General features: G+C 43.0%; 8 protein-coding genes across 14 annotated transcripts in view; 5 read left to right on the top strand and 3 right to left on the bottom strand.

Moving 5' to 3' along the window:
• The first annotated feature begins 237 nt into the window (after positions 1-237).
• On the top strand, positions 238-30,416 carry LOC146197081 (transmembrane protein 248-like). Its single transcript, XM_084598818.1, has 7 exons — positions 238-439; positions 2,376-2,533; positions 5,339-5,675; positions 18,588-18,738; positions 23,560-23,725; positions 24,643-24,765; positions 29,487-30,416. Exons 2-7 carry the CDS (start codon positions 2,378-2,380, stop codon positions 29,499-29,501), a joined length of 948 nt encoding a protein of 315 aa, XP_084454944.1. The 5' UTR covers positions 238-439; positions 2,376-2,377; the 3' UTR covers positions 29,502-30,416.
• Positions 30,417-31,558: 1,142 nt separating this feature from the next.
• Positions 31,559-65,382, top strand: LOC146197080 (uncharacterized). 4 transcript variants are annotated; one of them, XM_084598810.1, is made up of 9 exons: positions 31,559-31,807; positions 33,398-33,575; positions 40,457-40,498; positions 42,298-42,409; positions 45,045-45,222; positions 48,525-48,644; positions 52,033-52,409; positions 53,800-54,379; positions 58,620-65,382. In XM_084598810.1, exons 1-9 carry the CDS (start codon positions 31,741-31,743, stop codon positions 58,958-58,960), a joined length of 1,995 nt encoding a protein of 664 aa, XP_084454936.1. In that variant the 5' UTR covers positions 31,559-31,740; the 3' UTR covers positions 58,961-65,382. The 4 variants fall into 4 exon arrangements, with proteins under 4 accessions (XP_084454936.1, XP_084454935.1, XP_084454937.1 ...); XM_084598809.1 differs by having other exon boundaries at positions 31,561-31,807; positions 53,794-54,379; XM_084598811.1 differs by having other exon boundaries at positions 31,561-31,807; positions 53,794-54,379; positions 58,588-58,762.
• Positions 65,383-68,704: 3,322 nt separating this feature from the next.
• On the bottom strand, positions 68,705-69,941 carry Stoml2 (stomatin like 2). Its single transcript, XM_084598820.1, has one exon. The coding sequence runs from the start codon at positions 69,820-69,822 to the stop codon at positions 68,746-68,748; it is 1,077 nt and encodes a 358-aa protein (XP_084454946.1). The 5' UTR covers positions 69,823-69,941; the 3' UTR covers positions 68,705-68,745.
• Positions 69,942-70,157: 216 nt separating this feature from the next.
• Positions 70,158-95,481, top strand: Tango5 (Transport and Golgi organization 5). 4 transcript variants are annotated; one of them, XM_084598813.1, is made up of 12 exons: positions 70,158-70,466; positions 74,949-75,223; positions 75,960-76,050; positions 80,043-80,153; positions 82,688-82,767; positions 84,423-84,522; positions 84,841-84,892; positions 85,016-85,095; positions 85,178-85,258; positions 88,402-88,580; positions 90,457-90,559; positions 93,650-95,481. In XM_084598813.1, exons 1-12 carry the CDS (start codon positions 70,347-70,349, stop codon positions 93,812-93,814), a joined length of 1,437 nt encoding a protein of 478 aa, XP_084454939.1. In that variant the 5' UTR covers positions 70,158-70,346; the 3' UTR covers positions 93,815-95,481. The 4 variants fall into 4 exon arrangements, with proteins under 4 accessions (XP_084454939.1, XP_084454942.1, XP_084454940.1 ...); XM_084598816.1 differs by lacking the exon at positions 70,158-70,466 and adding an exon at positions 70,518-71,404; XM_084598814.1 differs by lacking the exon at positions 70,158-70,466 and adding an exon at positions 71,514-71,707.
• LOC146197077 (uncharacterized) lies at positions 95,436-97,199 on the bottom strand. Its single transcript, XM_084598819.1, has one exon. The coding sequence runs from the start codon at positions 96,911-96,913 to the stop codon at positions 96,065-96,067; it is 849 nt and encodes a 282-aa protein (XP_084454945.1). The 5' UTR covers positions 96,914-97,199; the 3' UTR covers positions 95,436-96,064.
• Positions 97,200-97,653: 454 nt separating this feature from the next.
• LOC146197076 (thioredoxin reductase 2, mitochondrial-like) lies at positions 97,654-108,776 on the top strand. The gene is made up of 13 exons (XM_084598808.1): positions 97,654-98,024; positions 98,140-98,205; positions 99,441-99,753; positions 100,427-100,505; positions 100,845-100,978; positions 101,830-101,849; positions 101,959-102,050; positions 102,354-102,525; positions 103,849-103,985; positions 104,706-104,801; positions 106,985-107,149; positions 107,262-107,359; positions 108,327-108,776. The coding sequence occupies exons 1-13, from the start codon at positions 97,928-97,930 to the stop codon at positions 108,454-108,456; spliced, it is 1,599 nt and encodes a 532-aa protein (XP_084454934.1). The 5' UTR covers positions 97,654-97,927; the 3' UTR covers positions 108,457-108,776.
• Positions 108,777-111,478: 2,702 nt separating this feature from the next.
• LOC146197075 (uncharacterized) lies at positions 111,479-120,046 on the top strand. Its single transcript, XM_084598807.1, has 5 exons — positions 111,479-111,755; positions 111,856-111,972; positions 116,155-116,262; positions 117,272-117,421; positions 119,534-120,046. The coding sequence occupies exons 1-5, from the start codon at positions 111,681-111,683 to the stop codon at positions 119,612-119,614; spliced, it is 531 nt and encodes a 176-aa protein (XP_084454933.1). The 5' UTR covers positions 111,479-111,680; the 3' UTR covers positions 119,615-120,046.
• Positions 120,047-120,068: 22 nt separating this feature from the next.
• Positions 120,069-121,896, bottom strand: part of LOC146197074 (neprilysin-1-like) — a 5,460-nt gene continuing 3,632 nt past the window's right edge. Inside the window, exon 2 of the mRNA XM_084597122.1 lies at positions 120,069-121,896. This exon is cut by the window's right edge and continues 775 nt beyond it. Within this exon, the coding sequence (XP_084453248.1) occupies positions 120,270-121,896 (1,627 nt within the window). The 3' untranslated portion in view covers positions 120,069-120,269.

Raw genomic sequence — 121,896 nt, 5'->3', positions numbered from 1 at the left:
AACATGGTGATTCAACCCTAATTTAATTGTCGCGCCGGTTGCGCCAGTCGCCATGGTCACGTTAACTATCAATGGGCTGAAATCCTAAACATAAGTGAATAATGCTTATTAAAACGCTGAAAGTTTTATAGTTTTTGTGGCTTGCCTAAAAACATACCATATTTTAGTTATTTTAGATGCACGTTTGGTGGCCGTCGTCGTTGTAATACGTGCATCAAGCCGATTGCATCCAGAACGGGTCAGATCCAGATCGGTATCGGTTTGCTTTCTGTTTTCGGGGTGTCTGTTGACGGTCTGAAGTAATCTGTTGTATTTGTGCTTTTAGTGAAAAAGTAGCCAGAGTTAGAAATGTGAAACAGGGATTCACGATAGGGCTGTAATTGAGAAGAGCAAAACATGTGAGGTCTTGTTATATTGTGTTTGGACAACAATTCGCTAGGTGAGCTCTTGCGCGGAAGTTCGAGCATCTGTGTGCCAACGAAGTGTATCTGCATGCATAATGATAATTTTGAATATAAATCGTGTGAATAATGGACCATGATATTGCCTCCATGCTAAAAAGGAGAATTGGAGGTGGAAGCTTTCTTAGTTTTGCGTATCCAACACGAGTTCTGATTGCAGAGTTCGTACACTGCCGCTTTGTTGCTTCATCTGCATGTTTATGTTCTAAAAGTGTAACCATCGTGGATTGCTTCTTTTTGATTGGCTGCACATTCATATTTTCTTCAATGACCCTTTTAGTTGCAATAATGCTTTGATCAGCTTTCACAGTGCCTTCTTACTGTCGTAGTTTGTACTAAATATAAGAGGGGAATGTTTCGTTCTTGCACGCAGGTAGAAAATTTACGTACGCGTTGATCTCCGTAGAAACAATTTTCGTTTCCAGAGGTACAAATATAAGAGCATATAGTTTCCGGTCTCGTGGATTAACATAATGCATTCTGTGAATGCGCGCATCACGTTGACAGAGCGCACAATTGTGTGTTTACTGGTAAAGCTCAGCTAATTCCTTTTAGCTATTTCTGCCTAATGCCTCAGTTAAGCACTTTCATATCATAAAATTCGCAGAGCTTTTTGCGGAAACAGCCATGAAACTGCAGAAGAGGTATTCAGGCACAACACATTCGTGTCTTCAGTGGATGTGGAGCCCTACTTGTTCACTGGCAACTTAGCGCGGGCTAGCTGTTGACTTGGCTGCAGTGACATGGCAGTGACGTATTTTTTGCCCTGTTGGTCTGTTTTATGTTTCTTTTTTACACTGCCATCTCTTATATTTTGCCATTAATTTCTCTTTTCACCCTAAGTTAAGAAGCTGCTGTGTCATAATGGTACATGTACAGCTCTGACTGCTGGTAGCTTTACTATGACAAAAGTTGGCGAGGCATGCGATCGGCGACTTAATTGTGCGGCTGCTTTGTTTTGTTCAGTGGCCCGCTACCCTTCATTCTCCCCCTGCCCTCCCTAGGTGAGAAATTTTACACAGGAAAACCATGCTGAAGCCCATATTAAAAAAAAAAAAAAAAGTTCAATAAGTGCATAGTTAAAATGGGACTGCTCCAGCCAACTGCCCGCTCCTAGAGACACGCATAAATCCATCTCTGGGCTTGTGTAACTGTGTCGGTGTAATTGCTGTAATTACCTTTGTTTGACATGAAAAACATGAAAACAAGCAAATTTACTTCAGAAATGAGAGAAAAAGATCTAATTAAGGCCATACATAGTGCAATGCTTTGTCTATTATCTGAAAACTATGGTATTGTAGTGGAACAAATTCATCAATTCGCTGCTCTGTACCATGCGAAGATGGTGGGAAGCATGAGCTCGCATCAGAAGCACTGTTCAAGAAGTACTGCGGCAAGCAAGATTTTTTTATTTCTCATGACTGTGCATAATTACAGAAGAATCAGTCCTTACATCAAACCTGTGAATTGAAAAGCTGTTGTGCAGGCACTTTCAGGATACCCATGAGTCTTGATTAAGTGAAGTGCTAGTTCGTGAGATCAGATGATGCTTGTCTGGTCAGCACTCTGGTCTACTAACACTTTGTCGATGTCATACATTTTTCTGTGGGATTGATTATTAACATTATATCATGCAGGCATCATACATTCCTTTAGGGCTGACTATCTTTACTGCAAGTATTTTCATCATACCTATTTCTATGTATGGCCATATCTTTCCTCTGATAGTTCAGATAAGATTGTATCAGTTACTTTCCTCAGCTTAACACAACTGCCATAACAACCTAATCATGCTTTGTTCATAACAGTGTTGAGACACTATTAGTATCTTTCAGCCTATCACACAAGTGTGATTGTGCTTGCAACATGTGTTGTAATGCTCTCTTTCTTTTGTTTTTCCCGTATGGTCTCCAGCCATGACTGTGGGAGTGGTGCAAAACTTGCGAGGGTTCGCCCTCAGTCATCCACCTTTACTCGTGTTCACCACCTGCCTGTTGGCCTTCGGAGTCACTATGATAGTATTGGCCTACGTTATAGGTGGAACAGAGCTTCCTAATCCAGACATTGACATGGTGAGCAGTAGGCATGGCTGATGCATATAGGATTCTGAGAGCATGAGCACTACTTGAGTGGCTGTCTTTCAGTGAAGGTGAAACGCAAAAGGCACCCATGCGCTGCACGACGTTAGTGCATGTTGAAGGGACCATGGAAAGATATTTACATTGGCTAAAAAACAAAACACACACGATCAATTTGTATTTCATCACTTGTTTCAGCAGTGCAAACATTTTTTTAAGCTAGCTTCGCCAATACTTATCACCAATAAAAATGATGCTCCTCCTCTTGCCCTTCAATTAAACACATGTCAATGCACAGGAAAGAATAAAGAAAACTGGTGTAGCTGCATCTCAGTGTGCCGTTTCTTGCCTGTGTTATTTGCATGTGTCCACTGAGGGAGTGCACAAAGATTGCCCACTTTACATCAATGGGGCAAGTGCAGATAAGAACATGTGGTGATATGCCGACCTAATCAGTTGCAGTTGGTCGCAAGGAGTAGCTTTTAGATATTATTCGCAAAAATACAGGGTCCATGCAGAGTTTCTAAATTGCTTTGAAGGCTCAAAAAGACTGTCTCTACAGCTGTGCTGCATTAGGATATAAGCATTAATATTTTTTTCAGGGTCCCATCAAGAATCCTGGGCAGTTTAAATTAATCCGGAGCTGTCAGCTATGGTGTCCCTTATAACCCGTGCATCGCTTCAGCACTTTAGGCCCCACAATTCACAGTGATCTTCAGCAAATGAAAGCACACTTACTATAGTATGCTTTCCCCTCTTCACATTATACTTACCAATGGACCACTAGAGTGTGGACCTGTGCCCTCTATCACAGAGGGTTTTTACGCACAACTTTCTGTCACGTGCTCTAATTCTGCATCAAAGGGGCAGTGTTATTTTTTAACTGCGAGTTATTTTTATTCAAGAGTATTCCTCAAGCATTTCAGAGTCCAGTGAAAAAGAATTATAGAGATTGATACAGTTGAAAGTTACTGCACTCACAGTATACAAAATAAGAGTAAAAAAATTGAATTCACGCACCCATTTCACTTGCTGTGTGCCAATAACTGCACTTCAGACACATATACACACCAATGCTTTGCATGCTATCGTTACTTCGGAAGGGCAGGTTGCAGCCACGCACTGTGTTATTCCATGCACACATGTTGATGGCAGGAAAGGTGTGATTAAACCACGGTCATTCGTGCATGCTTGCACAGAATCTTTTGGCGTTGGTAGGTTTGGGAAGCTGCCACCTTTTCTCTCTAACCCCTCAATTTCCTGTTCATTTATAGTTTTTTTTTTTTCATGGTATTCATTGATCAGCAGCATTCTTCCTCTTATTTGCCTTATTCTTAGTATTGGCAGTTTAAGCTGCATTACTGGCTTCCACCATAGTTTGAAGCGATGTGGAAAGTGTTGCCTTTTGCATTATTTTGATTAGTTTTTTTGTAATTCTACTGCTTATTTAGATACGTTTCTTTCAAAAAGTTGAAAATGTTCGAAAACATTGAACACTGTTTTTCAGATGCTTGGTATAAAGGATTTAAATTCATAGTGGAAACTAAACCATCCATAAAAGCAGCACGCATATTTGTTGCCACCTCATATTCACAGCTAAAAATGTTCTGCTACATTTAGATATCATCAGCCTAAAATATACTTTTTTTTTTCTGGTAGGACGGAGGGCAAATAAATGTGTTAATTTTGATTTCAGTATATTCTTGGGCATAAAACCATCATCATGTCCTATATTATGCATGCAAAGAATAAAAGCTACGTGATTGAAATGCTTTGCAAGGCTCCTTGAAGTGAGGGCCTGCTGGTTAAAATTTTAACCTCTGGGCTGGACAGCTTTACAATGGATAACTAAGAGCTGTGCTTTATCTGATTGGAGTTAAATGATCGGAGTGAAATACCATGTTGAGCATAAATATTGTGCCAACTGTAACGTGATCACTGGAGAGCTATGCACAGTGTTTTTTTTTTTTTGCCAATGTTCCCACAGTTACTGCTTGTGAGCTTTTGTACGCCATGCTAAACCTCACATTCTCATAGCTATTTTTGTTAGAATTCGTTGTGCACCCTGAAATGAAAGCTTTGCAGTTTCCATTTACTAAGAGTTTACCTAGCTCTGTGGTCTAGCAGAGTGATTTGTTTAGAACTTATTCTCTTTAACACAAATAACATTTATGAATGGCACCAGTGTCGGGAATAATGCCCACGGGCAAGCATCCTATTTGACAAGAACTTTGGTCTTTGAGTGCATATAACATAATTTAGTCAATTATAAAGGTAGAGTTTATTTACGTATTGAGCCTGCTTTTACTTTTGCAATTGGGGGTTATTTAAGGGGCTGAGGTATGATTTTGACTTTTGCGGGCTTTGCACTTACTCATGTTGCATCTGTATGCTGCCATTTCAAGGTTAATCTGAAATGCATGTAGTAAAATATCTTGTGATTGAGTGGACACATTGTAGAGCATGTTACTTACTCCCTTACCTTTTACTGTACCAGGTTCCAATACTTTCACCTTGTCACAAAAAAGTAGTGGCATGCCGGTACAGGAATGTGTTTGCAAGTTTTGCTTTTGTCTTAGTGTAAAGTGCAGATATAAAGCAGGAGTTAATGTCTAGAGAGGTTTTTGACATGTGCCCCCTTTTTCCCTTGTGTGGTCTGTCATTAGCGAAGTCGACCGCATAGCATGCAGGTGGGTTCACAAAGTATTGTAACATTTACATGATAGTAATGTGTTGCATGTCCAGCAAAATGACTGCGTTTGCCAGAAGTTTTCACGACCTCTTTTATGTCTCCTGCAGGATTGGAATGTGTTCCTTACACACCTGTCCGAGCTGCATTACTGTGTTGGTCCTCAGTCAAATCCTGGTAGCGGGGGACTCCAATTGGGAGCCAGCAAGCGTTCCGCGCCACAGCCCACCCCATCTAACGTGACTGCTGACGTTCCAGGCGTCAAAGCAGTGGACAGGGCAAAAAGTCTGAGTGCCTTGCTTCCGGATTTGGGCTCTGGTGACCCCAAAGAAGACAGCCCCAATGTCACGGTGGCGGTGGCAGTGCCATCAACCTTCTTTCGGGAGGCCCTGTCCAGCCCGGTAATTTGGCATGGCAATGCTCGAGGCTACATGCTGGGCTTCTCAGGTGCTTGAACTTGCTTTCAATTTTTTAATTTAAGTATGATCTTCAATTTTATATTGTTCACTTTGGCCTGATCCAGTAGTCTAGATTAAGCCTAGTTCCAAAGCTGGCATTCCTGAAGGAACCTGAAGCTGCGGAAAAGAGGCATGATGCCTTAGGTTTTTTAACTTAACAGCATTAAGGGCCCCATTTTCCAGAAAATCCGCCGTTGCTCTGGCATTTGACAGTTGATGTCACAAGAGCACATGAGTGAGTTTTCAGGAGTTGCTCACTTTGGTAGTATCTGTGAGGTGGGACATGAGGTGGAAACCGAACCTGGGACCTTTGTGTCCTGAGGTATATGCACTACCTGTAGGCCATGCAGACTCAGTCGTGTGGCTCAGTTAAGTGGGACTCTATGTAATGCGGTCTTTCATTTAATGTGATAGCTTACGACTATGCTGACGAGCATGTGTGAAGTAATAGAGGCACAAAATATAGGGGATTAGTGATAAAGTGACCAGCAAAGTGAATATATATGAATGAGTACCTGCAAGGAAAGGGTGGGAATGGAAGGAGGGAAATTAAAGGGATCATTGTTGATGCACTTGACCTTGACAGGACCAGGGAACCAGTCCAGATACAGCAAAACTTCATTAATTTAAAAGAGCACTTAACACCAGCTACTGAATTTCCGGTTGGAAATCAAGAAGGGATGGGCATTGGCAGGGCATGTAATGCAATGGCAAGTTAACAGATGGTTGCTAAGAGTAGTGGGCTAGATTCCAGGAGAGGGCAAGAGTAGTAGGGGATGGAAGATAGTTGGGTAGGCGGATGAGATTAGAAAGTTAATGGGGATCAAGTGGACACAGTGGGCACGGAACCAGGTTAATTGGAGGATTTTGGGAGAGGCGTTTGCCCTGTAATAGATATATTCAATCTGATGGTGATGATTTGGACTAATTGCTATGCCCAGCCAAATGACTGTGATAGTCTGATATTGGATGCTCATTAATTTGGATGCCATGTGGGGCTTGCATGCATTGGTTAATTAGGGCAGGCTTCCAAGTAGGCACCGTGTTTTGTAGCAAAAGCTACACTATGGTAGGTTTTCAAGCCATCGGTGTGACACCATGGAAGCTGAAGAAGTAGCAAAAGAAGAAGAAAAAGGAGAAGTAAAAGAATTCGAAGAAGGAGAAGAAGAAAAAGAAAAATGAGAAGAAGTAAAAGAAGAGAAAGAAAAAAGCAGAAGTTAAAGGAGAAGAAAAAGGCAGAAGTAAAAGAAGAAGAGAAAGAAAAAGAAGAGGAAGAAAAAGAAGAAGAAGATGACAGATAACTCGGTAGTTGGTAGAGGTAAACAACAATAGCGAGATGCTAGGACAGAAGGTTCGTTCGAACGTTGTGACGGCGGCACATTAAATCCAGATGTTCGCAGAAAAATTCGCTACAACACACAGCTTTCGCTCTATCACTAGGTTCAAGCCCTCCCTAAACCCCCACAATTTTTTGCTCTGACCTGCTCAACAAGTGATCTTTAGATATTCATACTGGGGCCTGAGTTGAACATTGTGTTATTCATTGTGCCCCTTTGATGCTCATGCAAAGACAGGCCCCTGTCATTTCTCAACTCCAGATCATTCTTTGCCGCCTAGCAGCCTCTGCGAGAACCCTCTGAAACAGGGTCAGTGCAGTAGTGCTCGATAGCTATCCGTTACCTGTGCTTTGTGAAAAGGCATCTCCGATTTTGCCTCTTCAGGATGCCATCATGTGAAAGTAAGAAAACAAAAAAGGGAAGTCAAAAAAGTCTTGTGTTCCATTTTTCGTGCCCGCTAGCTGGAAAATTTTTGCAGTGTGTATTTGTTGCTTTCCAAGGTAAGCAGATAACCCGCCCCTGAGTATGTTACGGATAAAAAAAATAGTACACGAAAGAAAGTGCCTGTGACCATGTCATTTGCTCAAACCATTTCACTTGGGACGACTCCTTCCTCCTTATAATCACTAACTCAGTGTTGCAGAATCATGGCGCCATCATGAGGTTTCGTTTTGTAAGCAAGTTGTCATTGACAACTAAATTTATCCTAGAGCTTACAGTAGTGCTTTACAGTGCTTTTACGTTGTTGTAATTGATGGTTGTCCTCAACAGCTAAGCCGTGCATCTAACATTTCACTGTGCTCAAGTGGCTGACAGTCTCCCTCTCAGCATGGCCTTATCACGATGAGCACAGCTTTGGGCCGCAGACGTAGCGAGATTGCACATCACTAAATCGTGCTTTCTAGAAATAATTTGCCTTATTTTCTAGATCTTCATTCTCGCTAACCTCCTCTACTGCTTACTTCACTTTAAATCATCACTTGTTTGGAACCTGAGAAAAAATCTGCTTACAGTCAAGTTCAATATCGAGGCTTGCCAGTGCATGATGTCTGCCGCTTCACTTTTTGCACAGCTCAAAAACATTTTGTGCCACTTTTGGAGTGGAAGAAACCTATTCTATTGGTCATCTTCGATCGATTATCACATTCCACCATGCGAGAGCTTGATGGGATTCAGAGAAAAGCAGCTAGTTGTCACTAGAAGAGTTCTCTCCACGCCATGCCACCAGCAGCGGAATGTTTTGCCCACCAGGCCAGTCCATGTGGCGGCCGAATACTTCGCCCCTCCTCCGATACGTCATTCATGACGTAGGCCAGGAGAGCTCCGCCGTGGTAATCACTGACGGTGAAACAGCTTTTACGGCTCGCCTAACCCGTTTGGTCATGACTAACTCACGCTAGCCATTGACGTGCGACGGCGTAGTCTATTGCTAAGCTTAATTGGCTTGGCTGCTCATCTCTCTGCCTGAATATGTGCGATGCTCGGCCTCACAGTCAGGTTTAGCTTTGGTGCATAAATACACATTATTTTTAGATTGTTGAGCCTGTAGCATATATTATGCTGTCCGTTCTTGAATGTGCTTGCATTCAGTGCCAATGTTCTCAACAAGCAAGCAGGATATCTAAGGTACTGGGTGTTTCAACGAACACCTTTAAAGATAAGGAGTTTCATATAGAAAAAAATATTTGCAGAGACAAATTCTCCACCTCGGCGGAGAGGATTTACTGAACAATTCTAACTATACAATTAAAACTCTCTAAATTTTTAATTACCACAGTGCAGCTGTTAGTGCCAGTGGGGAGTTTGAAGCCTTGAACAAGACGATGTCATATTAGTTTTTGAAACAACGAAGCACTAGTTTTCTAAAGCTTTGCATTGCGAGGAATCCCAGTGGTTCTTTTCGGCATGAAACCTGAATTGAGTGCATTAGACACAAAGTAAGCTTGGTGCAGACGCGGCAACCATTGCACACAGTTACTGAACTAACTGTATTCAAGGCCCCCTGGTTTTCGGCTATTCTGTAAAATATTGAATATTAAGCATTTTTTGCTGAATGACATGTTAGCAGCCGTGATGCAATCTTTTTTTACATTGCAGTGTTGTTACGGGCATCAGCAGGAGCAGAATCATGTGGAAATAGCCTGTTTATATTATTCGCAAAAATATGACGTGAGGAGAGAGGGGGTTGAGGCCTCGGAAAGGCTTTAAAAGAAATATGTATTAGCATGCTTATAATGCAATATCAAACTGTCCCCCCCCCCCCCCTCAAAGGAAGAAATATGGACTGTATGCTAAAGTATAGAATCAACAGGCTATTGAAAGACAATGCTTTGGATGCAAGCACCACATTCAAAGCAAAGCAAAGTTTCCAGTACATTCATGCACATAGTCTCCAGCATAGCAGCCACAGTGCAGTCGCTGTTATGTCGCTGCAACTCGGTTGTCACATTTTTGGAAGAGCTCAGTTGGAAGAGCCCAGTTGGAAGAGCACCGGACGCGATATTTGGAGGTCGTGGGTTCGGTTCCCACCATGGGCACGTTGTTTTTTCTGCTACTTTGTGTTTAATTATCTTCCCCTAAACAAGACTACATTACTAATTTCTTCGATTATCCAAGTAAACATTAAAAAAAAAAAAGAACATAAAGTAACATCCCCTACGCTTTCCTTGGCCTCGCCGACTGTTGGCTTCTTTCCTTCATCTATTATAACGAGCAGCCTCATTTCATCTTAATTGATCTGCTTGTAGCTTACGGGGGTCTCGGTTCTGGCAGTCTTGAAGCCATAGGTAGCGTAAGAGGGTTCTAGCACAGCTTTCGCCCTCGCTCTTGATCACGTTCTACATGACGCTGGCGGTAACAAAGGACGTTCTACGTCCGCCGCTATGGTTGAGGGTGGCGCTGGTGAACACTCTTAAGGTTCGTATACAGACAACATAAATACCCAAGCAAGTAGCAGGGGGGACAGCGGCCGATGTAGCTCAGTTGGAAGAGCACTGGACGCGATATTCGGAGGTCGTGGGTTCGGTTCCCACCATCGGCACATTGTTTTTTCTGCTACTTTGTGTTTAATTATCTTCCCCTAAACACGACTACATTACTAATTTCTTCGATTATCCAAGTAAACATTAAAAAAAAAAAGAACATAAAGTAACATCCCCTACGCTTTCCTTGGCCTCGCCGACTGTTGGCTTCTTTCCTTCTTGTCACATTTTTGCTTTTCCTACTCCACTATGCTCTTTCCAGCACCTCTCTTTGTGAGCTGCCCATAGCACCTTTTTTTCCCACGTCCATAAATACTCCAAAATTATTTTAAAACCTGGCTTCTCCTAGCGGCTCTTATGCCTTGTGGTGAAAGTCGCTTGAGCTACCTTGAAGAGCTCTAGGAAAAGAAAGAAAACGCCTTTCATGCGTCTCATGGTACTAAAATCATCATGAGGTGCATTCTGAAGCATTCTTTGATGATTCCTCTTCCACAAGGTTCTGGTTTAGGTCCGGTGTTATTTTTAATATACATTAGCGACATTGCTGAAGATATAGACTGTCATGCGGACGTGTGGCTGTTCGCAGACGATTGTTTTGCCACATAAGAACTGGTGATGATCAAATGTTGCTGAATCACTGTTTGAAAAAAGTCTATGATTGGTGTATGAAATGGGATATGCAAATCAAACCAATGGAATTTGTTGCCATGACCATAACCAACAAGAAATCTTCCTACTTTTTACCCATAGCAATAACAACAGTCCGATCCAAAGGTGTAACAAATTAACATACTTAGGCGTCACAATTACTGAAACTTTAAATTGAAGCGTACACATTGATCAGATATGTGGTTCAGCTGAACAAAAACTTGTTTTTTTTAAATGTAAACTGGAACACTCAACACTGATGTTAAACTTCAAGCATTTAAAAGTATGGCCTGACCCAAGTTAGAGTATGTAAATATTATATGGAACCCACATTGCCAGTACCAGATCAATAAACTCGAGAAGGTGAAAAGATTAGCCTTAAAATTTATATTTTCCGCTTACCGCAAAACACAGTCAGTCACTGCTCTTCGCACCCAAGCTCAACTGCCTGAACTAGCCACACATAGAAAAATAGTTATCCTCAAGTTTCTTTATATGCTCCGTGAAAATAAGTTTAACTTAGACTCTACTCTGTATATCCGACCCCCGGAAGATTATCAGCCCGTACTAATCACTCATTCGCCATTATGCCGTACAAACCTAGAATTGACCTGTTTAAGTACTTGTTCCTTCCGAAAACCACTCTTGAATTTAATAACCTGAACCCCCACATTTTTCATAACACCAGCTCAGCTGAGGCTTTCGAGAAAAAACTACAATTGTATTTCTTGTAGTAATGCATGTGCCTTTCTTCTGTATTGTCTCTTTATTTCCAGCCCTGTAACAGCCCGTAAGGGCTTATAGTATTGTAAATAAATAAATAAATAATTTTATATTTTTAATTTGTGGAATTCAAAATTTTTTTTTGCCGCAGGAACTAATGGGCCTTAGCTGTAATTTATGTCCCCACTGTCATGGTTTCCAGATTCCGACTGCTAAGAGAAACCAAAATTACCATATATAAAAATTGTTCTTCAACGTTTCTCAGTGTCACAGCCAGGTATTCATTAATTCGGATAATGTAATTTTATTTATTTATGTACTTATTTACAGATGCACTTAGGGCCATAGAACGGAGGGGGTTAATACAATACAATAAAGAATTAACAGAACAAGGGATGAAATAAACAGTTATACAATTCTAGCATGCTCATTTTCGTTAAATGCTATAACAGAACGGAATCTGTTTATGTTAACAATGTTTACAATTGATGCAAGAAGGTGGGTCCAGTCACGTGATGTTTTTGGAAGAAATGACATTGAAAAAGAGGCACTGCAGTCTCCTGGAACACCTACTTTGTAATAATGATAACGACGAGATGATACGTGAACTGAAGGCGAGATGAATTCTTGGGCTAGTGTGGGATGGTGAAATAATGTTGTTCAGCAATCCTGTAAATTAGGCAGATTTAGATGAAATTTTATTAAGGTTATGCTGGCAGTGTGACTATAGTTAGAAAAAATGAAATATGCTGCATTAATTTGAACCGTTTCTAGTTTGTGGATTTTGTTAACGTGATTAGGATCCCAAACTGAAGCCGTGTACTCCAATTTGGACCTAACTGATATTGAGGGGAAGAGCGAGCAGTTTCTTTTTATATATCCTAAAGTATGGTTAGCACTATTAACGACGTGACTAATGTGTAGGTTTCATGTTAAATTGTTTGTTATAGGGACACCCGAGTATTGATAGGATGTGACTTTTTCTAATGGTGATCCATTTAGACAGTAAAGAGGAACAGTGTTAGAACTCCGACTTACTCACGTTAGTTTAAATTTAGCAACATTTGATTCCATTGATGAGTTGATGCACCCATTAGAAATCTTTTCTGTCTGATTAAAGGGTTTGAGTATCACAATAACTTTTAATTTCGCGTGACACAACATGAAAGTGAAGGATTTCTTGAGAGAAAGTTTGTTCACTGATAGTTAGTAGACTGGCCCTTTAATATCAGCTGGCCATTGAAAAGGGAAACAGACAATAAGCACCATACTTTCAACAAAAATTTTAATGCATTGATATAATGTGTTGATAAATAAACAGCCATTCTTGCTTCTAGAGCTGCCAGAGCTTGAGCTGTGCAATGTTTCAGTAGTTTTATTTATACTGAAACACTGCAGAAAGCTATGCATGCAGACGTTTTTTGGTTGACAGCCCTATTTATGAGGATTTATTTAAAAGAATAACATATACGCAAGAAAAGTGAGGTAATCAATGAACACCAACAGAACTATTGAATAGGACACTTTCAGCTTCTACTGATGCTACTAAATTAGTTATATCAACCTACGTTATATTTTAAGGATCATTATTTGTTGCAAACATTTACAGCACATACCAAAAGCTAGGATGGGGAGTTATTTACGTGCATCAAGGCAGAATGAAATTTACAGGCAAAATCACTGAATGAATTACAAAAAAAACAACACTGCAGGGAACCTGTGCTACCCATGTGGCACTGAAATTGTTCTCCTGGGTTACTAGACTGCTACCATCCGATTGGGCCGCTACTAACTACTAACGCAAGACCATGGCCTGAACAATGCAGGCAACTGTATGGCTGATGATGTTCCTTGCCTAGCTTCTGTTGATGTAGCCTAGTCAGCTGAAGTGCTCCTCATTTGTCTTTGATATGGTGCTCAAGCTCGTGCCTATTTGTAAGCTGATGCGAGTAGTGAAGAAGAGCATTACAGGTGCGCCCAAAACTGCTTGCTTCTCTTGCTAGGCTGTGTATGGCGCTGCGGTGCTGACCGCAGTACAAACTTCTATGCAGGTTGCCTGCAAGCAGCGTTGTTGTGCAAAATTTATAAGCTAAAACAAAATGTTGATTTTTGTGGCCTTCATTAAAATGGATGAAGGATTAGGCATGAAGACTGCATCCTGAATCATGTTTTATTAATCAGCTGTTTGGGGAAAAAAAATGGAGGTGTGTATGTAGCTACGACGACCTGATTTTCTTTTTTTGAGGATTTTGTCTTTTAGAATGATACCTGATAAGGTTGTTTTATGCATAAATTTTTTACTGTCTATGCTGTTAGCATCATTTATACCATACAAGAAAATCAACCTCAATGCTTTCCTCTATGCGCCTTTGTATTGGCCTAGTGGTTCGAGCTTTCGCCTTGCATGTGGAAGGTGCAGGTTTTAATGCCCAGTGTTGTCGAGAGCCACTGATGATACAGCTGATGCTCAGGTTATTGGGAATTATGCATCTTTGACGCCATTTTGAGTAGACGGTAAACGTCTTGTCCCATAGCCATAGCACTCTTCGTTTGGCCAAAGCTGCTCTCGCATCGTAGCAAGTCATAATCATCATCATCATCATGAATTTCCTCAAAGTGGTTAACTCCTCCTGCTCTGGACTGTTTTGGTTCTCTGATTTATGAAATTCTAGCATGAGGAGATATGTTCAAATGACAAGCTTTGCAGTTGTCTTTTGCAAATGATATGACTTACTTGCAAGAAAATTTCCAAACAGGTCCCACATCATACTTGCACACTTAAGTAGTAGAACCCCGCTATAATAAACTTGGGTGTAGTAAAATGAAACTGAAGTCCCAGGTCCTCTTCCATAGACAACTGTACATTTTTTTCCCTTTATAGTAGACATTTTTGATAAGAAACAGTTATAGTAAAGTGCATCTTGCTGTGATGACGACTTCCCACGAAATTACATCACTGCACGCACGCTACCTGGAATCGCAAAGCAAATTTTTTTGTTTGAAAAAAAAAAAAAATAAAAATAGCACCGAGTGTTCTTTCAAATGGCTTTACCACCAGGCTTAACAGCACTTAGGAGAAGCCAACTTTGCATAGCTCTTAGAGAAAAAGCATGCAGCGCGTAGGAAAAAGAAAGTAAGGCTGTCTACAAACATCGAAAAAAGGTGCCGCGGTCCATTCAGAAAGTAAAGGAGAGTAAAAATGCAGTGAGAAAAAGGGAAAGGAGGAAATGGCCAAAGATTTGCAGCATTGTAGAGCGTGAAGCACAAGGCAGCGATGTCAAGAATTATAGGCGTGACGTGTGCAGTTTTGCAGCACTTGACTGCCACGCGCATTTCGCGCCTGTTTGCTTTTAAAAGATAAAAACAGTGGAAGGTGATGCCGTGTCAGACAAGGCTTTGATTTTCACATGAAATCAAACTTGGTTCTATTCGTAGCCACATTGCCCTCATGCTCAAGAGGTACCTTCACTAGATGTATACAAAAAATCTTATAACTTAAAAAATGGCATGACGAGAAGATAAAAGAGAGATGGAAGGTATTTTAGAGTGTATTTTTTTTTTTTTATTAACCAACGAGGCATGTTCAGTAAGTAGGCATTTAATTACCCGACAGCATCTTCAGGACCATGTCATCACAAACAACTGATACAGTAAATATTTTTGCTGGTCCCAGTGATTTTACTATAAAGGGGTTCTACTGTACTCACTGAAACAGTTGAACTTGAATAATTCTCGCTCTTTTCGGACTGATAATTTACTTGCATTATCTGAGAGTAAGGAGTGTGCTCCGTACGAGTGGGTCTCTTGGCACCGAGTTCTAGCCTTGGTCCTGACCAACTTGTGGTGTGCGAAAAATCATAAAGGTGCCAGTTGGGCACTGTTTCATCACAGCCGCCAAAATTTGTGCAAAAAAAAAAAAAAATAAAAAAAATACTGCGAGGGAAAATGCTACAGAGTGACAACTGCCACGATAGTGTCAGGGCAGTGCGTATGGCATATGGTGGCCAGCTGGAGGTAAGCGGTGTGCACTGATGACAGGATGGATTCAAGCGTGTGTCAGTGCTTATCTGCATGTGCACACAGCATCAGGAGCATTACCATGACCATGCATTCGAAGTTATAGTGTGAGTGGTTGCCATGGGTTAAAATGATGCTTGAGAGCACTCAGCACAGTCAGGCGTTGATGTGAGGTGGAACTTCGGGGGGCTAAGCAAGAGGGTTGTGCCGCTTTTTTTAATTGACTGTTATGTTTTGACTTAATGCAGATGCATTTAGTGATACTGAATGTGCTAACATCTTTTCAACTGCGCTTTCTTCCGTTTTCACCAGTGAGCCTGATTTGCCCTTACCCACTCTATCTACTATCATTGCTCACACCATGCCTATCACGAATATTTCTGTTAACGGAATACTGTGTGTAATAGATAAAGTTACACTTTCGTCATCAGCAGGCACAGATGAAATAAACTCTAAAGTTTTAAAGAACGCCAAGCATGTTTCTGCCAAATATTTATCATTACTGTTTGCTAGGTCTCTTTCCACAGGCACCATACCAGATGATTGGGGGAAGGGAAAGGTCGTTCCAGTATACAAATCTGGTAACAAAGATTCACCACTAAATTATCGTCCTGTCTCGCTCACTGGTGTACCATGCAAAATCATGGAGCATATTATCTACTCTGAAATCATGCAGTTTCTGGATACTAACAATTTCCTTCACCCTGTGCAACATGGATTTTGTAAAACCTATTCCTGCATTACAGAACTTGCAACATTCCTTCATGACCTACACGCAAACCTTGACTTAAATATTCAGACTGACGCCATATTCCTAGATTTTGCTAAAGCATTCGATAAAGTTTCCCATCGACGCTTACTGCTCAAGCTTTCACAATTGAACCTGCACCCTAACATCTTAAAATGGATCCAAGAATTCCTTGCGTATCGCTCCCAGACAGTTTCTATTAATAACCAGTCTTCTAATTCAGTCCCCGCAACCTCAGGCGTACCCCAGGGCTCTATCCTAAGCCCTCTCCTCTTCTTAATATGTATAAATGACTTACCGGAGCTCCCCTCATGTGATATCCGTCTATTTGCTGACGACTGCATGATCTACTGCTCAATAAAAAACATCTCTGACCAAAATCCCCTTCAGGATGATCTTAACCGCGTTGAAAAATGGTGCGATGATTGGCACTATTGGCACCCAAACAAATGCAAACTTATTTCATTTCACCGTAAACATCCAACCGTTTTCTTTCTCTTACACTTCAATAGACCTCATCCGCTCGTATAAATACCTGGGTATCATTTTAAGCCATGACTTATCTTGGCGCGAACACGTTACTAACATAATTTATTCTGCTAATAAAACCCTAGGATTTCTCAAGCTCCATTTACGTCATGCATCTGCAGATGTAAGATTATTCGCCTACAACACACTGGTCAGACCTAAACTTGAATATGCGTTCCCTATTTGGAGCCCCCATCAAAGATACCTCATCGATGCACTTGAAGACATCCAAAATCGAGCAGCTCATTTCATTCACTCCCAATATTTGTACGAAGCCAGTGTATCATCCTTGAAATCGCAGTTAAATTTACGAAGTCTTTCTTGCCGTCGCCGCACCGCCACACTATCTCTTTTCCACAAATTCTATTACAGCTCACTATGCCAATAATTATACATCTATGCACCTCCGCCACGCATATTTCATCGCACCGGCCACCCACTTCAAATCTCTCGTCCACGTGCCCGTACCGTAACCTTTTCCTCTTCTTTTTTCCACGAGCCGCGTCAGACTAGAACGACCTATCCCACTCCGTTGCTGCCATCACCTGCCCATCATCCTTCAACGCCAACATTGAAATCATGTGAAAATATGTGAAAAGTGTAACGTTCGATGTTTATCTACCCCACCCCTTATGTAATACCCCGAAAGGTGCCTTTAATGTTAATAAATGAAAAATGAAAATATGCCCCCAGATTTTGGCCCAGAGAAGTCACCACGTGGAAATACGGTCTCATGATCTTGTTTTGTCTAGTTTTGGAGCATTATTCCTGCCCAGGAGTAGGGGACATCTGCTTATATCTGCTGACAGTGAGCAGCCAAATGACTTTTAGTGCAAAAGCACTACTTCTCATGGTTTAACCTGCTCACCAATTCAGTCCATCACCAAAATAGTTGGCAGTGCCTGTTCTAGCTTCACTTTTAAGATGGGAGGGAGAGATCAGAATCGAGCCTTCCAGGACTTTTGGGTCACAAGTTAGACATGCTGCCCCTATGCCATGCAGGCAAGTTCGTACTGCATGCACGTTTAAAGCTGGGCTTCATATTCCTGTAACCTCTGGTAACTTGGGCAACATACGTTACAGCCCTCCTCACGAGTGTGCCTGTGGCAGGTAGTGGTGAGAAGACAGCAATGATATATCTACCAAGATAAATGTCAAACTAGTGCTTTCACATGTTGCACTAGATAACACTAGATTTAGCCGCCTTAAGCCTCTGCAGCTTTTTCTTTTTTGCATTGGCATAGTCTCTGCAAAGGAGTGAAATTAAACATGTAATGTAATTCTTTTTCCAAAAGTGGAATATACAGTTTGTCACATGGGACTGTGATCACAGGCGTAGGCTGCAGCTTGCCTGTCAGGCCATTTCCCCATTTTCTACCGCACAGCTTTCTACCACTTCTAGCGTTCACCTGAGCAGCATTCGGCCATTTAAAGCTAGGATTTCACAGGAAAAGGAGCTGTTTATAGGTGTATTTGTCATTTATTTTAGTTTTCTCTATCCTAGTAGGTTCATACTGCAGGAAACTGTTGTTAATAACCTTACCATTCTTCATTCTTTGCGTCACTATGAGGACGTTCAAATAAAAGAACTGCTGCCAATTGGTTGCTCTACCTTGTTTCATTTTCCGCAACATTACGAGGAAGGCACACTTTCAAAAGTAACTGCTTCACTGTGCACCAGCACGTATGCTTTCTTGGGCACTCTTGTTCATTATTCATGCAAAGAGCAAACGTTGAATGGGTCATTCTGATTGATTTTGTCCTTGTTATAGGAACTGCATTGTTTGTTAGATCAGGCGCAGTGCAAAGCCCTCGCCTTACTGCTTTTCTGAACAGACCCAGTTGTGGCGTGTGGGTGTACGCATATATGTTCACATGTGTGAGGAACAGAGGGGATGAATGCATGCCGTTCTCTGCAGGCAAGCGAGCAAAGGAGCACTTGCTGCTCACCATGATCCTGTGGCCTCGCATCAATGACAGCACAGCAGCCTGTACGGGAAAGCATTGCCACATAGAGACGGACACCTGCATTATCTTGCAGGGCCCTTCGCACCTGCTTCCCAAGACCAAGTAAGCTTCACTGCTCACCGGCACCCTCTCTCATGACCTTCTTGATGTCGTCATGCGTGGAAATGCCTCTGTTCACCACATAAAACTTTTTTCTTGAAAGTAACAACTGCCTCGTTTGTGAAGAAGCATTGGACGGTAGGCATTGCCACTACTCTAATTGTTGTGAGTGGTTTGAAAGGTGCCATGGATTATCAGGGACTGCTTAGTACAAAGGTGTAGTATGGTGTGTCATTTCACTCACCACTCTTGCTGCATTCTTGCTGCTGAGCATTATCGCAGCTGTAACCAGGTGCTTGCGAAAAGTGCAAAGCCATGCAGGGTTAGTGTGTCACCTCCAGATTTTGGAACATTTTTACACGTGTCCGGCATCCACTTACCTGCGCCGTTGATAAATTCCCTCCCTCAACAACTTTTGCTCATTCAATAGATGCAGCAATAGCGCATTAAAGCATGGCCTTTCTTTCTTGATGAGTATTGCTTTCGTTGGCCTTACAGCACCAGCTGTGTTGCCCAACTCTACTGCTACTTCCTGCTAATTGATTTCCATATAATTTGGCTGGGGCAGAAATGTGTTAAAGGGGCCATGCTTCTTTCACCTGGTGTCATGTGCTTTGCAATGGGATATGTAGTGCAGTGTATCTTTGAGAGCAGAAAAAAGGAGAGGTAGTTATGATAAGAAGTGCTTGATTATTATTACTTTTTTTATTTAATAGTCGTGCCTTTTTAATATGGACTCTTTGGTTTCTAAGCAAAGCTGTTCAGAAAGTGAGTCTTCTGTAATGAAGAAAAAAAAAACATTAATGAGGAAAGCATAATTTAGGGATTACTGTCGGCTTCTGTGCCTAGTGGTGGTCAGCTTATTATTTGGAAAGAAATGCTAATGCAGAAAAACACAGAGCTACGAGGACAAGTGCTTAAGAAAGCTATTCAAATAAAATGATAATTGGAAAATAATTAATTGATTATAAAGTAATTAGTTATTTGAATTTAGACAAAAACCTTGGGAGCATCAAGCTGACAACAGTTACTGTATGACCCCGCTATATCAAACTCGGATGTAATACCAACTGTGATGCAGTAAAGTGAAACTGCGGTTCCATTTCATCCTTCATGAATGATTGTGAATTTGTGTTTGTTTATAGTGAAGGCATTTTTTATGAAGAGATTTATAGTCAAGGGTGTTTGGCTATGGCAACATAGTTCTCTCTAAATGATGGCATCACGAGGGCATCTCAGAGCCATAGACATAAGGGCTTAATTGCAAGGCCAACATTTGGCGGCAAATAAATACCAAAGACGATAAAACGGGGCTCCTCGAGATGGCTTAACTATCGTGCTCGTAAGCAGCAAGGAGATGCCAACTGTTTGAAGGCCTTGTAGCCAGTGGGGCAAAGCACGCAGCGCGCATATGAAAAACATAGTAAAGCTGGCTATGAACATAAAAGAAGGACATGCGATCCTCTGAAAAAGGAAAGATAGTAAAAGTGCAGTGAGCAGATTGGAAGAGGTAAAAAGGGTGAGCATTCTCAGCACTGGGCAAGGAACATGATGCAGTGGCAGCACTATGTGGGCAGTTTTACCTCTCTTGACTATGTTGGGCAGTTTTTTAACTATTGCCTCTTAATTGGCACTAAGGCCTAGGACGACAGCATTGTATTCGTGCGAATCATTGGTGTTCATGTGGAATTAAGCTTGCATTATATTCATAGTCTCGTTCTATTCATGTAGATATACTAGTACGTACTTCCGCAAAATTTAAATGAAATTGGAAGTGTGATAACTTAAGATTTGATAACCGAAAAAAAAAATTTTCATATAAAGGGATGATAAGGGCAGGGTGGAAAGTATATTTAAGTGTTTCTTTTTGTAAACCAACGTGGCCATTGAATCAATAGACAGCATTCTCGGAGCCATGCCATCACCAACAACTAATGCGGTTAAGATTTTTGCTGGAGCGAGCAGCTATACTGTAGAGGGATTCTACTTGTCTGAAATGGTGCTGTGAAATCTGAGACACACCTGCGTGTATATCTGCGAATTACTTCGCAGCTCACTAATCACTGGTACATTTTTTTTAATTGGTCTGAAGACAGCTGATGGATACTATGCCTTTGGAGGTAGCATAAGCTTCTGAGAGAGTTCTCTTCACAGCATCCATAGAGTATGGCAAATGATAAGGCACAGATAGCAGGCAACTTGACCATGTAGAGTACTAAATGAGAAAAAGAATGACCATCATTCTGACACTTACACTTTCCTGCCACATTTGATTTGTGTTCTGCGTGGAAAATAAAGCTAAGGAAACAATTGACTTGGGTACTCGATATTCATTTTGTTCTTTTTGACTGACCATATTAGTGTGACAAAAATACATTGACACGAATTCACTTTGTGCGTTTCCAGTCTCTGCACTGTCTGGAGAGTGAATTTCTCTATCAGCAAGGCATAGGTGTATTCATAGAGTCAGTGGTGTCGCTTGGGTCACCCGCATCCGGTGTGGAGGCGCGGCATGGCACCTGCCCCCCCCCCTCTCTCTCTCCCCTCCTTTGTCCCCCTTCCCCGTGCTTTAAGCCCCGAATCGAATCGCAACTTCCTTTCTACCTCCTCTGTCTTCATATTTTTCTTTGAACTCAAGTTTGCTCTGCACCCAACCATGCAATGCGAGTGAAGTGGCATTTTTTTCTTCTTTTTTACACTTAGACGCAGTGATCGTGCCCCACGACTGATAATTCAGCAAAACATTACATCAAAAGCACATATTTCCAAAAAAGGGGGAAACACTAGCACGTGTAAGTTGTGAGGAAATTCACTGAGCAAGCGGCTTAAGGCGGGTGATTTCCCAGTATGAGACAATAAGAACAAAGGGGCCTCTGAACTACGCAGTGAAGGCACCTCTGAAATGCTGCAACCGAAAGTCTTCGTCATGCTGCAGAATGGTCTTGGGGTGTTTGACTGCAGTGGTTAGTACCAAGAGGGAGGTGGTTGTAAGCGAAGTTATTTAATAGGAATTCACAGAGAAACACTCCTTCAGCACACTCTGTAACTGAACCCTTTCCTCAAAACTTTCAATGCCACGGGTTGTAGTTAGGTCCCAAGCAAAGCCTTTCACATGCTACATGCATTGGTGAAAGCTTTTTACTTTGTACCTGTATTCTCTACATTTAATTTTTCTTCTCTCCTTTTCTCCAGAAGGTGCAAGTTGACTCTCGCATCGAGGCTGCAAAATTACCAATGCACATTGCTGCCCGACAGAAAGTATTAAGCGCGAAATGGCCTTTTGGAGCTGGGACACAGTGGGCGTCTCCAGGCTCATTTTTTTAACGCTTTCAGTTGTGTTTCTGATTTTAACAATCACTTTGCCTTTTTCAGAAAAAATATGTAAGAACCTTATGATGCACTATGTGGGCACCCTTGGGTACATTCACTCTCTATTCCTCTTTTAAAGCACCTGGCTTTGCTAAAGGCGCCCTCCTTCCCTTCTCATTATTCTTTTTTATTTCCAGTCAGCGCATAGTGATCAGATTTGCCATTCCTCTGAGCAACAGAAATTCAGTGCCTTTCAGTGTTTTGAAAGTGTGACGCGGACGTACCTGTGACTGGGCCGTGGAGCAAGGAGGGCACAGGAGATAAATGAACAAGACAAAAGACTGCTGAAGAGACTGCGGGCATTGTCTAACACTCTCCTGCGCACGGGTTTCCAATGGGTATCGAGTTAATGCTGTTGTTTCCAGGGTACACACCCGTAAACAGGCCGGTACAACGTTAAAATGGCGTGGAGACTGGCATAAACTAAGGCATGTGTTTTCAAGCACTGCTCACTACAGAATAATTCGTTCTACGAGATCACACTTGCCAGTCAGTGCCTCAGCGACACCTGTGCGCACATTTTAGAGTCTTTACACAATAATTCATTTCATGGGCCCTCACCCCTTCCTCCCTCTCACTGACCAGCTGCACCTCCCGGTGCGGACCGCAGGCCCCGCACCCCCCTCGCGACGCCACCACATGAAGTTTTCTGCCTCAAAATTTTGTACATCGTTCGAGTTGTCCGTACTAATGATAGTCGCGTTAACGAGAAATGATTGTAACTGTGAACATTTCATGCCTGCAGACCATCTTTTCTCACCTTTCCTTAATTGCATGCCTGAAACAGGAACAAGAAAATGCATGAAGCCAAAATAAAAGTGCCTTTATTAAAAGGTCGTTTTAACTGCTTTAAAGGGATCCTGAGGACAGATGACAGACTGAATGTGGTCTGTATCAGAGTAATGCACTTTAATGATGGATATGCTACTTTTGTCAGAAACTGACTTTTTATAATCTGGAAGAGGCCGTACAACAAAGTGCGGATGTTGCCATCACAGTCCTACTTCCCAGGCAAACTATGTGTGTTGACACCAGGCACAAATCTCAGTGAACAGACTAGACTGCCTTTCACTTCGAAACGACAATCACATTGTTATTTTCAGTAAAGCTGTCACACGTTTTCACCAGATAGCTGGGGAATGTAAAAATGCAATTTTTGCGGCAATAAATGTGCCTTCCGCTTCTGGCGCAACATCATCTTACCCAGGGGGTGCCACTGAATTGGATTATTACTGTGAACAGAAACTCTACTGACTTGTCCTATGTGACCCTTTGTTTTATTTGGACATGCACAGATAAATTTTCACAAACAGAAAACATAAGTTTTCCTTGTTCACTCAAGACAATCAATGGGGAAATTCGATACTGTTTAGGTTGCTCATCTTCAAAGTTGGAGGAAAGGACCTTGTATATGTGCTGACTATATATATACTTTTTCTCTTGCGACAAATGCAGGCGGCCTCCTAAGTGCTTCCTGGAGGCAGTACCACCGTCAGTGAGCCGTCCCGTGTTTCTGCAGCGTTCAGCTGCCGACACGGGGGGTCGCGTCAACTGCAGCGGGGGAATCTGGACGAGCTTCCTGTACAAGCCTGACCCAGAGCTCACCGTTATGCTCTCTTATGTAAGCATCCTCAAACCGAGAAGAAGCCCTCCTGCCGGGGGTAGAGGAGCTGCTTAGACAGGAGCCGTAATGCTCGACTCTCGACTATTGATGTTGCTGCATCGCTTGCCGCAATGGGAGTTACTGCTGTTGCGCTATCCCTTGCTGTGGATCATGTATAGGCAGTATTGATTGAGCCAGGCTGGTTATGGTGTGTCTGTTCTGTCTACCGCACCATCCAGTTCGCAATTCTAAATTATGCACGCAATATCTTATCACCTCTTGTTCTGCACATTCTTCTCGTTTGTTCTGTTTGGTAACCAGAAACTTGTTGGACTAGGGCTGGCAGAAACCAGCAGTACCACGCTGTCTCAGTGTTTCACTTTCTCTTGAAAATAAAGTGAGGCTGCTTTTTGGAGCTGTCTAGTATGGATTTGTTACAGATTTATAAAGCTGCAATGTCTAACAGAATTTGAAGGGGCATTTGTAATGAAGTTATTCATGAGGTTCTATTTATTCCTTACAGTTGGTTCACCACTTTGAGAATGGATAAAAAAAAAAAGAAAAAGTGAAAGCTAGCGTAGAGTTTCGGCCTCCGTGGCAGTGTAGGGTAGGCCGTCACACCCTGTTTTTAAGTGAGGTGGCTGTAATTTTCTCCACGAAGCATTTTTTCAGCAAGAGCTTCTTCTTTTAGGACTGTCTCAGGATAGAGCGATCAGAAAATGACACTGCATTTTGTTTCATCCTTGTGATCAGTCTCGATGCTGCTGCTTTCATCAAGAAAGCAACCAGGGATTTTAGCGAACTCAATGTCGAGATGTGTATGGCATCGAAATTGTGTGTGGACAATGTCTTTTTTTTATTGGTTTCTGGGGAAATTGATGAGAGCCGTTTGTCTCCCCGGTTTGTTTCCTTTCCCTCCCTTTATTTTTCACCAGGGTGATCGCTCCCTAGTCAACCTGCACCTGATCCATACCAGCTACTTCCTCTTCTTTGTGGTGATGACGCTGGCTTGCTACGCCATCATTCGTGGACGCTTCCACAAAGTGACCGTGGAGAAGGTGGGGACCGCAAGCAGTGTTTCACCGTGTGCAGATTGCTAGAGTGTTCGTTCTTGAAATCCAGACTTGAGGCACTTGCTTCATCTGCTGATAACAAGGCTGAATTAACCTCTGCACTCTTAATTTTTTGGGCGGCATCGATCTTGCTGTCTTTGTGTGTTTTGCGGCTAGAAATGTCACTTTCAGCATAGGGCACACATTGTGTTGAGCTCAGTGAATTTCAGAGGCGTGAACAAAAATTGTTACGTTTTTTTCCCTTATGTGAAAGCTGTTCAGAAGAGCAGTCTCTGCTGGCATTTTTTTACACTTCTGTGACGTTGTTACTTGTAGATATGCTTTCTTGGTACCTCATGCAGGCATACTTTGACTGTGCAGTCTGGCCTTTAATATAATTAGCTGTGATATATTAACAATTATTGCATGAAAAAATTGGTTTTGAGGAAATAACACTAATGGAGCAGTCACAGTCTCATCTTTTGGTGGACATCTGAAGCGTGCCATGAGGGAAGGAGGTGAGGGAAAGAATATCATATAGAAGGGCTCTGAATGGATTTTGGCCGCTTGGGTTTCTTTAACAATAACAAGCACTAACATCGCACAGCACTTGGGTGTTTTGAGTGCTCTATATTTCACCTCGACAGAAATGTGGGAGGCCTCCCCCCCCCCTCTTCTTTTGGAAAGCTGTTTAAGGGGGACGCATTGGAAGCACGGTAAAAATTTTTTTTTTTCCTGCGAATCGCAGAAAAAGCATATAAAATACTGTGTATCAAAGAAGTGCAAAAATATGTTGTTGTTTTTTTTCTGTTTTTTACTACACGCTCACTTTGTGGATTAGATTTCTTCACAACTGCTATGTGTATTTTGACTGGTTTGTTTTGTTGCACTCGTAGAATGCTACACATGTAATGACAGTCTTGATTTTTCATTTTAATATATTGAGAATTTTTGGTGTGACATTCTCATCGCAGTTTAGACACATCTAAGCTTACTGTTTCTAGAAAAAATCATCTAAGGTTATTATGATGTGTAACATGCATTCAGAAATGTCGTAAATGTTGAACTAGTCTTCTACCACGTTTTGTCCAGCCTGCACGTTTCCCACTATGTGTACAAAAAAAAGTAACAAAAGGTTTTTACATTAGTGTTGAAATTTTGTGTTCACAAGTTTGAAAGCATTGTGAACATGCAAGAAACTGCAAATCTAATAAAAAGCGAAGCTTGCGTTTAAAAGTATGTCCCTACTTAATTATGCATTGCTGTCGTTCCTGCTGATGTTGACTGTATATGTGCGGCCATCTTTGTTTTCTGGTCTTAATTGTGTGAAATTGGGAGGTAAAAATTAGGCAATAATTTTGTTGAAATGGAGAAGAAAAGAAAACCCTTGTCTTAAAACTTCTTCAAACAAGATTTTGTGGTCATTCTTTAAACTAATGATGATTGCTATTTAGTTAAGAGGATATGTTTTATCCCACATAAGGCCTAAGCTGTATCAGGGAAATATCCGAGCTGTCATGCTGGTAATATTTTTCTGGCAGCTGTCTTTCACTTTCATTATTTCTATATTTGTCATCAGTTCAGTTCAGGCGTTCAGTCGTGTCCGACTCTTCGTGACCCTATGGACCATGTCACACCACGCTTTCCGGTCTCTCACTATCTTCTTAACATCACATAGCTTCATCTGCAATGCCTCGAGAATGCCATCTAACCATCGCGTTCGCTGCCTACCCCTTCTCCGGCGACCCTCAACCTTTCCCAACATCAAATCTTTCTCCAGCGACTCCTCTCTTCTCATCAGATGACCAAAGTAGCCGAGCTTTAACTTTAGAATTTGACCCTCCAATGAGCAGTCAGGGTTTATGGTCGACAATATCGACTGATTTGATCTTCTGGCAGTCCAAGGAACTCTTAAGAGTCTTCGCCAGCACCACAATTCAAACGCGTCAATTCTTCGGCGGTCAGCCTTTTTCACAGTCCAACTCTCACATCCATACATCACAACTGGAAAGACCATAGCACGGGTTATACGGATCTTGGTTGGCAGACTAATGTCTCTGCTCTTTACTAGGCGGTCAAGGCTAACAATTGCGCTCTTTCCCAGAAGCAGGCGTCTCCTAATTTCATGGCTGCAGTCTCCTTCCGAGGTAATCTTGGCGCCCAAGAACAGAAAATCTGTCACAGCTTCCACTTCTTGTCCATTGATGCTCCAGGACTTGATAGGGCAAGACGCCATGATCTTCGTCTTTTTAATGTTCAGTTTAAGCCCAAACTTCTCACTCTCTTCTTGTACGCGCATCAGAAGTCTCTTGAGTTCCACTTCACTTTCTGCCATTAAAGTGGTATCATCCGCATATCTAAGGTTGTTGATACGTTTTCCAGCAATCTTCACTCCAGCTGAAGACTCGTCCAGACCGGCCTTCCTCATGATGCACTCTGCATATAGGTTAAATAGGCAGGGCGACAGTATGCAGCCTTGCCTCACCCCTTTCTCAATCGGAAACCAATCAGTAAGACCATGCCCAGTTCTGACTGTGGCCTCTTGCCCTTCATAAAGGTTCCTGAGGAGACAGATGAGGTGAATTGGAACTCCCATCTCTTGGAGAGCTTGCCACAATCTGCTGTGATCTATGCAGTCAAACGCTTTCGCATAATCAATAAAGCAGAAGCAAATGGGTTTCTGGAACTCTCTTGCTTTTTCCATGATCCAGCGAAGGTTGGCAACTTGGTCTCTAGTTCCTCTGCCCTTGCGAAACCCAGCTTGCACGTCCGGAAGCTCCCGATCCACATACTGCTGCAGCCTACCTTGCAGGATTTTTAGCATCACCTTGCTAGCATGCGAAATAAGCGCGATCGTGCGGTAGTTGGAACAATCTTTGGCACTGCCTTTCTTTGGAATGGGGATGTAAACTGACCTCCTCCAATCCTGTGGCCACTGCAGGGTTGTCCAAATCTTTTGACATAATGTATGCAGTGTGTTAACAGCGTCGTGGTTGAGGTTTTGAAGCAACTCAGCTGGAATACCATCAACTCCGCTAGCTTTGTTCTTAGCAAGGCTGGCTAAGGCCCATTCAACTTTACTCTTCAGGATGCCCGGCTCGAGATCAGTAATCACAACCGTCCTATGTTGGGTTTGCACATCCGGGTCCTTCTTGTACAGTTCTTCTGTGTATTCCTGCCACCTCTTCTTTATCTCTGAGGCTTCAGTGAGGTCCTTGCCTCGTTTGTCCTTTATCACGCCCAGCTTAGCACAGAAGCTTCCTTTGATATCTTTGATTTTTTTATACAGAGCTCTTGTGTTCCTTAATTGGCTGTTGTCCTCAACTGCTTGACACTGTATGTTCAGGAAGGCATTCTTATCTCTCCTTGCCATTTTCTGAAAATCCGCATTGAGAACCTTGTATCTTTCTCTTTCCCCCATACCTTTTGCCATCCTCCTTTCCTCGGCTATTTGCAAAGCCTCTTCAGATAACCAGATTGCTTTTTTGCATTTCTTTTGCTTTGGAACTACCTTAGTAGCAACTTCTTGTATTATATCACGAACATCAGTCCACATCTCTTCGGGCTCTTTGTCTTCTAGAGCTAATTCTTGAAACCGATTCCTCACTTCCACAGCATATTCTAATGGAATCTGATCCAGATCATACCTGAAAGGCCTTCTAGTTTTCTGCGTTTTCCTCAATCGAAGCTTAATTTTGGCAACAAGAAGCTGATGATCGGTGCCACAATCGGCCCCAGGCCTTGTTTTTACTGCTTTTATAGCGCTTCTCCATCTCTGCCGGCAAATAATATAATCGATCTGATTCCTGTACAGACCGTCCGGTGAAATCCATGTGTACAGGCGCCTCTTGTGCTGTTGAAAATGAGTATTCGCTATGGTCAGGTTGTTGTGCCTATTCTTGACACCCAGACCCTCTGAATGCATCAAGTTTGAAAGCAATTTCTATTTGGCATAAGCAGTTTTAAAGAATCATATGCAAGCAGCACTTGGTACAGTTATGCATGCCTGCATTTTGTTTCCTAGGTCTTGCAGGGTACCTGTTGACACCATTTAAAAATGAAAATTTGCCATTAAAGGCATAGGCTCGCTAGCGAGACAAGCAGATGAGTGCATCAATGGTGAGACCACCGGTAATAATCATAGAGGCCTGACTTGAACGAATTTACAGTCACTGCTCGGTAGCCTAGTCATTTCTAATGCTTTTTCAAAAATAGTTTTTTTTTTTTAAACAGAAATTCGAGTTACTCAAATTTTTTAACACTCGCTCTATATGTAGAAGTTGGTAAGAAATACGGCTTTATTCTAAAATGAAGGGCCTCGTGCGAATAGTAAATAAAATATGCATTGTTTAGGTTTGGTTTGGTTTGTGGGGTTTAACGTCCCAAAGCGACTCAGGCTATGAGAGACGCCGTAGTGGAGGACTCCGGAAATTTCGACCACCTGGGGTTCTTAACGTGCACTGACATCGCACAGCACACGGGCACCTTGCTTTTCGCCTCCATTGTTTAATATGTCAGATTAATATAGGAGGAAATCTATTGCGCTGCCATGGGGAATAAATTTTACTGTCTTTATTATGAACACCATACTGACACCTGTTTTTTGGGCATGATGATGTGACAGTTTCTTCGGAGTCAGTGTAGTTACGTTGCAGCTGTCCTTTTTTTTTTTTGTAGTTTGTCATGGAGAGAGATGAAATTCACGCTACTTGCTTGTTTGCCTGCAGGTTATACATGCTTGACCAGGGTTTCATCATTACCCTGCGAAGACACGGTCTGCAAAATTCCAGAAAGCCATGGGGCTTCTGTGTGGCTGCTTGATTGCTGAGAGAATGCTGTGGTGGCAAAAGTTGCACACCTCAGCAGACATTGAGTCTGGCCACCTGAGCCACACCTGGTGTCATCATAAGCACTTTGCACAACACTGCTTTGCACTTTTTCCAACTGTGATGCTGACTAGTCATCTCACAGTTTCCGTGCACAAGCAGAAACTTGGATATGATGTTGGGCTGTTGAAGAGGGAGAGCTGCTGCCTGTTGCTGCCAAGCGCAGGTTCCACACGTATTCCAGATACACTGACATGGAAGTTAAGTTTTTGTGTGATAACAGGACAGAAATTGGATTTCTTAACTTTGTGCCATGTTTGCTTATGGCATGGTGACTTGCTTTTTTGGCAGGGAATGTTTTCTTTTGCATTCACTAACACAAATTCACTGCTGCGTTTATTATGAAAGCTGGTCTTAATAGAGGTCATTCCCTTTTTCAGTAGTCCTGTCAGCAAAATTAAGTAAGGGTGGAATAAACCTTCTTGTAGTTGTTATACCAGTCCAGTTTGTGCACCAGTTATTCATTCACCAAGAGCACAATTCGTTTAGGCTTTTCGCAAATAATGAAAGGTGCTGTCATTGACAGCAGCCAGTTCCACTCACGAATGCTTGTGAGCAAAGTAAAACGGAACATGTGCAAGATATGGCTGCAAAAAGCTGCAGTATCAGCCCTGTATTTGCACTGGTGGTGTTCTGCAAGGATATGCTTGTAAATAGCCGCTCACGAATCGTCGTTCGCTCTGCTAGTTTGTATATATGTGCGTTCTCAAGAATATTCTGCATACACGAAAATAAATAAAAAAGGCCGAACATTAAAGGCACTAACGCTGACGCTTGTCTCCTGTGCTGTTTATCCATTCGAAGAAAATGTATTTGGTTGGTGCAGCTACCGTGAGGCAACCTGAAGTAAATGGTGTGGCCTACGTCGATGCGATGAAAAACGGGACAAGGGTAAAACGTTTTCACACCAACATTAACACTCTGGATCACTGTTTCCTGCAATGCTCTATCGGTCAAAGCAGATAAATGTGCCTTACACACAACGCAGATGAAACGGAAACTATCTAGCCCTAAGCAGCTGGGGACGCCCCTAGTGTTATCGCAGAGCTAGCTTCTGTCGCGTGGGTATTTCGCACGTTTCGTGCGCCTCTTCGTTCGTTGGGGCGGCAAAAGCTGTACGTCGGCAGGCACAGGAAGCGTGAAGGCGCAGGCATCAACGTGTTCATCTATAGCCGGTTCTGAATCTGATTACAGCTGCGGCCAGCGTGTCATATCCCAAGCGCAACTTTCCGGTTAGGGTTCATGACCCCATTTAAGGCGAGCTTTTCACACCGTGGGCTCGCGCCCACGCCCGTCTGGCCTCACGTACTTCAGTTGTCGGCAACCACGGATCCACCGAATTCATTTGATAGCCGAAATACCTCGTGGTGACTCTGAAAACGCGAAACCGACATGTTTTCAGCAAAGGTCGGACAATTGTCATGCTCGTGCCGCGGAAAAAACATCCACAACAACACGTGATTTTGTAACTCCGCCCACTAGCTATGTTTTCTCGTGCTGTCATTGGTCAGCACGTGACGTATCAAATGTTTCATTCCATGCGTCCTTATACGCATATCTCAAGGCAAACACTATTTTTGCTACAATAAAGGCATCGTAAAATATTTGCTTGTTGTATGATGTGAAATGCATTTAGTACTATTTCTCGAAGTATGCAAAATCTTCTGGCGTGTTTCAAACCTCTCAATCTCAGCAGTTATTAATGTTATTCTTTAAACCAGCTCTGCAGGCGCTTGCGGTCAACTTGTGTCATTTAATAATATAATCTTCTGTTTGCAACATTAGGCATCACTATTAAAGGAGCCAAATTGCTCCGAATACGCGTTTATTATACCTTTCGACCAAAGCAGCCTGCATATGAGACGTGTGAAATGCGATCAATGCATAAGGACGCGCTAGAGTGGCACGTCAATCACGGTTACCACGTGGTGCGTCGGCATACTACAGGAGTGTTCTGCGAGTGTTTTGATGAGCTCCCGCCATCTTGTGAGGAAAGTGTTCTAGTTTGCTGTGGAAAAAGACGTGTAGCTCGCCAAAGCCACCACCGAGATCGGCTCCACCTGAGTGCAGGATTCATCGGGAACTGCTCTACGACATGAGTTTAGATACTCTGCTTGAAGCCGCCAAATACATCGAATATAGATCGGAAGCAAAAGCACGTGGTAAGGATATTTCGTTCCGGATTACCGTCGGTAGCCTCGGATGTGTGCCTCAGTGATCGCGAACGGTAGCCCGTGCGGTGTTTCCCGGCTCGTGGGCGATTGCGATGAGCCCAAGCCTTTGATCGGCCACCGGGTGTGTCCGCGATCGGGCCCGGAAGCGAGCGAATGGGGGCCCGTCGGCGAACAATGTCGCTCCTTGTCCGCTGTCGCGGCGTCGAGTGCATCTAATACGCGGTCGGCCGAATAAGGGTCGCATCGGGTACGCATGTGTCAGTGGACTCGAAAACAACGTCCCCTAGCTCCGCCGAACCTTCGCGAGTTAGATTGGCCTTGCTTATGCTCGCTGGCGCATCGGTGAGCTGCGAAAATAGCTGCTGTTTGCGGGACGAAGGTTGGAAGATGGCCCCGTTTAATGTAAATAACCGGATGAGTGCCGTGACTACGCAGGGTGGGGTGGTGTTTTTTGCAGCACAGCGGCGCCGTCAAACGCGTTGGCCTCGTCAGGACAACGTCGCAGGTGCTTTCGTTCGCGCCACGAGCCAGTGACCGTTTTATTTTTTACGTATCTGTTTTCGATGCTTGCTGTTGCATTACTTTCATTTTTTCTTTATGTGCCTTTACGTGTGCGCTGCAACGCGGTGCGGTTTGTGACCGCTGGAGCACAACGCTTTTACGTCAGACGGCCCCGGACTGCGGCTTTGTCTCATCTTTGCTGTAGCTTTATTGTCAATTTACTACCTCCTTTACGTGGCACTTTGGAGATCGGTCCTACGCCCAAATAATGCACGAAGTGTGTGTGTAGATGTATGTCTTCATAAATCGCGAAAATGTGGATCGCTCGATTGCCTGTGCGCAGGTCGTTGCTGCTCGCCTTGGTGCACGCTGCCTATCAAGTATCTTGTAGCCGCAGTGCATTGCCTTGATCGTCATCTCTGGCGCTCGCGTGGTCGTGCGTGCTTCGGGAGAGCACCTCCCCCTCTCGCGAGCGTGACGCATTGAGAGGTCCACCTGACACTCCTCATTGGGCTAAAGCGGCCGCTGTTTTTGTTTCCTCCCTCCCCGCGCAAGCGTTGGCGGGCGTCGTTGTGCGCGTGTGCCATGCGCGGCGCACATGCGTGAGAACGCATGCGGCCTCCTCCGGCCGGGCGTGCGCGTGCGTGTGTGACGGGGAGTTCCCTTCTCCGGTCCCCTCGCAGCGCCTCCTCATCCTCTTCCCTTTAAGAAAGAAAAGGCGCGGTTGGGGGGGAGGGGGGGGGGGGGCTGCTTAGAAATGTGCGCACATTCCTTTGATAAACAAGCCGCGATCGTTGCGTTGCGTCGTATCGTCCGCCAATGGAGTTCTCTGCCCACGATGGCTCCCGTACTTCGATTCGAACTGTGTACAAATACGCGAAGCGGCGGTGTAGATGCTGTGCTGCTCGCTGGGCCACGTCGCCCAGTGTGAACCGGCCGCGCGCGCGCGTGCGCTGCTGCTGTTGTTAAACACGCTGTTCACTCTCCCTCTACTCCCTGACACACGCGCTCTCTCTCTCTCTCTTCCCCTCGCTCACTCTCCTGTCCTGTGTGCTGGCCGCTTGCGGGGATTCCCAGGCGAGATCCCGCAAGATTACCAGACGTTCGCGCTGCAGAGCAAAGCCATCGCAGCGGCTGACGACTTTCGGATCCAGGCGAGACAGCAACTGCACAACGCATCGCGGTGCGACAATTCCTCGGACTCCTACTCGTCAAATCACTGCGACGATGGCCGGGAGAAGAGGCGGTCGGGCGGGTGCGTAGACCGTCCGCCACCTCCTCTTCCTCGGTTTTCACCCCATTTTTCTGCCGTCTTTTGGTCAAAAGGTTCAATAAAACTCTATAGTGCCATGCCTCTCAATAACGTTGGTCGACATTGCCCAGTGGAATAATATTTGACATATTGGGAAGTTGACAGTGACCCTTCCTTTAAGAGCAAAATATTAAAGTCAGGCATGTTGACAACTTCTTCAATCTTCTATAATTAGCTCAAGGGAAGCAGGTCTCTCATATGTGCTAAGTGTCTTCGTTCCCATTGAGAATTCAAATGCGTGCGTCACACAATTGTGGTATAGGTGATGCCAGCGCTGGTGTGGTTCTTGACAGGTGAATGTTTCTTGAAGGTGATGAATGTTTTCTTGACAGAACACGTGCACACTGGTAAGGCTTTCCGATAAACATGATATGCTTTCAGCTGTGGCTGCTGCATTTTGATTGTAATGGAATTCAAAATTGCAGCATGCACTTGCAATGACAAAGTATATTAAAAAAACACCCAGGCAGTTAAAATTAACCTGGATTTATCCAATGCAGCGTCTCTCATAGTCCACTGCAGCTTTTAGACTTTGATCAGTTCCCGGCATGCACACAATACACACTGGAGTTTGTTAGCTTGTTTGGCATAAAACAAGCACATAAAAAAAAGCTTACAAATATCATATTGAGGTGAAATACACAAGCAAAAAACATTTTAACTCATGTCTGATAGTGCTCTGCCTCCTAGTAACACTGCACTCCATCTGCGTCAGCCAATGGCGGTACAAAAGTCGATTTTCAGACTTTAATCTGCACCCAATGTGTAGTAGTCAAGGGTTATCTGTAGAAAACACTTCAGTGCCAAAAGGGACAGTCTCTATTTGAGGGTACTGCACTTAATATTTTTCTGCACAGAATGAAGCACCAAATAGCGCGTGCATTATGCAAGTCTGGCATTTGTGGTCAACCGCGTGCTTAGTTTTCGTTTAAAGGGTGCATTGCAAAAATAATATCCTTCAAAGTGAAAATGCAAATAAACATGTGTAAACTGTGGGATAGCAGTGGAAGCACTGGGCAATTTTGACTCTGAAAAGGCATCTTGGTACTGGAAATTATGTTTAGCGAAATATGAAGTAATGGACAGTTTTGAAAACATAAGTATCAATTGATAATTTCGCAAAGTGCAATATTTTATCTTTTAGACTCATTTAGTCGATGGGCTGGCTGTGTTTTAGAAGGTGTAGTACTGTGACTCCACTTTGCATTTATTGAATGCACCAACAAGAAGCTGTATGTATGGCAGTATAATCTATGTAGTGTATGTACACATTCAAGAGATATATGTATGCATTCGAAGTTAACAAGCATTTTTCAACACAAAAAGTGTCTCATGTGCTGTAAGGTAAGAAAATTCTATAATGATTTTTTGCATTTATTGAATGCACCAACAAGAAGCTGTATGTATGGCAGTATAATCTATGTAGTGTATGTACACATTCAAGAGATATATGTATGCATTCGAAGTTAACAAGCATTTTTCAACACAAAAAGTGTCTCATGTGCTGTAAGGTAAGAAAATTCTATAATGATGTAGTGAAATTGTGTTTTCTTCATTCTAGGTGACATTGGCTCTGATGTTATCATGTTTGTGGACTTCACTTCATGTTAATGTTAGTTTTGTTCCGAATTGGACTATTCATTCCTTAGTCTAGTACTCCGTTGGCTGAAGCCACTGTCTGAGCTCTGGAAAAACCCTTTGAGCAGTGTCGCCTGTGCTATATATAGTGCACAAAGGACAACTTTTAGCTTTTAAAGATGTAAACCTGCTGACTGTATGGAGGTAATGACAGTAAATCCAGGCTGCAGTTCCTGGAAATGCAAAAGAGCACTTCTTTTTTTTTTTTATGATGGGCTAGCCGTCAAGAAACCGGTGATTCTAAGGGGTCATGTAAAATTTTTTTTTATGAATGCAGTATTTGAGCAACCATAGCATAACATATCAAACTGTTGGGATTTGAAAAAATCTTCTATTGAGGACTTTCTAGGAAAAAAATAATAAAATGAGATTTATAAATGTGTGTATTTTAACATTTAATAAATGTGAATAAATATTTATAAATTTATTTCACCAATAAGTAACAAATATTTATAAATTATTCGTAAATAAAAATAAATCTAATTAATGTAATGAAGAGGTAATAAAAATTTCAGAATATACAAAATGTATTATAGTGCCCCTTTTCATTTTTGAAAATATGATTTACATATATGCCCCGTGCAAAGCGACGGCCACGCCACTGGTGGCGGAGTTGAAATGCAAAAGAGCAAAAAATAATCTTTGCTCTTTTGGTGCAATGCAGAATGGTTTAAAAAAAATCTTCCTTAATCTCGGGACTCTGTCAGGTTCAGTTAACATTTTATATTAACCGATTAATTGCATTGTGTAATATTTTACTATCCCAGTAATGCTTCCAGTGTTAGGTTTGATTTGTTTTTCTCTCATTCTTTCCTTAAAACTCAGCCTTAGTTTTATTGTACTTTGTAGGAGTGTATCTGTATTGTGCCGTGTTATCATAAAATAAAGAATTATAGTTTCACAACCAATTATTATATGTGTAAGGCTTTCATGAACCCTTTCTTAAAATGGGGGCTAGTAAATATCTGAAAGTAGTTCACCTTGTGTGAAAATTTTGCACCACAGCAAGATTTTTACTCTTATTGTCTGTTACTTGTGTAAAGCTTAGCGGAAGGTGAGGCTGAAGGATCGACTTTTGATCAACTTAACCATTTTGGATAAGGGTTAAGGGATGACATGTTCTTATGCCATTAGGATACAGCAAAAACATCATTATATGTTGAACATTAATGAAGTTGCTGGTTTGACCGTCAGATAAGTTAATGTATATTTTTAGAAAAACTATTTGAAAATGGCTGACCAACTAGCTCTGGAGCAACAGGACGGAGGCTTGCTAGGTGCTTAGCTCGTCTGCAGAAAAGCAATACAGAAGTGCTTGTAATATACTTTATTTTTTTTGGTACCCCTCCACGGTGGCTCATTCGGTAGGGCACTAGACAATTGAACCCAAGAACACAGAATCAAATCCTGGCCGCTGATTTCACTTTTATATGGAGCTGAAAAGCAAGGCACTATGTACTGTACTGCACATGGTACTGTGTACCATGCAGAAATTTCCACGCCACGCGTCGAAATTTCGAGAGTCTTTCATTTCACTGTCCCTCACTCGCTTCGGGACGTTGAGCCCGATTAACCAAACCAAACTCAATTTCTTGACATAGGTGACCCTAGGAAAGCCCCTCATACGAGATAAGGGGAAGACATCGTTGTTCTGTCACAACGTTTTTTAAGAAATGTGCCAAATAACTTTTTTTTCTTTCTGTTACTGAACTTTTTAGCTACGAAGGCCCACCAAAGAGAATAACAAGTACTTGCATTCTATGCAAAGTTTGTCAGAAATGCTTTTAAGATTAATTTTAGCTGTGCATTATGGAAGCGACTGTGTTCTTAAACTTGTACTGTTCGGCCCAAAAATTCCAACCGAGAGAAGTGAGTTCGAAGGCTTGAACAGCTGCAATTTTATTTCGCTGACCTTTTCTTTTCTAAATTAAAAGCCTAATAATTGCTGCATGCGTAGGACCTTTTTTGTCCATTCTATATGGATCATTGGCAATTACTTGCGATTGTTCTTTATTATTTTTCTATTCTTGAACTGTTTGCTAGCTTTGCTTGTGCTTGGACACTAGTGGCATTAAGCTTAAATGTGAAGGTAAGCAGCAGGAACTGCTATATAATTAGTCTTGTGATGAAAGGTTAGAGCCTAGGCTTGAATGGTCACGTAACACATTTCTGTTAATTACAGCCATAGTTTTGTTTTCCCTGCAAAATATCTGGAACCCTTCACTACAAGCCTGCCAATATGACGTTTCTTATAGCTGACATCGCTCCCCATAAACCAAACCAAATTTTTGTTGCGAAAGCAACACTCTGATAGCCAAAGCGAGACCTCGGGTGGCCGCCGTGAAGAAGAGACGCAGCTATGGTCTTCTCATAAAAAAATCAGCATGTCACAACACTTGAATTCCCTTCACCCCTATACCACGGGCAGGTGCTGCCAACTCTGGTCGCTCCTTTCATATATGGAGGGTGATATCAGAATCATCCTGCCAGAACCGTTTATGATCAGAACCGTTCGCATTCTCGTTACCCCTACGACACGCAGGCACGTCCATACAGCTTGATGGAAGCGTGACTTTATATGGGGGCTGGTAGCTTACGCTCTCGCATCATACCCTGAAAGGATGAGCTTAAGTGTCCCCAGTAATGTAGCACCTTACATTGATAGGATGTAATAGGGGAATAATGTAGCAGGGAAAAGAAGCTTCCGCCGTTGCTTTCGCGATTCCTAACTTTTTTAGTCGAGATCGCATTGTTTCCCTGGCATTGATCTTGCTTGAGCTGTTTGATTGAAAAAGAAAAGGCACTGTGATGTCCGGCACGAACAGAGTAAAGGAATAGTAGGCGATAGCAGTGGGAAAGGCATGTAGATCGATTTTGATTAATATGTTGCTTGTTTTCAACATTTAGTTATTATTATTTGGCAGCGCATTTATTTGCTAATAACACCTCATTCAAATTTTGTAATAAAATAATTTTTGATGGGCATCGAGGCTAGAACCAGTATTTTAGTAGGTTCTTTTTGTACCTTATTTCATGAAAATTTATTAGAAATATCTCTCTTAGAGGCATGATTCTCAGTTTCTTGCATAGCTGTGTTTCCTTTTTGAACTGCACTACTACTACTCGCTTTTAAAGAATGTCGGTCATTATTACTGTGTGCGAGTAGTTTTCTCAGCTTACCTAGCAGAATTTTATCTCATAATAGTTGTTGCGTTTTATTTTTCTGTCTTATTTTTCACTCGGTTGACAGTTGTTGCACGTACTGGCTTATAATTTGATCCTCCTTCTTTAAATTGGCAATTTTTTAACATTGTAGTCAGCCTGTAGTGGGTGGATTTTTTAATAATCTAGGCAATAAAATTAATCTTACTCATTGTGAACTGCATTTATGTGCCTCTTGCTGGAATTATTTGCATTTTGGGATAGATAAGAGATCGCCATTACTGCTGTTGTCATGCAGATGCTATCTGGTTCTCATTTGTGTGCAAAATATCATCAGGCTTGTCACTACCTCCCTTTGAGACGGTTATCAACCTATCGCAATCTGAGCTTGTCATTGGCTATGATGAAATGGCTCTTGTCGATGCAGAGAACAGGTCCATGATAGCAAAAGCGTATAATTCATTTACAGCAAAAGGTCTGCAGTTTGGCAGCTCCAGGCTAATGAAGTACTCTTCAGCTGTTGTTCAATGAAACAGATTTTCACTTTTTATTTTGCTTTCTGGTGGGAGTTAACTCTGCTTATAGCTTACAGGCATTTTAAATAATATGTATGGTGTAATAATGCCAGTTGTTTATGTGTAACCAGTGGTTGAAGTTTTTATGTCATACTAATATGTGTTAAAGGAGTATAGACATCAGATTTTGGTGGCATTTTTCTTCCTGGTAATGATGCATAAGGCATTCGTGTATTGATCTGCACACAGTTTTCGCCTACAACTGCTAAATGGTTTATAATTAAATTTTCATTTTTACACCAGTTTTGGTTTCAGCTGCTGGTGGGGGGGGCTGTGACATCACAATCAAGTCTTGATGCATGACAGGAGAAAACAGCGATATAATTGTTGATTCTTCACTTGCAAGTGATTCCTGTTCTTGAGGCAGGCTGGCCTTATCATTGTAGTGAATTTGAATGACACAGCAAGGATTATATCTGTTTTTTCATCCCTCACGGGACCTAGACACCCACGTGACCTAGACTTGACTTTGACCTCACAGCCATTGCTCAGCTGTTGAAACCGAAACCAGAACAAATGAGAAAAGAATTTCAATTATAAGTTATTCAGGAGTCGTAGGCAAATCTGACGGGGTGATTCGTGAACAGTAGTGTTATCATTAGTAGGGCATCAGTAGGGCATCATTACAAAGAATAAAGCACGAACCCAAAAATTAGATGTTTAACAGCATATAAGCTTTCTTTGAGCATGCATTGCAGTACTGTAGTACAGGCACCGTAGTACAGTTGAACATGCATGCTCATTTAGAATGTATTGGCCATGAAGAAGTACAGTAATTGTCTATAATAGCCTCATGGCCGGAAAAGGCTGTTATAGTGCCATGCTGAGCAGCACCAACTGAACTCATGGTCCCTGTAGGCTCTTTATACCTTCTGTGGCGGCTCAGTGGTTGGGCACTAAGCTGCAGCACCTGGATATGAACTTGGTTGTAGCAGTTGCATTTTGATAACAGCAAAACACGGAAATACCACACCACACCTACACCGCCCTGCACTGCACTGCATCACACCACATCCCACCATGGCCAATTGTGACAACATTTTCTGTGCCTTTTTGTACAGAAACGACTTGTCTTCTGTATTGAGAATGGAGACATTTTTCTTGATAAGGACAGTTGCTTTTTTTCATCAGTAGACAAAGGAAATTTATCTTTTCACATTTGTAGCAGAGGTCGGACTGTTTCACTACAAGACCTTTCACATATAGTGTAAAAAAAGTTCTCAACCATAATGAACGTTCATAGTGTACCCAATGAAATTTAATGACTATTAAAGGTTAAACCTTGATTTTCCATCTTGTGGCATTTGAAAGTGTTGCTCTCATTAAGTTATTCTTAACCAATCATACTCTAGACTTACTCTAAACATAATTGTCATATTGTTCCCATAATGCCTGTAAGCCTGCGTGTTTCATTTTGTTATTTTTGTTGTCTTTTTCTCTGGTACTCAGGGCGGGCACACGGGAAGTCCACAATAAACTGGAAAAAAATAGGTAAGTTCGTCTCAAGAGCGTGCTTTTTTTCTCCTTGACCCCCCTTCCGCGGCAGTAAATGACAGTTCCAACTGTATATCTGTCTCCTCTGAAAGCAGGACATATATATATTACATTGCCTCGAGGATTTTAACAATAAAATATAATAGCACTTGTTTCACGCCAGATCGGCTTTCAAACCTTATACCTTTAGTATGACAGTTACAAAGTTCTGCAGTATTGGCAGCATATGGGGTAAAAAACGAAGCAGAATGAGGAGAGGAAGGGAAGAAAGCTGCATATTGCTGCGCTGTCGAGAGGTAACTGAGCGCTCTCTGTGATTAGTGGCGCCCTCTCTGCTTAGAAGAGCAAAGTAGAGTCGGCACCTACTGCTGCTCAGATTTGTGGCATCCTCGGTGAACTAAACTCTGGGGCACAACTGAGAAACCACGAAAAACTGCTTCTGTGCTGGTGTAGCTGAGGTGCAACGGAGAAGATCCCGCAAACCACTGACGCATAATGTCATCGTTACACAGCCGTGGTAAATGTCAGTTCTTTTCCCCTTTTCCCATGTTCTCAAATTGTTGGAAACACAGGTACGGTGCGATCTTCACTCCTTTACCTTCAGTTAATTGTAGAATGATTGTTTTGTGCTTGGTTGTTTGTAGCTGATTAGTCGTTCTCTTAGTTCCTTGGGAGCTCGCATGCTTTTGAAAAGTGCTGTTGGATAACACCGTAGGGATAATTCAACTGCATTCACGCTTACACAAGGCCTAATAACCTCTGTTAATACTTTCAAAGCTGTGTTTAAGTAGGCTCAAGTTAAGGTGTGCAAATCATTTTTGCTCATCCATCTTGCATCATTATTTGCCTTAGTCGAGCAGCTGCTGGCAGGGCTGAAAATGAACAGAAAAAAGGGTGTGCAGTGCTCTCTTGCCTTTCAGGTAACAGACCACCCCTCGCATGGGTGGCTTCAGCAGTTTTGAGTGTATATGGAATGCTAAAGTGAGGACGAGTGACTTTTGAGACTTTTCATCGATGACAAGGGTGCAGAAGTGAGGACAAATGCTGTACTGCAATGAACTAGAATAGATAGTGTAGCAGATGAGATGGATTTCTCATTGCATGCTTGTCCTTGCAAATAGAAAACAAAGCAGCGGCGATGCTGCCGTCGGCCACTCTTGAACGCTTTGTTATGGTGTTTCCAAGTTCATCTACAAATATGATTGGTAACTTGCGTTGCGCCGCATGCCTTGTACATAAAACAAGAAAATACTTATTTTTGGTTGCTCAGCTAGTACCCCGGCAGTGTTTCGGGTGCTAAGATGCGACCGCTGAAACGCCATTATAATGCTCATGTTTCCTGGTGGCGCTGAAATCACACTTCCTTGAATTCAGGCTGAAACGGCTGCTGTTATTGGGGACTAATGTGGAGACCCCCAGCCTTGTCTATTCTAGTTCACTGTGTGTAGTTCTAGTGCATCCCACTTTGTTTGCATTACCTGTACCTTGAATGCCTTTCCAGGCTACAAATGGCACTTTCACACGCTCACGGCCGAGGCCTGCATAAGCAATAATACCTTGTTTGTTAGCCAGTCAATTGGGGGAAATTCTTTTGGTTGCGATGTACTCACAATGGCAGTTGCATTTGTAAAATGTGGACAAAGTCTGTCGTACAGCTGTCGTTATGAAAGCGTTACCGTTACCTCGGTGCATTTTTATACCCTTGGATTGTGTCGTGTCTCTGCCACTGTGCTCGCACTGTGCTCTTCTCAGGTGTAGATTATAGGGAGTAAATTGGGAGTTTGCCGTTTGCGCAGGAGAGCCCACCTGAAGGAATGCTTTGAGACCCTGAAAAGGCAGCTCCCAAACATGGACGACAGGAAAACGTCCAACTTGACCATTCTCAGGGGTGCCCTGCGGTACATACAGGTCTGACTCTTTCTCTACTTTGCGGTGGATGTTTGTTCAGCCACTTAGCTGCAGTGGAGGGCCTTTTGCCCTTGCATACAGCTATGGCGCGAAAGCAAGTCATCTCGGGAGAGTGAAAACACCGCAGGGGTTAGAAAATGGCCGCCTTTGGTCCAGTCCTGCTCTCTGTTATTGGTGACAATGCAACAGTTGCTCTTTCTGAAAGCTGAACAATATTGGCATTATCCTGGCTTTGCAATTAGCCCCGTAGTCAGGTAAAAAACTTGACTGCTTCTCAGTGGACATGAAAATGCAAGGCGTCTCTGTTTCGTGCGATGTCAGTATGCATTAAAGAACCTTAGGTGGTCTAAATTTTCTGAGCCCTTTGCTACAGTGTCCCTCTTAGCCTGAGTCACTGTAGGACGCTCGGTCCTATAAACTAAACCAAACCAAATCCATTTTTGTTTTCTTGCATTTGCTGAGTGGTTAGAATATAGCACTTTCACAGCAGTGACATTAGAATATAGCGCTTCCTTAGCAGTAGCATGCACCAAGCAGCACTCTTGTAGTGGCTGTTTGGAGCGCTCATGTTTCACAGGAACTTACAAGCGGAGATAGGGTCACTCGTTTGGCTGAAGTCGTGCTGCAGGCAGCAACTGCAATCCGAGCGTGGCTAGCCTCTGTTCTAAAGCTCTCACGCTCACGCTCATGCATACATAGTTCCTGTTCACAGGTGTGAATGCTGGTGCCTTTACACAGTGAATATAGAGCAACTGAATTATGAATTTATGAGTTATGAAATTAAAACTTTCTGATAAAGTGAAGTGTGTATCTGCTGTCCTTTTAAGAGGGAATGTAGCTTTAGACAGCTAAATACCATCGAAGATTCCCTAGCAGTTTGTGGTGTCTGCACGTTCGTATGGGAGTCCATGGAGGAAGTTTCTGGTATTGCACTGTGTTAACTACGCTTGCCTATCTCACCTTATAGTATTTGGGTTCAAATTTTGGAAATTGTGGACTGGTGCCCTTTAGAAAAAGGAGTACAAAAGGGTGTTTTGTTAGGGTCTCTGCAGACGAGAGCTGCCATCGTAAAAGAATGTGCAATAAAATCTCGTTGATTTAGCCTTTAAGGGAAGAAAAGAAAATGTTCGAATTGTCATATGCCACTAAAAAAACTTCTAATGAAAGCCTGAATTATGGTTGTCTAGGCTATAAACCTAGGGTGAAAAACTGCAGTGACGGTTTTTTGTGGTTTCGCTAAATGCTTTACTCTGCACGTACTGTTGAAAATGTCAAAGAATTGGTACCGAATCGTAAGTGCCTTCACTGGCCGTTTTTCATTGTGACGCAGTAAGTGGCAGTGCACCGCTGTACACTCTTCACAAATGTCCCCGTCACGTTTTGAGGATGCTTCACTACGTGTAAGAAGTGCTTTACCGAATTTTGCACGAGGGGAAGCATCCTCAAAATGTGGCGGTTCAGCGTTCGCATAGGGTGGAAGAAGCACTCGAATGCGAGAGAGAGGACTATACATAGGCGCTGGAACGGCATGACGCCATCTGAAAATAAAACTAGTTGCAGTGATGCACTCGCAACTGCACGACTGGCCAATGCCCCATGACAGCGGCGGGATAGCGTGAACCAAAAAAAGTGAAATCAACTCTGCTGCTGGACTATATTTCGGCAAGTGGGCACTTTCTATCACCATTGCGCCGGCCATAGCGCACGCAACTGAGGTGCATGGGTACCATTTCCTATGCAATTCAGGTCTGGTGAGGTCTATTTGAAGATCATTGACTTCATGGGTCATACCTCAATGTGACTCTTTCAAAGGCCTAAATTAATTGGTGCAGTTATGCTCATGTTCGAATTTTTTTTTTTTTTAAATATTTATTGTCTCAGGGAATCAGTGGGGTATGAGATGAAGAAGGAAGAAATGAATGAATGGAAAAAGATTGGCTGATTTTATGACATCCAGGAGTGAGTGATATACGAGGCAGGATTGCTTGCTAATAGGCCAGCTATCGTCGGGTGCCGGATTCGTGTCGGTTCGAATTGGTACGCATCTGATGCTGTTCACTTACATGAGCGTCAGCCACGACCGCGCTTCTAGTTCGAGTGATCTGGATTTTCTAATTAATGGGGGTCAACTTCATGGGATTTTACTGTAGTAGGAAGAATCTCTGTGGGAGTAAGCAGTTAACCGCAGGAAGGTTAATGGATGGGTATCCAAGCACTTCTGCTTCCACTGGTATCACACCTGTGGAAAGTGGCATGATTGGCACCAGAAACTGTGTTGTGATAGTCTACAGGCTTTCCAGAAGGTGCAGAAAATAAAGCATTGTTTAGATAAGTGCGAGAAGGTGCTCTCAATACCACTGCTGCGAAAGTTTGCGCTTTTGGTATGCAGTCACCGCAGACAATAAGGATCCAACAGACAATTCTGACATATTGTGACACATCGATCAGTACATTAGGGATACCTGTCAGTGTGTGTTAGAAAAGCCACTAAAGAAATGCAAATCCTGTTGAACCTCTGTGTTGAGGGTTTGGAAAAAAGTCGGAAAAGTACTGGTGGGAAAACACAACTTTATTTCTTTTCTCGTGAAACTTGACAGTTGGAGCTGTTTTAACGTGGGCGGCTCTGACCGTGCAGAGCCTAAAGCGGCGCGAGCGGGAGTATGAGCACGAGATGGAACGCCTGGCTCGGGAAAAGATAGCAGCACAGCAGCGGTTGGCAACACTCAAGAAGGACCTGTCCCTGCAGCTCGACTACCTCGACATGAGCGCCCTGCTGCCAGAGAAGGATAACGAGACAACCACCACTGCTTCCGGTAATTGGCTAGCTGCTTGTGCTGCTCAAGTGGTCTCCTCGATTTTTTTTCCCCTTATTGCAAAATGAAACGTTTTCGATTCCAGCTTAGGTAGTTTGGTGGGGCAGTACTGCAGCTACTTGTGCCAAGCAGTTTCATCCTGTAGCAAAATAGGTGACATTTCATGACAGTGGTTGCTCACAGCAGTAGAAGTGCTTCTCCTCCTCAGCACTGTGGTGCATAGATTAGTACTGTGTCTTAGACATGCCAGCTGGTAGTTGATATCTCCCTCCTGTAATTATCTCCTTTTATTCTTTTCTGTTTTGTTCTGGGAATTCATATGCAAATTGCTTACGGTCTCTCCTAGGCATATGTGACCCTTTTAGCTAATACGTTTGCAAGCTACGAGCCTACATGGTCAGTTACGAAGCTGTGAGTACAGGTTCTGATTGTACAGGCTGCATTGCCCAGTTACATAGCTGTAAGCTAGGTTCTCTGTCTTTCAGAGGACAGAAGCGTACATTTCAGATTTGTGGAATTTAATATGGTAAAAACAAAATCCCTCACCCTAAGGAAGCCTTGATGCTGTTATAGAATGGACACAAGCTTCTTGGCAGGCGTAACATTAAAGTTAGCTCTGCTACATTAACTTGAGGTTGGGAAGAAGAGCTGTCTAGCTGTATATGGGCTAGCCCCTTTGCATAGGTGGACTAGCTCATGTTATCCAGGTGGGAAAAAAAAGAATTAAAGAAAGAAAGAAAATAGGGGGACACTTAAGCTCTGTGTTTAAAGAGTTTAATACTATAGCATTAATGGCTCCCATCTGCAGATCCTCATTCGCATGCAGTGGACATTGCTACAGCTTCACCACTAATACCTTAGTTTGTGTCTCTAGTACTCCACAGACTCATTGACATGCAGTCGCAAGGTAAGAAGTTACGTGAAAGGTCACCCAGCGTAGATATAGATCCCATACAACATACAGTCAAACCTCTATATAACGAACACGCATATAACAAATTATTAAATATCTCAAACTCTTTCGAAATATTTTTGTCAAACACATATTTTTAACTTTCCATAGCGAACGCGGTTCGGCATAAAACTGGTATAACGAACTCCGCGACGCCAAGTACTACCTCATTTTATTAGCAGGAGGCAGGCTTCATTGCACTACAAGTGTATTGTGCGGCGCAGCAAACGTTCAGGACTACCTCGCAGCGCCACAGATGCCACGTTGGCATTGAGAGTTGGCAGCCAAAGAAATCGTTCGCATCTCACAATAGCTGACAGCGCTGCTTCAGCAGCGGCGGCAGCGGCGCAATCGAATGTTGCTTTTGCCCTTGTGCGTCTTTTGCATTTTAGTGTTAGCGGCGTTCGGTGTGGCCTTCGTAGCATTCGGTGGAGGAAGCGTCGGTGGTCGTGTCGAGTGTGCTGCGCGGGTGTGCGTAGTGCTGTAATGGCGGTGAACGTGAAAAAAAGAACAGCACTGACGTTACAGATTAAGCTCGAAATAAAATCAGGGCCTTCAAGGCAGTTTACAAGAGGAGACTGATTGACACTCTTCTCTTGAAGCTTCGCATGAAGCAGGACTTGAAGATCGACTTGCTGGGAGCAATCCAAATGCTTAAAGCGGCATGGAACAGCGTGAATGGCGAAACGATTGCCAATTGCTTTTGGCACGCAGGTTTTGTTCCAGCAGAGGCCCGTGCATCAAGTGACGATGGGGACGATCCCAACGAAGCAGAGCTTTGTGAGCTCGATGAGGCCTGGAACGATTTTTTGCGGATTGTTGGTGACATGCCCGCAACAATGACTGTAGAAGACTTTGTAGGTGGTGATGACATCGCAGCGACCACGGCAGTACTGACGGACGCAGAAATCGCTGCGGAAGTCTCTGAACATCCCGCAGACGAAGCTCAGGCTGACCCTGCAGACGATGAGAACATTCCGACTTCGCAAGAAGCGCTTGCTGCATTGGATTTACTGCGCCGCCACTTCAGTGCTATTGAGGGCAGTGGCTTTCTCTTGCTGAGTGTTTGCAAACTGTGGAATAGGGCGGGATGCGGAATGCGATCAACACAAAAAAGCAGGCCGCGCTAACGCAGTTCTTTGCACGTAAATAAATGGACGTGACCCAAGTAAGCACCCTCCGAGTTGCTGTGTCTTCTCTGATTGAATTTTGCTGTTCTTGCATGTATTTTCTACGAAATTTTATGTTACGAATTATGGATATAGTGAACTATTTTCCGACTTTTTAACTGTTCTTTATAACGAGGTTTCACTACAGCGTGCCTGCATGGCCTAGGAATAGCATGTGTGACTGGGCATCTAAGGGTTCCAGAAGGTTCGATTCTCATCTCACCCGGGTAGCCTTAGTGAGCAGCTTCTGCCAACTCGGCCATATCATATGGTCTTGTGATCTCACGGAGCATTCCAACTGATTAGTGCCTGCTCATGTCAGATGGCAGCTGTCAGAGGCATTCCCATGTTTTTTTTTTCTTACAACTCCGACAGTGCCAACGCCAGTTCTTGCGGAGAATGCGACTTTTAATTCTGTCATGTTACAATTGCTTTACTAAGCATTTAGTGCCATCTGATGGTCTGCTGACCCAGCTTTCCTTTGCCTATGACCAAGGGCCTAATGCACTGTCGCGATTGTATTGTTTTTTTAGTGGTTAGCAACTCTGGCCATCTGGCTTAGAGTCTGTGGTTGACAGGATGGAGGCACGATAATTGTAAAGGAAGCGGAGAAAGCGGCAAAACTATTTTACCAATTGTGCACTTCCTTAAGCATGTTTTAGTTTTTAGCATTCTAGAGTAATATTTTGATCACACTGTTCGTGCATTGTTGCGTGAAACTTGCACAGTCTTTTTGGTCATCACGCGAGGTCTGTGGTTGTAGGAGTTGTTCACACAGGAAGATAAGTAAATTGATACTTCACTTGTTGCAGTGTTAGGAGCTGAGAGCAAATTCCAAGTACTTGCGGGAGAATAGCATTGTTGCGATGGGCGCGTAAAGGTGCAATGGCGTTGACAGCATTAGAGGTAACTATAAACTGCAATGTTGCTTTCAGGTCATTGGTAATTGCTAAATGTCCAAATGACTCATCGTAAGATTACTACCTTGTAAACTTTCCTTTGCTGGGTTAGTCATTCAAAGCAGTGACGGTCCTCAAGCACAGTGGATATTCGTTGGAACTCTATTCAGTCAATCTGGCTCTTGAGCCAACTCAGCATGGAATTCTGAAGCCCCGTCATACAACATGATGTTGCAACGAAATAGTAACTGATGTCTCCTGCTTTTGACCTACTACTTGCAGAGTGTGGCAACTACAGCGACCTGGATGAGGACCTGGACGAAAAGCCCCGTCTTCAGCCGCCGTCAGTGTCCCCCGCCAACTCACCTAAGCCTACACTATCTTTTCTATGTGACGTAGTAGGTACGTAGCAGCCGCATCTACGAATAGAAAGAGCATGCCATCAATTTGTAGGTGCTGCTTTCTACCCGATGGTCAGTAATCGTGTGGAGCATTATGGCAGGTATCAAAGGGAATGAAAAAAATAGGGGTGTGTGAATATTCGAAATTTTGAATACGAATCGAATATGTATATTCGAAACTCTGATATTAGAAGATTTTGCACTTCACTCCACTGCTTGGCCGTTTTGGGAGGAGAAACCTTCGCGACGGTGTGTGCACTGCACTGTGCGCTTCACCACAATACTTCAGCGCGTAGACTATGCAGCGAAGCATTCTCAAAGCGCGACAGGGCCTTCTTGCAAAGAATGTCTTCCCGACAGTGTGCACGAAACGAAGCACATGACGAAATCGGGGGAAAAAAAAAAACCTTGTTCTTCATGCAGGTCCTTCCTGTACAAAACACCCCTGTACAGAATCCTGTATGCAATGTATACTGCGTATTATATTATGTGAATCCTGATGTGAACAAAACGTGCTATTCTCTACTTTTTTTTTTTCCTCTGACGAGATACTTGATATTCGAAGGCATCTCGTCCCCCATATTTGTATTCGAAGAGTTCAGTATTCGCACACCCCTAAGAAAAATATGTCTCGCTAGATCAAAGTTGAATCCCCAGGTACTCTAGCTGTGCTCTCCTTTTGTGTTAATTATGTTGTGCAGAGTCCAGTGGTGGTAATGAGTAGTTTTTTTCTGGTGTACTTCTCATGTAGTTTAACGACTTCGAGGTTGACAGCTTAGCGTTGGAGAAGATAGTAAAGTGTCTCAGGTCACTTGAAGGATGAAGGCTCCGGAAAAAAGTGGATACACACTGCAAAAATGCGACTGAAACAGCTTTGTTGGCTGCTGTTCAGAGCAGACAGGTGAATGTTTTAAGTCCCCATCCGCTTTTTTTGGATTCTGCGGGACCTGGGAAACGGCGTGTATAATCAAACAGTTTAATTGATTTGTGGTTTTAAGACGTAATAACCTTTCTGTGAAAAATTGGCTTTAAATATTGTTTTGTTTCTAGGCTGATAATAGAGAGTTATAACATTACGATCTGCTACTGTGATCTTCCGGGCGGGGCCAGCATACACATGCTGAATGGTCCTGATGCGGCGAATATGCGTGCGCTGGGAGCATGTGATGCGTTCAAGGTGATATGCGCGTGCGCAGTAATGCCTTGCAGAACTAGGTCGCAGGCACTATGTTGGAACTCTCTGCTCAGACTGTATCTCTACCACATTGTCAAGACCACACCAGGTGGTGCACCTGTCTCATTTTCAGTGTGATCGCACACTCTATATAGGCCACGTCAATGATAACGAATGTACTGTTATGGCCACTATCCCAAATGGCAATTATGAACAGATAGCAGAGCTATAGTCCATCCAAATGACTGTTTAAATCGAAGATGGAGCCTTTTATGGCCAACAAGAACTGACTGATTTCGATGCCCGCTCGTTCTATGTCATGATGAAAAAACAGGCTGTCAGTCATATTGGTGGTGCCTATTTTAGTTAAAATAAACCGAACTTCTGGATTCCGCATAGTTAGAAATTTCGGTCGTGAATATGGACATATTCTTATGGGGTTCGTGACGCTTCCAGAACAAAGTCCGAAATATTGCAGTTCAAAAAATTGGTCGGCTGCAGTAATTGATTTTTGACCGTCCACAAGTGACCTAGTCCTACTTTTTTGTTCCTTACTTTGCGATTACTTTGTAGTCGAACAATCAAATAAGTCTGGTCACCTCACGGCACAGGTAAACATTAGTCTTAGCAGGCCTTTCTTTTACAATCTGCCTGCCCCTTGTGTTCCTCGTGGAGGAGAGCAAAGAATAACCACGCATGCGGCTCCAAGTGCGACTCTGTGGCAACTTCACGTTCGATTTCGGGGGCATTTTTTTTCCGTGCGAGCCTCCATGCCTGAATGGGTCCTTCATTAATCTCATCTCCATTTACGCTACGGCTATGATACACACATCACACAGGCAAACATCAACTGTTGATTTTGCAGTAGCGTAGGGGTTGCTCAACAGGGAACACCGATAACACAGAAAGGGACCCTTTGTCTGTGGCCAAAAGCTCAAGGCACTATCAAGATTGTACTCGTTTTTGCGGTCAGGAATTTTGGACATGCTTAGACTCTGGGACAGCGACAAAGGAAGCAGGGGAAGTTTGTTGTAATGGCTGTCATTCGACTCTTCCTCTTCTCTGCCCCTCCTCCCCTGGTTAAGACAAGTTTTCTAACAAGAAGAGCCAAAGCACATGAGAATTTTACGAGCAGTCGGGATCTGGTCAGTGCATTGTGAACAGCAAGAACGTTTTAGTTGAGTTGCTGTGTTGGCTTTCCAGCTATGCATTGGTGCAAGGAGGTGAAGCATCTAAATACGAGGTATAGAAAAGGGGAGAAAAATATTTATTGATTGCCTCTGGTCCCGGTCGTCACGACAAAGAGATCCCAGTTACTAAGCCATTACCGTCAACAAACCTGACGTTTGACAAAGTTTATTTCGTGCTGAGTGCAACGCAAAATTAGGACAGTATTCAGCAACCACTAGAAAAGAAACTGTTCATACCTTGCGGCGAGAAATGCTAATAGATGTTTGTTAGAAAAATGTCATCGATTTTACATTTATATTTCTCCGAATTAGGCGATTTTTTTCCTCCCTTCTTTATTTAAACATGTCAATAAGGTTTTATTTTACATGACTTATAGGGCTGTCTATTAACAGCAACGACATGTACAGTCAAGTCTTCTTAATTCGAACTTTTATTTTGTTCCAACCTTTAGTTTATTTGAACTAATGCTCTGATTTTGTGAGCATGAAATGCATTAACATAACTCCCTTTAGTTTGAACTGCTTAAAGTTAAATCCTTTTCTTGGTTCCCTTTCATTGAAAACTATTGATAGTACGTTGTTTAGTTTGACGTCAAATGTCACTGTTGTGGTTGGTTTCCAGTTAATTTCTTCGTGTGTACTGTGCAGCATTTACGTTTGTCGTGCTTTATTGTAGCTGAATGCACCAGTCTGTTATTTAACAATTTTCATGCAGTTTGTTTTGATGATTTGTTACTGTTTGAAGTAATGCCAGCAATTGTAATGCCAGAAATTTCGGTGCAGTTTATCGCTCAGGGAGCAGCAGAGGCAGCAGAGCGGAGCATCTTGATGCAGCTTAAAAACTGCGTGGAAGTAATTAATTAATTCATTTTAAACTAGCCAGTCGTCGACCTTGCTTAATTGCTTAACTTAGTTCTTGTTTTGGAGTGTTTTCAGTGCAGGCACATTTTTCTGTTTGCTTTTCCTTGTTGTACACAGTAGTTGAGGTTGACATAGGCAACTTGGTTTTCTTGTCTGTTTGCCAGGTAACTCTGAAAATGGCAAGCCATCCATCCATCCCACAAATCACAAGTTTATCGACACAATAAATGGTACCACAAGTAGCAGCAACAGCAACAGTGTGTGCGCCAGCAATGGTGGTGCTGTCAGCAACATTATCTCGAGCATGGGAGCAGCATTCACTACAGCTGGCCACGTCACAACCAACAGCAGCTGTGTTGGCGCCTCGGTAATGGTAACTGGCGGCCGTGCAGCGGCACCCAGAGCATCACCCGGGAAGGGCATGGCCCCAGTAGGAACACCGGTGCTATCGGTGGCCAACAGTGCCAAGATGGTAGCCGCACCGGCCACTCCTTTGACAACCAGCAACAACCTGGCCAGCCTGGTGTCACAACAGCAACAGGTGCGGGTGCAGGGATTCATTCCACTCGGCTATTTTCCAAAATTAGGGGAAATGGCAGCAAAAAATGTCTTCGTTGTCTCCCCTCTTAATTTCACAAAATCTAGGAAAGGGATTGGTACAGCTGATATAAGCACATACAGTTCTGTTTTTCTTTTGGGTGTGTGTACTGGCCCTAAGCGACATTGTCATTTCCAGGAACGGCACCACCAGCGATGGTGTAATTACGTTACAGCACCGTGCGCATTGTGCTGCCATGCTAGGTCCACGCCCGAAAAGGTGCCTGTGCACTGCGCGATGTCGGCGCACGAGAGAACCAGGTGGTCTAAATTGATCCGGACACAGTAACTACGACGTCGCTCATAGCCCGTATGTCATTTTGGGGGTGTTAAAACCAACAATTTACAATTTTTACGTGGCAAAATATTGGGTGGGCGCCGCAGGCATGCACCAGAGGCGAGAAACGTGCGCCACAACTCGCGCCATCTTCTGCCATGCACAGCAACTGCATTTTGAAAGAACTCAAAAGTAACATCAAATTGTCTCGCAGAAACGAAATAGAGCTCATACATTCTTATAGACAGTTTAATTTTGAAGAAAGAAAATGCGTCATTCATTTTAGAACGGTAGCTTGCCAATAACAAATTTTAATTTTCGAGCCGCTTCCATTCGCGTTATTTCCATTCGTCATGGCATTTTCATTGCTTTGATCGCTGTATCGTTATAATGAATGTAGCAGCGTGCCTTATTCGTTCATCACATCTGTCGTGTCGTGTCTTATTTCTTGCTAACCATGGTGCCGGCTGCGAGGTGAGAAAGTTACAACGCAAAATTCAGATTGCGTGCAGTTTAATTTGGTGAGGAGCATGGGTACTGGGTTGCAGGGAGGCAGTACGAGGTTATAGAAAAAGATTATCCGGGACTTGCTCAAAGCTGCCAGTGTGCTCCGGATAATAAAGTCAACCAAGAAGGCCAGGCAGTTGCCTAGTTGGCGTTGCATATTTACCGGCGCTGCTCCGGCCACTCCCCTCTTCCTTCTTCTTTCCTGTGCATGTGTGGCCCCGCCGTAAGCATGCTTTCGTCACAAACTCTCTGAGCGTGATCCTCAGTGAGTTTTCTATCTAGTGAACAGGCGCGTGTTATACACTGGTGCGACTTATCTGCATTTTTTACGGAAAATCAGCCGTTCGAAGGTGCTGTGACTTATATATACCAGAAAATATGATACTAATATGTTAGCATGGGGACATGAGACACTGTGTGCCAAGGATTGCCAGTTCCTGTTTTCTATTGTTTCATGCTCTAGCATGGAATGCCGTGTGGAACACTCTGTTTATGCAGTACCATTTTTTATATGTGCACATTTTTTCTGGCCTGAATGACCCAGCCACAGGTGACCACACCAGCAAGCCTAGGCCTTGTTCCTCAAAACCCCACCACTATGAGTGGTGCTGCAGCTGCCATGGTACCAGGTATCCCGGCCGGTGCAGTGCAAGTGGTGGCCAGCCCAAGTGGCACAGTCAAAGTTATTGGTGTGGCGGCAGCGTCAAGCGGACCATCGGCAGCGGCGCCTACTGCAGCGTCGCCCAGTGCTGGCGGTGGTGCCACTCCCCTGGTGGCCTTGGCTGTGGCGGCTTCCACGGCGACGGGGCCAGTGGTGGCACAGCCAACGACAGCCAAGTCCCTGGTGCGCGTGGCGACCACTGCAGCGGCAGGCATTGGCAGGCAAGCCACGGCGACAGGCCCGGCACCGGTCACTTTGGTGACGGCAGCCAAGTCGCTGTTCCTTGGTGGACCACAAGGGGGAGTTGCTGCTGCAACGGTAGGATCCGGGGGTTCAAACCCGCAGCCTGTCGTGGCAGTGGCTGGACCACCTGCAGCCACTGTTGTGACGACACCAACTATACGACGGGGCCTGCCACAGATTCTTACCCCACGAGTTTCTGGTACCACGGTGCTCTCCAACTCAGCCGGTAAGTGTCTAGTGAAGCTGCTGTGAATCCTCATTTCTGGTGTTTCCGGTTCCTAAGTATATTTTAACGGGGCACTCATCTTTTTATAATTGTGTGCTGCCTAGAATTCTATCTTTTCTGCCTACGATTGAAATTTACTCGCACAGTAAAATCCCTCTGATATGGCGCCACCTAACGAGTTTTTCAGCATAATACTTAACTTCTTCCTGGCCGATGCCTTGTGGAGGTAATGCATTTGTGTACGACCTAAAAATCGTATTTTCGCATGGGTTGAAGTAATATGGCTGCGAAAATGTTTCTGTAATTTGCATGGTTTTGAATTAAGCTGATGGTAGCCATAGTAACAGTATGCTCATGGCCGATTATCGGTGCACGATATGATCTTCAATAGATACCCTATTTACTGACGTTACAAACCCACTTGAATAATGAACCCACCCCTACTTTTATCGTTGATTTTTTCTTTTTTTGTTTCGTAGAGTTTTCCTCAGTTTCATGCTGTCATTGTTGCTGTCTAGAGCGCTGACTTTGGAAATGTGCCAACATGCTGTGTGCCAGTAACATCTGTAGGGGTGACGCTCTTAGCGAAATTGGCAGAGCACAAAGCTTTAGACACTCTTCACTGCTTTGGCACTGGTAGGGAGCTAAACGATGAAACTGCACTGCACTCTTCACTGCAATGCCTGATTTCGTAGAATGTGCAGTGAAGCATCCCCAAAATGCAACGGGGCCATTTTCTGGACAGACAGGGACATTCCCTTTTGTGGAGAGGGCCTTCCCGATAGCATGCGCAAAGTGAAGTGCTTGACAAAGCCTGGAAAAAGCGTCGTTATCACTTCATTTCGTCTCAAATGCACACAACCATTGTGCAGATGTTCATCAGTTAAAATTACTGTGATGCAATTGGTTTTCAGCAGTTTTTCCTGGCCCTTTCATTAATTCAAGCTTTCGGTTAATTTGGACATTTTCCTGGCTTCTTGAAGGTTGAGTTAATGAGAGTTTACTGTATTCAGCAGCATTATGATAGCTCCACCCAGTACAAAAAAAAAAATGGTATATGGAATTCTGTGTTAGGTTTACACTGGATACTGGCTTATACTGGTTAAGCGGCCTCAGCGGCCACTTTTCGGTGGAGGCGAAAAGCAAGGTGCCTGTGTGCTGTGGAACGTCTGTGCACGTTAAAGAACTACGGGTGGTCGAAGTTTCTGGAGCCCTCCACTACGGCATCGTTTTGGGACGTTTAAACCCATATGCCTTACACTAGATCTTTCAGTGGTATATACATTTCTGTGTAATTATGGTTTAATTTTATTTACAAATACCGCTTGAATTTTGAAATAAACAAGACGAACAAAGTTTGCAGTTTTTTAATTTTCAGTTCTTTCTCACTGATCAGGCATTCAATATTCGATTCTACATTCAAGGGCATTTTTTTCTCATATTCGTATTCTAGTCATAATGAAACATCTTAATATACACATACCTCTAGTTTTAATTTTTAGTGCTTGCGAAAATCGTATCATGAGATTTCACTGTACCGTACCTCGTTGCACATAGTTTTCTAGTGTTTCTGTTGAATTTTTGATGTACAGCTCAGGGTGGATGTACCAGTAGAATTCGGCTAGTTTGAATTATTGACTATATTGAAAGCTCAAACTAGTATCACCTTGGAAATCCAATGTAAAGGTAGTATATATGAAAGTTGTGCAGTATATTGAATTTCAGTTTTGTCAGTCATTTGCTGTATGGAGCAGTGTGCTGCATTTAGTGGCGCTTTTAACGACTCTCTTTGATCACTTTTTGCGCGCCGAGACTGGTCAGCTGCACTGCCTTGACTGGCTGCTGTCACCACTGCTGCTGTGAATCCATGCTACATTGCTGTTGCGAAGTCATCTCGACAAATTAAGCCTAGTTGCAGCCTTCGCCTGGCATAACTTAGCTGCCAAACGCTCGGTGGAAACTAACTCTGCCTCGGTTTAATGAGGTATTAGCGTGATGGCGTTAAATTCCCCAGCCTACAGAAAATCCAGCGTTGGCATTGTCAAAAAAATTATGGGTGTTGCTCTGACAGGTGGTGGCTGGCAGCAGCCATGGCCGTGCACTAAATGGTCGTAGGGCTGTGCGAGACGTGGCCCATTTGGCAAGACCTTCCAACTCGGGCTTCTCATTTCAGAGGAGAGGGTGAAGGGAAACAAACCCTCTGAGAGCCTTGCATTCCGAGTCAGACATGCTACCCTTAGGGCCATTCACGCACTTCTGTAGAGCTAGGTTATGTGGGGTTCTATATTTATTTTATATTTACCTAGTATCGTAGCTTACACCTGTATGCTGCATGAGGTAATAGAGGCACAGATTAAAGGATTATGATTGAGTTGCAAAGTGGATCTATGCGAACAATGATCTGCAAAGGGAGCCATCGACGGGAGCCACGAACACTGTCGTGTCATACCCTTAGAAGCCGAGCTTACGTGTGCCCCAATTTTCATTCGCTTCATAGGTAGGAGAATTGGCTGGCAGTGTCTAGTTTTAAAATTGCATCCACTGTGGCTTTGTTATAAAGCAGGTTAGGCCTTTCAGCACAAGCTGGGCACTGCCAACATGCTGATGAGTGTTACGCCATTGCAAGAAGTGCGCTTCTGGTAAAAAATCATATTTTCTTTTGGGTTGCAGATGAGCTTATGTCATGCAGTTCCTTGTACATAGAATAATTTGCCTGAGGCGGATGATTTGCCTGTACTTTTTTGCTTCCCGTTGGTCTTATTGAATTTTGTTCTCGTACTGTAATCGCCCTGTGTTGCTGTTATTTGGTTGTTACTACTTTGTAATATTTTTTTCTTTTTTTCTTTGTGCACTCCTGCCTTGACCGCAAAGGGCAGTCGGCAGTATTTATGAAATAAATAAATAAATAAATAAATTTATATATACCTAGTGAAAAAGAATCTCCTTATTTGGTCTTCAAGGGCCTGGGAAAAATGTTCAAAATAGGGAATGGCCCGAAAAATATTGCCAAAAACTGCTTGCATCACAGTAGAAATGTCTGAGGAATGGCTAGAGGGGAATTGCCTCTATGTTCGAGATGAAAACTAAGCAACGACAATTTTACATGGTTTTGTCCAGTGCTCTGCTTTGCACACACTACTGGGAATGTTGGAAGGATTGTTTCAAAATCTTAAGTGGCTCTGTGGCCTTTTCGACAGTGTGATGCAATAGCAGGGGGGCTTTTTCACAAGTGGCGTTTTTGCGCTGCGTTTTTCTTTTTTTAGGGGCAGTGAAGCATCCTCAAAACGATACAGTTTAGTGTACTTGAAGAGCGGAAGCATGTGGATGCAAGGAAAAAAAAAATTACGGGGGACACTTAAGCCCCGTCTTTAAGGGTATAACATAGGCTACCGGCCCACATATAAAGCTCGCTTTAACCAATCCATATGAGTGTGCCTGCATTGCCTAAGGGTAACGTAAATGCGAAGGTCCTCACAGGCTAATTCAGACATAACACTTCTATGTGCCAAACCAATCATCAGGCAATCCTACATTCACTTGGTGCACAGCCTGCCAGCTACCGCCCGCCAGCGCCATGCTAGTGATTTTTCTCTCACAACGCCAGTGCCGATGCCGGATTTTCAGTGAATGGGGCCTTTGACGCAATTGTTTTAATAGTTGAAGGCATGAGACTGGCATGACTATCCCAATATAAAAGACCAATGACGTGCAAAGCAGTGTCGAATACGACGTGAGAAGCCAGTGCACGTTCCTGATGTCGGCAACAGGTTAGCATGAATTTAAGAGGAGTGAACCAAAACTATGCTGCTGGTGCTGTATTTTGGCAATGGGGACTTCTGATTGTCTTTGTGCCTGCCAGAATGTATGTGTCTGAGGTGCGCAGGCACCGCTGTTCCATGCAGCTCATGTTGGGGGCCTGATTTTATATAGCTAACATTGTGGGTCGCACCTCAACTTGTGACCCCTGTTTTAATTAGCCAGCCGTATCCAACCTGACTTACATAAGCGTCGGTCGAGACTGCGCTCAGAGTTTGAGTTATCCAAATTTATCACTTAGCAGGGGTCAGATAGGTAAACTAGAGTTTAATGTATTTTGCTGTCGCATTTGAGATGATATATTCATTTTTTTTTTTACTGTATATTCTAACAGGATTGCTCTGCCATGACTGAGCCTTGCCTTGTAACCATTGTTCATTGCTTTGGTACAGAGGTGCCATTTCTTCCTTTTCTGGTGATGCAGTGGGCACCCTGAAACCAGTGCGGGGCGGCAGCCCTGCGCTGTCCCAGCTAGCAGCGCACGTGACCCACGTGGCCGCAGCAACTGCTCCCACCGGGCAGATTCCCCTCATGGCACCCATCTCGGTGGTGGGCCACCTGCCGACCCTGCTCAGCCAGCAGTTCCTCTCGCCCGGGCTCGGTTCTCTGGCGGCTGCCGCTGCCACGGCCGGCAGCAACAGCCACCATCATCATCACCATCACCATGCTGGCGCCACGGCAGTGGTCAAGCCCCTGGTTGTTGTCAGCCTTCCCAATGTGGTTGCCCAGCCAGCCACCTCCTCTAGCGTTGGCACGGCCCAGTGACATCTCCCTATGTGTCAGTGACATCCCGCATTGGCAGCAGACACTCCCGTCTTTCTCTCTATATTCTCCCCCCCGCCCCCCTTTTTTTTTGTTCTGTCTCAGTCTCTGCCACTCTCGTGCACTCGCTCTGCCACTTTATGGTATGTTGTGTTGCTTTCCCAAAGAAAACGCCATTTCCAAGTTACCACAGTGGCTTGGTGAGGCAGCAAAGCACATTCTGTTAATATTACGCTACCACCTTTGCAGAGGAATGCTTTTGCCAGTCAATGCATGCGTCTATGACAAGTTAGAAAAAAAAAAGAAAAAAAGGCTGTTGTCGTGTACGTATTGTTGTGTAGGCGTTTATGTGGTAGTTTTTCTACCTGCCTTCATTGTTCTTCTCTTTCTGCTTGAAGACTGCATGCTGGCTTGGTCCCTTCGTGCTTTGCTTCACTCTGGTTCTAGCTGGTGCGATAGGCGTTTCTTGCACACTCTGCCGGTCTTGTCACGGATGCAAAACAGACAAAAAAGTATGCAGAGTGAGAGTGCATCTTTGCAGCACTTGCTTCCCTTGTGTTGGCTATTTCTGCTGACTGGCATGCACACTGAGAGAGCTGCTTGTGATCTAGGAAGGGGGAACCCTGTCATAGTATGGAGACTGGTTTTTAAGTCTCTGCGAGAACATAGCTACACGAAGGGGCTGTTCGCAAAATTTTTCTTATTTTTCAGACTTGTTCTTTTTTCTTCTTCATTTAGCTTTCTTGTGCGCGTGGAGTTGTTTCTCCTGAAATCCTTTTACTCTGCAAATAAGCTTGGCACACACAAAAAAAATGGCTTGCATATCATAGTCTCCTTTCTTCAGCTGTGTTGGGGTACCTTTGGAAATATGCTGGTTCATAACGATGAACAGTGAGCGTGCTACTGCAATCCGAGCTGTTGCGCATGCAACATTTAGATTTTTCTCATTAAGTGTCTGGGGTATTGATGGCTGTACCGCATGGCATCTTCCTGTTCAATGTGTGCTGTGAAGTATATGATCGTCCAAAATTGAAAGCACTAGCAGCATCTTTCATCGTAAATATACACCTGTTGTTTTAGTTTGAAGTGTTGTCATAGGCGAATGCTGGTAACAATCTTTGGCCCATATCCACTTTTAGGAGAGACAGCCAGTCTGTAGTTCCCTAACTAGAAAACACTATTTGGAGACAAGAGTTTCTCCTTCCTTCTCTCCTATGTTGTCTGTGCGTAGGAAACCCTAGCTCTTTTATTACTGAATGAAATCCACGGCGGTTCATGCTCTGCAGAGTCCACCTTGCTTTCTGTTCCCCTCCTTAACACGTATGCCTACAGAGAAGCCTCTCGCGGTGTGGTTAGCTTAGTATCTTGGCAAATCATGCGTCTTCCTGTCCGGTATAAATGCACACTCACTTTCCGCTGCTTTGCTCTCGGATATTTATTCCAGTTGTAAAGCTTCCAGGCAGAAAGAGGCTTTCTTGTGTACTGCACTTGCATCCCTTTTTGAATGTGCCGCTGCTCTTCTTTGACCTCTTTCTGCCGTACGTCATGAAAGCGTCGTCATGTGTGAGCAAAGCAGTGTTTGGCTTTTCTGCTTGCTTCCTGCCCTACTTTCTCTTTTGTGCATGTACTTTGTTTCTTTCTTCTTACAATGCATGGTTCTAGTAGCAAGCAGATGTCTTGCAGGCTGCAGTAGCTGTGGTTGTAGGATACGTTTCATTTCATTTGTGTATTTTGTGCTCCTTGCATTCTACTTGTTCCTTAAAGTAGAGAATGCTTTACTAAGCCACTTTGCGTGTAGTAGTCATGATTACTTTGCGATTTCAAGGTTGCCGGGGCACTAGGGACTAGAATGAAGAAGGCTTATCGAGTCCAGTATGGCTCTCCATCCCTTAAGATGCACTGAAGCAGCCTGAAATCATCTAGAAGCACTGTCACTTTTGAAGTGCGGCAGATTCAGTCGTGTTCTGTAAAGACGCAGGAGCGGTGCTCCGAAGTGAAGATCTCCCTGGGGTCCAAAGAGAGTTTACCGTGATTGACGTGTTTACATCAGCATGGACAAGTGGCATCAAATGTGGTGCAAGTTTGTTGTTTTGTTTTATGCTCGTTTGTGCCGATGCCAGTAGCTTTATGCTACTGAGGCTGTCGGCATGAGTGTTAAAGCATACAGCTGTGACTGGCACGAGCTGGAAAACATTTGCTTTTGCAGAAAGGAATTTAGCTTACTCCTAGACACATTTTTCCCCTGCTGTTTTGCCTTCTATATTGCATTTGTGGTACCTGACAAAGGGAAGGTGAAGGGAGTAATGTTCTAGTTTTCCTTCTTTTTGGGGTTGCAGTATTGACATTTTCTTTCCTTCCTTCCTTCCTCTTTTTTTTTCTTCTTTTTTTTTTTTTAGAAACTAATATTATCTCTGAATTTTTGCTCATTTCTTTATACTTATATAATTTGTGTCAGTCATATTTTGTGTCTGGTACTTGAAAGAGCTATTGGTTTTTGGCTTTACTAAATTTCAGTTTGCTTTCAAGTGCCCCCTTCTTCCTTTGAGCTTTCTATTGACATCTATTGACAAACACTAATGTCATGAACTACTGAGAGGCTAAAAGGGAACTCATGGTATTAGTGCATGCATAGCTTATTGCAGTGCCTGTTGACATAACCTGACTTAGATCAACCGGATCAAACAAGTTGGTTCATAGGACCAAAAGTATACCTAACGAAACTGCATGTGAGATGAAGTGTAGCACAAGTTGTAAAGATTATAGTTCATGCTATTTCAGGATTGCTTTAAGCATTACAAATTACTGAAACAAATAGACGTCTTTTCCTTCTCATGTCAAAGTGAACCTTATAACATTTGCAGCTTTATCCATTGTGGTGTTCACGACTTGGTATGGCTGCCCATTCAAGACTTTGTGAAGAAACAGGTGTGAGATGTGAATGTAATGCTCACAGGACAGTCCAAAATGAAGATTCGTGTATGCTGTGCTGGTTGTGGACGTTTAGGAATATTGGCTGAACGGCAAGTTTCTCCTAGTGGTGATGAACTTGTGAACCTTCATGATGTGAGCCGATTTCATAGCTTAGTTTCCTGACCAAATGACTCTGGTGTTATCTGTCATGGCGGTCCTTATAAGCATTTGCAGCTGAAGCAGTACAGAATGTTAAAAAGAGGCAAAAGGATGAAAAGGCAGGAATGCGCTAGAACAAACTGGATTTTATTTTCATGTATATCTTTGTTTTTGTACCTGCCTTGCATTATGCGTCAGTCTTGAATGCACGCCGGCTTCAGCGGTCAATCTTTTGTTCCTAATGACATGTTCTTTACTTAAAAGTAACACTTCTTGCTTTCACCTTGTGTCACCTTGAGTCACTGTCGTCTTAGAATCAAAGTTCCCTCGTCTTCTTGAAATGCCCTGGAAAAACAGTTATTTTAGAATTGCATGTGTAGTATCGTGACAAATATTTGCTGATGTGTAACATCTGTGATGGGAGCTTGCCGTTGAATTAATTAAAAATTACTTGGACTCTGGGAATGCAACACCGGCATGCACAGGATGCAAAGGCATGTTGTTTGTCTTACTGAATGGTTTCTGGGTGCAGACTGAACGAGTGCCAGATTTCATTTGTGGTAATGTGCTTTGCTAGCTTTTCTAACACCAGCATTGACAATAATTTTGTTGCCTTTTTAAATTCACTGAGAGGACTACTGTAAGGGCGAAAAATGTCATCATGTTGCTGTTTAAGCACCTTCATAAGTATATGCATGCATTTTTCAGGAATAATGCCTGCCCTTATTTTTTTTCAGCTACATGTAAAGCATGTGCGCAGAATTTGTTTTTTTTTTTTTTTTTTTCATATGAGAACGTCTGCAGGTGTGGACGTTGTGCAGTTTTTTGCCACTTGACAGTTCCTTCTTCATCATCTCACCCTTTCCCCTGTGCATGATTTACGTTGTGAACAATGGACGAGGAGCTAGAGAAGACTGTTCTGAATAGCTCCACACTATTGCTTTCTTGTTATCGACAATGTGCTTTACCACAACGCGTTGTTAGAAGCGACTATCATCTGCTGTTTCACCTCTCCTCTCATATGTTGTATAATTTATTGTGCGTGCTTTATTGTCTTTTTTTTTCTCTCTGGCACATATACATATGTATGTAGATATAATGCATAATTTATTCTGTGTGAATGTGAAATGGTGGCTGTGAACTGCTTAAAGGCACCACAATGCTGGTGGGGCATTGCTTCTTCACTTGTTGATTCTTCTCTTCTTGCAGTACGCCAAGGAAACGGATCTGGCTGTAGTGCATGAATTTCTTTTCATGCTTTCTTTTTTTTTAATTTCTCATTGAAAATGGTCATCAAATGGCCCGATCGAAGTTTCTTTCTATGCTCACTAAATTTGCTTCTTAAAAAGCTGGTCCTCGGAATGTAGTGTCTGAGGGAGGTGCTCTGTTTAATTGCTGAAAGTTTTTGCATAGAGACGAGCAATTAAAGTACTATAGGATTAGGAGGATTGGTTTTAGTGTTCTTGCCTTGTAGCGTAGTTGTGACGTTACTGTTCACATTTTGTTTGTTTTACAGGCATTCGTCAAAGAGATGGTAGTGCTTTTTTTTTTTTTCTGGAAAGAGCCATGTCTGACAACTTGTGTGGGAAGACAGGCCAGCGCATTAGACAGGGTGCACCGTGTACATTTCAACAGGATGGTGCCGTCAGATATGCTAATTATGCACGTCTGTCATCATTTGCATGGTCTCTCCTCTTTTGCACATGCTTGTACACTGGTATTCATATGAAGGAAGCAAACAGTCACTGAAATCGAGGAAAGCGCCTGGAAGTTGTATTTTTTAATTTGTGATGTTGCCAGATCTGTTATTATTTGTAGTGTAATAATTGCGTGCCTAAAAGAATAGGTTGGAAAATAAAGGAAAAAGAAAAGGAAAGGTATTGGCGCGAGTCTGAAGGGTAATTTAACTGGTAATGATGGTGAGTTTTCTTTTTCCTCTTTAATCGATGTTAGGGGGGTTGCAAATTGCACTTGGAAAAGAGGTGCAGTGCTAGGCTTTGCATTAAAACGAAAAATTTATCAGTTTGCATTTCTGAGCATCAGCTGCAATGAGTGACTGCATGGAAAGAAACTGAAGCTGCTTGCATTGAAGCCAGTGTCAACTGCTTCCTAAGCAGGCCTACAAGCTAATGGGTTTGTGGCAACCTGGGCAAGACATTGTAATGTAGTGTGTGGTCTTGAGAAAATGTGTAAAGCTGACACTGCTGCAGTGGTATTTGTTGTATAGTGACTGACTGGATGGGGATCATTCTGCTGACTTCATTTTTGTTCATTTTTTTTTTCTTGCTGTTTTCTCAATTGTATGTTTTCATTGCTTTATCACTAATCAGATGGTTCCGCTATTTTTGTGCAGATGTGCTTACATGCTTTCTTGATTAGTCTTGATTTAATCATTCCTTCGATGAATATCTTGGAGCCAAGGTTCGGGGAATTGAGTAGTCTTCACGGAGCTATGACTTCGTGTTACTGTGACCTGACAGACTTGGCTCTGGAAAAGTAAATTGCTGCACAGGATTTTAGTGTTAAGAAGAAAGAGAGCTGCTATAAAGTTGTTTGTAATGATACGAAGCAGTCTGAAGGTTGAAAGCTATCAGCTTGGTTGACAGGTAGTTGTGACGTGATGTTTAGCCGCAGCTGTCTAAGCATCCGTGCTTCTGCTTTCTAGACATCCGCTTTTGGGTCGTTCAAACGTCAGTGAAGTTCAATGCGATGAGCAGAAAAAAAGTGAGAGTGTTCTCCGTGTGTCGTGCTAGGTCTCACTTGTCCATGTTTTATTACACCTGGTGTCCGCGACCCGACACTTGTGGCTTGGGGAGCGTAAGTGGAAATCACCCCAGACCTGAGAGTGTCAAGACTGTGTAAATAACTTTTCCTTGTTAACTACTGTCACGCTTCTCTCAGTGGAAGCATTGTTAAAAAAATAAAAAAAAAAAAGTATGTATCTCATCTTCATCTCCATCCCACATGAACACACCTCCTTTCCATATTTCCAAAGGAGCAATATTAAGTTATTGCAACTCTGCTGTAAGATATTTTGTTTGCGATATGTGTGTGTGCGCTTGAAGTAATCATTGGTGTGATAAGTATTTGTTGTGTGAGAGCAGTCTTCCTTCGTGCTTTTCTTTTTGTCAGCTGAGAGTAACTTATTTGTCATCATTTGACTGCCTAATATTTTTTGTCAGCAGATGGCATGCATTGTTAGATTATTTATGGATGCAAGCCACATTTGTTTGGCTGTTGTTCTTTTTTTTTTTTTTTTTTTTTGCAAGTGGGTATTGTACACACATACATCTGTGTAGATGAATGTTTACATTCCATGTAAATATTTGTGTAATATAAAAATGCTTTGTTTACCATTTCACTGAGTCCTAGGTGTCTTCATTCTCGAAGTGTAGGTACAGAAAGCTTCGTGCAGTAGTTTTATTTATTTCATCTTAGTTGCATTTGATCCTTGGGTAATGTCAATATATTATGCCTCATTCCTTTTAATTTGCATTTATTCGATGTTTCCACAGTTGATTTTTTCAGTCAGTTGTGCTAAAGATCACAGAATTATATTTGTGATTAAGAGGCTTGGGAATCATAACAAATTGAGGCATTTTTAAGATATAATGAGGTCGCTGTAATACCTTTTGAAGCCTCATAGGTTTTGGCCGTTGTTACAGGGATTTAGCTTACGTTCTTCATTTCCAATTTTGAAAGAGAACTTGAGGCAATGTGTGGCGAAATTTAATCCTTACTTGACACAAGTGTTGCACATAGTCATAGTGCAAGCTTGTTGACAATTGGTGATATGCTTTATTGGAGAGAGAGAGAGAGGTGGGCACTTACTGAGTGCCCTACCATGATGGTGCACTGGTTTGGGCACTCGACTATTGTGCCCAAGGATATGGGATCGAATCCTGGCCGCAGCAGCCGCTTTTCGATGGAGGCGAAAAACGAGGCGCCTGTGTGCTGTGCGATGTCAGTGCACGTTAAAGAATTTCAGGTGATTGAAAATACCGGAGCCCTCCGCTACAGCGTCTCGCATAGCCTTACAACAGGTCACCCAAACAAATGATGGCATATTTGCAGTTCAATTAGCAGCATTAAAATCAGATGCTGAATATGAGCGAAAGCTGCAATAACTTTGATATTAATCCAGAGGTCAGTGAACTGCTCTCTTTTAATATCTTTTGTAGGCAGTCTGCAAAGAGGTGTTTGGTCAATGGCTTTTCATGAGCCCAAACTAAAGAGCTTGCTAATTTTAGTTCCTCACATAAGCTTTGTGTAGTTTATCCCTGAACACTGAATGTTGCCAATTATGAGTCAACCTTTTTTATTTCGAGAAATTATCTTACGAAGTTTGGGTGTCGACTTATAATTGGCAATATGTGGTAGCTGGCATATTAAGTGCCTACTTCTAATTAGCCTCATTCAGTTCTTTAGTGCAACAATGTGTGTGAGCCATTGCATTCATTTTAATGCATTAAAATCTCTGAGGAAGAAAAATTGATACTTAAATTTTCTTAAATACTACTAAGAATAATCACTAATAGTCTCATGCTGTGAATTTGTAGTAGCTGAAAAAAAGTTCATATATGGTGCATTTATGGCACAGAATTCGCTGGTCAATTTTTTTTACTGTGTAGATATGATCATCTTAATTGTAAGTTCTTTCTTTTAGATGTTTCACTGCCATCAGTGCCTTTGACATTGCAATTATGTGCTCTTGCTCTTTGTGGCCCAAACATTCCCTTAAAGCGATGCACTGGTGCAGAGCCGAGCCGGCATTTGGGCATCTAGCGCAGGGGCGCATCATATATGTATTGTGGGCTTCTGCATGAGACCTCGGAATGCCTTGTTTTTAGTGTAGGCGGAACTGCTTTTATTGCCAGCTTTTTCTTTGCTGGTCTTTAATTCCACTTGCCATACTTCAATGCTGCATGCTTCACTAGGCCGCCTCAATCTGGTTACACAAGTTCTCAATACTATGACTGCTGCGAGAAAACACCGATTTTACATGCAGGCATTCACACAGCAGCTAATCACTTCTTAGCTGTGAGAGACTTGAATTTCCACGAATCACACAGATCTCATGGCAAATATTGATACTCGCCACCCAGCACCTCCAACAATACCCAGCACCTCCACCAAGATTATAACGAGCTTTATTGGAGGGCGAGCTTACTTGCTAGGGCTAGGTCAAGGTAGGCACTCGCAGGTCCTGGCTTGAACAGTTGGTGCTCGCATCTCGTGTTGGTGCCAGGTCATCTTTACAATCAATATAATTTTTGCTGAGGAATCGCAAAGGAGTCCAATACCTTTTGCTTCATGAAATTTATTACCCGCAAGACATTTCAAAGTTACTTTACCCAAATTTCTAAAAAATTAAGCTCGCAAAAAAGAAGTCATTTACAGTGTTGCTGCACCTATTCCTTGCTGTTAAAGCGTTTAATAGAGGACATTTTGTTTTATTTTCTCTAGCAGTGACCTCTATGCCGCAAGTATGCCTTAGACTGCTACTAGAAATAACCAAGCAAACTGGCAAGCACACTACAGTTCCTGGGATGTGAATGTTAGAAATCTAATGCCATGTAGCCCTGCTTGCTTAAAATGAGGCTGAAAATTGAGGTACATGTTGCGCATGCATTAACTTATGCATGAAACCTTTACGTCTTTAAACATTGTCATATTTAGGTATTGCACTCCTTTGTTTTGAGTTTAGACTGCAGAACCACAACACTGCAAACTTTTAGGTACCGCACTTCCCACTAGTCCGAGTGAGGCCTATCTATAAGCAAGCTTAAAACAATGCCAACTGTTTTCACCTTTCAGCTCTTCCATGGCTGCAGCAGCGAAATGTCACCCAGCAGTTTTGAAAAGCATTAACTATGTGTTTGTTTTTCATGGACAGCAGACAAAAGATCTTTTATGGTAGGAAAACTTAAGCTTCAGCAGATTTTGTAAAACTGCTGTCGCACCATTCTGGGAGCACTCAATGTGCAGATGACTTGCAAGTTATGTCACAGACGCCATTATGGTGCACAACACGTATCTTCCGCAGCACAGGTGGCAATAAATGGTTTATATTATAATCTTGAAACTTGCTTACAGTGATTTGGAAATAATAAATGTGAGGCGGTAGTTCTTTCTAGAGCACCGTCAAAACAACATTATGAGGTATAAAGGCCTTGAAGTTGTTGCCTACAGTTAGATTTTCCTCGTGCTCTTACCTCACATAATGGTGGTCATGAAGACACTCAGGCATGCTATCTGCAGACAAGGATTGTTGACTGTGGATGACTGCCAAAACCACAGTATGAATTACAAAGACCTAGTCAATAGTTGCTTAGACACTGGAAAATTTCTAGGCTGCAAATTTCAGTTTCAAGTACCTCTGCGTCGCCTCCCTGTGTCTGCTGCAGTTTTTCTATTGCCTCGATGTTGCTGCCTACAGTTAACAAGAGAGGTTTTCATCGTGCTCTTGGTTTTCATAACAGTGTCACAATGACACCACAGCATGTCATAAGCATACAAGGATTGTTGATGACTGTGCATAACTGCCAACGTAATGTAAAAAAAAAAAAAAAAAATAAGGGAGAGGGGGACGGGGCAGTTGTGATGTAGTCGCACACGTAATGGCCTGTAACAAATTGAGAAGCAAACTCAAGCTGCTGCTTAAAATGCAAGGTCAAGCTAAGTGCAGAACAGTTTTTAATAGCGGAGCCTTCACAACCTCATGTCTGATGTTTTGTGGTGTTGCTGGCATCTTTTCTGTCCTCGTCGTCACTCATGTATTCAGCCAAGTCGTCCCTGGACTGCATCCCTGCTCCGACCTGCCCTGCATTCACAGGTTGGGCAAGATTCTTGTAGATGGCCATTGCCTGCGCCACTGAGGACGTAACGTCGCCAGTGTTGGCGGGAAGGATGATTGTGTTTCCTTCTTTGGCGAGACTCTTGAATGCCGTTACGTACTGCTCGGCTACCAAAAATGACGCGGCGTTGCCCCCAACTGGCTTTTGCAATGAACCCGCAATCCAGTCAAGTGCCTTTGCCTTGGCTTCAGCTTTCGCCAGCGTGGCTGTGGCCTCTCCCTGCGCCTTATTGATGAGTTCCATCTTCTCTGCCTCGGAGGCGAGGATGCGCGCTCGGCGCTTGCCTTCGGCCACGTTGATATCGGCCTCCCGGACACCTTCCGACTCGAGCACTGCGGCCCTCTTCTTCCGTTCGGCCTCGACCTGCATCTGCATCGCCTCGTGCACCCTCTGCGGCAGGCGGATGTCGCGGATCTCGTAGCGTAGGCAGACGATGCCCCAAGCGCCGCTCGCCTTGTTGATGGCGTCCACGATCGCAATGTTCAGGGACTCACGCTCCTTGAAGACACTGTCGAGCGCTATCTTACCCAGCTCAGAACGCATCGTCGTCTGCGCGAGCTGTGTGATGGCAAACTCGGGGTCCTCGACGCCGTAGCTCGCTCTGTACGGGTCGACCACTTTCAAGTAGAGGACTCCGTCGATGTTGAGTGTCACGTTGTCCAGGGTGATAGCAGACTGCTGCGGGATGTCTATGGCTATTTCCTTGAGGGACTGCACATAGCGCACGCGGTCTATAATGGGCAGAAGCAAGTTCAAGCCAGGCTCCAGGATGCGCGAGAATTTTCCCATCCTCTCGACGACCCATGCCTCTTGCTGAGGCACGAACATGATCACAGTGTTGATGGGAGTAGTGGACCTCTGTCGCGCGCAGCGGCCTGTCGTGGATAACGCGGTTCGCAGAAGTGTCCTACTGTACGTTGCTCTAGTCAATGAATACATTCTTGGGTTCTTTTTTAAAGTAAAACTGATGCTTTTAACACCACAATTGTGGGCCCAGAGGGTCACCGGTGAAACATCACGCTTCTTGCTTGCACAACGTTGTTGGTAGCAAACTCGCAACGTGCTAATAAAAGCGGGAATAAGAGCAATAAAAATTCCGCTTGGGGCTAATACTTAACAAATTAAATGTTTTTGCTTACAAATTTATAATACTCTAGCGTCTCTAACAGCCTTCTTTAACGAAATACATTTACCACGATCAATGTGAAGTTAGCCGAGCCTCTCGCATTTGCCGGTAACACAGGTCATAGGCACCGGCAGGTAGGAAATTTTGCTGTGCTCTACAGGGAAGCTAAGCCGTGTTGTCGTGTGTGTTGTTCCTCCAAGATGCCGTGTGCTGTTTAATTTTACTTTCTTTCGGTCATTATTTTGCCTTTAGAGATTGTAGAAGGGCAAGCATGAGCCCGAAGGCACATCCGCAGGCCTCCCTTAGCCGCCAGTACCGCAGCTTTTAGTTTTGAGCGATGGGCCCGAAAAACAAACGGGCGCCCACTCGTCGGGAGTACAAGTCTCTCACTAAGGATGCGCTTCGCCAAGAACTGAAATACCGAGGCATAAAATCGTCTGGCAAGAAATCAGACATGGTCAGTCGCATGTTAGACCGCTGTCGAAGGCACAATCACGCATGAAACAACTGCCTGCTGCTCATGGGCTTCCAGCTTTTGTTGGATACGCCTCATGCTCGAGCATATGGCGATCAAAGCATGGCAGTGTGTGCTTTGCACGCTTGTAGAAAATTAATTTGTGTGACTTGCATCTTTGCACTTCGTATTTGTGTTTAGGAAATAAACTACGCTGTTAGTACATGGAGCAGTAGCCTGTTTTAGAGTACTGCTTTGCTTCCCTCGCGCTGACCGGCGTGACCCATGCAAAATGAGAAAAGGTTGAAGAGGGTGGGGAGCATTTTCATTCAATCGTTACTAAGAAGAAATGCGCGCATTAACATTCATCATACCCGAAACAGAAGCGCAAGTCGGTCATGCGTGGCGCATATCTCAAGGGCACAATTTACAATTTGCTATCCCCTGACATTGTGATAATCAGAGAGTGCGTTCTTTATCTTATCACAAACGTAGCAGCAGTATCTGCACCCAGTAGTTAAAGGCTGCAGGTACAGCTAGTTTATCTCGGCAGCACAGGAGCACCGAGGCTTTTCTTTTTTTACGGCGGATTAACTTGCGGATATTACGTACCGGCACACATCGTCACCCTACCGTACGTATGTACTACGCGTAACCGGCGTAGCCGTTATGTGGACTTCCGTTGGACTAAAGCAACCAATCGTGTTCGCCGCACTAATGAGGTAAAAACGGATGAGTAGAATGAACGCGTGGTGTGGTGGTCGCGTTACGACGCTACGGCCGGTGCACCTGCCGCGATAGTTTCGCTCTTTGCCCTCCACCGCCACCGTTTTCCTGTAGAAACAGCTGTAGTCCTTCCCAGACGCTCCTGCTGTGCGTCGAAACGGAGCACACGCTGCGTGCGTGACCGCGTCACCATCAAATGGACTTGTGAGCGCGCTGTGAGTAGTTTTCTGCCTGTTCTCTCGCGTCTCGCAGTGCGCTGCGAACATTCGACGTTTTTCGCGGGGTCTAGGGGTTGGGTTTTCCTGCTGGCTGCGAAACGGCGCATTAGGAATCCGAGCGCTCACTGCCCGGAAAAACATCGTCTGCCACGTCGCCGTAGAGAAAAGAAAAAAAAGCGTCGTATTTCGTTCCGTGCTTTTTGCATATGCTCTCGCGTTTGATTCAAGTTCGTCGTTATGTGGTACAGCAACACGGTTCGACCGTTTTTGTCGAGACTTCTTACCGGATACAAAAGTGAGGTAAAAGGTTCACGATCAACCTGTGCGCGCTCATTTCCCCCTTTGCTCAAGGTAACGCTCGGGTGAGGGAGCATTTTGGTTGCTCCCTGAATTGGCGCAATCTATTTGCGCACGCTGTGTCGAGATCACGCTTTTCGTGGTGGTCACGCGCAAGTCCTTTCTCTTGGCTCCAGTGCGTTGCATAGCGATTACAGAACGTTTCTTCGTGCGAATCTCCGCTGTGCTGACGTTCTTGCGCCGAAGTTGCACTGTATCATAAGGGGCCATGGTGTATCCTCCCTTAGTGAGTATGGAAAGTCAGGTGAGAGAAGACCTTCGTCCTTTCGAGCAAACGCTGTTCTTTGGAAGGTGACTGACCTAGTGTCGTTGTCCGCGCGATTCGTATTGTAGCCGGCGGCGTGAACCCACATGATGGAATGAATCGGAGCTTCGTCTTCACGTCACGTGTGGTCTCCTTAACTGTTCTTTTATCCCCGATAGTTCATATCGCTGGGGCGTCGCGCTGGAAAAGCGCCGCAAGTATCGGGCCGATGATAGCACGCGTGCCGCGGTTGTTGCCGCACTACGAAATGGCCTGTTAGAGCGAATACTCCAATTAGCTCTCATGGTATATGAGATCTCACGGTATACGAGACGTATGTCACAGTATACAACGCAACCTTTGTGAAAAGTGCAGCCTGATGTGGCGCTAACCATATTACGAATAAGCAGTATCTTTGTATTACAGCGTCCAAGAATGGCGTGATTGAAATGTGCTGCTTCAGCTTAGGATAGAGTAGTGCTGATGGTGCTACTAGACTGCGGTCATGTCTCTCTTGTGAACAAGTGTCATGGGTTGTGGCCGTGTTGGCGCACTTGATATGCCCTCTACAAATGAAATGGTTAGGTAGCTTTTCGAATTGCAAGTGGGTCGCAGATCTGACATAGTTGACTGGTTACACTTCATATAAATTGACATTTTCTCACTTGTATGTAGCTAAGTAGGAACTGCTATCAACCAAAATATCAATGTCTACATACATAGTATTCCCTGACATAGTTGCCCAATTACGTTGTTTGAGCAGGATCAATGCTGGTAAAGTTAGTTTTCGTTCTCTCCTGATGCAGACGGCTTCAAGCATCTGTTGCAATTTAACATCACTAATGACAAAATGTGACATGAGAAAGCGGACTGCAGTAGGGCTTTCAACCAAGATGAACCAATGCCTTGGCTAGTCTCGGCCCGTTGATGATTGCCTTTATGTGTGGTGCTGTTTTAGCCTGACCAAATTGAGGAGCTGCTGGCATATCATATCTTATCACATCTCTGGCCTACACAGTGCATTTCAAGTAGCTACACCCAGCTACACAGCATGCTTTCTGTGAATAAGTGTCTGCAGTGGGCTATTTTTTGCCAATTTTTTGATAATGACGTACTGTTGCATATATATTTGCTCAGGCTGGTTAAAAAGACCACTTTTTGTAACCATTATTTTAGTGAATTATTTCCACTGATTATCCTTTGCAAAGCTAACCTGTATGGGCCCCACATAAATTCTCGGCTTGATAAGCCAAATTTGTAATTATTTTGCAATTTGCAAGTGCTTGCGACACCTGCTTATTTTTCTTAAAATTAGACCAGAGTCCATTGCTATGTCCTGTGTTGGTTTTGGACATTAAACCCTATAATTTGCTATTTATTATGTTGCTCATGCTCTATGGAGAAGTCTGAGTGCTTTATGTACACATGCGCTAAATGCGCTTCATGCCTTAGTCTCTTATGTGCCATAAAACAACACACAAACAACATGCACTAAATAAATTATGTTTGCGGTAATTGCATACTTGGTTTTATATGCTACCAAAAAAATGGAAGGCTGTGCTTGTGGGCATGTGTGATAGTCGTCAGCCTTTGAGCTGTAATCAGTGCATTGGTTTTAAGGAGGCTTACACTTTGCCTGCATGCCGCTGCTGTAGGATAATTAATTTGCTTTGATATAATTTAGAGAACATTAGTTGCTTGTGTGTGCACTATCAATTTCTTATACATGTGTGTCTTATCGTTGTAAGAGCACTGGTGTGTAAAACACGCGTCCAGATTCATGCATGTGTCCTATGTTGACAGTAGTTTTTTTTTTTTTTTTGTTGGCAGTCTTTTTGGGTGTGTGTGTTTGGGGTGTTCTCCCATCGACACTGAAATATTGACTTTGCTTTGACTACGTCTCCACTCAGTTGCAGTGGTGCATCTGAATATTTGTCCAGAGAAATTGTATGCATCTTGATGATGGCAACCTGACAGATGAAAATGGTTGAGAACACAAAGCTTAAGATTTGAGGACGGTGAGAATTTTAAGCTGCTTCTGATTGATGTGTGTGCAATCATTGGTTTTAGATCACAGTGTAGGTCCAAATAGTGAATTGTCTCGAAATGGACAGTATCGACATCCATATCCAAATTTGTTTTTAATAGTCGCTTGCCTCTTTGTGGTCCTGCTGATGTTCGTTTGGGAGCTGAAGACACATTTATTGCTGAGGGATTCAAAGTTGAAAATCTGATATTATTCTTTAGTTCGGACTTGATGATAATAGTTGCACCTTTAATCTTGTTGCTGCTGTTGGTCTTTCATGAGAAATTCTTTCAGAATAATATTGCTTGTAAGACATTCTGCTGATTAGTACTCCAGTTTCTTGTTGTTCCAGAGTATCCCGGTGTTACAGGACGATGCACAGATGTCTTGGAAAGGGTCACCCAGAAGTACTAGTTGCAATCCTCTACTGCAGGCATTGCATACCTAAAGCTTTTCATCTGATATTTGGCTAGGGGTTGTTAAAATGCTTTTAATATAAAACTTACAGGAGTTGGAAAAGGGAAATACTGATTTCAGTGCTGTGGTTTAAAAAGTTTAGGAAGTCGCAGTATGACACCCTTGTCTTCTGTGATGTGGGTGCACATTGAAAAACCCTGGGTTGTTATTATTCCAGAGCCCTCCACTGCGATGTTGCTTGTAGTCTACGTGCAGATTTGGAATGTCAAATCCCAAATACCGTACTAGGCAAAATAGTTTATTTAGGTTGCATGCTGCAGTAATTAATGTATAACGTAATAATTTATTGCACACCTCAAATACCTCCTGGAGGTCGATTATGGACGACATTACACAGCCTTAAAAGGTAACAAATGATGCATGAATAAAGAAGCTGGGAATGGTGCTTCTTCGATTGACATCATTTGCCATGCACTTTTGTTTTTTTTTCTTCTCAGGTTAAACGACTGGAAAAGTGGGACCAGGAACAGATGGCGGCAGACGCGAGCGATGCCTCAAAGATTGGGCCGGCCGTGCGCCAGCGCAAGACCTCGGAGTCCCTGGGCGTCGCAGCCAATGGGGGCTTGGCCGCTTCACCCAAGGAAGCCCTGCGCATGGAACTGCTGGCTGGCTGTGTGGACCGCAAAAGCCTGGTGCTGTGGCGGAGACCCATCATGACTCTGCGTTACTTTGTCAGCGAGTTGCTCGTGCTCACTCTTGACCTGGGAGTCAAGTGAGTCTAAAATGCATCTTTGGGAAAAGGCGGAACTGGCAGACGGTGGGAGGGAAATGCAGTAGCTAAGTGCGTTTTACGGGAACCGTCAGAATTGTCTCCTGCCTTTATGCCCTTCAACAAAAATCTACTCTTAATGATTCACACCTTAAAGGTGGTCTTCGCTTTAAACCTCAAACCACCAATGAGCATTCATATGGTGTCTTTCATGTAATCAAGCTGTCATCTCTGAATAAATTTGGATGTGAACGGTAATTGGCTGGTGTAATTTTAATTTACGCAATAGTTTTCATTCCATTCTACTCTGCCAAGATTTTAGGCAGCAATCCAGGTGAAAGAAAGTGCAGATGTTAACTAAGGTAGGCATGAAAAGGCTGCTTTCCTAAAAACTCATCTGGCTTCTTGCTGGGCTTACAGGAACTTCAGAGCTTGTCCCCTATTCCAGGACTTTGTTGGGGGATAAGTGTGTGCTTTGCAAAAGCAGTTTGGTTAGTTACAATGAGCTAACCCTCATTATTTGCCAAAGAAAGCTTGGGTATTGGTAAGCCTATGCACACCCTTTTTCCTGTGCTTCCCCCAACATCGACCCTGTTTCTACTCATTTGGAACAGCTCCATTTACATGCAGGCTTTTTTGAGCAACTCCGGAAACAGGCCACTATGCCTTATGCTCTGTACTTGTTACAGTGAGTGTGACGTGCCTTGAATTGATGTTATTTTTGTGTATATTTGTGCAGGCTATGGCGAAACAGGAGACATGTGATGGCCGCTCTTTTAATGTTACTTCTATGCATCATTGCTTACTACATTGAGGGATCTCATCAAAAGGTAGGCTGTACTGATGTTTGTTTCTGGTCAGTTATATAAGCTTAAAGGCAAAACAGGAACCCTATAACGTGCGCGATGGAAAGATCTTTATTCTGTTCCTGTAACCTTCAGCAGGTGCCCTCAAAATCTACAGGGCCACTGATCCTGCATTTTGATAACAGTAATCTGCCTCAGATGCGTAGAAACCTTGGCATAGAAAGGTGCCCTTTGCTGATTTTTTTTTTTATATTGGTATCTGAAGCACTTTTTGGGGATATTGAACTCGCGTGTGGCCGCTCCATGCATGAGACTATGATCTGTTTTTAAATGCTGCCAAGAATTGTCACCACTTGGGAGGCACTACTTTTCATTTCACTCATGGCTGAGTCGATTGAGTGGCTGCAAGAGTTTTGTTTGTGTGACAAGCCCTTAAAGGGCACGTTTGGCACAGTGATGTTAAATGATACTTGGTTCTTATCTTATTACCAGTATTAACTGAGAACTATTTTCACACCTCTTAAAAAAAGGGGGGGGGGGGGGGGAGGGGATGCTTGAAACATTCACATAGAAATGCTTTTAGTAGCTGCTATACTGCGTTTGAGGCTCAAGAGCTGGCACAGCTTCCTGTCAAGTCTAGCCGCAGGAAAGCCATTTTCGAAGTACTTTTTTTTTATAAACTCAGCCTTTAGTAAATTGTTGGAATTTACCTTTGCATTCTCCTTTTTCCTTTTTTTTGGATTTCATGCCTCATGTTACTTTTTCTTTCCATTTCCTGTCTCCAAAGTCGACCCTTGCATTCAAATTGTAGTTGCTTTTTCTTAGGGTAGTCATTGAGATTGTGGCTGTGATGGTGATAACAGGTGGGAAGTCAGCTTGGGCATGTGAAGTGGTGACTTCTGCCTTGGGTAGCTAAGATGCTTTCAGCAGTTTTTTCTGATGCTGTACTACTCTGATCAAAACTTTTCACATACCTTCTGCAGTACATGCCTTCATCAATACAGCTTCGCTTAATTTTTGCAAAATATGCCATTGATCATCATTTCCGCTGTCACTTCCAAAAAACAGCTGGCAATATTCTATTAACAAGTATAGTACTGTGCTTAGGACAGCCTGTATTCAGTTGGCACTGTATCTTAGAAGTGATAGTCATTGCTGATTCCCTTATGACTAGAACCAGACTGTTTAAACTGAGCCTGTACTGTACATTTTTTTTAAAGGGCAGCTCCAGCAATTTTCTGACCTTACTGAGTTAATGGTTGATTTATACGGCTGAAGGTTTGTTCATCATAGCACGCTATTTCATTTTTACAACATGCTAGCAGTAATTTTAAATAAGCTCAAAAACTCGAATCAAATTTGAAACTTCAGCGCAGGGCTCGGAGAGCGTTGCTTTATGTGATGTCACATGATGATTACGCATGCTTGCAGCCAAGCTACACATGTGCACTGTCATTCAAATGTCAAGGGGTGCAAGTGTCAATCTGTGTAATGACACACCTGTAATGACAGCACGCGAAATGTGCTATTGGATATCGCTCGGTGTCATCAGGCCATGGCAGTGAACTCTTCATTCAGATTCAATGAGAGCACTTGCCCATTTTCAGGAGACCCGCCGCTGTGGCAGATGCCTGATCGAGGCGATTTTGGGCGAACAGAGCGTCATTGTGCTTTGAGGGGACTACAAAGGGAAAGTGCTAACGCTAATTTTGGATTATAAAACTATTGAAGCAGTTTACGATTTAAATCTGCGCTGCCATTACAGATGCACTTGCAATAGATGCTGGCCATTATTCAGGGACAAACGACTATGCTGTCAAAGAATCCGTGATGTGGGCAAGCTGCGATCAGTTGCATTTGCCGCAACAGGCTGTTCCATTTGCATTACGTTTTGCGGAGATAAATCTGCTCCAGCCAGAATTTTACAATCCAACGACCAGTGAGGGCAGAACAGGCGAGGGATCTGAAATATGGCTAAATCACTGCTGTATGAAGTATTCGCTAAGATTTTTAGGCCATTTATGCACTCGCATGTCTTCATGCAAATGGCCTGCATATATTTTGTGAAACGACAATGCGACGATTATGAGGGCGACTGAGCGTTACTGCTAGCCCAAATTTCCATTCTTGCCATGATATCGATTCAAGGGACCGCCTTGCCGTGAGCGAGATTACTGTTCCACAGCTGCAGTTGTTTTTGTGGCGGTTCGCTTCTTACGGCAGTTTTAGGAAAACTCATCCTAACCTGCTTACGTCTGCTCATTCCCTCTTCACTGCTGCCCCTTGCTATATTGGCTGCTTAGCACATGCACAAAGATCGTTGGCACAGCATCCACTTTCAGCCGCCGCTCGCGAGACCAAGCTCGTCCATCAGAGGCATCCTGTGTTGGTAGCAGTCCAGCGCACATGCGTTCTCATATTTGGGGATTAGTTGGGGTGCTTAATAGCAAGGGTTATTTGTTGCGAAGCTCCTTGTCCTTGGGAAATTTGCAGTAAATCACCGTTTCTTTTTGTTGAATAATTCGTGCATCCAGCAACACAACACCAGCCGCCAACCATTCATTGCTGTAAGGAATTCAGTAGAGACGCTGAAATTTTCGACGTGCATTTTTTCTTTTCTTTAGTACATTTCACAAGACAGTAGTGTATTTAAATCGCCATGCAGAATTCACTTAACCCCATCGAAATTATAATTTTTTTTCTTCTCTTCTTCAGTTTCGGTTTCAGCTGCTAAGCAATGGCTGCGACGTCATACACACGCTTTGGTTACATGAGTGATAAAGAAAGATATATTGGTTGCTTATTCATTTTCTGTGAAAAGCTACGGATATGTCAAGCTGCGAACAAAAGGCTGTACAGGCAGACCCACACCTATTTCTAGGAGCTACCAAAGCCCAGTATGGCTGCTGCATTATTGCTTTCATCTGCTCTAAGCTGCTACAAGACTATGACGCCATCGAGCAGAGTTTTGGATGTAAAAATTGTGTTTGGCAGCACCAGTCTCAAGTCTGAGGGGGCGTGCTATCTTTAAAATTACTCTGTCAGAAAACTGAAGCGTCCTTAACTGTGCTGTTTGGCACATCCAGTCTTGATATTGAGAAGAATTACAATTACAAAAAAAAAAAAGAAAAAAAAACAGTATTGATACAAATTGTCTTTTTTTTTTTCCATCAGTGAGCATCAATAAACTGCTGGAGTTACCCTTTAAAGTTGCGCAGTACTCGTGGCTACCTATTTTTCCATGCTTCAGTGTGACCTTGATAGAGAGTTGACCATATCGAAATGAATCTGCAGATCGGTAAATCTTGGGGATAGCAGCCTAGTTAGTGACAGCAGCAGTAGCATGGTGACCGTTTGGGTCACACATGTGCAGCATTTTTACTCCCTGTTTCAATGGCGGCAAATAGCAGGCACCCATATTCTGTGCAGTGTTAGTGCACACTATAGAACCCCCAGGTTGTCAAAATTATCCGGAGCCCACCACAGTGGCATTCTTCGTTGCTCGAGTCTGTTTGTGATGTCAAGCCTCGTGAACCAAACCAGACCATCTTGGTCCTCTATGGTGGCATCGCAGTTTTGTTATTTGCTTCCTTTGAATTTGTTCCCAGAAGGCAGAGCTTGAGTAGACTTTCTAATCATCATGCCAGTAAAATATGCTGGGCAATGCTGAGGAGTCGTATCTTTGCTTATTGCATTTGTTTTGAAAGGAAAGCAGAAGTAGGTTGTAGGCGTAAACAGTAGAGGCTTGTTGGGCTAGTTAGTTCATATTTGATACAAGGAAAAAGCTGTGCTAGCGAGACAAGGATGAAGAGCTAAGATTCACACAAATCATAATTGATTTCACAAGACTGGCTGTTAACTGCACTCTGAGCTCCTGAAACTGTCAAGTTATGGTTCTATTCAGTGCATTTAACCGTATATTCTATCCCATGTTTAAGGGGGGTGTCATTCTTTATGACGGCATTTTATGTGCACAATTTATTATGCATTCTCACCTATTTCTTTTCCTTTTTCAGTACATAGTGTTTATTGAAAAGAAAGTGCTTTGGTGTGCCTATTGGGTGGGCCTTGGCGTGCTGTCCTCTGTTGGCCTGGGGACAGGTCTACACACTTTCCTCCTGTATCTGGTACGTACCTGAGGCTCTCTTGTCCTTCATGCTTCTAGTGCAGAAATTGTGTTCACTATGTGGGTTGCACACGGTTGCTGTGGTTAATACTAAACAGAGCTACCTTTCTGCTATTACATGGGCATCACTGGTGACAGTAGCCTCAGACACTTTTTTTCTGTCATTTGTTTAAGCAGTTCAAAGGGCTGCTGCAGATCGCAGCTCCAAATAAAGGAGGGGTGTATTAAAACAAGGAAAGTCTTAATGTTTTTTTATCTAAGCCTGCACTTCACGTTGTGTCATTGAAAAGTTCTTTAACATGGCTCTCAGTGGTTATTTCTCAAACCATTCATTTAAGGGCCTGATCTTGTTTCTGATTGTCAGAGCAGGTTCAGTGTGGTTAAGTGTTCCATACCCATCTGACATCTGCTTATGAGACTTGTTCTAGTTAAGGCCCCTAAATTTTTGTGGTGGGAAATTAAGTTACCGGATAAATAAGAAAAATATCGCCAAAATTCCATGGGAAACTTAAAACAGGGCTTCATAATGGCTCTCTCATTATATTAGAAACTAATTGTGTGAATTTGTTTTAGAGCTTTTAAAGGTAGCTGAAGCAGTCTCTTTTACCACCGGGCTTGAGAGCTGCTAGGAGAAGCCAGCTTTTCTCTGAGCTTGGGGATAAAGTGCGGTGTGTGCAAGTGCGAAAGAAGGTAGTGCAGGTCGTTGAGAGAGAGAGATGACACAGAAGGAAATGGCATAGGAGTGGGTAGCTTGAAACATTGAGTAGCATCTGCATAACTGTGACAGGGCGCATTACAGTATCGGAGGATTGGCTTCACTCAGTTCTGGCATGCTTACCTGAAGATATATTGACATCTTTCTTGGTGCTATCGTTGACCTGAACAGTTTGAGATTACACTAAATATGGCGGCCGAGTTCTTCAGCTCCTCATCATCACATTGTTCATGCAGATAAGGTAAAATAGTCATTTGTTATCGTACTTTTACCCTTGCTGATGTCTTTAGCAGTAACATTAGAGAATATAGCTGCTAGCATATAATGTTGCGAAAAAATGCTTAAATGCACGATTTTTCACACAATACAGGAAACAAAGTGTTTCAGTTGCATTAGTACGAGTATTTGGGCATTCCATGCTTGTTTACCTTGTTTGTAGAGAGTAACAGGTCTTGGTATAATACAGTAAATGCTCATTAATTTGAACTACAAGGGACCACAAAAATATTCGATGTCCAGAGTTTCCAGAGTTGAATTATCAGATGATCCCAAGAAAACTGACAGCTTGCATCGCCACATTACAGTATATTTATTTGATGGAAGACTGGGCAGTGGTCGCCTTGCTTTTTGGATGAGAACAGTGGGACAATGACTATTTTTCACATTTCCATCTGCTGCATCCTTCACCATGAAATGCAACAGCAGTTGTGCTCGCTCACAAGTGGCTGCGCCACATGCCAGGAGGCTTCAGCGCGTAACACGTGAAGGGTGTGTAACGAGTGAATGCTTTTAGGCGAAAGCCTTTTTTGGCTCGTGACTTGCCGGCGTGTTCATGCGTGTGTCTGTGCACCCGCGGCAGCTATCAGCCGTCTTCAGAAAGATTAGGATGGTTTCAGCACTGATAGTTAATCAATGATGCAGTAGTAAGTGTATGAATAGTTAACAATAATTAGTTAATTGGTCATTATAATCAGTGAATTAGGCAAGACTAGTTAGTTAATTGGTGCATTATAATTAGTTTGCACTATTTAGTAATTATAATTCATCATTACTAATTAGGTAATTAGTGATAATTAGTTAATTTTTAAGCTTTGAGGCATCTTAAACACATGCACGGCACAAGTGCAGTGTCCTCTTGTGCAAACCTCAACCGACACCTAGCAGCCACAACTGCGCGCACACAATGACATCACAATTGTGCTATGGACTTTTGCCTCTGCGCACTTCAGATTGTCAAAGTGCCCCCTGAATTTTTTGTCATAACGGAAGAACTACATGGACAGGAGGAAGGGAAACACACAGTGTCCCCACTTGGCATTTGAGCTATTTTTGATGATCACTTACCTTGCTGAGCACACAGCTTGCTTTTTAAGAGGTTGAACTGAACTAGCCGCCGCAAAAGCCATTATGCCTGAGTGATAGCTTTTCATGGGCATTGGCTGTAGATAGCCATAGATGAAGGGCTGCGATTTGGTCATCTTATCATAGGGGCGTTCCTTTGGCTTTGTGATGGGCAGGCACTGGAGAGGCAAGGCGCAGCAGCCCATGGTTCAAACTAATTGGTAGCGGGATCCTTGCATTCAGGCTTTATGTGCTACATACTCTTATGGAGCTTGGCTGGACTCGATCACACAGTTCAAGTTATCCGAAAATTCAAGTTATTGGAGATCAGATTAATGAGCTTTCCTTCTAGGTATTTATTTTTCCCCAGGCATTGATATATTTCTGCTTTTCTTGTTGCTATCAGGCAGTCAGTAGTGTTTTAATGCTATGCCTGGATGATTAATAATACATACCACGTTTTCTTTTCATTCTTTCAGGGCCCTCACATAGCTGCAGTAACGTTAGCAGCTCACGAATGTGGCAGTGTTGATTTCCCTGAACCTCCATATCCTGATGAGTGAGTTGAACACTTGTTTTTGTATGCCAAGGGCTGTCTGATGCTCCTAATTGGTTGATCAATTGGGCTCTGAGGTTGTGCCTGCTTTGCATTCCTGAAACAGAGATGAAACAGAGATTACAAGTGTGTTGTAATTAAGCTTGTGCCATTTGATGCTGGCACCAGATTTGCACGTGAAAATATAACATAAAAAAAAAAGCTGAGGGAACGTGCATTGATAGCAGGCAGTCATTTTATTAAGGGAGCTTGTCGTGAAGACATCACATGCCATGCAGCTGTCAAGTTGAGTGAATATATATGAAAAAAAGTTAGTAAGTGAGCACGGTGACAGGTAAAAATCATGATGCTGTAGAAATCTGTGCAGGTCCCTTTGGGTGAGAAATTTATCTGTCACCTTATATTTGATTCCTTTTATATCAATCAATAAAATAAATATAAATAAGTAAATATAAATTATATAATTAAGTATAAATAAATATGGCTTGCGGTGATTTTTAACGTTTTTCATAATTTCTGTGGCAATTGTCCCTTTTGTTTTCCTGGCTTGTATGTTGGGTATGTGAAATCACTCTTTCTAGAAAGCATATTTTAGAAAGCTGTTACCGGTACTAGTCATCAGGAGTACTTGGGTTGACTGTATTTTGCGCATGCTGAAACTGCACCAGAGGAATAAAGTTTGCGATGCATTCAAGGATTTATGAAGGACTGAACGAAGACAGATATGGATGGCCATTATGGCACCTGTAGGGATGTATGCAAGTGTTTTGTTTTTATGCTTAATGTAGGTTGCGATAGTCTCTCACATGTCGTGCATGAAGGTGGGACATTTACCGGATTGTGACACGCCTACAATTCGACGCAAAGGCTGTATTTTCAGTTGCAAAGAAGGGATAGAAAAAAGCGAAATTGTAACACTGGGATTGCTTTTGCAATCATGATGAAGAAAAGAATGTATGCGAATGAAATGGAAATCAGGTTGTAGCGTACTGAAAGTAAAAAAAAAGAAAAATAAATACAAAAACTAGCTACAAAACTTCTGCAAGTACCTAAAAAAAGATAATTTTTGTCTGGCTCTGCTTCACAGAAGGCACAGTAGCTTTCAAGTCTTAACTCAATAGTTGCTACCACTCTGCCTGTGTGAAATTTTGACACACCCCATCATTGTCAAAGTAGCCACGAAAAGATTTTCGGATAAGTGAACCTAACAATATGAAGGTTAGCGCCGACTGCTGCCGTGCCATCACCATTGCTTAATAGTCCTTTTCTATGCTCAATTGCTTGGCAAGTCATGCATCCCGAATGTCAGCAACAGAGCCGTTGGAAAATTGAGCGACAGCATTCGAGTTCGCTGTTGCCAAAACAAACATCAATTACTTGTAGCAAGCAAAGTGGTCTTTTTACATACTAGCAGCGCCAAGTTTTCCATGCCTCCTGCTCGTGTCACTGCTTTCAGTGCAACATTGTTGGAGCTGCTGACATTTAGGGCATTGGCTGACCTAATTGAAACGAAGTCAGCCAACACCCTAAATAGCATGCTGACTTCATCTTAATGAAGTCAGCACTTTTATGTGTTTAATGGTCTCATTCCTCAGTATGGAGCAAGTGCACACGGTGCAAGTGCATGTATATAGTGCCACTTATTGCTTTGTTCCCAGGATAATCTGTCCTGATGAGTCTAGTCCTGGTGCATCAGGGGGCACCCCTGTAGGCATCCTGAAGGTGATGAGCAAAGTGAGACTAGAAGCATTTATGTGGGTAAGTGATGATGGTTCAGCCTTTTCTTTTATGCATGGTACTTCATGTTGTCCTATCTTATCAGTGTTGGCCAACAATGCACTTCCTATTCCCCTGGTGACCTCTGCGCTCCTTTTTTTTTTTTTTTTTTTCAGTAATGGTCTTTCATGTCCTCTTTGTTTTTGATGCTGGTGCCGCTGACAAACTGTGCAGATGTTGGAGATTAGTAATACTAGATATAACAAGATATAATACTTTGCGCTCGAAGTTAATTGCACTGAGTGCAACATTTGCAATGTTTCTTCGAGAAAATTAATTCATTTACTTGAAATTTTTCAGGGAGCAGGCACTGCTCTAGGTGAACTGCCGCCATACTTCATGGCAAAAGCCGGTGAGTGTCTGTGGGTTGTGGGAAAAGTTGGGATCCTTGTTGATTTTACACTTTTTTGGTGCTTGTTAGACTAAGGGGTTCTTGTGCTGAACTCTTTTACCCACTCTTGTTTTCGTTTTTTAGCTCGGCTGTCCGGTAATGAAGACCTTGAGGACCTCGAGGAACTGGAGGAACTTATGGAGAAAGAAAAAACCACAGACTTGGTAAGCAGTTAAGTGTGCCTCCTTTTATCCCAGAGAATCCAGTGACTTCCTTATTCTTACTTCTTGAATGCACTAATTCTAGTCTGTCCTGGACAAGGCGAAATTGGCTGTGGAAAAGTTGGTGGAGAGAGTCGGCTTCCTAGGCATCCTTGCTTGTGCCTCGGTAGGTACACGCTTTCATTTCTCCTTGCAACTGGTTTGCGGTGAGGGACGCAGTTAGGCCAAAGTGAATAGTGGCTCTCCGGTTTCAGACGAGCAGGCTTTAAATGTGGTGACATGATGTAAGAGGGCCCATATATGAATACTGTGGAGAGCTTCTTTGAACATGAAGCTTGGGTGAGCATCCAAGAGACTGCTGAGGTACCAAAATCTTTTAGGAATTTGAGGAATTTGTATCTGCAGATGTGGATCTTGTGCGCTCCCGAAGAGCTTACAGACTGTGCAATTCTCGCGCAAGTAAAAGGCACATGTGCCATAGAGGATTACGAGGACATAAAGTAAGCATCTGAGGGTGACGAGCATGTAAGAAGGCTTCAAAGGTATTGTGAGTAACAGTAAGGCTTGCAAAGCAAAGTGCTTTACCTCCAGAATTTGGGAAGGAATACACTCTGCACTCACAGAAAGACATACTACTAGTATGAAGGACTTCTTTAAGCATTTCTGAACAATTTCCTGTTAATGCGGGTGAATGCATTTATATGCTGATCTGCAATAAAATGATCAACAGTGTTTTTAGAATTTTTTGTTGCAAGAGACCTTGCTTACAAGGGACATCTTTTTCGGGTCCCTTGAGTCTCTCTTGTGACGAGGTTTTACTGTATTCGAAATTATTGAATGTTCACGCAAGCCTGTAAATAGCGTACATTGTGTATTTTACTGCAAGGCGGTGGTCATTGCCGCTGTTTTTGCAGCAGTTAACATGCACCTTTCTTTCAACGTTTTTTTTTACTGTAGAGGTGTTTGCGATTTGGGTTGACCTCCACATTTGTAGTGAAATGCAACGTTCAGATGTCCTTCTCGAAGAGGGTTATGTTGCTAAGCGCTATGCTTTTTTTTTCTTTTTTGTGTTGACACATGTTGCAAATACTTTCTTAGTGCTGGCCCTACTTGGTTATGGTCGCTGATGACATCTCACGGTATTATTTATTCTCTAAGTGACGCACTACCAGAGCACTCTGGGAAGATAATAATCAGGCGCACTTTGCTGTCGTCTTGGGGGAGAATGAGCTTTTTTGGGGAAAAAGTAAAATTGGGGGGGGGGACACTTGAGCTCCGCTGTTGAGTGTCTGTGGCTCCTGATGGGGATCCTCGTTCACATATATCCGCTTTGCTACTCTCTTCATCTTGAATCCTCCAATTTTTGCCTCCATCATCTTGCACAATAATCTGAAAGACCGCCTGGCATAGACATCTATAACACCTGGCTTTAACTATGTCACACGGATCTGCCGGTGTGGTCCCATAAGTAGCATGCCTTACTAATCGCCTAGTGATAGTAAAGTTTTCTATTTCTATGTCACCCACCCATCTGAAAGTAGAAGCCAGAGTTGGGGGCTCTCGCCATGTTATATGGTCTTGTGACGTTGCACAACCCGTTGGAACAGCTAACCAGTCGGTACGCTGCTGTCGGCTGCCAGCTAACACTTGCCAGAGTCATGTCTGTGATTTCTTTGCTTGTCTGATTTTCTCCAGAATGGGGCCTTTAATGCTGCCATGTTTAAGTTTTCATATATTTACATAATAATAATTATTTCTTCAAGCAATTCATACTTGAACATTCCTGGGCATGCTACAGCCAGCAGTGGCTTATTGGGCAAAGGTCGGCAGCAGGTGGCGGTAAACGAGTTTCCTGATAAAAGTGCATCAGGCATAGATATAAAGAAAAAATTCGCTCGAAGAAAACAAGTTACCTAGATGTGAACAACAGTTTTTCGCTAACCGGGCAGTCGTTGGATAAATAAGTGACCATTATTTAAGAGCACACATAAAACAGAACAGGAGGATTGTCCAAAAGATGAGAGTAAGCAATTTCGCTAACCGGGCAGTCGTTGGATAAATAAGTGACCATTATTTAAGGGCACACATAAAACAGAACAGGAGGATTGTCCAAAAGATGAGAGTAAGCAAAAGAAATTGAAATTGCATCTGCCATTTTTTGACAAGTCAAAATCTAGGGAAAGTAGTTTAAGAGGGCTTTCTTTACCACCTTCTTACTGTGCAATTCTCGTATCTATATACGAAATATTTGAGCATATTAGAAATAATTTTGTGACTGCTGGCACAAAATTACGCTGTTATAGTATGTCAAGAACTTTGTTTCTACTCTATATTTTCCCCTTAATTTTAGTGAAAAGCCTGGAGAGCGAACAAAAAGCTGGTCTAACATTTAATTGAATTTTTGCACGCATGCTACAGGTGAAGACATGCTTTGGAATCATGTTTTTGCAAAATTAGGGTTTAGCTATTAATTTTTGCAATGTAGTATTCGGTGACATGTCTAGACTGAAAATAAAATTTGTAAAATTACAACTAGACGGATTGGAAAACAAATCTTGTCTTGACCTGCAATATGGCACTAGGAATGCAACAGAACAAATGAAGTCAAAATATTTAGAACAGTCATGAAGGAACCGGCTCCACTAGGCGAGAATTTATTCAAAAATTCTGAGTTGAGAAATATTCCATTCTTCAGTTTCTTTTATATGCTGAGCTATAGCAGTTCATGAAACAATTTTTTCTAGAGCACTTCTGGATGGATCTCTGCATGAAAGTTTGGAATAGCATAGCGAATTGGGCACCTAAATTGGTATGGTAATTTCCAAAGTTGCGTCCGTTCTTAAATTCAGTGGCCAAGAGCCACTGAAATTCTAATTTTTGGTGGCAGCTGAGCATGCTTGCTGGTATCGCTATCACTGAGTTGGTTGGGGTTCAGGTTCTTCCCAATAAATGTTATGAATGATCCACACCGGCAGCCTTTCTGCCGCATCCTTCAGGTGACATTGGGGTCGATCTTGCTTTGTGAAAGTTAAAAACTTGCCTTATCCATATTGTTTATCCATTTGCCTCCATATTTTTGTTTACATTTGCCTTATCTATATTTTTGGTGCGAGTTCATGGTTGTCGTTGCTTGTGGGTACGCAGTGTAAGGAGTGAATGCCTGAGTGAATTGGTGAATTTGCACTTAATTGCAATGCAAGCCATGAAAAAGCCTCCTCACTCTAGCTGTAGATTTAAAGGCCTGCAGCTGTATAGACTTTTTTCTTTTGCTATTGCTGATAATCCCACTGGTTTGTTTGTGCGTTGCAGATTCCCAACCCACTGTTCGACCTGGCAGGCATTACCTGCGGCCACTTTCTGGTCCCCTTCTGGACCTTTTTTGGCGCCACCCTGATTGGCAAGGCCGTCATCAAGATGCACATTCAGAAGCTCTTCGTCATCATTGCCTTCAATGAGAACCACGTTGAACTCTTGCTCAAAATGCTCAGGTCTGGCCTTTTTCTTGCTTGCTTTGCTGTGGTGTGTGCTTCTTGGTGTCTTGCAAGTCCATTTGTTGGTTTCCCAATGGTTTAAAAAAAAAAAATGCTTAAGATGAACTGTTTCATTTTCCTTTGGCTAAGACTAACTTTTGACTGGTCATCTATGGTGCACAGAAAGGTTCATGATCTGTCTGCTCGTGTTGTTGGTAACAGCTGTGCTGCAGATGGAGTGAGATATGAGAGGCACACAGATGTCCTGTCGGACACCTTCGAAGCTCTCTGAGCAGGACGGAGAGTAAAAGTAAAGTAACAACACGAATAGCAGTCGCTGTAGGGTACAGTGAGAAAGATTAGACTGTGGAAAAATAAAACTAGATGACTGAAATTTTCAAGCAGAATAATGTGAGCTAGTTCCATGCACTCCACAGTGAATGCTCTGCTTGCAGTTATCCTCTCTCCGCCTCTCTGTAAGGTTATTTTGATTTCTGTCCTGTAACCTATACAGTTAAATCTCATTGATACAATTCCCCTTAACACGTTTTTTTGGCTCAATTTCTTTTTTTTTCGTTCCTGGCTGACACCTTACAGAGGCATTGCATTCTCTCATGGCTAATACAATCTTGTTCTGAAGTGGGTTTGGTTAATACGATTGCAAAAATATATGAAACTCGCGTGATTATGAATTTCCGCCAAAAAAGCAGCGAAAAAGTTCTGGCAGGAGAGAGGAGGGGATCATAGCTACGGTAACTGTAGCACTCATGGCGGATGATTTGTCAGTGTTCGCATAATGCACCCCCTCCCCCGCTTTTTTTTATCTTTTACTTTTACTTTTACTTTTTTTTTATTTTCGTGGGGGCACCTCAGTTTTGTTCCTTCGCTGTCAAAGTGTGTGAAGCTGACCTTGAAAGTCTGTTAAGATGGGTGCTGATAATGTCATTATCTCCGCGTGTTATCTTTTAACGAGATCTCCTGCAGTGGTGATGCTTCTATGTGGAAGAGTGCCAAGTTCTAGACGTTGTTGTGGCTGCAGAGCTAAGTGACGAAACCGCCACCAATTTGTTTTTATGAGTTTCGGAAAAGCTTGCTACTGGACTTTGAGAAACAATGAGTCCACCGCAAAATGACATTCACAGCGTGGTAATAAAAGTTCTATGCCAAGTGCGCATCATTTGTGACCATTTTGGGCACGTTTTGGATAATATTGTTATGTGGTGTTATGTGGTGGGATTCCACTCGTAACAATATGTTCCTTTCGGAATTGTATTGTGAGATTCCGCTGTATTTGGAGGAATTCTCTGGTCCCTTCAGGTTCATCGGGAGTCTGCTGCATTCTAGGTTAGGTAAGAGCCACGTAGCCGCATTTAATGCTGAAATACAAAAAGAAAAATTTCCGCATAATGATAGTATAAAATTTGTACAAAAAAAAATGTCAGGAATTATGGAATAATGCTGTAAATAACAATTAAGTTACACCTAGCAAAGGCAGTTATAGAGAGAACTTTTAGCTAAAAGTTCTAAGCCATATGCTGACCCCATCTGATACCACCAATTTTGACACCTTTGGGGCATTGTTCAAGGCGGTTATTCATTTAGCTTGCTCTGGAGCATTTCAGATAAGAACAATACTTATTTCATCGAGCGGAGGTTATCCATACGCTACATTTTTTGTGTGGGCAAAACCTGAGTACTTTTTGTCATGTGGCTTCTGCAAACCTTTCTGTAGATTTCGTGCTATCGAGTCACATGTGGCACAGTTTCAGAGTGCAGAATAGCTACTGCTGTTTTTGTGTGAGCCTTGGCATCTAACTTTTGCTTGTTACTATAGTTGCAGTGCAAGTTTGCTGATTATGCCAGACTGATTTCTTGGTGCCTTGTGTTCCTGCAGGTACATCCCGTACGTGGGCCGGTACCTACAGGCTCCCTTCAAGGAATTCCTGGCCAAACAGAAAGCCAAGTTGCACCGCAAAGTGGGCACCCACGTGGCTCAGGTGAAAGTTGAACGAAAAAGTAGCATTGTTTACTGGTTCCATAGTGTGTATACTATACTGTCTACTTTATGGGCTCAAGAGAGCTTCAAAAGTACTGAAACATGGGCATCATCTTTGGCGCATATTGGTAGCTGTTCAGATTCTTTCAAGATTCCAGTACTCTAGAGGTCACGAGACACTGTGTGTATGGTGTTGCCAGTTTTTCTAGCGCAATTTTTGCACCGTCCGTCAACAAATCTGCAGTTACCTAATCTCCCTGTTGGTTTCCCCCTTTTAATGCTTTATTTAGCGAAACTGGTGAAATGTTCGATTTTTCTGCACTACTGCTATTCTCATTATTGACCTGGTTACTTCGGCTACTATGCAGATTGAGTCAAACTTCTCGGCTATTTTGACTATCTTATCAATATTGGTAGAACTTCTCTGCTTGTTTGGCGATCATATCCATAATGGTATAACTTCTCAGCTAATTTAGCTATCTTGTCCATATTTGTAATGACATTGCCTGCCTTGTTTATTTTATACATCTGATCGTTGCTTATGCCTAGCTTCCTTTGACTGCTTTCAGGCTACCACCATGCTCTAGAGCGTGCTCAATTCTGTGTTATACTTATGGGGGTTCATTCTCGTAATAAGAATGCGCCACGGGGGGACTAGATGCTACAGTCGCCTTCTAGCCCCGACGTGCCAGCCCTAGCAGACAGAGCTGTGACCCCCAACCCGCGGTGCGAGGAGTCGCCACTGCGGTGGGTTCGGACCAGAGGGGACAAACACCGAGTTACGTACTCGAACAGAGTTTATTGTGCTCGAGTACACGGCAAGGGAATAGCAATCAAGAACAACCACCATGTAGCGAGCGAACGCCGCGTACGGGGGTGATATACAAACCACCTAATGGGGGGAAGCGCGTCAAGGAGGTGAGAGGAAGAGTCTTCTCACCTGACACGGCTTCTCGCTCACATCCCGTTGCGGTAAGTGCCTACGGTCAGTGGGCGATTCTCGGTGACGGCGGTGGTCTCCTCGGCGGAAATCATGAACCGCGCGCGTGCGCGCCCATTCGCCGAAGAACCCCGAGCGAGTTGCTACAGTCGCGCTCCTCGACACGGAACGGGAGAGGTCTCCCGGTTACGCCGACAGGAAAGAGGGAAGCCCGCGGCAGCGTCGCCGCAGGCCCGGGAGGCGGCGGGGGGTGGCCAGCATGCCCTCTCCTCCGCCAACCTCTCTGCCAGCGCGCATAATCATGCGTGTTAATTACGCACAGACGTTATAATGGAGGAAGGGGATTGTGAATCCCCACATACTTTATTTCGGACACTTCATTATTCTTGATAATCTTTGTTAGCTGTGCCAGTTCTATCCTGTGTGTTGGTTTGGTTTGAAGTCTGTCGTGAAATACAGCAGACTCTCGTTTCCCATTGGACTTTAGTTCACCTAGAATGAACTATTTCACAGTGTGCTGTTTGTATAAAATTAACCTTTGCAGCAGCCACCGTGAATCAGGGTTACTTCACCACTTGTGGGGCGCCTGTGCGGCACTGTTGAAGTAAAAAAAAAAAAAAAACAATGCTTGTACACAAAATGCGCACCACAAAATGGTTTCTGCGCAACATTGTGCCGCCTCCCATTGACTAAAAGGCGCATTGTGTGCAAAGTGAGCCCATTGTTTCGAGGCTTGAATACTCCGGGGGTGGATTTTCAACTGACATGGTGTTTCGGCACACGTTACCCTGGCGCTGCAGGGATGGGTAGATATCAGCATTATGCATGCTGCCTGTGCTCTACAGAAAGGTGTGTGACATTCCTGCTCAAGGGGTAAGTATCAGCTGATGTGCAGGAGAGGGATAAGAAAGTGATTACCCTTCTGAGAACCTTCCATGCATAATAAGGAAGATGGAGAGCAAAAGTCAGAGGAAAACAATAGCGTTATGGAATAAATTGCAAAAATTGACATGAAGATAAAGACTAGTTTTCAAGTAGGATAATGTGAGCTGGTGTCACGCTATCTTGAGCTCACTTTGTCATAGTGAAATTAAATACTTTATTAGCAATTATTCTCTTTCTGGAAGGCTATTTCATAGATTGTTTTTGCATAGCATTTATTTTAACACGCCTAGCATGCTCACATAAACGAACAAATTCTTTGGGCCTTTCAAGTTCAGAAGGGAGTCTACTGTAGTGGAAGGAAGGAGTGTTGGGAGCGCTCTCTGGTGTTGGCTCTTGAAAAAAGAAAATTGCTTTAAACAGAAATTAGTTTGCCACTGTGGTTATTCCATGGCTTCTTCAACAGGGACACCATTAGGACTCATTGCCATTTCAGTACAGGAAAGCCCACTGACATTTTCCACTAAAAACAAAAAGAAAGGCGATAAGAAACGTTTGTATTTGCCAGCTACACATACCTGCCAGCCCTACCGATTTTTGACTAAGCTTTTTGATTTTACGACCAGTGCCCTAAATCTTCCAATAAGTGGCCTCTGCCATGCAGGAGTAGTTTTTGTGAAACCGGCACTGAGTAATCTGCAGCTGCATTGTAATTTCCAGTGTCCCCATCAACGGCCGCACTATAGCACCATCGGCTAAGGAGCCTATCGGCAAATTCGAGCCAAAGACAGAATAGGTGTTGCTGGCCGCATGCCCGGATTTTTACGTTTCGGTGCCCGGATTAGCGGAAGCTAAAAGCATTTCATGATTACTAGAGGTGTCCTTTGTGCAGATTGTGACTGCCGGCGGCGTGGTAGCTTCCTTTAGTCAGGCAGTATCAGCTTAACCCCCCCCCCCCCTTTTTGGCACAAATCAAAATTTCAAAATCGCCATATTGATGGGCACAGCGTCAGGAATGATTCTGCATTTTATATGTACCCTTTGCAAGGCTTAGTGATTCGTGACCATTCTGCATGCACTGAAGGAGCTATATGCCCGGCAATGACTCTCCACGCTTCCAGAGTGCCTGTCAGTGAAGGGAGGCAGCAGCGAGGAGGAGGGCAAAGTTGTGGCATGTGTGTTATTTAGAGCAATGAGGTAAATGTTGCTGGTATGCTCCTACCTACTCTTGCGTGTTGCTGACGTCATGCTTCACTCGTGTCTTTGCAGGAGAGCTCTCTGCTCGCATGGCTCTTTGAGAAGCTAGTGATGGCCATGATAGTCTACTTTGTCCTCTCCATTGTCAACTCGATGGCTCAGAGCTACCACCGGCGGCTCTCTAAGGGTCACCAGGGGGCCTCTCCAGCACCACCACGCAAGGTGGCAGTCAGTTGAGCCCCGTGTTGCCTTTTCCACCAAGCCGTCATGTGGTTGCCAAGGTGACACTGTGCGCGTGTGAACTGCTGACAGTGTGTGCCGGCCAAGACAAACAAAAAGAACTGCTAAACGAAGAGACTGCACTTGTTTCCACCTCTCCCAGCTTTCTCCTTCGTCATTTCTTGCTCATGTTCATCTACACCTTTTTTCTTCAACAGTCTTCTCCCAATTTTGTTTTTTTTCCCCTTTTCATTCTGTGAATGATTGCGTAATGTCAAGAAAAGACATGGTCATTTCCTTTACAGCACGCTTTTTCCTTTCAGCCAGCTGTCTGAATCTGCAGGTGTATTGTTTTGTTGTGCTTTGCTGAGTTTTTTGTTATTGCTGCTCAAAATGTTTGTTGCTTACTAAAGCTGTACATAGGAGCGTTTAGCAAAACAATGAATGGTAAATGTGAGTTTCATGCAACTGTGTATCCCTGTGCCTCAGGTGGTGCCACACTGCCAGGTATACGTTTCCCAACGTCTCTGGCAACTTGATTCATGTCCTTTGCCTTGACAGCTGTACATCTTTTCTTTTACAAGAAACAGATGGCCAACGCATGGCAAGATTTAGAAATATTGGAATTCGGTTGTATTTTATGTTTTATGCAGTGTGTGTAGCAAAGTTTCTATACATAGTTTTTCTCCCTATTGAAAAAAACATGCGTGCCCCCTTTTTCTAGACTCTCGTATTCAAAGCTAAGTACTGAGTGTCTGGTATCAGTCGAGCGAAGGACAAAATAAGGCCCGTTTCAAGGCATACTGTGGGAATTTGTCTCTTGGGGAAACTTGCATGGTTCTCAAGGTTGCCGTCATCTTATCTTGAGGCTTCCATAAGCCGTTTTGTCATTGCAGGTTGCGGAAAAAAGTTACATACATCGTCGCAGATGAGCCGTTTTGCAGAAATGTATTCCATCGGTAGTCGAGTAAATGTTGCTGACCAAGAGCAATTTGTATTTGCAGGTAGTGTTGAGAACTTGTGACAGAGAATAAGGCAGGCTTGTTTTTGTTGGTTGAAGGGTGCAATGCCCTGTTAATGTCCAGCTGACATAAGCTGCATGGACTTGAAGCACCATGGCTGTGTGTGGTTGCTGTACCTACCTGCCAACGTCGAGGTAAAATTAGCCTGTAAATTGCAATTGTTTAAAGTGCAATAGTCGAGCCCTGTAACACCGCAAAAGGTTTTCTCACCAGTGAAGCTTCAGTGCTGTGAACGTGTCCAGGTGTGCAGTACTCTCTTGAATCACTTCATGGTCAAGAGCTGTGTGTGTGTGGTGCACGTGCAAAAAAACTTGGGCCAAGGAAACACTCCAGGGCTGCCATTGACAGTAGCAGCCGAGCTTTCCCACAAGATTAGTGTATGTTCCCATTTCAAGCTGTCCAACTTACATTCCCAGTTTACCTAATGGACTTTTTTTTTCCGACAAGCTACTGTTTCATTTCACACTGCACATGCCGGAAATGACCCCAACTGACTTTTGCAAACTTTTTTCTGGTGTGCTGTGTTGAAAAAAGCTGGAGTGTTTGGCTTAGCACTTGAGCACGTTGGGGATTTCCTTAGGGTCATAGCTTTATCAAAGTGGCCTCAACACTCCCAGTTTGTAAAAAGCTATATATATTTAATAAAGAAAAGTATACAGATTGCCACCGGCTTTAGGTTGTCAACATATGAACAGACATACTGCATACCCATTTTTATGGCAGAAGACATTGCATACTACAGAACTTGGTAAAATGTGCTGCAGATGTATATATAGCACAATAACATAACTCATAAAAGCAATTCCACTAGCGCATCAAAATCTGACACTATGCTACCAAAAAGTTTAAGAGTATTGCATAGACCAGGTAAAATTGAAATGAACTTTGCCATCATTAGTCGCAAGGAGCTTCATATGCATCAAATCCAGGAAACTGTGTAGAATGCATTCAGAATGCATGAGAATGCATTCAGCTTCAAAATAACATCACAGATGGACTCCCAAGAAACATTAGGCAACATCTTTGTACCACTACCTACACAAGTTTCCAAACCCTGCTTATACTTGTACGCCTAACTTGAAAGACCCAAACACATACATAGCGAAAATAGCGCTGTCTATCCGCATAATTGACTTCCACCAGCGCAGCGGTAGCCTCGGATCAAAGGATCTGGCTGGTAGTTCTCGACTTTTGACTACATTATCTCCCTATTATAAAAGAAAGGTGCCCATTTTAACTTGGCGCTTCAGTAATAGACTGAGTCGAAGGTTAGCTTAGAAGTCTCCCTCACCGCCTCCTTAAACGCCAGGAACTCGTCCATGCTAACAGGCGCGAAGCCCTTGACTCTGAACTGGGCAAGCTGTTTGGCGCCCCCGGAGTACTGGGCCATCTCCAGCAGCGCGTTCTTCAGCGCCTGTTTGGTCTCATCGGGCAGCGCCTTACGTACTACGATCGGGTACGGGGGAAGCGTACCCCACGACTCAATAACGAACACCTTGTCCTTGTAGGACGGGTTCCGGTCGAAGAAGAGCGCGAGGCAGTTCGCGTCCACAGCTGCGGCGTCCACCTGCTTGTTCAGGACCATGTAGATGGAGTCCAGGTGCGACTTCGCACGCAGCTTGTTCCCGAAGAAGGTGGCGGTCTCTCCTCGTCGCTTGAGCACTTGCAACGTGATCTGGTTACCACTGAAGGACTCCGGACCCGTGTAGGCCCACCTGCACCCGCGCAGCTTCTCGAACGAATCTACATTGGCCGCCTGTAGGTCGGCATTGACGATCACGTCAGCGAAGTGGCCTGTCTCGCCGTGCACGGCCTTACGGTGCTCATGCACGGACGAAACCGGCAGCAGCTCAATGTACCGATTGCCGGCATCCTGCATACGCACGAAAGCGATGGGGCTCATGAAGGCGACATCAATGTCGCCGTGCTCAAACGGGTCCCTCCGATCAGTCGGGGGTCCGAACCAGCGGGACTCGTACAGTAGTGTGGTGTGGACGTCCAGCCTCTGCTCAAGGTACTGCAGCACGGCCTCGTAAAACTCCACGGGGATTCCGGGACTGAGGTAGGTCGCGGCGCGAATAACTTGCGGCGCCATCTTCTACGTAGTTACCGCTATCTGCAGTGTGAGAAGGTCTTGGCGGCAACGAAAATAAACGAGCCCGGACGTCGGGTCTTGCCGATACCCCGACGGCACGACGGCGTATCGCCGTATCACTCAACAACCGGGCATCAGTACAAAAGCGCACCCGCGCGCGCTTCGAAACAACAAAAAAACACTACTACAAAGAGAGTAATACAATACGCTTGCAAAAATCCCTCCAACTTATAATGCCTGCTCAAAACAATGTCCATCGACGTTCTTGTTCCTGCAGCAAAACGGCGCTAGTTTCTTACATTGGTGACGACCTTGAATTTGTGGCTACCATAGGACTCACTAGAGGAACTTGTGTTGAAGCTTCGTGGCTTCGTCGCCCTTTTTTCCTTGAATGTGTGTGCTAAAGCTAAAGCTCCATGTTAAGCGAAAATTACGTCCACGGTAGCAGAGCATGACCAAAGAGCCGGCGCTCCTAAATTTGCCAGCGCTGTGAAATTCCACATGTTAAAATGTTAAAATGATTCCGCTGCAATCTAGTTTACTCGTAGTGCCGCGTGCCGCCCTCATTTTGCCTCATCTATCCACATATTTGTCGATTAGAAAAGTACACTTATAGCAACTTTCTGTAAGTGAAAACCACATTTTTAAGTATCATTTTATTCTTACAAATATAATTCTAATGGTTAAAAATTTATTACTCACCTCAGTGGATTTTGTTTTGTTTGTCTTTGTGACGGCATGGCCATGGCCATGGCGCACGTCTTCCGCTTGATGCATGGATGCATGGCAGTGTGGTTAATGTCGTTAAATTTTGGAAATAGTAACAATTATGCCGTGCCAATCCTGTTTTTGTAATTTTCTTGGACCCCTTAGCGATTATTAGCACCAGTTGGCACATATTTGTTAAGCAGTCAGCGTTGGAGCATACGTAAGCGTGCCTGTCGTCTGCTGGCGTGTTGTCACGCAGAGGCCGTGTACTAAATTTTCTGGGATCTGCATTCGATCAAAGGCGAAATGGCTTGCGCTTTGGTGCGGCGCGAGTGCCAGATCTTCAAATGGCTCAAAGCAAGTCCCACTCATTCGGTAAAAGCTAAACGCTCGACGGCTCAAGGTGAGCATGTGCACCATGCTTGTATTCATTGTCGCGCATTTGCTGTCGTTTCAAAACTCCGCTCCGGTTCGTTGGATCATGCCCTGTTTCTTTTTTACATGGCAATAAAACTTAGAGCAGAAAAGCTACGACCTGATTGTCATCGGCGGTGGATCAGGAGGCCTAGCATGTGCGAAGGAAGGTAAGTTGGCTCCATACAAAACGGTGTCTTTTAGTGCACCCGAAATATTAAAGCGGCAGCGTTAAAGGCCCCGTTCCCCACGAAATCCGGCGATGGCGCCGTGAACGAAAAATCGTGAGTATGTATCTGGCCGTGGAGTTAATACAATCTCTGGCAGGTAGACTGTCCTGCTCAGCCCAGCGCCTGATCTTCAGGGCCAGATCTTGGATTGGGCTCAGAAGGTAGCGGAGGCCTATCCAGCGTAGAACTTCTCTCCTTCCTCCACTGCCTCTTTCCCTAATGGTGTAAAAAAGAGGGCCATTCTTTTACACTACACCAGCTACACCGCTCTAGCAAGTCTGCCATATTTCCAATGGTGTTCTGCTACACTAGTAGGTTAAAAAAAATGACCCTAAAGTTGTTACTCACTCTGGCAGGTTGTAGTTTTCAGGTGACACGGCCAGGCACTGATTGGTCGGCAGGTTGTGTGTTGTGACGTGAACGATTTAACGGCTTGACTCCCTTGAAACGGAATTCAAACTGGCCCAGATCTTTCAATCTCGAGTCAGACAGGCTACTTCATCCTAGGCCGCAAGAATGTTCGTATGGCTTGGTTAGAGCAATGCTTTATATATTATGTCAGGCCGCCTTTCACATGTTTGTACATTAATGAATATGTGTGCAATAACAGAGGCATGAATTAAGCATTAGCGAAGCAAAGTGCATGTACACCGACAATGATCCACAAAGGGAGCCAGAGACGGGAGCCATTAACGCTACCTTGTCGCCTATAAAGGTGCAGCTTAAATGTTTCTCAAATTTTTCTAATCGGCTTGATGGTATTACGTGGGTGTACGTATGACAGTAAGCGCTAGAGGTCAACGAGTCGTGAAGCAGAATGAAAAAAATATTATGCCTTCCTTATGTGGCATTAAGTAAGCATGAGCTTGTAAATGGTTTGTGTACTTACTGTGTGTATATGCACAATCTAGTAATTCAGTTTGTGTTACAGGGAGAACAACTTACGAATCATGTTGTTGGCCCTGTAAATATTACTTGGTATTCTGTTTGAACAGCTGATCGTAGACAGGTATAGTGAGAATGGAGACACAATTCAAGCGATCTGAACTGCTGGTGGGATTGGCTTTGTATGTTTATAGAAATTATATGGCATTATTTGTATGTTTCATATGCATACATGGGAATATAATAGTTGGTGGTGACTGATTTCCTCTGGACCTCTCAAATGCACACAGCACAGGGGCTTGGCATGAAGGTGGCTGTGCTGGACGCGGTGTCGCCTTCACCTCGAGGCAGCAAATGGGGCCTCGGGGGAACCTGCGTCAACGTGGGTTGCATACCCAAGAAGCTCTTCCACCAGGCAGCCCTGCTGGGTGAGGCTGTGAGGGATGCACCCCTCTATGGTTGGCAACTGCCAGGCCATGACGCTGCTGCGGGAGCCACCGGAGACAGACCCATGTTGAAGCATGACTGGTCTGCTCTGAAGAATGCGGTGCAGGCACATGTGCGCTCTCTCAATTGGGGGCATCGAGTGCAGCTAAACAAGAAGTAGGTTTTGCACACCTTTCTTTAGTAAAATGCATAAGTGTGTGTTGTGCAAGACGAGTTGCAATGAGGAAAAAAAGCATCATCCTCGCTATCTCTTGGTCGAAGAAGGGACAGCTATAGCTCTGTACTGCTTTCATCAATGAAACTGTTATCTGGGTGGGCTAGCGAGTAAGTGCATGCTCTCAAGCATGCCCTATAAATGTGATGGTCATGGCCTATGTAGCCTTTCCTCGCATTCCCATGGCACTGGTACTCACTGAGAGGCCTACTTTGGGTTAGGCTCAAGAGTAGGCGAGAAAGAGAAAGCATTTTATTTACAGCGTTTTGAGCAGCTGAGTTGGCAACAAGGGCATAACTCATGTGGCCATAGACATTCTGAAGTGTTGAAATAGGCAGTGGGGTTTCTGCCACTTATTGCATAGAGGGAGACGAAAAAAGGACATCCTCTCTTTCTGCGTTCTGTCATTATATTGGTAACATTGTCACTCGCTGCTTGTTTGCCTCCCTAGTTAGTAATGCGCAGCTATTTTACTATTTAATAAAAATAGAGAATAGAAGGGGGCCAAGAATTGTAGCTTCATGCTTGGCAGATGACACAATATAGCTGCAGGGTTGCAGAGTGTTAAAAGGAAAGCTCATCTCTTTTTCCTACTGTGGTTTTTGCATGTACTAGAAAAGTTGACTACTACAATGCCCATGGAAGATTTATTGATCACCAGAAGATTGGTGCCAAGGGTCCCAATGACAAAGAGGTATATTCTTTCAATGTCTTGTCATTTCTGCTTGCTGCAACTTCATTCAAATTCTCTTCTTGTTTTGGTTTCATCTCTGCCGCACTTTTCCTTATAAGGAATGACCGTGAAGCTCAATTCATCCCGTTTTTTTTTCTGTATGTGTGCTAGGAAGTAGATGAGCAATGAGCACAATAGAATTCATGATGAACACTACTAATCTGTTCTGGATCTACTGTTTTACTTCTATGTCATCTACCTGAATTATTTTTAGTGTTTTTTGATCAAGTTTTTCTGTATGTAGCGCATTCTCTTAATACCTACTATGGTATGGTGTCCACGCTTTGCATATGGGAACAGGAAGTCCTTCTTGCCAGCAAATATGTCATTGCCGTGGGAGGCAGGCCAATCATCCCGGCAGACGTCCCTGGCCTTGCTGACTATGCCATCACCTCGGATGACATCTTCTCTCTAGAAAACCCACCAGGAAAAACGTAAGCCTCCTTTTTTCTACTGCTTTTTTTTTTTTTTTGCATGTTTCGATTATGGTTACACCCAGTATCTGTGCTTGGTAGAACAGCTGAAAATTAAAGAACAGTAGTTTTAGAAGAAATGTTGTACTTCTGGCTTTATTCGCAGTGCACCTGAGAGCTGCTGTAGCTTGCTGTTTATTTTTAAGTGGATATTACAGAGAAAGCTTGTAAAGCTTGCCCACAGAGCTCAAAAGAGGTACTACGATCTGTGCTATCTTTAAGCATGCTTGTAGCAATTTTTGTGATTGTGACACCCGCCTACTGTTCCGGAATACCCGGGCCCAATCCCAACCGCCGCCGGCTGAGTTTTGACGGAGGCAAAACGGAGAGGCATCCGTGTGCTGTGTGATGTCAGCGCAGGTTAAAGATCTCCAGGTGGTCGAAATTACTCCGTAGCCCTCCACTACGGCTCTTCTTTCTCCCACTTTTCTTCCTTCCCTTAAGGTGCAGTTCAGGTGTACACAGTACAAGTGTGACAGATACTGCACCTTTTCTTCCCTGTGAACCAATTATTACATATGTTCCATGAAGGACATATATTTCAGACAGCATTAAGTGTTGGTTTTCTTTCTCAAAGTATGTTGTCTACATTCAGTGTGAATTTTGCCACTATGCTGGCTAGCCTCATAGGTACATGCCAAGGCTTCTATGTATACTTGTCAGTTTTTGATTCTTGCTAATAAATTAGTCCTTTTGGCAAAGCGCTGTACAAGATTTTGCAGATTCTTTACAGCTTTTTGTCAGTCCATGTGTTGTATCTATATTCATAGGCACCATTTTGATCATATGATGATGATACCTTATCTTTTCAGGCTGGTTATTGGAGCAAGTTGTATCCTTTCTTAACTTTGCACTAAACTGTGAGTCTGCATGTTTGTCACCTGGCACCTTTAGCATTGCGTCACACTCCTTGAAATGTCAGGCCTTGACTCTGCTGACAGATGTCGCACTAGAATGTGCTGGCTTCCTGAACGGCCTGGGTTATGACACAACAGTGATGGTGAGGTCCATTTGCCTTCGTGGGTTTGACCAGGTAAATTTACTTAGGTTTGTCTTATGCTGCTAAATCACTTGACTGACACTTTTTTTCATTTTAATAATGTGCATGCCAAGAAATTTGCAGTGTAAACTGAAATGCAAGCATACCTAACCATTCTTTTTTTTTTTTTTTTTTTTTTGCAATTTGTTTTATGTTTGCTTTGTATTCCACTTTGTCATCGCCCCCCCGCCCCCTTCCCCCCTTCTTTCCATAGTTTAGCTCCCTGCCTGTCTCTTCAGAAAGTCATGTCCTGCTTTTTGTCTACCAGCAGTTGAAGCTGCTTCTTTTCCCTCCCAGCAAATGGCCAAACTGGTGACTGACCACATGGCATCCGAAGGAACCAAGTTTCTGTGGCAATGTCTGCCCAAAGAAGTGACGAAGCTTCCAGATGGCAAGCTCAAGGTTAAATGGTCTGGCGCTGATAGCAAAATCCAAGAGGATGTCTTTGACACCATCCTGGTAGCAGTTGGTGAGTTACGCCCTGTTTCTGAAGGGACATTTTCAGTCTTCAATATGCTGTATAGTGTTGTACATGTTACATGTAATTCAAATGAAGCATTAATTCGTAATATGGAAATTTTTCACGCTACACAGTTTCAAAGCAAAGCAAGCAACACAGCTTTTTCAGATACTCAATGTTGGGAAAACATTCCTGGTTTGGGGACATCCTATTAACAGTATGCTGCAAGTATACAGTCAAACCCACTTACTATAACACCAACACTTTGAGCGATGCATTGGATATAACAATGGACAGCTGTAGCATTGTCTACTTTGCCATGTGTTCTATGATCAAATAACCTGCATATAAAATTGCTGTAAAAGTAGATTATTGGTTATAATAATTACATTTGGTCACTTAGTGCAAACCCTAGCAGAACAAAAAACAAAACAAAAAAAAAACAAAAAAAAAAAAACACTCGCAAACACTGCTATCATGCCAGCCAAACCACGTCACGAATCCCAAAGAATGGTCAAGTCTCTGTGGGACATAATTTGTGCTGAAAATCTTTCACTCAGCTTTATGCAGCAGTTGGATGCCCTGCAAGAGAGATGTCAACAATATTGGCGTGAACCAGCCAAATTAAATTTAAGGTGACTGATTACACCGTTTTTTCTGCAAATAAGTGAAAAGTGTAAGCTACTTCCTCTTTAATAAAAAATTTCTCATGTTTTTTTTGTTGTTTTGGCTCAGCCCAGTTGTAACAATTACTGTTTATAACAATTATATTTATAACAATTATAACAATTATAAGGGGGTTTGACTGTAGTACATAATACGACGAAATGCCACAATAGCTTGCTACAGTGGTAAGCCAGTGTGCAGCACACTGCAGTAGTGTATTGCATGCAGCAGCACACTGGTTTCTAGCATTTGGCACATCTTCACACTTTACATCTTACACTCTACAACTACCCTGTTATCATACTCCACCTACTGTGAACAAGGCTCATGCTAGCATTCGCGTATAGTAAAGACTGCCTTGTTAGACTATAATTCAGTCAGGGAGGTTTTGCTGCAGTATGGTCAAGGGAGAATTTTTCATTGTGTCACAGCGCAGCGAGCTTGAGAGAGGTCTGTTGAAGCTCGGCCAGGAATTCCCGCTATAACCTCGTGCATAATATTATTATAATATAATTATTATAATAATAAATAAAATATAAAAATAAATTTTAATTTTAATGTAATTAGCATTACATTGCTAATTGCAAGTAACATTTTATTTTGCTCTACTTATGATGCAACGCATATGTTAACGTGCAACCTGGGTTTCTGGCTGGTAATGTGCAGGAAGACAAGCGGAGACAGCGTACCTCAATTTGGATGCAGTCAAAGTGAATGTGAATCCCAAGAATCAGAAAATTGTGGTTGATAACAATGAGCAATCATCAGTCAAGAACATATATGCTATTGGTGATGTGATCGATGTGAGTATGCCCACTGTAATTCAGTATTTTGCTTGTCGCCATGCTACATGGAGTTGTGAAACACAGGCAAAAGAAGAAGGGATTAACAACACAAAGCACGATTTGAAGTATATTTTTTTCAGTGCACAGACACATGCTTCTCTATCTCTCTCCAGAAAAGCCAGGGAACTAATCTCAATGCATGCTTGAACAACATTTTTCTTATTGTGATGGGAAACCTGATTGTTTAATATTTATGCTAAGTGTAAAGAAGTTTGTAATAAACAGTTGTACTGGCTGTCCTTTGTGCTGCCTGCTGTGTTTCCGCCACATTGTATGATTAGCTCGTATATTCAAGGTGATTAACCAGCTGGCCCTAGTTTTAACCCTTTTAAAACCATTTTAAATGACAGCAGCCTTTCTGTAGACCCAAGTGTCTCTCATTAGTTTTGCTAGTTAGATCCCTTTATAGCATTTTGTGCTTGCATGTGAAACATGCTACTAGTGGACAGCTGTTGAACATATCGGAGATATCTTCCCTCTTTTATCATTTTTGTTTTGTAATAGGTAAATTATTATTACAATAGTGACCTTATATTTATCCACGGTTGCCTTTCATGTCTCGCCCTTTGCAAAGGGTAGGTGAAATCGCCATGTGTTCATGTAAATCTTTTATCAGTCTTTCACCAATGAAAATTAGCTCGGAATAAAAGAACCATCTAATATGAACCACTATTCCAGGGAAAGCCTGAGCTCACGCCTGTCGCCATTCATGCTGGCAAGCTTCTTGCTCGACGTCTTGCTGGTGTGTCCACTGAGTCCATGGACTACAACAGCGTGAGTTCCAGCGACTCTCACCTTACTGTTTTTGCTTTGCTTGTTAGCAGCTTTCTGTGGAGGCATTTTCATGGGTATAGTTTGGTGGCTTATACGCACCTTCATAAATCGCTTAGAATTATGTAAAATAATTTTTTTTCCCGCTTTCTATTCTGCACAATTCTTGCTTAAAAAATCTTAGTTTTGTTTTCACGTGTGCATGTGTGTGTACGTTCATATCTATTGCTTGTCATTTGAACATCACTCATGTTGTGCAAAAATAAACCTTGAACCTATAATTCTTATGTAACGTAGAGCGAATTTATTATATTCATAAATTAGTCATGTATACATTCAAATCTGCTCAGTGGTGCATTGCATTTGATTTGCTCAATACTTCATAGCCTTTATATGCACTGGATACTGCCTAAGCAACTGCATAGCTCTGTGGCAACCGTGTCCTTTGGTTAATCATGATTTTGTTGTCATTGCTGTTTTACTTCACCTGTGAATGCACTTTCATTGTTAGCAAATAATGTTTTACTTTTCGGTCAGTCTCTGGTACTGCACATGGTTGCAAAGAATAGTTCTTTTTCTCCTAATTTTATTACAAGGACCTTGCTTCTCTTGCCATATGTTTGTTGTCCTTGTATAAAAAAATAATTGGAAGGGGCCAAGCACAGCTGACATCAATCCAATTGCAATTGGTTCTATTTGTTATGCTCTGACCTTTTCTAATATTTCTACAGTGAAAGCTAGTGTAGGCTTGGTTTAGCCAAATAGCCCTGCATTTATTTTTTGAATTCATTGAAATTTATTAGTTTTCAGCCATTACACACAAAGTTGTTTGGATTCATAGCCAATAAGATTAGTGAATGGGTTCAAATGTTTATCATATACATTGATAGTGGCAGGTGTCTTTCTTATGTGATGAAAACCAAGTATATTTGAGTTAGGTAGATATTACCAAGTTGATCCACAATACTATGTGGCATAATACAACTATTTGCTAGTAGACATTTTAAGTACAGTCTTTGTCAAAAGTATACGGCCCAAGGGGTTCGCTTCTAACCCTTTTCACATGACTCCTGGCAGCAATAGTGGGATATGAATGCATACTAGAGGAGAATGAGGACAAGATTTGTCATCTATGAGATTTCAAACGCTAGAGGTGCGTTACGAGGCCTGTTACGGGGCTGAAAATTAAAACCCTTGGGCTGTAAATTTTTGACAAAGACTGTACATGTACACAAATAAATGAAGTCATTCCCACATTTCAAGAGAAGCATGGCAGATATGTTTTAAGGATGTTGAAAAATTAGTTTCTTGCTATACATCATTCAGCATTTTATTCCATATATGGGCATCATTATACTAGAGCAGTCTTTGGTGATATATATTACGACAGGGCAGTAAATTAAATAGGTTGTTGGTGGCAGGTATTGTCTGCCTCGTTTGTAGTCTAAAAAAATATTTGACAGCGTTTGAGGCATAGAATTGCTACACCTTATTGTACAATTTGTTACTGCAGCTGTCTTCAATTTATATGCCATTATGAGAGGTAATATACAAAGTTGCTCAGAGGGCATGCTAGGATGAATGCTGTTTGAATATGTTATTCAAAGTCGACAGTGTTCCCTGTAAGACCTCAATTACTTAGTGAATTAAGTTAATTTCTACCTACCACCTAACACCTACCAACCTTTGAAAGTGGCAGGCATAGAGAGGCAAATTCCACCCTCCTTGTTTTTAGGGGAGAGTAGGAAGAGGGGAAGTGCAAATGGGGCTGTAGAGAGAGAGCATTGGAGGGTGGTGGATGGACTGATGGCTTGGGAGGTTATGGCAAGAACTTTAGAGTGCTCAGCCAATTGACAAGTACCATGGGAAGAACGCATAGGGTGGCTAGCATATGAAGGGGAGGTTATGACAAAGGCAGAGGAATGAGCAACCCAAAGGCACTTCCCCAACAGAATGCAGGGCTGTATGGCTAAACCAGAGCTACGAAAGCTATCACCGATACATGTGCTGAGTCGGTCTATGTTCTGCTAATTTCCTTTTTAACCATGATATTTTTTTTTGGCATTACATATGTATCAGTGTTAAAAAGGTTTTCAACCTTTTTTTTACCTGTTTTTAAAGTGTAAGTAGTATTTCAAGTGGCTCACCAAATGTGGGAATATTCTGCTTTGCGGTTCTGAATTCAGGTCCCGACAACAGTTTTCACACCGCTCGAATATGGCTGTGTTGGCATGTCTGAAGAGCTTGCTGAGAAGACTGTTGGCAAAGAAAATCTGGACGTCTTACATGCCTTCTACAAGCCGTTAGAGTACACAGTGGCTCAGAGGGATAGCAGCCATTGCTATTTGAAGGTATTTGAATAACATTGTCCTGTGTATTTGTGTGGTACCCGATTCTGCAAGTGAAAAATTAACACTCTGATGGTTTTGAGTCCCTCCACGCCTTGTCTTGTCTCTCTTGCAGGCCATAGTAAAACTGTCAGGACCGCAGCATGTGCTGGGCCTCCACATGACAGGACCGCATGCTGGGGAAGTCATCCAAGGATTTGCTGCTGCACTTAGGTAATGGATCAGGGAAGCGTTATAGCTTGCATTAGTAGGTATATGGTTTAAAAGAAGAAAAAAAAAGGTGATATTCTTGGTATTCTTTTTGATTGCTTAAAATGCAGCAATATACTTTCTCTAGCATGTTTGACTAGAATGTTAACACGAGACCGACCTTATTTAGTGAATAAGGAGAAGGTAAAAAATAGAAAAAATCGCCCTTTGTCTGCTAGCTTAACACTGTTACTGCATAGTAGGTCAACCGTTGATCATGTCACATATGCTAGCTGTATGGTCACGGATACTGAGTCACATGATGGATCCTTAGGGCATAGATCAGGACATATGTTGTTGGCTCAGGGAAGCTGGTTTCTTTAATGGCTCTTGGTGGGTTGCATCACAGCCAAGAAAACTTTAGTATGGCCTATATTTGGTAGAACACACTGCAAAAGATGACAGACAGAAGGAAGAGATGCACACAGACAAGTGCTGTGCATTTAGGGTGGGCCACTGATAGGCCATTAGTTCTCCAAAAATTTCTGCCACAATAGATGGGTATTGTAGGACTTAAGAAAGAGTAGTAATAATAACATATTCTGTAGACTGGTATAATCAAAAGTGCTGAAAGTTGGCGTAAGTAATGCACAGAAGGGGTATTTAGAAAAAAGGGCCGCAGAAATGAAATACTTGCAGTTTATATGTACCATTTTATTTTTTATACATTTGGTACCTTTTCCATGGAAATGGCTATAACACTGTGCCTAAATTGTCATTGTAAAAGGACACATTTGTCTTACAAAAGTGGAGCTAGGATTATACGCCTATAAGAAAAATAACATTCACTAGAAATTTCTCTTTTATTTTATTAAATGAATTTCACGGTTACACATGTCGAATTCACTTACTTTTAATTAATGTTGCTGCATTTGCGATGCTTGTGCCCATGTGATCTTTTCGTAACAGGAATGTTGATGCATTGTTCCAGGTGCGGATTGACAAAGCATTCCTTGGAGCAAACTATAGGCATCCACCCCACTGTGGCCGAGGAGATTGTCAAATTATGGATAACAAAGCGGTCTGGAATTGCTCCGGAGGTTACGGGTTGCTGAGGCTAAATGGAACGTCTGAGCTTCTCCCTCGGTCAGACCAGCTCGTCTAAGGGCTGGGCTGACAACTTTTGTAGAGCTCGGACGTTCCAAGTGCGCTCAGAACTTTGCTGGACTGCATCGGCTGCTACTGTGATGATGCTGAGCCATCAAAAGCCATACCCTGGTCGAGGCTCGGCTGATGAAGTGGCAGCCATGGTGCTGTACACTTGTATATTAGCAGTTATTGTACTGCATGAGTGGAATGAACTGCTGCCTTGTTAGCTGTGATCAGTATTTATACATATGTCGATAGTTATGGCAATAAATGTTACAATTTTGTTTTGTAATACATGTTCTTAGAACAATAGAAGAATAGCAGTGCTTATAAATACTGCGATTAATAATCTAAGAGCAATGCTTTGGAATGCTGAACCATTTCTGCACGACTTGGAAGTGAGAAAAAAATGAAGGCCTGTTCTTTCTTATTTTTTGTAGAGAATAGGAACTTCATCACTGAAACGTTGGCTGCTCAAGGCATCTAAAGTTGTGGTAAGGTGCACATTAGATCTGTAGGCCAGATGGAGCTACACTTGGGCACTTGTCATGTGCATGCTAATTAGCACTATCAGAAAAGCTTTGTGTGTTGCAGTGGCTTATCTGCTTAGTAAAAGTCATATAGTAATTAAACTAAAAATCATTAGCACTAAGTGACTGTAATGAGTCCTCGTGTTTCTTAAGGAGGGCATTAATTTCCATTACATGATTCAGAATTTGAGTTTGCTGATAACACTGTGCTGAAATGAAATTATCCACCATTTACCAGCTCGCTAATAAGAGTTGTCGCTATTTATTTGCGATGTCTGTCTGAAAGGTACATTGAACCAGAATTAATATATATGCAAACATCTGTGGATCAAAATTACATTTTGGCATAGAATGTACCTACTAGAGGACTGGACTGACTATATATCTTCACATGTGTGGGTCTATTATTCACCTCCACCTGCTTGATTGGCAGTTAGTATTAACATAAGTTTGTAATGCCAAGTTGAGTCGCATTTAAAAGTAGCAGGTAAACTTTATTGTTGTATATTATTTGAATTCTCACTCCTAATTCGGATAGTCATTCATATCTAAATGACTTATTGGTCAAGCATGGTTACATAAATGGAGTACTGATAAAACCTTAGTGCCATCAAATTAGATATGGCCTCAGCTGTTTTACTTGTCACATGTAGTGGCTGTCCACTAGCACGGACACCTAGAAGTGCAGTACATCTAAGGGCCATAGTCTATGACTGCTGACCAACAAATTGGAAAATTAGAAAGCAACGTGGGCACTATTGCTTCTGAACATTTGACAGAGGATTCAGGCATGAAGTGCATGGTAGCTGAATTTTATATGTTGGTAGAAAAAAATATTACTTCTTAGCAAAGTTGTGAAAGTGTGATATGTTGAAAGGTGCTAATTTAATAACATGAAGAAGCCAGGCCTATATGTGGCTATGTGAAGCTATGCATAATAGTGCAGTTCATGTAGTGGAAGTTGCCACACTGTCTTCTTGTTAAAAGAAGGCAGGTCAACATATTTGAACAAGGGACACAGTTATATCGTTATTTTTCTTCTATCTTATATGTGATTTATGTTGTGAGGGTGATATATATCTTTAGGTTGTGCACTATATATATATATATATATATATATATATATATATATATATATATATATATATATATATATTTATTCTTAGTGTCACATAGGCTGGTAGTTTCACTTACACTACATGTGCCCGTTAATAACATCTTGTGTGGGATTTTTGGCAGAGCACGGCCCCACTTGCAGGCCCCACAGACAGGCCCCACTGTCATCACCAACACAACCAAAATATGTTAAGTTGATTCAGATAGTTGAAGAGGTAAAAGCTACTGTAATACAGTGGCTGATGGCTGTCCACTCCAAAGGTGAGTTTCGAGAAAGCCTTTCATAGCCAAGTGTGGTGCATCACAGCCCTATCATAGCTTCTATTTGCAGCCTCATTGATGGCACCATATGTTCAATGCCAGACATGTGCATGCAGTTGCCATAGTTCACTAAAAGGAAAATGAGTACAGTGTTTATGTTTGAACATTGATCTGAATGGCAGTTACATTTCCGTTGTTTACACAAAGTGGGCAAAACGCGTGTTCTTTGATCTTGCGAACTGACACACATTGGTCGCATAGTCCAGCGAGCACAAATGTTGCTTTTTGCGAGGACTGAATAAGAAGTGGTGGGCTCAGCTCGAGCCCAGCTGCAATTAACCCTGTAGGTTGGAGCAAGCGGCAATAAGCCGACCGAGGTATGAGCACCGGCCTTTAGTTGTGCTACACATGTATGCCAAAAGGCAGGCCACTCAGTTTTATTGAGTGGCTGGGACGCTAAATGCAGGGACGCTAAAATCACATTAAAGGGACTCCGAAACGGTACTTGCGGTAATATTATAATACAGAAATTCATGGAGTTGCATGGAGTTGGTCTTTGTGAGTATTCGAGTCGATTTTATGCTCGTGCGCGTTTTGTAGTCTTAGTAAATAGCAATTTTCATCTACCCTTTCAGCTAGGTCCTCGAGGCCACAAATGGCTCATAAACGAGGCCGTCACAGCAGCTTCGACCAATAGAATCCTAAAAAAAAAAAAATGAACTTTTAGGTACTCCGACTGCGGGGTTGCTTTCGAAACCAAATTCCTGATCATATACTAGTTAACAGATTTGAAGTTTCGAGCGCGCGATCGATGTGACGGCTTGCAGACCTGCGTAGTTGGTTCCCGAGCGTGTGAGGATAGCTAAGCTAGCTCCCGCGTCCTTTCGAAAACCGAAACCGAAAACTCAATTTTTAAAGTTGCAGAATAAAATAGTCATGCAAATACAGTTACTGTCTTAAAAATTGAAATAGCAACAAGTTTAAAAATTTAAGATTTTCTTCATTGTCATGTCTGCCTTCTAAATTAGTTTGCAGGCACGTGAGATACCACAATACCACGTCAACCACGTGTTGCTGCCCTCACGATTCAAATGCAGTCACGTGCTTCCGCATTTTCATTTCGATTCGCTCGTTTTGTATGCTGCTTCGCATGGTGGTTTTGTTACCATCGCTGCGCGCGTTTCCTGTGTGATGCCGAGTAATTGGTGTAAGACATTGCCAGAAAACCTCAATACGAGCGGACGTCCTTCGCCGAGTCCACCTGCGCCAGCAGCTGCGGTAGAGCAGAAATGACACCGAACAGCGCTTGGGATCTCGCGCGTTCGAGGCGCGGGGTCTATGACAGACTCCACAAGATACGCGTGGTAAGTTTGACACGCGGGGTGTAAACGCTTGATTCTGCTGATGTAATTCATTTTGTGCTTCGATTGCGTGTTTATGCTTTATTTGTGCCTGCTCGTTTAGGAGCTGGAGGATCTGAGACGTCGCTGCGGACGAAGTGAAGGCGAAGCCGTAGAGACATTGAGACAGACTTGCAAAAAGCAAGAAGAGGAAATCGTGCGTTTGAACAAGGCCCAAAAGGTACTTCGAGAGTGAATGCTTCAGAGGCAATGCGTGTGACGGGCGCTAATGATCTGCCAGGGGCGCTGGATCTGGCTATCTCGGTAACTTTCTCGGAGCCATGTTCGGGTGAAAGTGATGGTCAGGTGGCTGCCGTGGCGTTAATTAGTTCATCTCTTGACGCCGTGTTCCGCCGGATAACGGTTCGCTATTTGGACAAAGAAGGCAGCAGGACACACTGCGTTCTCGTCAGCATTTTTGCTATTGTGAAATTGCTTACGATTGTTTGTACGTTTATTTATTCACCGTTGCAGGAGAAGGGGTTACTCAAAAGGGGTTAGGAGTGTACGTAAAAGTGTAATAAACTGGGAATATTATATAATTTGGACTACAAAGAACAAAAAACGCTTAATGAAATCTGGGTCCGCATTCCTAGTTCGCGTCGTTTTCGGAAGTGTTATCTCCCTGACCTCGGGTCATCTGATTGGTGGAAACGCCTGAGCCGGAAGTAACATCCGGCTTGGGCGTTTCCACCTATCAGATGGCTCGAGGCTAGGGAGATGACACTTCTGAAAACGGCGCGAACTCAGAATATGGACCATGCCATATTGAACACTCAAAATATTTGATCATTGTACATTAGTTTGTGGATAGGCCGAACCTTTTGCAATGGAAGCAATGCAGTCGGTTCGCTTTTGATTCTCATTAGACTACAAGTTTTAACAATATCCTTCGGAAAACAATTCCCACAAAAGCTTGTGGCAAAGCTGAATGGAATGCGGGCGTTTCACTTAATATGAAATGTTGAAACCGAAATTGTTCTGTAATCTATGTGAAGTGTGATACGGCTGGCCAAATAGCAGTATGTATGCATAATGACTGTGCATTATTTATGCAGTAAGCAGCGAGCCTAAATGTTGAGTGATAATGATATCCTAATGACAGTTAACACCAGAATGTTGATTATAATAATGAAAAATGAAGTATGCTTTGTGATTTTGAACAGCTGTGATGGTGCGTATTAGATATGCCTACTGTAGGGACTAGATAGCAGAGGTATCTTCAAGTTTTGGGTCAATGGTAAGGTTAGTGAGCTTGCAGGTGAGAGTCCATATGCTACAAGAATTTCTTTTTGAGCAGTGTAGCTACACAATTTTGGCTGTTCTTTATTTAGTCTATGTTGACTGAGAGAGCTTGAATGCTAGGTGTACTTTGAAATATTTAGATAAGATGTGTTGTCAAACTATGCCAGTAAGTTGGTAATGGAATAACGAATTTCAGTGCTCGTGGTTATTTTGGTTTGCTCATTGGTCAGAAATGGCGCATCAGGCATTCATTTGGCCTGATCTAGTCTACAGCAACATCCAAGAGTGTTATTTTACTTTTATTTATTTATTTTTTGGGGAAGTGATTTTTGCCTCTCCTATGTCTACAGAATAAAGTCGGTAGGTTGACAAAAAAAAAATATCAGTTTGCGAAACCAAAATGGCACCACTAGGCTGAAGTTTCCAGTGCAGCTTCCATTGCGTACGATGAACTACAAGCGAGGATATGACAAATAGCGTAACATTACTCAAGAAGCTATTCTAAAGCTTCCGAATGCTTTTTAAGGCTCAGTACAAAGACAGCATCTATTTATACTTTTCTACTGCCACAGCTACATATGCCACGAGCAGACGACGTGGCGCAGAGGAGCATGCCTAATGCTGCCCCTTGATTGGCTGAACAGATCTCCTAGTTTCCATCCTGCTGCAAAGAAGTGATGAGGTAGAGTATAGCTAGCTGCACTGTCCTTATTTTTTCCAATGGCCAACAACCACCATCTCCTGATCTCTGCAGTTTTGTAGAGTAGAAAAGAATTAAATAAAAATTAAACTAGTGCAACTTGATTTGTTCCTGGCAAGCCTAGCGAAAGAGTCCTGCCCAGTACAGGTAGGATGTATCATTGGTGATGTTCTGTGGCCTGGTGAGGACAAGTACAGATTCTGCCTTGAAATTGAGGGCTATAGAGCAGGGGTGTGCAAAAAGTACTTTTCCGAAACCGAATTGAATACCAGTAGTGCGTCATTGCTCAAATATTTATATGAACTGAATAATTGACTGACTCCACCAACTCTGCAAGTGGTGGCAGTGCATTACGGGGCTATAACCAGGGATTTGACTTTTGGTTTAAACTGAGAAAAAGATCCGAGAAGTATGCAGAATCCAATTTTTGAAATTGCATGTCAGTATTCCGGGACATGCATGCACGGCTAGTCGGCTATTTAGTTGTCTCACTTAGTCAAAGCAGGAAATTAAAGTATGCCAGATGCATGGCGAGGGCCAGTAATGTTGGATCAGTGTGTTTGAGCATATTGAGGCTGTGTTCTGCTACCTTACGGCCTCTGCAAACTGGGGCGCATCACCTCCTTGCCATCTGCTAGCAAAGCACTCTTGTTTCGTTTTATATCTCGTCTAGGGTAGTTGCTTGGATAATTAAGTCTCTCCAGTGTATTGAAAGACACTGGTACCAAATCATGTATAAGCATTGTGAAACAGTGTGATGTTCTGCCTGCTTGAACTGTCCATAAGCAGTTTTGTTGATGCCATCAACATAGTGCCCCACCTTCTTGCTCTACTCAGCACAAGCTAGCAATAACATGACATTCTAGTTTTTTAATAGAAAATTTCATTTTATTTTTGACCAAACTTGATGTTGGCTTCCTATAGGTGTGTAATTGAGGGTTAATTGACTTTGCATGTTTTTCTGAAAAGGTTCAGATAAGCTCTATGCGACTTTTGACTGAATGGGAATACCATATTATAGTACGGGGGAAAAAAAAACATTCACCTGTATAATAATATTTTCACCAAACAAAAATTGGACGCTGCATTCTAAATTAGTTACTCAAGAATGCCTGTTGAATTTTAGAAAAAATGCCAGCTGCTATTTATAACTTGTGGAGCTTACTGATTGCCACTAGGGCATGTGAGACACGAAATCAGTATAACTGTCTGACCATCATGTTATATGCATGAGAAAATTGCCATTGGCAGCTGATGATAGTGAAGGAGTCTGGTACGAGTCACGAATTTAAACATAATAAATTTTAATTTGAATTGATTTTGGCAATCATGACAGTGTGCTGTGCATGTTGGAGTGGGCATTGTTTCTGAAGCAGTAATCAGAAAAAGTTGTGTGTCAAGCCTTATTTGAACTTCAGCAGTTAATTTAAAAGTTGTTCAAAAACCTGTAAACAAATTTGGTTCATTTTGCTGTATTTTGAGCATACAGCATATGATTCATTCAGCTAGTCAAATAATAGTGTATTCAGTTTGCTTTCCTAAAGTTTCAAGTATTAACACGCTTTTTAGTTATAAGTGCTGCCATAGGCATAAGGAGCTAGCTTACAAACTACATTGAAATTGAAATTAGCTTTGTAATATTATGTCAAAGGAACCTTTTTACTGGGAATAGTAGCACTAAAACCCCCATTCATTTCCTGACCAATCAAGATCTTATATAGGTCTACCCAAGCAGTGAAATATTATGTAGGCCTGGAAGACCAGACCGGGTGTTGTGCTAACACTGTCACTTGTGCAGTGATAGCTGCAATAACTCTGCCGCATGATATAGGAGGAGGCTGGCAGGGTACCATCTTTGTTGCTGGCATCAGCCGCGTAGACTGAAAATGGAGTGAGAGGCACCAATTGAGGGATGTGTTACGGGGCATGAGAGAGGACTGCGCCATTCCTTCCTATGCTTTGCATTCTATGAGAGGAAGGCTTGGTGGACTTGGTTGTCTGTATAACACCTAGCTGCCTCGGTTACAGTCTGCCTGCTTCTCTCTCACTCGTTAATTCACCTCTTACATTCCTCTTTTGGAGAATGAAGATAGTACTTTATACGTCGAGCTGCCTCGGTCGCCTTTTTACTCAGACTATTTGATTTTGGCTATCAAGGGGCTGCTGATTGTGCTTAGAGATATAGAGGCATATCTGTCATTGCACACATATGCATGATGCTCCCAAGTTCCTTCCATTGATATGTTGTAAAATGAAACCTCACCAGCTATCACTGAATCTTGCCTTACACAGTGGTAACTATTCTGTGAAATTTTTTGTCAGTCAGAGCTTTTAAGCTGTTCCCTGTATATGCACTTAAACATTGGAGCTTCTCACATGGCTGTAACGCTGAGTTGTAGCATTTTTTGCCGTTCGCAGGAGGCACAAGAACAAATTGAGTACCTGAAAGCACTTCTGTCTGCAAAGGTGGAAAACAATTGCTCTAAAGAAGCTGGAGCATGCATCGATCACAATGCTAATTCTCAGGTAATGAACAGTTTTATGCTATGTGGTATTCTTCTTTCTCTGCTGTAGCGAGCAGTCTAATTTGTTGTTACTATTTTCATCTCTATTCATAAGATTCTTCTAGTATTGCTTACATGTTTCTCAGTAGAAACTTTGCCTTCAATTTTATTGTTCAGTGCAGCGCTGCGTTTATTGTATCCCACAGCACTCATCCTTTTCAAAAGAATCCCTTTGACATTCTTATCTTAAATTTGCTTAAGCAGTTTACAGATGGCCTCTATATCCTGAAATAAAACAATTCGGTCTAATTTGTACAGTGCTTGTATAGATGGGGCTGATATATAGCTTCTTCTCGTAGTACTGGCATGAAAAATAGGGGATGCATCTTGTGTAAACTCAAGCAATGAAAGAGCAAGACATGCAGCACGGCATATAGTGTAATCCATGCACTGATGGGCTTGAATGTATCAGCACTGGCAGAGTACTGTGTGTTACTTGCTGCAGCTACTGGCTGTTTGGTTTGGTTGGTATGGTTTATGGGGTTTAACGGCCCTAAGTGACTCAGGCTATGAGACGCAGTAGTGGAGACCGGAAATTTCGACCACCTGGTGTTCTTTGATGTGCACTGACATCATATAGGACACTCTCCGCTGACATCAAAAAGTGGCAGCGGCGGCCGGGATTAAATTTTTGCGTCCTTGGGCACAGCAGTCGAATGCCATTCCCACTGCACTACCGTGGCTGGTGTAGCTACTGGCTGTAATTATGTGGCCGTATGCAGTTCTTGGATGGGAAATCTTAGCTGCTTGGCTTTGCATACTGAACTTAAGTGACGCTCAATTGCAGCAGTATGGTGAACAGGGGGAGTTCAATTTCTGGGTGCTTGCATTATTCTGCTTTTGTCATTTTTTGGTGCCAGTACTTGTTATAATCTAACTTCTTATTAGTTCTAACTTTGTTTTTGTACGACTTTAATTTGCGGCCGATTGTTTCATGCCATGATGGGATGATATCCCTTTTCTCTTGGTAGACATTTCAGAGCAAGCTACTGGACCGGTTGTGGGCTGCAGAAAGGCATGCTTGGCTTATGGAAGGGGAGACTAAAAATCTGAACATCTTGTTGTCAAAAAAGGTTCTTCAGCTGAATAAATTGCAGCTCAAGTACTCTGAGCAGTCGAAGGTAAGGGTCTCTTGTTTTTTTAATTAGCACAGATGTGAACTGACAGCACTTCGAAAGTTTCAGATGGTAACAGGTTTTACAAAGTACTGTTTAGTCCTCAGTTTTGAAAGCATTCGTTGCTGCAGTGGAGATGCCTCAATGGGGCCTTAGGCTAGTTTTTAATTGCTTTTTCTTTTGGTATGGATACAGTGCTGCCTTCTTGCTGCCTTAAGTTTCTACTTACGCTTCTGTGGACAGGGCACTTGGTCTGCTTGTGTATTGTGTGCAGCAGCAGTATAGCTCCAACACTTGTCATCCGGAGACCATTCTAGCCACTCTGCGTCATTAAGCCAGCTGGTTCAGTTACTTTGCCAGGCTTGCTTTTGATGCAGCAGCTGCATGAGCAAGGATCTCCAATGTTTACAATTTCTTTAACATTACATCTCCATTGATGAATTCACACTTTCACCTTCTGTTTATTATAATGGACAGAATACTATTTGGAATTGCCATTTTGGTGAGCCATGTGCTTGCTGTTAAGAATGGTCAATCTTTGGCTGTATGATTTAAGTGGGACTGGGATGTATGTGCTCTGGGCATGTCAAGGGAAGCAGCAGGATTTTAATGCAAAGTAAGAAAAACAGCTCCTAACCAACACCATTGACATAACGGGTTTGTTCCAGGGCACACTGGAAAGTATGGAAGTTTTTTTTTTTTTTTTTTTTGACTTGGGTGATTTTGTCACTGGTGGCAGGCATCGGCATCTAGACTGTGGTGACATCTAGCAGGTCAAGGTCAAGCCAATAGAAGTGCAGCAGGGATCAATTTTTCTTCAGGCATAATTTCTCAAGGAAATGAGATTGCAGTAATGTCAGAGTACTTGCTGAGCAAAAGCTTTCATTATTGAAAATGGTGTAGTGGTGAAAACTGTCTTGCAGCTAAAGTATTGTATGAGCATAATTATTCTGTAGTTGCAATTTTGATAAATAGCATTTATGGGCTTTCATGAGAATCATGACATCCTGTCAAGAATTTTGAAATAAGGCGTATGAAATGTGGACCGCAGCCACTTGTGTGCTCATAAATATAGATCTGAAATAAGGATTCCAAAGGGCATTAAAAAGAGCTTTGTACTGCGTGTATATGCTTCAAGATTTGCATTCGGGCAATACTTCCTTGACATTTATTTTTACCATCAAAAAAGCATTGCTATACAGCTAGTTAGGTTCCCTACAATTTCAATCAATTGGGAATTGCTATTTAGAAAAATGCATTATTTCCAATGATGCATGAGATTTAGTTGGTATTAGTTATGGTATCTATTTCTGTATTTTTGTAACACATTAGTGCCTTTGGTAAAGGCAGTCTTACAATTTTGGAAGTAGGGCTGGGGGGAAGCTAAAACTCTTGAGTAGAAAATAGTGGAACCTTATTGGAGCCCACTTTTTTGGTGAGAAAAATTAGGAAAGATACTTGCACCTTAGCTAGTACTATATCAACTCTACAATATTATTGTGTTAATTAGTGCCAATGCAAAGTTACAGGCACAGCACCCGACATTTTTTTTTGTTCTGTAGTGGTACCACGGTAAGAGAAGTATGAAGCACAGTTTTTGAGACATGACACACTCTCTGGTGTCTTATGTTTTGAGTTGTGCACTCACAGCAATGAAAGCGAACTTTACAGATATTGGCAAAGTGGTTTGTGCCTGTGACTGTCAGAGCTGCATTTTGAATAGTTGTAAACAAGTGATTACAAAGCTGGGCTCCTTGGGAATGCAAAATTTCTTTGAAACTAAGGTTGTTCATGAGTGTTTGACTGTTAAGCAAAGCAACAGTGTAGATTGTCCTGTCTGTAGGTCGTATGCTAAGGTAGTTTCTGTAAGTGAGGTTTCAAGAATGACTGTACTTTTTTTGTTTTTTCATTTCCCGAGTGTCATTGCTGCATACAGACCATGCTCTCTAGTCTGACATTTCATGAACGTTTGTTTAATTTGAAGCCTAGGCATGATTTGAGAAATATGTAAATAATGTTGACAGCTTCGTTAACATTAGAGTTGTGGTGTTCAAGGCCTAGCTTCAGCACAGTATTGCTTTTGCTATCAATGTCTTATTGCTATTTTTCTTTTTCAAGAAACTTCTGGAGGCAACAAGAGCACTCTCGACATCAAGCTCATCTAGACAAACGTCCTCATGTGATGTGTCTTACAAGTGATGGCCCACATCAAATGTTATATACTCTACTTTGCTTGCAGAACAGTGATGTTCAATAGACTGCAGGGATTATTCCTCAGGTGTAAAGCTTTACTTTAGTTACAATAATTGTGCCAAAACAGAAATAGCTCAAGGTTTTTTGTAACAATGTTTATGGAATGCAGTTTGAATTGTGGATAGTGCAAGCAGTTAGCAATGTGCAGAGCTGACAGCCCAGTGATGTTCTATTTTATTGAATTTTACTGCTCCAGTTTTGTATCATCAAAGCTTTAGCATGATGTTTATAGTAGATTGTTGGGTCTTTGATGGGCATTTCTTAAGTTTATTGTGTGTTCATAAAGTCACTGAGATACATATGTTTGTATGTATATATGCTGTTGACTTGTTCTCGACTCAAATTTTTTTTAATAAAGTGCTTCTACAATTCCAGAAACATTCAGTGCTTTTTTTCGTGTTTTTTTTTTTTTTAACAGCAAGGGGCACTGGATGTTCTTTCAAGGTGGGGATGACAAAACTAATCTGGGAAAGCCATCAGTACTCACACAACACAAACCAACTGTCAAGCTTTTCAGCAGTCTTGATCTTTTTACCAAGGTCGCTGTCTTGCAAGCGCATTGGATGTACAACGGTGCTGGAACACTTCCTTGGGCATTTTTTCACCACACAACACACTTTTTACCCGGGTTCATTTCCTCATTAGTACTACACTGGAAAGCCTTGGCAAACTCGACCATGTTCTCAACGGCCACATTGCAGCGGTACTCCTCGAGGGAGTGAGAGTCGGAGTTCATAATCATCTTGACGGCCTTGGGGTTGATGTCAGCGCACCACTTGTATGCGCTGCTTATGAAGAAGAGCTGGTCGGGAGTGAACTCCTCGAGGCCCTCCAAGGGTATGTTCTCCTCCTTGCCTCCTGGATGCTCGTCGACATGCAGGCGGTAGGCATGGAACGACTGCCTGAGGCCACCATTGTCTGCAATGTTCTCAGAGAGTGTCTGCTTGCCGTTTAGGTAGCGCTTGCTGTGCGGCTCGTAGATGCTGTTGTACTGGAGCACAAAGCAGTAGTTTTTGAGGATGAAGTTGCTCTTGGTCTCCTTAGTCCACCAGTTGCGCAGGTTGCCACTGTCGTCAAAATGGCTGCCCAGAGTGTCGAAAGCATGGCTGATCTCATGGCCGATGATGGCACCGATGCTGCCGTAGTTCATGGCAGGTGGCAGGCCATAAGAGTAGAAAGGAAAATTGAGGATGGCCGCCGGTATGGTGATGCTGTTGGTAGAGTGCTCGTAGAAGGCATTCAGGGTAGCTGGACTGAAGGTCCAGAACTCTTCATCCCTCGTGTTAGTTTGTCGGAGCAGTGACAGCGAGCGAAATGTGTACACTTCCTTCAGGTCCATGAGAATCTTGATGTAAGGACCTTCGATGTCGGGAATGTCGGCATGAGATTCGTCCAGTTCGGTTTTGTTCTTTATCCAATCTGGGTACGCTACATGTGAGATGATCCTCTGCACTTTGGCCATTGCCCTTGTTCTCGTCTGATCATCCATCCACGTGTTGAGCCGAAGTGCATAGGCGAATGCCAATTTAATGTGGTCTACGACGACTTTCGCATCCTCTTTAACGTAGTCTGGGGTATAGGCCTGGACAAATATGGCACCATATGGCATCGGCAAATAATCTTCAACATCCTTGCGGCACAGTTTTTCTTTGTCCACGTCAGTGAAGTCCATACCAACTTCTTGGCCATAGTTGCTCACAGCTTCCCTGATTTCTCTTGACGAGAGGGGTCCCAGGAGAAATGCAATGGACCATCCAATGAAATCGTGGAACATCTTAATAGTATTGTTTTGGTGCAGCAAGCTTGTGACTAGCCACAAATATCCAGGGCTCATGACAATAATTTCGTCCGTGTCTCGTACCTGCACATTACCTGGCAAATACCTGTTTATGACGGACAGCCAGCGCTTAGTGCTGACTTGTGGCGTCAGGCTTTCGAGGTGCTTCATCTGGTACTTTTTAGGCGGCCATGCGTCTGATCTTCCCAGCACCTCAAAGTGGAAGTGTTTCACTGATGCAATAATAATGGGCGCCATGACAACGTTCTCGGCGAGGGACTTGTAGTTCGTGCTATTGTCTCCCATTATGGAGGCGATCTTCTCGACCATTCTCATAAACAGGATATCCTGCGTCTCATTTTTCGTTTGGTTGTTTGACTGGAGCTGGTGGAAACCTACCTCTAGGTTCTCCATAGTGTTTATCACCAGGACGTTAGTCTTAGTGTCCTCC

This window comes from Amblyomma maculatum, chromosome 3 (genome assembly GCF_055883805.1).
Source record: "Amblyomma maculatum isolate TAMU_Amacu chromosome 3, ASM5588380v1, whole genome shotgun sequence".
Classification (NCBI taxonomy): Eukaryota; Metazoa; Arthropoda; class Arachnida; order Ixodida; family Ixodidae; genus Amblyomma; species Amblyomma maculatum.
This window is presented reverse-complemented; position numbering and strand designations above follow the sequence as displayed.

Coding starts and splice junctions, on each gene's coding strand:
- LOC146197081 (XM_084598818.1), top strand. CDS start 2,378: ATGACTGTGGGAGTGGTGCAAAACTTGCGAGGGTTCGCCCTCAGTCAT. Junction 2,534..5,338: donor CTAATCCAGACATTGACATG/GTGAGCAGTAGG, acceptor TGTCTCCTGCAG/GATTGGAATGTGTTCCTTAC. Junction 23,726..24,642: donor TCACCGTTATGCTCTCTTAT/GTAAGCATCCTC, acceptor ATTTTTCACCAG/GGTGATCGCTCCCTAGTCAA.
- LOC146197077 (XM_084598819.1), bottom strand. CDS start 96,913: ATGGCGCCGCAAGTTATTCGCGCCGCGACCTACCTCAGTCCCGGAATC.
- LOC146197075 (XM_084598807.1), top strand. CDS start 111,681: ATGACACCGAACAGCGCTTGGGATCTCGCGCGTTCGAGGCGCGGGGTC. Junction 111,756..111,855: donor GACTCCACAAGATACGCGTG/GTAAGTTTGACA, acceptor CTGCTCGTTTAG/GAGCTGGAGGATCTGAGACG. Junction 111,973..116,154: donor GTTTGAACAAGGCCCAAAAG/GTACTTCGAGAG, acceptor TGCCGTTCGCAG/GAGGCACAAGAACAAATTGA.
- Tango5 (XM_084598813.1), top strand. CDS start 70,347: ATGGGCCCGAAAAACAAACGGGCGCCCACTCGTCGGGAGTACAAGTCT. Junction 84,893..85,015: donor ATACTTCATGGCAAAAGCCG/GTGAGTGTCTGT, acceptor TTCGTTTTTTAG/CTCGGCTGTCCGGTAATGAA. Junction 85,096..85,177: donor AAGAAAAAACCACAGACTTG/GTAAGCAGTTAA, acceptor CACTAATTCTAG/TCTGTCCTGGACAAGGCGAA.
- LOC146197080 (XM_084598809.1), top strand. CDS start 31,741: ATGAGTTTAGATACTCTGCTTGAAGCCGCCAAATACATCGAATATAGA. Junction 45,223..48,524: donor GACAACCACCACTGCTTCCG/GTAATTGGCTAG, acceptor TACTACTTGCAG/AGTGTGGCAACTACAGCGAC. Junction 54,380..58,619: donor GGTGCTCTCCAACTCAGCCG/GTAAGTGTCTAG, acceptor CTGGTGATGCAG/TGGGCACCCTGAAACCAGTG.
- Stoml2 (XM_084598820.1), bottom strand. CDS start 69,822: ATGTATTCATTGACTAGAGCAACGTACAGTAGGACACTTCTGCGAACC.